This window comes from Xyrauchen texanus, chromosome 43 (assembly GCF_025860055.1).
Source record: "Xyrauchen texanus isolate HMW12.3.18 chromosome 43, RBS_HiC_50CHRs, whole genome shotgun sequence".
Lineage (NCBI taxonomy): Eukaryota > Metazoa > Chordata > Actinopteri > Cypriniformes > Catostomidae > Xyrauchen > Xyrauchen texanus.
The window spans coordinates 27,205,583-27,326,563 of record NC_068318.1 but is presented as its reverse complement, the minus strand read 5'-3'; the positions used below and the strand labels follow the sequence as shown (position 1 = coordinate 27,326,563).

The 120,981-nt window shown below is 39.4% G+C and overlaps 6 protein-coding genes across 9 annotated transcripts in view; 3 read left to right on the top strand and 3 right to left on the bottom strand.

Moving 5' to 3' along the window:
• Positions 1 to 3,572: 3,572 nt before the first annotated feature.
• Positions 3,573 to 31,266, bottom strand: LOC127635817 (anthrax toxin receptor 1-like). Of its 2 annotated transcripts, none has more exons than XM_052116050.1 (18): positions 30,684 to 31,266; positions 25,912 to 25,983; positions 25,464 to 25,535; positions 24,749 to 24,830; positions 23,961 to 23,994; positions 23,653 to 23,732; positions 21,756 to 21,824; positions 21,546 to 21,626; positions 21,307 to 21,367; positions 20,406 to 20,504; positions 17,985 to 18,054; positions 16,865 to 17,078; positions 16,147 to 16,242; positions 15,682 to 15,723; positions 13,888 to 13,983; positions 13,626 to 13,793; positions 11,504 to 11,584; positions 3,573 to 5,911 (listed from the first exon to the last, which is right to left on the bottom strand). In XM_052116050.1, the coding sequence occupies exons 1-18, from the start codon at positions 30,836 to 30,838 to the stop codon at positions 5,471 to 5,473; spliced, it is 2,013 nt and encodes a 670-aa protein (XP_051972010.1). In that variant the 5' UTR covers positions 30,839 to 31,266; the 3' UTR covers positions 3,573 to 5,470. The 2 variants fall into 2 exon arrangements, with proteins under 2 accessions (XP_051972010.1, XP_051972011.1); XM_052116051.1 differs by having other exon boundaries at positions 3,574 to 5,911; positions 17,000 to 17,078.
• Positions 31,267 to 31,662: 396 nt separating this feature from the next.
• Positions 31,663 to 51,746, top strand: LOC127635657 (neuropeptide FF receptor 1-like). The gene is made up of 4 exons (XM_052115842.1): positions 31,663 to 31,859; positions 44,038 to 44,330; positions 44,762 to 44,861; positions 48,833 to 51,746. The coding sequence occupies exons 2-4, from the start codon at positions 44,045 to 44,047 to the stop codon at positions 49,635 to 49,637; spliced, it is 1,191 nt and encodes a 396-aa protein (XP_051971802.1). The 5' UTR covers positions 31,663 to 31,859; positions 44,038 to 44,044; the 3' UTR covers positions 49,638 to 51,746.
• Positions 51,747 to 54,626: 2,880 nt separating this feature from the next.
• On the top strand, positions 54,627 to 90,980 carry bmp1b (bone morphogenetic protein 1b). 2 transcript variants are annotated; one of them, XM_052115831.1, is made up of 20 exons: positions 54,627 to 54,812; positions 62,953 to 63,063; positions 63,280 to 63,429; positions 66,755 to 66,872; positions 70,741 to 70,919; positions 71,201 to 71,306; positions 75,478 to 75,602; positions 76,023 to 76,138; positions 77,280 to 77,382; positions 77,645 to 77,761; positions 78,271 to 78,416; positions 80,893 to 81,088; positions 81,741 to 81,866; positions 85,658 to 85,818; positions 86,343 to 86,523; positions 87,308 to 87,433; positions 88,546 to 88,673; positions 89,015 to 89,228; positions 89,326 to 89,576; positions 89,786 to 90,980. In XM_052115831.1, exons 1-20 carry the CDS (start codon positions 54,680 to 54,682, stop codon positions 89,918 to 89,920), a joined length of 2,922 nt encoding a protein of 973 aa, XP_051971791.1. In that variant the 5' UTR covers positions 54,627 to 54,679; the 3' UTR covers positions 89,921 to 90,980. The 2 variants fall into 2 exon arrangements, with proteins under 2 accessions (XP_051971791.1, XP_051971790.1); XM_052115830.1 differs by having other exon boundaries at positions 85,655 to 85,818.
• A 7,971-nt stretch (positions 90,981 to 98,951) lies between these two features.
• Positions 98,952 to 109,095, bottom strand: LOC127635653 (zinc-binding protein A33-like). Of its 2 annotated transcripts, none has more exons than XM_052115838.1 (6): positions 108,405 to 109,095; positions 108,161 to 108,256; positions 100,814 to 101,047; positions 100,189 to 100,211; positions 99,979 to 100,094; positions 98,952 to 99,683 (listed from the first exon to the last, which is right to left on the bottom strand). In XM_052115838.1, exons 1-6 carry the CDS (start codon positions 108,930 to 108,932, stop codon positions 99,139 to 99,141), a joined length of 1,542 nt encoding a protein of 513 aa, XP_051971798.1. In that variant the 5' UTR covers positions 108,933 to 109,095; the 3' UTR covers positions 98,952 to 99,138. The 2 variants fall into 2 exon arrangements, with proteins under 2 accessions (XP_051971798.1, XP_051971799.1); XM_052115839.1 differs by having other exon boundaries at positions 98,952 to 99,650.
• Positions 109,096 to 113,955: 4,860 nt separating this feature from the next.
• On the top strand, positions 113,956 to 116,499 carry LOC127635670 (proliferating cell nuclear antigen-like). Its single transcript, XM_052115858.1, has 6 exons — positions 113,956 to 114,420; positions 114,999 to 115,096; positions 115,315 to 115,382; positions 115,477 to 115,671; positions 115,779 to 115,902; positions 116,003 to 116,499. The coding sequence occupies exons 1-6, from the start codon at positions 114,200 to 114,202 to the stop codon at positions 116,077 to 116,079; spliced, it is 783 nt and encodes a 260-aa protein (XP_051971818.1). The 5' UTR covers positions 113,956 to 114,199; the 3' UTR covers positions 116,080 to 116,499.
• A 4,100-nt stretch (positions 116,500 to 120,599) lies between these two features.
• The window catches only part of LOC127635654 (GTPase IMAP family member 8-like), a 4,253-nt gene continuing 3,871 nt past the window's right edge, over positions 120,600 to 120,981 (bottom strand). The window contains exon 5 of the mRNA XM_052115840.1: positions 120,600 to 120,981. This exon is cut by the window's right edge and continues 527 nt beyond it. Coding sequence (XP_051971800.1) covers positions 120,859 to 120,981 — 123 coding nt within the window. The 3' untranslated portion in view covers positions 120,600 to 120,858.

The following is a 120,981-nucleotide window of genomic DNA, read 5'->3' as shown; positions in this document are numbered from 1 at the left end:
GTTAATGTTTTGCACATTTGGAGAAAAATTTTGCATCCTGCATCTGAATTTCAAGATATATTTTAGGTTCAATGTGAGTTAAGCTCAGTCGACAGCATTTTGGGCCACGTTTATTTTCAAGCCGTCCCTCCTTTTCTTTAAAAAGAGCAAAAATAGAGATTACAGTGAGGCACTTACAATTGAAGTGAATGGAGCCCTTTTTTGGAGGGTTTAAAGGCAGAAATGTGAATCTTAATCTTTATTTTCCCTCTCCCCTTTTCTCCCCAATTTGGAATGCCCAATTCCCAATCCGCTCCAAGTCCTTGTGGTGGCGTAGTGATTTGCCTCAATCAGGGTGGTGGAGGACAAACCTCAGTTGCCTCTTCATCTTATCCCGTTGCTTGTTGAGCGCTTTACCGTGGAGACCTAGCGCGTGTGGAGGCTCACGCTGTTCTCCGTGGCATCCATGCTCAACTCTTCACGTGCCCCACTGAGAGCGAGAACCACATTATAGCTACCATGAGGAGGTTAACCCAACGTGACTCTACCCACCCAATCATTCGGGCCAATTGGTTGCTTAGGAAGCCTGACTGGAGTCACTCAGCACCCCCTGGATTCAAAATTGCTACTCCAGGTGTGGTAGTCAGTGTCTTTACTTACTGAGCTTAACTTCTATTGAACCTGGAATATTCCTTTAAGTTTCAGCTTCTAGTAGCTCTATTTGTCAATATCTAAAAACAAAATGAAAGAGGTCAAAGAAATTCATTATAGCAATGTATATACAAGATGCAATAATAATACCACCATTAATTCCATCATGAACCTAACTACTTTTTTTCGTAAAGAAAATATGTGGCCCATTGCCATAGTTTAATCCTTAGATGTTTGTTTAAAATAAAAAATAACAGTGGTTCTTGCCTTAGCATGAGAGTCTGCCAATGCTGAGTGCTACCAAGAATTACAAAAGGATCAAGCCTTCAACCGTAAAGTCATTTTGACAGGTCAGTCTGCTACACTTCAGTCCAGGATTTATTTTATTTCCAGTCCTTGGCTCCTGAGATCATGTATAACTGATGACATTAGCCAAAAGACTGTGGGTCTTGCCTGCCTCTGAAAGTATCATTTCATTTTCATTTCATAACAAACACAAGGCCACAAAGCCTTTTTGACTGTGATAAAAGGTATTCATAGAGACAAATTCTACTGCCACGTTGTATGAATTGTTTTCATCAAAGTATTTATCTTATGAGTAAGAGTGTACGTTTACAGCATATGTAAATTGACTAAGACAGGCCTTTTAAATATAGTAAGGTGCTTGTCGATGCTGATGCATGCCAGTGTAAGTCTCCAGTTTTAACACAATTCTCTAATGAATGCTGGGAGAACTAGCCTCTTTATTTCCAAATCAACATGACACAACATTTGCAACCCATTTTTCTTCCATCATGTGACTTGGAATGTTGTTCCAAATATTGTTATTAAAAGTTCAGAGCACATGAATGACCAAGCAAAGTCTAGATGAGATCCGGGTAGCCGAATTGTAATTTTGGTAGGGGCATGTTGACATTTAAAGATAATGGAATGCAATGATTATGTAGGGGGATCTCCGCCCATCCGAGTAGAGGTGGCGTAGTGGGCTAAAGCACATAACTATTGATCAGAAGGTCGCTGGTTCGATCCCCACAGCCACCACCATTGTGTCTCCAAGTTGCTCCGGGGAGATTGTCCCTGTAATTAAGGCTCTGTAAGTCGCTTTGGATAAAAGCGTCTACCAAATGCATAAATGTAAATGTAAATCTATCCTAAAGTATCGATACTTCCAATACTGATGTTGTATAAAAAAATACCGATCCACACACACAAATATAGTTTCTAACATTTTTTTAAACTAGGGATATTATTAGTTGGCTACTATGAACAAGAACAATAATCATAAGCTTCAAAGTGAAATTTAAAGGATTAGGCTATGTTAGCAAATTGTGCAGGATGGGAACTATTTCTTCTTCTACTTATCTTAACATGCATGCTGAAAGACACAAGCGCTTGTGCCATCACAAGGCTCCTTCAGAGGGATCAGTGCCTTGTAGACACTGACGTGCACAGAGCGGGGACTACAGGGGCGCGAAACCCTGCCCTTTCGTTCACAAATGTAAAGGGGTCATGGTTTTTCTACAATAATATTGTAGTAACCATGGTTGTGGTAACTATGGTTTAACTAAATCCCATGGTTAAACTATAGTTACTGCAGTGAAACCATGGTTCATTTTTGTAAGGGTAAACAAAACAGAAGTCTAATCATTTTCTGTTTAGGCTCACAGATGTAAAACAAATTAATAAAATAATGACTTGAATTATGACTGAAAATAATATTATTAATTACCCATTTTATCCCAAGAAATCGTAAAAAAATCGATTTTAATAGAAGTATCGTTATTGGTATTCGTATCGGTATCGACGAAATTGGACTTGAAAATATTGGTATTGGATCGAAAAGAAAATAAGTGGTATCGGCCATCCCTATGATTTAGCTGTGAAGTCCGTTTGTTGGCAAACCCAAAAGGCTAATTCGCCATGGGATCAGTTGGGAATTCTGAGTAAGATCTGTTGTGAAAGTTACTCGGAGACATTCACGTTTTGTTCTAAAATGTAAATTACACACAGTCATACCTCAGTCGTGGATAGGTAAAGCACGTAGCTCCCATGCTTATGGTAGTTGTAGTCCTTAATTAGCATTATAATAGGAATATGTGTATTTAAAAATAATTTCAAGAGCATGAAAATGAACGTTTGAGGTATGACTGTGTGTAATGTATGTTCTAGAACAAAACAGGAAAGTATCTTCAAGTAATTTTAACCACACAGGCCTTATATTACGTCTATCTAAAACTGCTATTAAAAAACCTATAGGAAATTCCTGAGGGAACCCATGGCTGGAAAATGCTAATAGTCTTTTAGGTTTTTGACTGCAACCTGAACAGCTTTACTTCAATATTAATTTGTTAAATATGACCGATCATAGTTATTTAATTGAAAACGAATGACCTATGTGGTTTGTTTTATGCAAATTACTCCGCAAATAGGTTTTAGTTACTTAACAGCAAGAACCTACTTGATACATTTTCTGATTGGACCAATATCTGTATATGTAGTGTGAGATGAGTCATCAATATTTTTCATCTATTTTCCTTGAAGAGAAGGAAGGGTAAATTCTAAATGCATATATCTGCTAATAGTGAATTTTGACAACATTTAGAAGTATATTAGCAATACGGATGGCTTCAAAGCTAACAGGCATGGACAAAAGCAACAAAACTCTAGTGGATAGTCCCAGAGGAGACGCTTTAAAAGAAAAGACTCATTGACGTCCGTTTCATTCAAATGCAAATGAGTAATATACAAATGTTCTGCTAATCACTTCACCAGATGAGTTAGTCATCTCACCATTGTTCATAAGGAGGTTTGGCACCAGATCTCTGAATTAGATTTAATTTGCAAATGAAAGGCATGTGACTCAAGGTTCATGTTGATTTACTTTCACTATCAAAGGTAATGTAAGGTTTTTCCACTCTGCCTGAGTCATATGTGTTATACTCATATAAAAATGCTGGCCTACTGAAACACTTGCTCATATTTTGATGATCGAAAAATCTGTTCATGATTAGCTTATATAAATTGTGCTGACGTACATGACCAAATGTATGACACAGAAATAAAAAATCCAACATTTAATTGAAGCGTGTAAAAACATGCTCTTCGTTAAAAGAATAGCCAGACACACATTGAACATCTGTAACTAGTGAAATTGTTGATGCTCAAGCACAAAAACACAAAATTTCAAAAAGTTAATAGGAAACTTAAAATGGCCAAAATCATAGCACTGCCATATCCTTAAACACACTGCTGAGACAAGTTAAATTAAAAATGATACATTTATGAATTTTTACTCCGTTATTATTAATCTGTTACTATACAGTACTGTTAACTCAGCTGTTTTAGGAAGCATCCATATATACAAAAAAAAGGTCTTCTTCTTTCTGAAACTTTCAACTGTATTTTAATAAAAACGTGAGTCCAGGCAGGACCGTAGCAAGGAATTCTGGGCCCCTTGACTGTATAATGGTCTGGGTCCTTTTCATATTAAAAAATAGTTTAAAATGTGTTGTGGGCCCCCTGCTGAACCTGTGGGCCCCTAGAATCCGTACCAGCTTTCACCCTATTAGCTACGGCCCTGCTCCAGGTGTGAAATATGTTACATTCCAAGTCCGTGTGAGCTGCCTACCTAGACAGCATTTTAAGGCAGCAAAGCAAAGTTACGCTGCCTTCCAAGATACTTTGTTTGTGCAAAACATTTAAGGCATCATTGCATTTATCCTTTGTAAAGTAGATGATGCCAGAATGCATCACGACAAGCTCAGTGAAAGTGCTCAGTGAGGAGCACTTTGAAGGCAACCACTTATGTAGGCACTAAGGGTGCCTACAGAGTTTTGGAAGGTACAGTTTCCTTTTGCAATTGTATCAGTTTTGTGAATGTTACCTTATACTGAATGATACATTCTGGAAGACAATTGATTGTTTTATCACTCAGATGTTATTTAGTATAATTGCTTAAAAGCGTGCCTTAAAAACTGACCCTGATTTCTCATATAAAACATGATCTGTATACTACTGCTTCTCTTTAGGCAGCTTCAAATGTATCTGCAAAGCTATTAAAGATGCATTTTATTCAGATACAATCTTGGTTATTTATAGAATCATTCTTTACTAACAAGATGCCAATTGGCATACGCATATGGCACATTTTAATGCATGATAATGTACCACACTGCCATCTGTTAATGTTGTTGTTAGTAATATTTAAAAGGCTGCTTCTTTCTGATGGCTGGAAATGCATAGCTAGCGTGGTATCAGTGACACAGAACTTGATTTGTTTAAACCTTTTGTAGACGTTATTCACAGGAGTGTAAGAACAAAAAGTGGTGGGACACAATTCAAAACCAATGAGATTTGCTTATGAATATTAATTACATGACGTAATGTTTGCCTAGTTGGTCAATAATAGGATTACCGCTTACCACTAAACTCTTGTGCTCTTTAAACATTGCTTCTTCGAGTATCCTGACAAGCCAGATGCAACAACTTGGCCTAAGATTGGCGCCAAACAATGAAAAACCAGAGTGTTTGGGAAACCTGTTTAGAAACAGACATTATGTTCACTAGTGGCACAATTCATCTTTAAAATATAATAATTATCTCCCAAAAAGTGGGGTATAATGCTTGCTACATCCCTGGTTACACACGTTGGCATAGGTACTTTAAATTAGAGAAATTTCGGAACTTGCCAAATGACTAAATCAATATGAAAGAATTTTTATTTCTGCACCAGCATAACAGTTTTTAGGCTAATTTTGTTCTTCAAATCAGGTCTTGAACTTTCTTGCTGCAGAGAAGTTTATATCTTCTCATTCCACGGTGGAATGACTGCAGTTCTTCTTTAGACAACGTCTGGAACTTCAAGACCTGGGCGTGGCGGTGGACGAGAAGGGGGTGGGGCTCGTCCGGGTGGAGCAGCATGAGGAGATGGTGGCAAGGTGCTGGATGATGATGATGATGATGGTGATGATGATGGTGGCGATGTGGCCGGTAAAGAAGGTAGAGTCACACTGATGCTCAGACAGGTTGGAGGCAGAGCCCTGGTTGGAGGCGGGGTGTAAGAGGAAGGGGTAATGGAGTCTGGAGGTGGGGTTGAAGGCAAAGGAGGCAGGGTGGTGGTTGGAGTGTGGGCGGAGCAGCGCGGGGTGGGTGGCAAAGTGCCCTGAGGTACAGGGGGGCATCTGCTATGGGGGAGGCTGTAGATGTGACTCGAAGGGCTGTTGAAGAGTGGGTATTGAGGGGGTGGGCATGATTTCACACGGGTAAATTTCATACATCGTCCCTAAAGAACAAAAAAAATATATAAACGTCCATCTGTAAAATACATTTTAGGGTAACATTTTGTAAAGCAGAATATAAAAGTTAATTATTATAGGGGTCATATCATTGGTTAACTACATTAGATATCATGAATTAATAATGATTAGTCCTTTTACAGGACTTATTCATCTTGGTTATACCACTGTCTTCTGTTGATCGAACAAACAGATAGTCCCACCCCCAACTCACACCAATGGTTGAGACAATGTTGTTGTGTCGGGCTGGATGGGCCACTCAAACTAAACATGGGAATTTTAATAATGCCACAGAAACAGTGTTTACAGTATTCAGAATGATTAACATATCAATGGCTTAAATGTAGTTGTCTCTGCATATTAAGTTGGGATAGGATAAAGCATTTGAGTACAGAAAAAGCTGAAGTGTGCAACTTCTTCACTGTGAAAATACTTTCTCCTATACCAGATTAATATATGTAGGTTGATTTCATCAACTGTAAACACTGATTATGGGACAGTAAAGTGTCCAGTCGATACACACTTAAGTAGGTCATCTAGGTATTTCACGCTTGCTCTTGCTATTCTCATGTATACCAAGAATTCGGACATACTACTCCATTGGAATAATGTTTTTGGCATGTATAGTAGGGAAATATGCATATTCTGACAAAGCTTCTGTCTCTTTGAGGCTATAATAATTCCTTAGTTTGTTTTGAGTGACCCGTCAAATCGATTAGTGGCTTGAGTCTGAGGCGGGACTATACGCTTGTTGGATAAATGGTACATGGGGGAAGTGTTCAAAAAAGCAGTTTGGAAACAATGCTTATTTTTGCAGTTCTGTTTGGTGATGACGTGGTGCAGAAATTACACACTTTGGCTTTAATTTCAACATATACTGATACATTTTTAAAATTATAAGTTGTATTATGAATGAACATGAGCTAACCATGATCAACTGAATATTCATAAATTCATAATAAAGGAATTTTCCACCCATAAATGAAAATGATCTCATTATTCACTTACCCTGATGCCATCCCAGATGTGTATGACTGTCTTTCTTTAGCAGAACATAAATTAAGACTTTTTTAATATGTTAAGCTCTGTAGGTCCTTACTGTATAATGCAAGTAAACGGGTGCCATCAGGCTGCTGGCTGTTTGACGGTCCAAAGGTCACATTTAGGTGGCATAAAAGTAATCCACACAACTCCTGTCGATCAATTAATGACTTCTGATGCAATTTGATAGGTAGAAAGAATTGATAGAAGAAACAAATCGAAAATTCAAACGTCATTAACTTTAAAAAATCGCTTCCTGCCAGCAGTTGACGCATCAGATCTTGCGAGAAACTTTGAGAAGCACGCGCTTTGTGTACAACAGAGGAACGGATGTCACGTCATCTTAATTTGTGTTCTGCTGAAAAAAGACAGTCATACACATCTGGAATGGCTTCAGTGTAAGCGATTAATGAGAGAATGTTCTTATTTGGGTGAACTATTCCTTTAACCAAGCTTAATAAATGCAGTAAAAATATTGTCCATTGTTAGTTCTTGATACCTAATGCATTTACTAAAGTGTTGCCATTTTACTCATGATCATTTTCCAACCTCTTTCTAACCCTTAATCCTTGTCTCTCTCTCCACTGGCTACCGGTTGATGCACGTATCAAATTCAAGGCTCTGATGCTGAAATACCGAACAGTAACTGGGTCTGCTCCAGCATACCTATAATCATTTCTGCAGAGCTATGTTCCCATCAGAAGCCTGCGGTCAGCTAAAAGAACGGCGCCTTGTTGAAACAACACAAAGAGGCACCAAAACACTTTCATGGACTTTCGGGTTTCATCATACCACATTGGTGGGATGACCTTTCCAACTCCATCCGTGAAGCTGACTCACTTTCTGTCTTCAAAAAACTGCTAAAAATAGATATTTTCCATGAGCACTTAACCAGTCACTAAATAAAAAAATAATAATTATTGTTGCACTTTAATCTGTCTTGATTACTACTATTCTAATGCTAGTGAAACTTTGTAATGCAGCACTTTATGTACCATTAACTAGGTTTCCATCCAAGGATGTTTTGTGCATCATAACAAAGCTGATGGAAACGCACATTATCGCTAAATGTCGCTACATGAAATGTCACTGAAAAATGGGTTGGAAACACTTTTTGACGATAAAATTGGCATTAACGCAAAATTTTGTGTCACATGAGTGGAACATGAGTTTGTCCCAATCGTTAGCCTGTGTTATCATGACGACAGTATTGAAAGCCAATTTATTGTACATGATTATGGATTGATCTTTACCGCATATAGAGCCGATCTGCAAACGGGAAACTTCCAAGAGTGCCAACACAAATATCTTGTGCACGTTGCTCAAATGAATGGCCACTGTTTGTGATTCATTTAATCGCAGTAGCCATATGTTTATTTATTAAAGTTACTTTTCCACACCATTAATAATAATAGACGGCAGTCACGGAATTAGCCCACAGTATAAAAAACATATAATTTCTGTTCACAAAGATGTTTTAAATTAAAAATAAATACACATTATTAGGTGAAAAGCATGTGATTTTTTTTTTCCTCTCTTTTGTTTTGGAACACTTACAGCCCAATTCTATAAAATTATTGTTTAGTTTTACTTTTGAAAAAATGCCAGCAAAATTCTCTGTATTAAATAAAATAAATTACCAAACAAAAAAGCATTAAAATAAAAAAAAATTATAATACATTACCAAACGAAAAAAGCATTAAATTAAAAAACATTAATTAGCAAACGTAAAAAGCATCAAATAAAAAAAAAAATTATAATACATTACCAAACGAAAAAAGCATTAAATTAAAAAAAAAATTACGAAATGAAAAATATATATATATATTTTAGACCTTTATATTCCTTTTCTCTACACAAACTTAAATGACCTTTACCCTGTTTTGTAGATGAATAAAGTCGGCTGAATGACATTCTCAGAATGTTCTAGAGTCTAGTCTTTTTTCAAAACTATAAACTATCAGAACTATTTGTCCAATGCTGAGTTCACGTTCAGAAAACAAGCTTTAAATACTTTAAATCTAACCATCTTTACCTTCTTCAGGAAATGTAAATTTGCATTATGAAGTTAAAATAAATTTGAGGTGATTATCAAGTTCAGTTGCTGGAGAAATATGCGGGACATAATGCAGTTGTGATGGCGATGCTTTTGATTAGATGATTGTTCCAAATATTGAATATAGGAATGTATCATATGTAAATCCTGATATAACACTGCATCATTTCTTTTTCTTTAATAGCTGTGCACACCGCATATACACATCGATTGATGGTCCTTATACTGAGACAGATCATTTCCCCCACTACTTTTGCCGGCAGGTTGCCAGCTTGAACAGGGCCATGACGATCCGCTTTCACTTTGCGATATGCGCAACATCAGGACCAATATTACAGTCCTATCAGAAGGGCAACTGCTCCCTTTTCATTGCAATTCCTCATCTTCTGATTGCTTTTATTTGTTAATTAAAATGACAGTAAAATGACTAATTTCAATGGATTGTCTCAATAATCTCCCCATTTTACCCAAACTTCAGAGGAAACAATTAGGCACATCTGGGAGGTGAATTAGCGATAAACTCACATTTCTGAATGGAAAAGGCTTAGGGCAGATTTTGCACTAAACCAAAACCTATGCGACAGTGTTTTTTTTAGGCATGACGTCATCACGCACACCATTTCAGCGATAAAAGGCCATTTGAATGGAAACGGGCAGAAGGCGGCAAATGTTGCAAAAAAAAAAAAGTGGATGGAAACTAGGCTACTGTCTCCATAAGATGATTTGTTTACAGTGTATTCCTCTTTTGTAAGTCTGCCAAATGAATAAATGTAAATGTAAAGGTTTAGTCTTTTTTGGACTGGGGAGGAGGTTTTGAGTTCTGAAATGAACAGCATTCATAAACAGTTCATCAAACTTGTTTGTTTCAAAAGATCAATGAAAATAAGCATTCTCATCATATGACCGCTTGAAGAGTCTCTGCTTGTTTAAAATCAGTTTTTTTTTCCCATAAGATTTTTTTCCCTGAAAGCTGTGAATTATAATGATCCCATTCGTGAGACGATGGGTTCAGATGGGTTCAACTCACTGCTTTGTGTTAAATATTCCACGAAAGCCTTTGTGATGGGTTTAATGCAGTTAAATATTGCTTTATATAGTCCACAGAAGCTTTTGTTTGCCTGTGAAGATCCAAACCAGTCCCATAGCTTTTGTTTTAAAAGGCCTTCAGAAATCTGTCCAACCTTCTTTTTTTATTTACCACAGCAGATCAGACACCCAAAAACTCCCCTCTTTGCATTCTGTGGGAAAGAGGAGGGTAGTTATCGTCTGTGCTTAATGCTTTCAGCAGACTATGGAGCATTCCTTTAGGTAGGAGCAATATTAGCAAACGAGTCCCATTGGTCTGAATGAGAGCCAGGGTCTCGAGTACCTTCTCCTCTGTCTCTGTCTCTGTTTCTGACTGGCCTTATTGCTAACAGCTGTTCTGCTTTCATCCTCAGTCTACCTCAAAGTTTTCTTCATGTGTTCCTCCCAATCTGCCTACAACATTTATAATGAGAACAGTTTCGGAAAGAAACCATGCACACTTTATATGCATTATTTTACTCTATGTGGAAATGGAAACGGACATATTCAATCCTCTTTAATGTAGTGGTTTTCTAAGCTAAAAAAAAACTAGTAGTGCTGTCGATTTAATGCATTAATTCAGTGCGATTAATTATAGAAAAAAATAACACGTTAAAACCATTAACACACTTAATCATGTCGCCGGACCATAATGAGGAGCATTCCTACTATAGGAGCATTTCAAGCTTCTACTACCACCTGCAGGTAAGTGAAACTCTAGCTGTAAATACAGCAGGACAGCAGAACAAAGACTTGCTTGTTGACATTAGCGAGTAGTGATCAACAGCACAAGATGAGACGTGTTCATGTGTTCAAACACAGCTGGAAGGAGCACGATTTCAAATGCAGGGATCTCCAGATGTGTTTTTCAAGTTTTAAACTACATTTAACTTGACACAGTGACTTTCAAACTCTGTTTATGACGTTACGCAACCAAAGTGAGGTCTATAAAAGCATCCTGAAGCCTGCTGCATCTTTAGAAAAGCCCTTCTAAAATCTATCTCGGACAGATTGATGAAATCAATTGCAAATGCAAAATGGATCGCTATAGACTGTAGACCAGTGATAGGCTTATGTCCAGTAATATGGATATTGCCTTCTAAATTCACTTATTGTCTGTTCAATGCATTCCTGTCTGCCACAATAATGTAATGCATTTTTATGATTTGACTTATAATATATAGTTTTATTATTTAAATCTAATTATTTTAGGGCCTTTATTTATTTCAGAAAAAAATTATTTCTGTTATTAATTCGATTAATTATTTGGCAGACCATATATTTTATTCGATTAAATGTTGAAATCGATTGACAGCCCTAAAAATAAGATTGTACAATTTTTATATAATGATTAAGTTCAGGCATGAAACAGCCGATAGGGTCATTGAGTTTTTGTGTGACATTAAATATTCCTCACCTTTTCTCCAGGATGAGGCCTCATCACAGATACACGGTCATATCCTCTCCTAAGCCACACCCACAGGGCGTCCAATTTACCCTGAAAGATCCAAATACACAAGGGCTAGTAAAGACCAAAAAAATAAATAAATACTGTAAACATTATTTCTGTTTTCAAACACAACCCCATCTACCATTGATCAATTGACTTTTTGAACAAGTGCCCCCTAAAGAATATATCTTTTTTGCCCCCTAGGAAACAATTATTAGCAAACGTTTGCTACACATTGGTCTGGCTGAGCTCATGCTTAAAGTGCACCCAAAAATGAAAATTCTCACATTATTCACTTACCCTGTATTTTGGCAGAGCACAAATGAAGATTTTTAGAAGACAACAGACTCTGTCATGTCCTTATAATGCATGTACATGGGTGCCAGCACATTGACGGTCCAAAATTCATATTTAGGCAGCATAAAAGTAATACATAGTCAATCAATAAATCGATATATTTGTGTAAAAAATTAATCGATCATTAAAAAGTTTAAACTTTTAAAAAACGCTTCCTTCCAGCAGTTGAGGCATCACGTAGCTGTCACGTGACGTAAGTGCATCAGTGGGTTCACGCGAGAATACGGAAGCGGCATTTATTTACAACAGAAGAATGAACGTCATGCGAGAGTTTGGTCATTTCAAACAGCATCACAGCCCTGGATGGAAGAGCTGATTTAAAGTTAAAAATGTTTTAATTATCAACTTTCTATACATAAACGTATCTATTCACTTAAGAAAACATTCACTGATCGACTGGAGTCATGTGGATTACTTTTATGCTGCCTAAATATGACTTTTGGACGGTTAAAGTGCCGGCACCCGTTTACTTGCATTATAAGGATCTGACAGAGCTCCATCTTCTGCTAATGAAAAACAGCCATACACATCTGGGATAGCATCAGGGTAAGTGAATAATAAGACAATTAAAATTTTGGGGTGAACAATTCCTTTAATTTCTTGAAAGGTTATTTGGCTTGAATTCAGACCTAATAGATTAAAAAAAAAAAATGTTATCCCCTTTTCTCTCAATTGGGAATGCCCAATTCTCTATACTTAGTAGGTCCTCGTGGCGGCGTGGTTACCTCAATCCGGGTGGCAGAGGACAAGTCTCAGTTGCCTCCACTTCTGAGACCGTCAATCCGCACATCACGTGGCTCGCTGTGCATGACACCGCAGAGACTAACAGCACGTGGAGGCTCATGCTACTCTCCGCGATTCACGCACAACTTACCACATGCCCCAATGAGAGCGAAAACCCCTAATTGCGACCCCAAGGAGGTTACCCCATGTGACTCTACCCTCCCTATCAACCAGGTCAATATGGTTGCTTAGGAGACCTGGCTGGAGTCAGGGGTGGTAGCCAGCGGACCTAATAGATTTCTTGAAGAATCTGGAATAATCAAATTATACACAGAAGCTTCATCTAAATTGTCGCCTCTTCTTATCTGGCAGTCTATATAACTGCCTGTTTTTTTTCTGCCTCTCAATGAGGACGATCACCCGAAATACTCCCAAGAAAAGAAGGTGGAGGAGAAGGAGGAAAAGAGTATGTTTTGTTGGGAAAGGGACCAGCAAGGCAAAGCTCATCTCCCTTGGGTCAGCTCAGTTCAATGTCTGGTTTAAATTAACCCTCCACTTGCAGCTTACAGGCACATTATGAAACAATGCATGAGCCTTTTCCAGGACCGGCCCGAGGCCACCACAATAGCACCACTTCTTCTGTTATTGGAGGATTGAGAAAGTTCTTCCATACTCAGACCACGTCACTGTGGACATTGTCCACCAAATGACAAAACGGTAAGCAAGTATTGAGCCAACCATATCTGTTATGTAATATGTTTTGAGGAAACTGGGATATGGAAGGTAAAGAAAGTTTCTGGGTTTATTTTTGTTAATTCAGTACGTTTTATAATGCCTTCCCTGGCCAGCTTAGACCTGCATGAATTTCCATTCTGGTCCAGATGGGTTCATGTTGTTTGGTGCTGGTATAGTTAGTCAAACAGCCTTGCAATGCAGTTCAGCAGCAAAACCTATCTGGTTGGCCAAGGAATTTGTGCTGGTTAAGCTAGTTAAGAAGCCTGAGATCTACCTTGATTGGTGAGTACCACTTCTGAGGCAAGATGGGCTTCCTCATGCCGTTGTTTAGGGTCGTTGTGGACAGAAACTCGAACTCTTGCTCTGGCATCTTCACCCGAGCATTCTTTGCTTTTTCTAGTTTGGCTCCTTCCTCAGTGGACCCCTTATCTCCCCAGCGCACCTGGAGTTGTGGCACACACACACACACACACACGATTGCTGTAGACCGGAGCAAATGGAAGCTATTCTTCTGGTTCCAAATCCTCTTTACTTACTTCCATCCTTTTAATGCCACCAACTCCTCTCCCACCGTAATATGAAGCATCCACTGTCGGCCACAACTTCTTTGGGTAACCGTCTTCCTCTTCATCCTATAGACAGAGTCTTATTAAAGTCAACATGCATGGGTGTTTTCCATCTATTTTACTTCCATAAAATGATGCATTTCTGAGTGAAACTGTTTATTCACAAGAAAAAAGTACCTTGAAAAATTAAATAAAACATCTTGCGGTTCAGTAAGTTTTTCATTTATTAAAAAGAACCGGCTGATAAAAGTAATTTCTTCAGAAAATAGCGTTGTGCCTGTATGTTTTGGGGTGTAGATTAAAAAGAACCGGCTCATAAGAGTCATTAAATTGGGAATGGGACTACACCGATCACAATCTAATGATGTTCCTTTCTTGCACAGGCAGGAAATGACTAAATCTAAAACCTTCCAGTCATGGATTACATAGTTCTGGATTATATAGCTCACAAGAAATCAGTTTTACAATGGGTTTCCATATGTTCCCCAGTATGACTGCAACATTTGAGATCAGAGGCTAAAAGGAACCCAGAGACACTGATTGTTTTGTGTGCATTACACCAAATGACCTTCTGCAGAAACAGATACACTTGGCAATATGATTATAATCAAATAATTATCCTTGCATGTACGACACAATTTTTCCTTCAAAAAATAAGGGTTGGTTTGTGTCAGTTTTGAAAGTCTCAGCAAGACTGCCATACTTTGATCGTATGTGCTCAACATTTGTTAATTGAGAACAGACCAATCCTGAGATAAAAGTTTATATAAATATTGGAATGATGAGTCCCGAGGCCAAGAATCAGGGTTCAGTTTGCATTTCCTCTGCTGACTGTTACCTCAGACCCTGCAAGACCTGCCTGAAGCTTCTGGAATTTCCTGTTTTGAAGGGTCAGGCAATCAGATACTTGAACAGATGAAGAGCTAAAACGTGTCCAGGTTGAAATGTAATCTGGACAATAAAATTGTTAATAAAATTTGATGAGAAAGCACAACTATTCCTTGACAGTGGATCTGTTTTTTATTTAATTTTTTAAATTTATTTTTTTATGTGTTGTCTCTAGATGTTTATATTTTTCGTAGTCAAAAAAGGAGAAAATAATTCTAATTTGTTAACATTACTGGGAGGATTTTCAGATAAAATTCACAACCTTAAACCACAGAATCGCATCTGTCTTTTGTCATTATCAGTTTGGCATCAGTGGTCACATCTGTGAAAACTTTGAAGAGCAAATGTCTGGAACAAATCTCAGTAGTCGAATCATGAGCAAAAGCCTCTTGTTTGAGGGAAAACATTTCAAGAACAAATGCACACTGTGGATCCTACTGAGAAACTGAGGCATAGCACTGAATGTCATTATTCTCTAGACACCACATTTGGATGCCATTTTAACAGCCCCAGTTACTATCCACTTTGATTCTTAAAAAAAAGATCAGCCTAGACATTTTGTTAGATGACTCCGTTCCACAGTAGAAAGAAAATCAAATGGATTTGGAATGACATTAGGGTGAGAAAATTATTAAATTATTGTAATTTTGGATTAACTTTTATTTTAATGTTACTAGATAGACTAACAATATGTAATTCAAGCCTTAATGTACTTTTAAACCATGTGATTTAGGTCTATGAGGGGATCAACGAACAACATGGTCTTCCATTTCGGGTTTTAAGACTGGACTCCAAGTTCTGACAACGCTATACGATCTTGGCATGGTTCAGGACTCGGGAAGCATGGAAGAAAGACTAAACAAAAGCAATTCTCACCGAACTGTATTCCATCATGGGTGGCGGCGGCTCATGGACGATCTGTTGTGATGAGAGTGAGAAGAAATTGTTTTTACAGTCCTTTATGTGGTAGGTATCATCGTTGAAAGAATGGAAATTGGTTATATAAAAGTGGCATTTTATAAATTCTACCCTTTTTCCCATGGCTCAGTATATCAAGCTGCAATTTGCATTTCAGAAAAGATATTACTGAAATCCACTTATCTGCTGACAACCCCCCCAAAAACAGCTTAAACCAGCCACAGTTGGTTGACCAAGCTTGGTCTACTTGACCAGCTGACCCAACTGCCTTATGCCCAAAACACCTCTAAATCCATCAAAACAGACCAGCTAACCACCTTAGGCTGCTTTAAGCTGTTATTTAAGCCAGGTTTTCATTGGTCACTGGTTGGGGTAATATTTGAAAGGAAAAGGACATGGGAAGAGCTGCAGTTCAAGACTTACTATAGTGCAACAGAGGGGCCAAAACCACCAGAGAATCGCCATTGTGATCAGAAACAGCAGTATCAGCAGAGCTATGGCCAAGAACGTTCCATCAGTCTGAAGGACAGATCAGAGACACGGGGGAGTTTTATGCTCCAAAGTAAATACAGTAAACACTGTATAATTATCCTGATGCCACACTCGAACCCTTCTGGATGGGATTCCACTGAAGCATTTGCGGTGTCATGTGGTTTAGCGAAATAATCTGGCAAAGATTGGCTCCAGCAATGAAGTTTTAATCACCATCTTAAGACTGATTATAAATGACTTCTATGCCAGGAACTCTTTCAAAAAAGATTCTTGGTTTTAGTGTATCTTTTTAAACTTATGAACGTCCAGGACACATTTCACCCCAAAATCAAAAGAACAAAATAAGAATGTATCTTTCTACGCAAGATATAATTTCTTATTTTGTTGTTTTGATATTGGGGTGAAATGTGAACTTGCATGTTTTTGTAAGATTCACCCATATGGGAATAACAACACTTATCTCGTTCACAAATTATCTGCTGCTCTCACATCTCAACAACCATCTTCAATCAATTAGTATGCTTTTGGTATCTGTAATGGGCTGCCTCACAGCAAAAACAGCTGCAATCTACCAGTTTGCTCTAGGAATGGCAACCCACCAGAGGAAAGTTAATTTTTAGAGATGGCAAGTAGGACAGAATATACTGACTGTGTTCAGAGGGCAGACTGAAGATGGTGCTGAACTAGAGGTACTGCACAGTGTTGTGGTACTGGGAGTGGCTCTGCCCAGTGTAACAGTGGTACTGGGCTTGACACTGCTGCCCTGCAGGGTTACTGTACTCACACAGCTGACTGTCGAGATGGTCACAGAACTGGAGATAAAACTCAGGCCGTTGTTCATACTGACATGGAGAGAGGCAGATCTATGGGTGAGAGAAAGACAACATTGGCTGACTCATTTTTGTTTCAAATAGTCAAATTCTCAAAAAAGACTAACCCAAAGATAGACGAACACTTTCATTAAAGGGATAATTTACCCCAAAATTAAATTACTTACTCTCATGTCCCTCCAAACCTGGATGACTTTGTTTCTTCCACGTTGAATAATGTACTGGCCACACATTTTTAGATACTAACAGTAAATGGGCCTATTGAGGTCCAAAATGTCGAAAAAGCACCATGAAAGTAGTCCATAGTACTTCAGTCTGCTGAAGCCAGATGATAGCTTTATGTGAAAAACAGAACAAAATTTTATTCTTAATTTACTGAAAATCTTCCCCTCCGCTGAAGCTTTAAAACTGTCTACAAAAAGTCAAATGGACTACAAAAATTGCACTTTTTTTTTTTTCGACATTATCGTGAATGGCAGTTGATATTATATATGAGAGATATGGCAGAGGAAAAGATTTTCAGTGAATAATTACTTAATTTTGGTCTTTTCGTCACACAAAGCTAATAGCGTATAGCTTCAGAAGACTTGGAACGTAGAGCATGATTCATTTAGAACTTTTTTGTCATTTGTTTAATTAAAAAAAAGGAGCTAGTGTGTTCTTAAAAATTTATTTTGTGTTCCACAGAAAAAAGTAAATCAAATAGGTTTGGAGTGACAAAGGGTGTGTAAATAATGAAAGATAATGTATTTTTGGTGAACTATTCATTTGAAGGTGCCATAGTTCCAGGAATAAAAGGTATAACTATATGAAGTATGACTGTGAGCAGCAGATGGGCATATTTCTGCCCTGTATTTTAATTTGGTTCTTGGCTTGTGTGCGTTCTCTTTCCATTCAGGATTTATTTACTTCTGTTGGAGACAAAGTTTCCACACTTACGTTCCCTCCTCCTGCAGTACAGGCGCTGGGCAGAGCAGGTAGGTGTCCTCGACGACAAGCGGCCTTTTCACTAACAATGACAAAACAGGAAAATAAGAATATTTTGATGATGTGGATACTTCATTTAGAATTGATAACAATCTGAAACAAAGCCTTGTCTTAAACTTTAGAATAGTTTTAAAATTTTAAAGTTTGATGATTATACAGACATTAAAGTAAGCTTTGTAGTAAGCAAGCTTTGTGTGGGTTTGTTTACATTTGAATTTTTTGACAGTTGGAGATTGAATAGCGTTGGCCCATTTGAACTTTCCATCAATGCAAGTCTAAGGGTTTTTTCAGAATTTTGATTGTCCGCTGTGTTTAAAAACTGTAATTTCAATCAGTTGGAAAACTCACGAGGTGTGTCCTAAACTGCACACTTCTGCACTATTCCATGTCATTTTGTAGTGGAAGTAGTGAGTAGTATGTTAATACTGAAAACAGAGCAAAAAGAAGTGTACTTTAAGTACCCGAATGATGCACTTTTTCAACCGTCAAAACATAGTGTGGAATGTTGGACACTTCATGCACTCAGCGCTCGCGGCTTGCTGTACATAGCAGAAGGGGCGGAGTTACCTGGCTGCGCTGCTGGTCTGAAAAAACTGTTGTAAATACTGAAGAATGTAGCAGCTAGCAAAACTTCAGTGGATCCATCACTTTACAAATGTGAGTTGAATGCTTTACCATTACCCTAAGCTGTGTGAATAAGTACGTTGTTTAAGATACAAGTGCTGAACTGAGGTTGGCTAAAGCGCTAAAGCTAGCGGCAACACATCATGTGCGCTTGAAACGTCACATCCACTGATAAAAGGAGAATGCTTCCATGTAGCAAAAAAAGAATGATTTGGGATGATACGTCTCTTTGAAAATTCAAACACTACATGGCTGATTGCAGTTTATTATATAAGTGCATAGTGAATAGTGTGTCATTTGGGACACAGCTATAGCAAGTTAGTCAGAAAAATCTGAAGGTCTGTGCCAAGTTTGTTGGATGTTGTTTGAAAGCTCTAGGAGGAGTAACAGTTGATCACTTTTGTCTAGATTTAGTGATTTAAAAAAAACAAAGCCTTTAAAATAACAGAATGTTGGTATATTATTATGGTAGTACGTTATTAGTAATAATCAATTTTTGCATCTTTCACCAAATCCATATTAATTTACCAAGACTAAAGATGAGATGAAAGACAGTTGTTCCATAATTATTATATTCAGATTAAAAAAGTAGCAGCAGTTAGCACATTTCAGTCATATGATAGCATGCACAGAAACTTGGAAATGCCACACAAGTTTCCATTTAACCAAAACTTTATTGCATATCCTTGACATTCAGCTTTAGACTGAAACTGAAGAGCAAGATTTTTCATTTATCATGTCATTTTTCCAAATGAAAAAGATTAAAGTGGAAAATGTTTGACTCCAACGCCTATTTACTCTGGCTTTGATACACACATACTCACACACACATTGGTGAGAAGGGCCCTTACTTATTCTCTAAGTAAAATGGCAGCTGAAAGCGAAGGAAAGATGCAAGCTCAGAAATCATCAGGACGTGTATGAACACCACAGAAGACCATTTTCTCCCCAATCACTCCCAAGATAAATCCAGCTTTTCAGCTCTGTGCGTCAAACCAATTCATTATTTACCCATTCTAATAGTTATTCTGGTATCATATGATGGGGAGTATAATTTAGTGCTATAACCTAACATTATTGAAGATGTTCACCCATATGTGAAAAAGGGGGCTGTAGCTACAAATAAAAACCTTTGAATAGTTGCATGACATTATAGTTTAACCATGTTAAAAATCAAACATAGTCATATAAATTATAAACAAATTCAAATCAATAACATCTATTATTTCTTAGAATTTCTCCATGGTGTGTTCACTGCTCGTTTATGGAGAGTGAATGTGTGTTTGTGCACATGTGGTTAGCGTTGAAGTCAAGTCTTGTGATTTACAAGTGCTGCGGCCAACCTTTCTCAAGCGCCATGCAAGCTCACGTCCAATTCGAAATAACATAACAGCCATACTGACATTTTAATTCAATTGGCTTCTTCAGTGTTACAAAAAACAATAGTCACATGTTTAGAGACAACTCTGAGGTATCTTTAATATACATACAATTTCAAATTTAGCGAAGGAATCTGGTGTTTGTCCAGTAATAATGGGCCTGAAATAGATAGGCCTATCAATTTCCACTACACTCAACCTAATGATGTTTGCAATAATAAAAATTTCAACAATCTAACAATTTTGTTGCTTAATGAATGTAGCGGCTGTCATTGTTAGCATCTTGTTCTAAGATAGTTTTGACCATTAATCAGTGGCTCACAGCTGGTGATGAAAGGAATAGGAATCTGTCTCTGCTGTTTTAACTTACTGACAGTGAGGGTGTTATTGATGCGGAAGCTGCAGAGGATTCTGTTCACATCACGAGCATGAAGAAATCCATTCCCTCTAACCACCACCTCAAAGGATTCTAAGACAGAGAGAGACAGAGATTGTGGAGAGTTATTACTGAAGTAATAATGGTCTGACTTCCAACGAAATAACTCTTTCTGCTTAAATATAAAGGATTGAGTTTTGTGCACTGATGTATGTTACGGTTGCCAAATGACAACCATGTATTTTGGTTGAAATGAAGACGACCTGCTTTGCACAAAGTGAGCAGCTTTTTAATGCCAGTATGGGGTACTGGTCTGGCGAAACGCTCAGGGGGTCCCAGACATCCCCAACCAATCAGATGGCGAAATACTTAGGAGGGACCCCATGATGGAGAGTACCAGCAATGATTTCTTCCCACTGCCTTTACAGGACATCAATTGTACCGCATTTAGGTGGCGATACGCTCAAAGAAGGGATCACTCCCCATGGTCTGACAGCAAAACGTGGCAAAGTGCTACAAATGATCAAACTTGCCTGCCGAAAACTCTTTATGTAAGATTTTGTTCAGCAGTTGGTTGCCATTTTGCAGTTTTTTCCCAAAGGGAACAGAAAATGTATAATAATAATAAAAGGTAAATAAAACAGCTTAAAACTGGTTTGCTTGTTTAAGTTGGTCTAGCTGGTCTCCCAGCCAACCTTGATTTCAAGTGCCCGAAAACCGTCTAAAACCAGCAAACCAAACCAAACCAGACCAGACAAGACAAGCAAACTAGTTTGGTGAAAAAACGAATCATGGTAACCTGGTTACCCATTCATTTCTAAAGTGAAAATTAAGAGTAATATCCATGACGAAACAGGAAAATTGCATTTTAGCTTCTTAGCTAATGATAGTTTACCTCCTGCACAAATACTTGAGGGTTCCACCTCAAGGATCTCTATACAGGATCTCTTCAGAATCTGTAGCAAGAAAAGACATGCTTATATTTGATAGATGACTTCATCTATATTCATTATTGGTACAAACAACCAGAAGTGTCTGTAAATTTAGTTTCCATAATATATCACAATAGCCCATCATCAATATATTGGTTGAAGAGCGACTGTCACCAGTTCCAATTCTGTTCCATCCACTCACCGAATCAATGACTCCTTGTAGTGCTTCAAAACCATCATTCACCGGAAAGACGTGGTCTTTACTGTCGGCTATTGTCGCCAACTGTGGAAGAATGAGAAATTTTGATTACTGAAAGATAAAGATTTTGTTTTCCCACAAACAGCTGATTGTGGTGGCATACTCATAATGAGAGGACGAATCATTTTGACCCTTGGTCAGGTGTCACCTCACCTGGGTTTCATTGAAGTCCTTTACTCCAACACAGTAGACTGAAGCTCCCAGCTGACGCGAGCGGTCGGCCTGCCATTTGAACACACATCAAAGAGGTTCAAAACTGTACATATACTATCCTGTTAGGTTAAATACAGAGGTGGACAGTAATGAAATACATTTACTTGAGTACTGTACTTAAGTACACTTTTTGAGTGTCTGTACCTTACTTGATTATTATTTATAATTTCACTACATTTGAAAGACAAATATCGTACTTTTCACTCCACTACATTTCTATTAAGGTCCTCGAGTAGAAAGTCGTTACTATGTAGCAGCTTTGAAAATCAGTGGATGATTTTTTTTTTTTCTTCTTAAAAATGTGATGTGAAAAATGTGTACCCAGGTGACAGACAGCCTATCAATAATCACTCTTGTAGGGTCACGTTTTGTGAAGTTCAATGATTTCCCAGCATTTTTTGAACACTGATGGAGTTGGAAAAATGGAAGACGGTGGTTCCTCGGCTCAGTGCACGCACCCATGGCCATACTTGGAAAATATGTTCCAGTTTTCTGAAAATGTTAAAGATTCGTTTAGTTTGAAATGTTTGCTTTGTTTGCCTAAAACGTACCATATCACAGCCTTCAAAAACTCGCCTTCCAACTTGCGAAAGCATATTGAGGTATGTAAACTTTACATTTCTTGTGAAAGCTTGAAACTACCTGTGCTTAAGAGCTAAAGTTTCAGTATGAAGTATGGTCGGTCAAATAATATTTTATGGATTTGCCCAACAAGTTGCCATCGCCCTGTGGATACACCGCTAACGCATAGATAAGGTTTGACAAATGACATTAGTTAGCATGCAAAAGCGTGAATTCAAATGTAAATGAGCTTAAGAGTTAAATAAGTTAATATCTTGTAACTTTTTTAGTTAATTTTTTTGTTATTGTTACCTTGCATAATTAATATGTGTAGAGCTGCACGATTAAATCATAAAAAGATTGCAATCTCGATTCAAACACCCACACGATCTCTTTTCTAAATGATAACGATTCGCCTATCTATTAAACCGTTGACAAAAATCATACTGGAACATTCAAATCTCCGTTGGTGCTGCCGCTGAGCCAGAGAGAGAGCAGTTATAATGAATAGGTATGAAACGGCTTCAGTCTTTTCTAGTCCTGGACATCCAGCCAATATGCGTGGTCATGTCTGTATTTACATTCAAATGTGGATGAATGTATACACATAGATGTGTGCACACGGCCAGAGCTGTGTGAGAACACTACCATGCTGCTTTTGTGGGGGTGGGTAGGAGTGATAAATAAAAAAATGAAGATAATTATATCTTTTTTGTCAATTCAGTTGTTTCATTTCTATAGGTTTTGTAACATTCTAAATGCTCTTTATTCCACAAGCTAGTCAGTGTACTCGGTAGGTTGCTTTAGAGGTATAAGGTATTGTAAGTATTACATACAACAATAATTAAACAATGCATTGACATAAAAAAGGAAATGTACTTTTGATACTTCTGTACTTTTACTTAAGTAAAAATCTGTATTTACAACTTCCACTTGTAATGGAGTATTATTTGACCAGTTGTATCTGTACTTTCACTCAAGTAATGGAGTTGTGAACTTTGTCCACCTCTGGTTAAATATCAGATTATGCAAATAGATATCTAGATAGTAAGAGAGACAGACAAAAACAAAGACGGTTAAGAGTGCCAACTCACTACAGGACAGCTTGTATGATTTCTGTTTTAAAAGGTTACAAGAAATTAGGGAGAGAAAACAAAAATTCCTTTTAGGATCAATTTCATCATATGTGCTAAATATATATATTTTTTCCACCAACAGGGGAAAAAGAACTGGAAAATTATAGTTCAATCACAAGATCTAAGGTACAAGATCTCACCTCTCTGGCTGCCAAGTCAAATTCATTCTCACGCAGTTCTCCATCTGTCAAAGCGATGATAACACTCGCTGTGCGGTATCCTAACAGAGACAGAGAGAAAGTATGCAAATCAGAAGTCCACAGAGTCTAATACTGTCAAGAATCATCTCAATGAAAAAAATGTAAAATAAAAATCTAAGAATAAACGGGATCTTCCTTGTGGCCAAAAGGTCTTACAATCAGTCTGGTAAAGTTCTGAATTTTGTTTTCTCAATATCAACTCAATATCACCAGACACATTTGATTCACGTGAATTCTCACCCACATACCATCTCCTGTTCCATAGTAGATCTGCTCGCTTGCCTAGAAAACCACATAAATATTAGTTACAATGAACAGTGCATTTGTATTGCATTCCTGTGGACCACCTGGTCTCACAGAATCATATGGCTCATTGTATAAATCGTGGCAGTTTCCTGGTTTCCAATTTTATCAACTTCAACTTTCAACTTTATTGTCCCCAGTGGGCAATTCACTGTAGCATAATGAATTGCCCTCTGGGGCATTAAAGTTGAAAGTATTAGTTGTTGAAATAAATAATTGAGATGCTAAAACAACAATGACTCTTATTCCCTTTCACACAAATCACCAGTAAAGCAGTAGATCTGTTCATAAACACTTACTTTTCACCAACTTCCTTACACAATGCTATCTTATGACATCTAAACACTTTTGCATTAAATAATCAACTACAAGCTTGTTCAAGTACTATTAACATTAGCGGTAACTCAACTGTTGCAAAGGACCAGGAATGAGTCCCGAAGAGTACACGAATCGACACGTGATCCGAAGGTGTCATAGAATTTGGAGTAACTCCGCCCTCTTTTGGAGATTCCACCCCATTTGAAGGTCTCCGGCCTGCAGCTACACCTATTTGCGGAGATCTCCTAATGGTAGCTGAATCTCCAAAAGAAGGTGGGGTCACTTCAGAGGGGGGCGGGGTTACTCCAGCTTGGCTTGGCATGCAGATATATTCTTCTCAAATGTGCAAGTATCCACGTAATATCATTTTGCATAAATGTCGCCAAAGTCACACTGAAAGCAAAATACTTCTTACCCTCTGAAAACCTTTGTGCATGAAGGTATCTCCCCCTGGTTGCACTCGCTGAAGTTCTTCCAGCCCATCACGGATATGGTCCCTGATCACACACATTAAAGACCATAGAACAGACCAATGAACACCAGTTGCCCATATTTAAGTGTGGTATACAGTAAACTTGTGCAGAGGTTAAAGATATTCTGGATACTTTACACATTATATATGTACCTTTCAACGTACCTTGTGGAAATATTGATAATGCTGATTAATAACTTAACCAGCAACATCAGAATATGAGTATTTTTCATACCCAGATGCCCCACTGAAAATACCAGCTGCCCATAGGGAAGAAAAATCACAGAAGAGATTGTTTCTCCAAGACACCAAAAGACCCCATTAATCTAGGGTTTCGGATGTCTCAAATTGTGCTCAGATTAGGCAAGATGTCAAAGCCTACAATCAAAAGTAAGAGATTTCCCAAAGCCAAATTATCAAACCTATTCACACTTATTTTGTGGCTAAGCATGGATCGGTTTGGAAATTACTTGGCCTACTGATTTTAGCTGGTATTTTCAGTAGAGTCAAGACAGCTTTTCTTGATTTGATTGACCAACATAAGATTCAACTGAAGCTCACCGACTGAGAGCAGGTAGAAAGAAATCAAAGTAATTGAAAGCTTTTCAGCAAGAGATGTTGGGTGTATTAAATCACAGCATGTGCTAATAAATCTTGCCTGTCTTCCGTCAGTTTCATTAGGATCCTCCCCTCCGTTGAGAACACTATGAAGGACATGCGGAGCTGGGGGCTGAGAGAGAGTAATATGTAAGATGTCTTGTTTTTTTCATTTGCTCCAACTGGATGACATTAATAGGGTCGACTAGGATTTGCATTTTTAGCCTACTATTCCTGTGCATAAAATCTGTCATGATTCTTTACCTTTAAACTGGCTGTTCAGCCCTTTTAATTGTACCTTTTGGATCTTTTTGACAGTCTAAGGCAAAAATCTCTTAAAACTAGAGGTGGTACAGTCCATGAAAGGTTAACTTCTTGGCTCACGTAATACAGATCTATTTCCTCAAACTGTGGGTTGCATAGCTGCATCTTTCTGTATCTCATATGATGACAATGTTCTATACTAGTGATAATATCTACACCAGGATCTGAGTTTCTGAAATAATTACCTGATGAACTTGTGGGCCAGGTGATCAACAAAGTAGTAGATCTCATTCCAGTGGTGCTGTACACTTCCAGACCTGAGGATGAAGAGAGGTTATGAAGTCAATCAAAAACCATATAGATTGGACTCAGCCAAGCAATCAGTATTAGGACTGCACAAAACGATAAATACAACATCTACATTTGTTTTCTTTGAGCTTTAGTGCCCGTTTTTTTATCTTAATTTTGAACAATGCTTCTGATTTTATATAATTTGAAATCTTACAAACTTCTTGGAATATCTTTCTTTAAAGTAAATGACACTTGGCTTAAAATTCATACATTTGTAAGTGTGGCTACAGTATACAAATACTTAGGACTGTAATACAAAAATCAACAACTGGAAAGAATATATTAAACTTCAACAAGGATTTAAGAAGTTTATTGATTCAAAATAATATTTTGGATGGATTTAGTTTTCAGGCAGTGCAACGGTTCATTTCAATGAATGCAGTCTTCAATTTTCTTGTTAAAAACATCTTGCACCATACAGTCACTGAAATAGAGGGCATTGATTTGAAACACCTTGAGGTTCTACATGACCTCTCAGAGAAAAAAAAGATCTGCATCAATGCTCTAATGGCCAAAGGTGAGACTTTTATGATTGTTGTCATAGTAACATACAGACTCTATTTGGAAAGAAACTCGAATCTCTTTTGCAAAAAGAAAAATGTTAACATGATGACTTGAATACACAGAGACTTAGGCTGCTCAAGAGTTGTGACGGGTTTTCACTGCAAAATTAAACACCATTGACAATCTAGTTACGGATTATCTCAAGAGTTAGTAGAAATTTGTCTGGGTTTTGAGGCATGGCAACATTTCACTGTCCACAGCAGTCTTAAAAAGATAATGATATTAAAGCAGCTAGTCGTTGACTCTTTGTTTAGTGGTCTTCTTTAATGGCTGAGCTTGTGTAATAGCTCATCTGGCCAGGCCATTGCGGTGAAGACAAATCCAAAAAGAATGTTAGGCTTACGTAAGAGACGTTGCACCCGTCCAAAGCCAGTGTAAACTTTCCTCTGTGCATATCCACCCACCAACACCCGTGCTGCTAATTCGGTCTTGATAAATTCAACAGATGTTGATACACATTTTGTTTTCAGAATGTAGACTTAGACAATAGATGGGTTTCAAATGTAGAAGACATTCTATTTTAAATCTAATTTATTTGAACTTTCTTGACTGTACATAAATACTGGATGCAGACAATGTTCCAAGTGATCCAGCAACAAAGTCTCATGAAAATTCATAATAAATCGTACGAGGTGGCAAAATCATTAAATAACGTACGACTTGGCTCGTAAAAAGACTTTAAGCCTTTAATTATCTTAGAGACCAAATAATCAACAAACAGCATTTCAAATATATACAATACAATCCAAGAATGACATTATAGCTTGCCTCCTATCCAAAACTTAATGTCAGGAATTGTATGTTAAAAAATGTGGTTTCCCATTCCACATTTATTTATGCAATACTAATGACTGATGCATGTCAATAACCTGTAATACGCTTGGCTTGTTTCGTTCCGAACCCTGATGTTTTCTTTCTTATGTGGTACATAAAAGTTATTTTGACCATTAAAATCATGGTTCGATTTAGGTTAAGGATTAAACTTTCTCTTTCTTCTGTGGTACAAAATAGTGATTTTCCTATTAAAATCATGGTTAGGTTCAGGTGAGGGTTTAGACATTATGGTCAGGTTTAGGTTTGGGTTAGGAGTCAAACATAGGAAAACTCTTAATAATCATTTGTTGGTTCATTTATTTTTCTCTATGGGAGTAAAAGTCAAATGTTTTTGTAAAAGCCAACTCCATTTTGATTTCTTTCGATTTTGCCATTTATTATTATTATTACGACTTGTCAAAAGACCAGGTTGGATAGATGAATGAGGTAAACCAGGGTTGGAGTTAAGATCAAGACCTAGACCAATACCAGACCCCCTAAGAGCTAGACCCAGACCAAGACTAGACTCCTTGAGTCCTAGAACCAGTCCAAGGCTAGACACCTCGAAGCCCAGATCCGGAACCAGACCAATACCTAAGACCTGAACCCACATCAAGACTAATCCTCTCAAGGCCCAGATCCAGGCCAAAATCTAACTTAACACCAAACAAATTGCTGAATTACTTTGCAGTGGTTTAGTATTCAGATTTACATTATATATTTCTTGCAAATTCTTTGTAATATTAAAGATGCCTGGTCACCTTGTGGATGAGGAAATGATCACCTTTAATTAGATGGAAATAGACTGTGGTCTTGTCTGACACCATAAGTTGTGACTAAGGACATGTTTATATGACCTCAAGATATCTCAAGACCAAGACCACAAGATCAAGACTCCAACTCTGCTGTGAACAGAATGGACTGGAGAGCTTTGATTTGCGGCCATTTTTGCAAGTTTGCGAGCAAAAAGAAACCTGAAGAGTTGTGCAGAAAATAAGGGTAAAACAATCAATAAAGTTACAGTATGCATTAGGTGCACAGTATGTGCAGTGCGTCCAGTAGTAATATTAGCCACAGTTTTTTGTTTCTTGATTCGTTTTTTGCTTTGATAGACAAAATATTTTATTTCTATACGATATTAGATTAAAAATGCAAAATATCCCTTTTGATTTGCAAGATGCAAACTGAACACCGCTTACTGAATTTAACATGCAGTGTGAAGATGAGGTCAAATATGCAGCATGATACAGTTTGAAATGGTAATCATTGCATATTAAATACACCAAACATTAAAACCACATGCCTAATATTATGTAGGTCCCCTTCCTGCTGCCAAAACAGTGCCAACCCACATCTCAAAATAGCATTCTGAGATTATATTCTTCTCACTTCAATTGAAAAGAGTAGTTATCTGAGTTACTGTAGGCTTTTTCAGTTATTACCATTCTGGCCATTCTCTGTTGATCTCTCTCATCAACAAGGCATTTCCATCCACAAAACTGCCCCTCGCTGGATGGGTTTTGTTTTTGGTACCAATGCTATTCTGAGATGCGGGTTGGCACAGTTTTGGCGACAAGAGGGGGACCTACACAATATTAGGCAGGTGGTTTTAATGTTGTGGCTGATCGGTGTATGTGTATAAAGATTATTAGAAGAAAATAAAATCCTTCTGGGACACTGTCCATTAGCTGAGTAATTTTTCAAGTATTACAGTTGAAAAGGGCAGATATCTGATAGCACAGAGACCTCACAGCTTCATATCAGAAAAGTGCCTGCACACTGCAGCGTAATGCTTTCTGCAGGAAAAAGAAACTTGCATTGTGAGCCAAGTCTTTTCTATGATAAGAACTTATTACCATCATTCAAAACACTTTTCAAAAATCCAGGCAGCTGTCCTGCACAATGAAGACATTGTTTTATTTCACTGCCAAAAATCATATCCAAAGAGTTGCATGCATATTAAATTCAGCCAATGCAATTCATGACACATTGCATTGTTTTCCCCCAAGTGTATCTTTGCTTTTAAATGCAAATCACATGAAGAATAGAATTGGCAGGACCAAACAATTGCATTCTCTTTCTCTTCCTCCCCCTGTTTCTTTCTCTTCCACATATCATTTGTGTTCAAATATGAGCCTCTTGTGCCAATAGAGCTTTTAGGTTTTGGAATATCTGGCCCTGCTGGTGAAAAGGTTCAGAACATGTGGAGACCAAAACACTCCTGAACATTTCATTCTGTTACCCTCACCTTGCCCTTATGACAGACACATAAAATCTCCTGGGGTTTCTTTTGAAGTAAGGGCCGTAAAATGAACTCATACTGCAGAATTTGTTCTACAACTAAATATATTAAATAATAAGTATGCAAACACATTCAATATAAAGCAAACCATTTTAAAGCAAGACAAAGGAAAAGGAAAAGCAGAATTATCATTTTACACCCAAACCGTCTTATCAAACATATTATCTGTATCAAAGACTTTCTAAGACCATTAGAAGACCTTTTAAATAACATTTCACATCATGCGCAAGTGCAGGTAGAGATTCTAGCTCCTTGATTTCTTTTGTCTCTTGCCAAGCTATTTATGGAAGTGGGTTGTTGTCTTCGTAGTAACAATTTTTATGGTAAATGCTTACATATGCATAAACATAGCTTATGAAAGATGCAATACAAGACTGTTTATGCAGTGCAGTTCTGTTTAAGAATTTTGTCAGTATATGAAGCAGATTATACAGACTAACATATATGTACAGTACTGCAAAAGTGGCAGATGCAATAATGACATTGACCTTGTCTTTATGTGCTCATGCTTTCCTTTATATTGCTGTGATAATGTAAGAGCAGATGCAAAGCCAAAGGCACCGAGTTGAAATTCATTCTGTGGGATTTTGGAGAGTGGCTCTTTAACCATTGCCATGTAGCATGCACATAAATATAAATTATAAACTTTTAAAGATCTTCAGATTACTGATAGACCTGTCAGTAAATATATAACACTAGGTGTGCAGGTACATTCAAAACCTCATATTTTGTGCATGATTTGCAACAACAAGAGCATGGGGGTTTGTTATGATGCTCTTATAAAGCTTTGATCACTGGCAGATGAGTCTCTTTGGAGACTCAATAAAAATTGATGCCCTGACCTTTGGTCCTCTAACTGTAAACTCAAATGACACAGCTGAGCCTTCAAGTCTTAAAGCTGCCTCTTCTTCAAGCTACCATCATTCTCATGTGCCATCATAATGCCTAAAGACACTCGCAATGCTCATTGAAATGAGACCAACTCACTTGTCCAGCACAAAGTATAGGTCAAACCCTCCATAGCACGAAGAACCAGCTTCCCAGCGTTCATAGCTCTGTCCAGCACAGCTGACGACCCTCAGGAAAAGCACCACACACAACCCTGTTAGTAGCTTGGCAATCCCACGCCAGCCGATGGACATTATTCCAGTTTTGTAGATGCAGTTGCAACCTTATGCAATTCAGTGGAACTTCTGAACCAAGTCTTAAAGCAAGACATCCAACTTTGGTGGAGATGATTTCTTCAACAGCCTCTTCTCGCTCAAATCCATCTAGGTTTGAGCAGGTCTGGGCTCAGAGAATGGGAAGGCATGTCTGTGGCAGAATTCAAGAGCTACAGTCAGATCCCATATCCTGAGAAGCTTCAGTTAGACCAGTCTGAACCAGGAGGAGTCCAAGCTCTCCCTTTCAAAAGACTCACGCTCAAATAACACTAATAAAGCCACATATGCATGCCAGGCTTCTACTGTAGATGTGCTGGCCCCAAAGATGTGTTGACAGTCACTTGGGTTATTTTGAAAACTTTGGAAGATCTTTTTATTTGGGCCGCTGTTGTCTGGCTCTGTGTGCAAATGATTGCTTATCTTGAATAGGAAGGGGGAGTGACGTGTAGTGTTTGGAAAAACGCTCAACATTTTAACACTCACTCTTCTCTGCCCCTTAGTCTCTCGCCCACTCTTTCCCCCTTTTTCTGCGCCAGTGTGCGTGTGTGTGTTTCACTCTGGGTATTTTCCTCCTCTACTGCCACAGTGTGGTAAAATTAGGCTACTGATTGCAATTTCAAAAACTGAAGCAGTTTATTTGCTTGAAGTAAACAGATTTATGACAGACACACAGACATACAGGTCACGTTATTGCAAACTTGGAGACGGTGACGTCGGTCACGCTCCAAAGACCATATTTTACAACACGCGCACAGCACTAGTGGACTCTACTCTCGGGTTAATTTACTAATTTAATATTGCAATTAATTGACTGTGTTACGCTTTGTGAAGTGGCTATGAGATATAGGCTACATACACTTATAAATAGCCTACACTTATTTACAATAAGTGACAGTTGCGCACTGCTCTTGGCGGAGCGCAACCGGAGATCTACAACACAGACTGCGTGCATCAGAAGAGTTGGTTAAAACACATGTATTTCATGTCTCCGCAGCAACAGGTGAGCATTCTCTTTCTAAATTATTTAGTGTTGTCATGTAGTTGACATGTCTAATTGTGGTATAAATAAAAATCTTTTATTTTAATAAAGATCTTGTTCCTAAACACGCGGAGCTTTTAAAGCAGCAATAATTCGTATTTAGTGTCTTTGTTTAATTCTCAACACAGATGCTTATGCACTTACATTTCGATGTATTTATTATACTTGATTTACAAGTATGGTGATCAGACCCGTATGCATCGACGTATTAATTGCAAGCTCCATAGCACTGAATAAATCAAATAGCCTAGCCTGTTTGAATTGACATCTATCATTCAACCTTCAGTCAAACTTTGCTTAATTAATATAACATAATTACTGTCGGACTGAACAATAAGGTATTTTTCCGGAGAAGTACAATCAGATTTAAAACAGTCAAATCAACACTGGGGGAAAAAAGAAGAAGAAGAAAAAAAGAAAAGATTTGTTGGCTCAACAACAACAATAACAGCGTATTAAAATAATTAGCATTTTCTCCATATTTCTGACATTTTTAGTTTTACTTAAAATGCATTAACGTGTGCACCACAAAAACTGAAATAGCAGGATGAAACAAAGTAATGCAAACAATGAACAAATAATTATGAGCGGTGTCAACTGTCAGTTAAAATAAAGCAAACTTACATTGTAACGCATTTTACTACAAACCACGTGATACGCATCAACGATCAAGAACGCCATTTTGAGAAGCTCTGTGACGACGGCGGAATCTTTTTCAGGTAAGCTGTCTAATTAAATTATGGAATATTGGAATTTGTCTTTTGAACAAGAGTGTTTCATAAGCGTGAATATCGAGTTTGAATGTAAAATTCATGTTGCCTATACATCCATCAACTCTGCATGCAAGTAAGTTTGAGTTTTTCTTAAGTGTTGGCTGTATGCATGCACCGTGTTAACACATAAGCCTTTAACCAGTAGCATTTGTGCATCTTTCGAGTTGCGTTTGAATGGGAATTTTCAAATTTTAAGGATAAGTGCGTTTTAGTATATCCGCGAGAGGGAGTGGCTGGTCGCTTTTTTTTTTTTACCTGCACAGACTATGTAAGCAAGTTTTTCTTAAAGGTGCAGTATGTAAGATTCAGAATCCCTTGTTATTAATGACACCTGTGGCCGTTAAGTGAACTACAGCCAGCTAGCTGTTGCTTGTGCTCGCGCTGGTGTACACACTCCATAGCAAGCGAACAACAGCCAAAACAATGACGTAACATAAAAAGAGACTGAAAGTGATTCACTGGCATCATGCTGACAGATGAGGTAGCATAATTAAAATCACACAGTTATGATTGTTTTACTACAAACATTGAGAATAATCTAAAACTACTTATCAGCTAATATAGCATACTGATACCCACATACAGCAACTATACTAGACAATTTACTTTTGCAATGAACTGTTATGTTGCACTATTGTATGTTTTGTATGTCATATGTTTTAATACGATTAAGAAACCAGCTTATTTGCTTAAATTGATCCTGTATACCTGACTTTTAGTATAAAGGGAGATCGTTGAAATTATTTGAAAGTTACAAAGCAAGGTAGCTTGGAATCTGTCAGCATCATGTTAGCTAAAATTACACAGATCAATCCTTATGGCACTATATTTCACATGCTTTGCAGTTATGTAAGCTTACCTGTCCAATAAGAAGAATGGCAATTCAGGGTCGGTTTTGATCCCCAAAACCGAACAAAGGTTCCTCCAGGAATCAAATGCCCTGCCAATGTTCACTCTAGTTTTCGCTTGACCACGATCACGTTCCCGCTTAGCCAAATGGGATTCGGTAGATACATAATTATTTTTTTTGGCTTACTCAGAGTTTGTGTAGGAGTCGGTGTCTCTAAAATAATGTTACCTAGTGTTGCAGTTTGTTGTCGCTGTTGAATAGCTTAAGAGAAGCTATTATTGAGGCAAGGCCCTCGGGAGCGCGCATAAACGTTGCATCCTTTGGAATTTCCTGACAAAAACGACCCGCTCCCTTCGCATGAAAATCGGTCTACAGGCTTTAATAGGCAACCTAGGTAGTCCGGGAAGGACACATTTTTTTAAGTTGTGTTACAAGCCGTTCACACATTGGCAAAAAAAAGGTGAATATTACATGAAAATTGTTACAAACTGCACCTGGGGATGTATGGGCTATGTGCATGCTCTGTGTTTCCCTTATGATTCAGTACATTTGACATTGCATTTGGTAAGGCATATGGGGAGTGTCCTTCCACACAACCTAGTTGAAACCTCTCTACAATAATGCCAATATTTTAATATTGGCTATGGTGTTTAAGCCCCACCCTTTTAGGCGCAAACATTTTCTGCTATAAAAGCAGGCAGTGCAAACGCCATTCCTCAGAATTTACTTTTTTCACATCAGCGAGTCATCTCTTGTCTAGAAGTCCTCTACTACTTCGCCGCCAACATACACGAGTCGGCGAACGGGATCTTCAAGACTCTCAGCTCCCCTGCAATGTTCAGGCGAACATTTACTCCACCTTGATGCTTTGCTGGGGAACGGGATGCTTCAGCTTCCTGATTCCGCGATTTTGCTCTTATGGAATGAAATTGGTACTTTTATTCACCAAAGTGGCTTTCAACTGATCACAATGTATAGTCAGGACATTAATAACGTGAAAAATTACTATTACATTTGCATTTCTTTTAAACTACTTGATCTACTAAATCTTCCACGTGCAGCAATGACAGCTTTGCAGATCTTTGGGATTCTAGCTGTCAGTTTGTCCAGATAATCAGCTGAGATGAAGGGAAACTAGACATTGCGAATGCTGGCTGCACTAGGACTCAGAGTTCTTCTGAAGTGCGAGCGATGCCTTCCTTGTCCCTCAGTCTGAAAATTCTGAGGAATGGTGTTTGCACGCCTGCTTTTATAGCGGACAGCTTTGCACCTAAAATGGTGGGGCTCAAACACCGTAGACATTATTAGAATATTGGTGTTATTGTAGAGAGGTTTCAACTAGGTTGTGTGGAAGGACACTCGCCGTATGCATTAGCAAACGCAACGTGTCATACTCTTCATCTCAGGGAACCGAGGTTACGTATGTAACCGAGACAATTTCACATGTACATGATCATCCATCGAGTGACATTAATGCGTAAGTATTTTGTAAGTATATGTGCATCTATGTGTTTGCTCGCATGTGTGTGTGAAACTGTGCATTGAGTTTCATGTGAGTAGGCAAAACAGTTAGTTGTCACTTTTTACTTAAGATAATATGTTTTGGGGTAATTTTTTTAATTAAATCAGCTCCTGCATAGGCACCATTAAATATTGGTTACCAAAACTCTAGAACATTTCAACCATTATTACAAAGAAAAAAGGTACACGTGTGTGTACCTTTTACTCCACCTTAATTGCTGAGATATACAGTGCATCTGGAAAGTATTCACAGCGCTTCACTTTTCCACATTTTGTTATGTTACAGCCTTATTCCAAAATGTATTAAATTCATTATTTTCCTCAAAGTTCAACAAACGATACCCCATAATGACAACGTGAAAGTAGTTCGTTTGAAATGTTTGTAAATGTATTTAAATAATTTTTAAAATAAAAAAACAAATTTCACGTGTACATAAGAATTTAGATCCTTTGCTCAATACTTTGTTGAAGCACCTTTGGCACCAATTACAGCCTCAAGTCTTTTTGAGTATGATGCTAAAAGCTTGGCACACCTATTTTTGGCCAGTTTCTTCCATTCGTTTTTGCAGGACCTCTCAAGCTCCATCAGGTTGGATGGGGAGCGTCGGTGCACAGCCATTTTCAGATCTCTCCAGAGATGTTCAATCGGGTTCAAGTCTGGGCTCTGGCTGGTCCACTCAAGGACATATACAAAGTTGTCCCGTAGCCACTCCTTTGTTATCTTGGCTGTGTTCTTAGGGTCGTTGTCCTGTTGGAATATGAACCTTCGCCCCAGTCTTAGGTCTAGAGCGCTCTGGAGCAGGTTTTCATCAAGGATGTCTCTGTACATTCCTGCATTCATTTTTCTCAATCCTGACTAGTCCCTCAGTTCCTGTCACTGAAAAACATCCCCACAGCATGATGCTGCCACCACCATGCTTCACTGTAGGGATGGTATTGGCCAGGTGATGAGCGGTGCCTGGTTTCCTCCAGACATGACGCTTGCCATTCAGGCCAAAGCGTTCAATCTTGGTTTCATCAGACCAGAGAATTTAGTTTCTCATGGTCTGAGAGTCCTTCAGGTGCCTTTTGGCAAACTCCAGGCGGGCTGTCATGTGCCTTTTACTGAGGAGCGGCTTCAGCCTGGCCACTCTACCATACAGGCCTGATTGGTGGAGTGCTGCAGAGATGATTGTTCTTCTGGAAGGTTCTCCTCTCTCCACAGAGAAATGCTGGAGCTCTGTCAGAGTGACCATTGGGTACTTGGTCACCTCCCTGACTAAGGCCCTTCTCCCCCGATTGCTCAGTTTGGCCGGGCGGCCAGCACTTGGAAGAGTGCTGGTTGTTCCAAACTTCCATTTATGGATGATGGAGGCCACTGTGCTCATTGGGACCTTCAATGCTGCAGAAATGTTTCTGTACCTTCCCCAGATCTGTGCCTCGATACAATCCTGTCTCGGAGGTCTACAAACAATTCCTTGGACTTCATGGCTAGGTTTGTGCACTGTTAACTGTGGGACCTTATATAGACAGATGTGTGCCTTTCCAAATCCTGTCCAATCAACTGGATTTACCACAGGTGGACTCCAATCAAGTTGTAGAAACACCTCAAAGATGATCAGTGGAAACAGGATGCACCTGAGCTCAATTTTGAGTGTCATGGCAAAGGCTGTGTATACTTGTGTACATGTGATTTTTAGGAAAATAATGAATTTAATCAATTTTGGAAAGGCTGTAACATAAGTAAATGAGGAAAAAGTGAAGCGCTGTGAATACTTTCCGGATGCACTATACTGTAGCCCCTGTGACAACTTCCTTGTGTGACGCGTCCGCTCCTGGTCTCCTCCATTTAATTATGTGTGTGTGTGTGTGTGCAGGGAGTGCAGTTTGATTTAAACCCTTTATGGGTTTTTCTCATTTTTTCTCTTTAACAACATGTGAATATCCATCTTTCCATACAGCCTCAAGACAAGTTTTGCAGCAACTTTTGTAATCCTGTGGGGAAAAAAGCATTCAGAGGTAACAATATATGGGATGCACCGATCATGAGTTTTATGGCCGATACCGATTGCTGATTTTTTTTTTTCTTTATGCAAAAGACAAGATGAAAGCTATGTGAAAAATATCTGTAGCTATGTGAAATTAGAGATAACAAATGCATATTAAGCACTAGTGGTGCACTGATCAGGAAATTTGAGGCCGATAAGATCTCAGATTTGTTTTTTTAACACCAAGATCGGCCGTTACCAATTTTTATTTTTTACATCATGTATCATGCATTTACATTTTTATTTGTAGTTTAATATGTTTTTATACCCGTTAGCAGCCTCTTTATCCTTTTCCTGCTCACTGTGCAGCGAGTCAGAATTACTACCGTAATGACTCTAGAAAATGGGCTGCTTAATATTCATACACGTGTAATTCTTACAAAAAATTGTTTAAAAAAAACTGCCATATTCATCTAAATTGCAGCATGTCTGAAAGTTTAAATTTGTGAATGCTTAGAATTGCCAACAACTCACCCTCCAAAGGCCACTCTGTCATGCATCAGGGGCTGAGCAAGCACTCATTCATTAGATGAGCAGTGTGTGATTCCCTGTGTGCTGCAAAAAAGATCGGCCTTAAATCTAGGCACGATCAGCCGATCACAGATTTAAGATGAATATCGGCTGATTTCGATCGGTGCACCCCCTTAGTTTATGTATTTTTATACAGTTGCCTGTTATTGTGTTCAGACATTGTCAGCTAATTGGGCAGTTTGTCTGCTCTGAGCATGACTTTTCTGATTCTGTTTCCACCTCCACTGAAAAGTTCTGCACTATGAAGCTTTTAATAAGACTTGTAATTTCTCTTTGTTTTTCATTCTGCTTTTAGTGTCCGATGATTTGGATGGACATTGGTTGCACACTGTTTGGATGTTCTCAACTGTGCCATATTAAAAGGAATGTGTTAAATAGTTAGGCTCGATTGACAGCATTTTTAGCATAATGTTGATTAACACAAAAATCCCTTACAATGAAAGTAAATGGGGCCAATCCAAAAACTTTCAAATACTCACTGTTTAAGTATAGCCAAAAGATACAAACAAAATGCACGCTAACATAATACTAGTGTAATAAATTGCTTTCTAACCTTTTTTGGTTGTAGCTTTATATAATATTACAACTTGATTGTCATGATGCTATAATGGTAATCCCAGTTAGTGATAATAACATGTTATTCAGTGAGGGAAGAAAGTATTTGATCCCCTGCTGATATTGTACGTTTGCCCACTGACAAACAAATGATCGGTCTATAATTTTAATGGTAGGTTAATTTGAACAGTGAGAGACAGAATAACAACAACAAAAATCCAGAAAAATGCTTGTCAAAAATGTTATAAATTGAAATGCATTTTAATGAGGGAAATAAGTATTCGACCCCTCTGCAAAACATGACTTAGTACTTGGTGGCAAAACCCTTGTTGGCAATCACAGAGGTCAGACGTTTCTGGTAGTTGGCCACCAGGTTTGCACACATCTCAGGAGGGATTTTGTCCCACTCCTCTTTGCAGATCTTCTCCAAGTCATTAAGGTTTCGAGGCTGACGTTTGGCAACTCAAACCTTTCAGCTCCCTGCACAGATTTTCTATGGGATTAAGGTCTGGAGACTGGCTAGGCCACTCCAGGACCTTAATGTGCTGCTTCTTGAGCCACTCCTTTGTTTCCTTGGCCGTGTGTTTTGGGTCATTGACATGCTGGAATACCCATCCACGACCCATTTTCAATGCCCTTGCTGAGGGAAGAAGGTTCTCACCCAAGATTTGATGGTACATGGCCCCGTCCATCGTCCCTTTGATGCGGTGAAGTTGTCCTGTCCCCTTAGCAGAAAAACACCCCCAAAGCATAATGTTTCCACCTCCATGTTTGACAGTGGGGATGGTGTTCATGGGGTCATAGGCAGCATTCCTCCTCCTCCAAATACGTTGAGTTGATGCCAAAGAGCTCTATTTTGGTCTCATCTGACCACAACACTTTCACCCAGTTCTCCTCTGAATCATTCAGATGTTCATTGGCAAACTTCAGATGGGCCTGTACATGTGCTTTCTTGAGAAGGGGGACCTTGCGGGCACTGCAGGATTTCAGTCCTTCACGGCGTAGTGTGTTACCAATTGTTTTCTTGGTGACTATGGTCCCAGCTGCCATTGACAAGATCCTCCCGTATAGTTCTGGGCTGATTCCTCACCATTCTCATGATCATTGCAGCTCCACGTGGTGAGATCTTGCATGGAGCCGCAGACCGAGGGATTGACAGTTATTTTGTGTTTCTTCCATTTGCGAATATTCGCAAAAACTGTTATCACCTTCTCACCAAGCTGCTTGGCGATGGTCTTGTAGCCCATTCCAGCCTTGTGTAGATCTACAATCTTGTCCCTGACATCCTTGGACCGCTCTTTGCTCTTGGCCATGGTGGAGAGTTTGGAATCTGATTGATTGATTGCTTCTGTGAACAGGTGTCTTTTATACAGGTAACAAGCTGAGATTAGGAGCACTCCCTTTAAGAGGGTGCTCCTAATCTCAGCTCGTTACCTGTATAAAAGACACCTGGGAGCCAGAAGTCTCTGATTGGGAGGGGGTTGAATACTTATTTCCCTCATTAAAATGCAATTCAATTTATAACATTTTTGACTTTGTTGTTGTTCTGTCTCTCAATGTTCAAATTAACCTACAATTAAAATTATAGACTGATCATTTGTTTGTCAGTGGGCAAACGTACAAAATCCTTTAGTGTATATACTTTTGAAACATTATATGTTTTAATGTTTATTGACAGGCACCATTCACTTCCATTGTGTGTGCCTAACTGTAACCATGATTTAAATAAGGAACGTCAATTGTTTTCTGTTGTAATCAACAATGTCACAAATGCTGTCAACTGGGCCTAACGTGTACTGAATCAAACATTCAAAGGATGTTCATGAGAAAATGCTTTGTGTTCTTAATGTTGGAGATACATTATTTAGGAGGGTGGCAGTGGAATAAAACAAATACATTTTTGTGAAATGTACTTTTTTATTTTTTTATAATAATTTACTCTGTTGTCATTTATCTTTGAGACATTTCCCATACTGCTTATGCTGCACATTGATATACTTTTAAAAATAAAGAACACTTTAAAGTTGTAATTGTCTTTGTGGTGTTTATTTCAGTACTTTGATCTGGATGATTGCAAGGAGAAGACCAGTATATTTGTAGGTTTTAAAAAAAAAATCAATCTAATTTTATGTTGGTTCAACATGATGTCTTAACCGTGGTAATGTAAATGAGCTGTATTTAAAAATCTTAAAAATTACTTGCCAAAATTTGTTTAATTATTTTGGCGTGACATCTTTAAGTAAATGAAGTTGAATGAACACAGATATATACACCGATCAGCCACAAAATTAAAACCACCTGCCTAATATTGTGTAGGTACTCCTCGTTCTGCCAAAACAGTGCCAACATGCATCAGAATATCATCATGCTGTTCTACTCACCAAAGTTGTAGAGAACGGTTATCTGAGTTACCGTACACTTCGTCAGTTCAAACCAGTCTGGCCATTCTCTGTTGACCTCTTTCATCAACAAGACATTTCAGTCCACAGAACTGCCACTCTTTGGATGTTTTTGGCACAATTCTGAGTAAATTCGAGAGACTGTTGTGTGTGAAAATCCAGTAGATCAGCAGTTACAGAAATACTCAAACCAGCCTGTCTGGCACCAACAATTATCCATGTGATTATCTAATTAGCCAATTGTTTGGCTGCAGTGCATACAAATTTGCAGATACAGGTCAGGAGCTTCAGTTGATGTTCACATCAACCATCAGAATGGGGAAAATAATTATCTCAGTGATTTGGAACATGGCATGATTGTTTGTGCCAGTCAGGCTGGTTTGAGTATTTCTGTAACCGCTGGTCTCCTGGGATTTTCACACACAAAAGTCTCTATTAAAAGAATTTACTCATAATGGTGCCAAAAACAAAACACATCCAGTGAGCGGTAGTTCTGTGGACAGAAACGCCTTGTTGATGAGAGAGGTCAACCGAGAATGGCCAGACTGGTTCGAACTGACTAAATGTACGGTAACTCAGATAACCACTCTGTACAATTGCGGAAAAAAGAATAGCATCTCAAAATGCTATAGTGAGATTCAGGTTGGCGCTGTTTTGGCGGTACGAGGGGGACCTACACAATATTAGGCAGGTGGTTTTAATGGTGTGGCTGGTGGTATGTACAGCTCTGGAAACGAGATCACTGCAAAATCAGTTTCTCTGGATTTACTATTTATAAGTATGTGTTTGAGTAAAATTATTTTTTTGTTTGTTTTATTCTATAAAGTACTGACAACAATTGTCCCAAATTCCAAATAAAAATATTGTCATTAAGGGCATTTTTTGGAGAAAATAACCAAAATAAATGTTTGGACAACTGGTCAAAATAACAAAAAATATGCAGTGTTCTCAGACCTCAAATAATGTAAAGAAAACAAGTTTATATTTATATTTTTTAAAAAATACAATACTAATATTTTAAGTTCAGAAATCAATATTTGGTGGAATAACCCTGATTTTCAATCAAAGCTTTCATGCGTCTTGGCATGCTCTCTACCAGACTTTCACATTGCTGTTGGTTGACTTTATGCCACTCCTGGTGCAAAGATTCAAGCAGCTCAGCTTTGTATGATGGCTTGTGGCCGTCCAACTTCCTCTTGATCACATTCCAGAGGTTTTCAATGAGGTTCAGGTCTGGAGATTGGGATGGCCATGACAGGGTCTTGATCCGGTGGTCCTACATCCAGACCTTGATTGGCCTGTCTGTGTGGCATGGAGCCTGCTGGAAAAAACAATCCTCAGAGTTGGGGGACATTGTTAGTGCAGAAGGAAGCAAGTTTTCTTCCAGGATAACCTTGTACATGGCTTGATTCATGCGTCCTTCACAGAGACGAATCTCCTCTATTATAGCCTTGCTGAAGCATTCCCAGATCATCACCGATCCTCCACCTAGTCGTCTAATGGTTAGTCGGAGGCCATCAAGCCACATTGTCTCGCACCCACTTTAAAATATTTGTTGGAGGATCAGTAATGATCTGGGGGTGCTATTGTGGTGAGAAGAATGGCATCTCCGAATGCTATTCCGAGATGCAAGTTGGCGCTGTTTTGGCGGCATGTGGGGGACCTACACAATATTAGGCAAGTGGTTTTAATGTTGTGGCTGATCGGTGTATAGGCTTAGCCTACAATACTGTATATATACAGGTCCTTCTCAAAAAATTAGCATATTGTGATAAAGTTCATTATTTTCCATAATGTAATGACAAAAATTAAACTTTCATATATTTTAGATTCATTGCACACCAACTGAAATATTTCAGGTCTTTTATTGTTTTAATACTGATGATTTTGGCATACAGCTCATGAAAACCCAAAATTCCTATCTCAAAAAATTAGCATATTTCATCCGACCAATAAAAGAAGTGTTTTTAATACAAAAAAGTCAACCTTCAAATAATTATGTTCAGTTATGCACTCAATACTTGGTCGGGAATCCTTTTGCAGAAATGACTGCTTCAATGCGGCGTGGCATGGAGGCAATCAGCCTGTGGCACTGCTGAGGTGTTATGGAGGCCCAGGATGCTTCGATAGCGGCCTTAAGCTCATCCAGAGTGTTGGGTCTTACGTCTCTCAACTTTCTCTTCACAATATCCCACAGATTCTCTATGGGGTTCAGGTCAGGAGAGTTGGCAGGCCAATTGAGCACAGTAATACCATGGTCAGTAAACCATTTACCAGTGGTTTTGGCACTGTGAGCAGGTGCCAGGCCGTGCTGAAAAATGAAATCTTCATCTCCATAAAGCTTTTCAGCAGATGGAAGCATGAAGTGCTCCAAAATCTCCTGATAGCTAGCTGCATTGACCCTGCCCTTGATAAAACACAGTGGACCAACACCAGCAGCTGACATGGCACCCCAGACCATCACTGACTGTGGGTACTTGACACTGGACTTCAGGCATTTTGGCATTTCCTTCTCCCCAGTCTTCCTCCAGACTCTGGCACCTTGATTTCCGAATGACATGCAAAATTTGCTTTCATCCGAAAAAGTACTTTGGACCACTGAGCAACAGTCCAGTGCTGCTTCTCTGTAGCCCAGGTCAGGCGCTTCTGCCGCGGTTTCTGGTTCAAAAGTGGCTTGACCTGGGGAATGCGGCACCAGTAGCCCATTTCCTGGACACGCCTGTGCACGGTGGCTCTGGATGTTTCTACTCCAGACTCAGTCCACTGCTTCCGCAGGTCCCCCAAGGTCTGGAATCGGTCCTTCGCCACAATCTTCCTCAGGGTCCGGTCACCTCTTCTCGTTGTGCAGCGTTTTTTGCCACACTTTTTCCTTCCCACAGACTTCCCACTGAGGTGCCTTGATACAGCACTCTGGGAACAGCCTATTTGTTCAGAAATTTCTTTCTGTGTCTTACCCTCTTGCTTGAGGGTGTCAATGATGGCCTTCTGGACAGCAGTCAGGTCGGCAGTCTTACCCATGATTGCGGTTTTGAGTAATGAAACAGGCTGGGAGTTTTTAAAAGCCTCAGGAATCTTTTGCAGGTGTTTAGAGTTAATTAGTTGATTCAGATGATTAGGTTAATAGCTCGTTTAGAGACTCTTTTCATGATATGCTAATTTTTTGAGATAGGAATTTTGGGTTTTCATGAGCTGTATGCCAAAATCATCAGTATTAAAACAATAAAAGACCTGAAATATTTCAGTTGGTGTGCAATGAATCTAAAATATATGAAAGTTAAATTTTTATCATTACATTATGGAAAATAATGAACTTTATCACAATATGCTAATTTTTTGAGAAGGACCTGTATTTAGCATTCTAGTTTTAATATTTATGTGACCAGTGGAAAGGAGATACTTCCATTTCTTTCCCCTTTTTGGAGTTTCATTTGAAGATTCAAAATGAATATTTGCCCAGGATTCATAGTCTTCTCTTTTTTCAAGTTCTGAAATGGACAAAATGACTCTGAACTACTCTGCTGTAAATCTCACTCTGGACAACTGCACGTTCTTGCCATATTACATCCACTCGACAGGGATGGCAGTCAGCTACATTCTGTCTTACCTGCTGGTGCTGCTGCTGTGTGTCGTGGGCAATGGACTCGTCTGCTTAGTGGTCATCAGGAACCGCAACATGCGTTCAGTCACTAACCTCTTCATACTCAACCTGGCCATCAGTGACCTGTTGGTGGGCGTGTTCTGTGTGCCCACAACACTGATTGACAGCCTCATCTCAGGTCAGTGTGTCATCATCATTATTTTCATAATCCTCAATATCATCTTTATAATTTTCAATATCATGATAAACATATTCATTAGATTAATTAATATCACCATTATCATCTTAGTCATCATCACAGTCATGTTCATAAATATCAGTATCATCTTTGTCATCGTTGTCATCATATTCATCGTTATCTACATAATCATCTATATCATAATTTTTATAATCTTTATATTCACCATCTTTGGAGAATTTAATTGTGATATGTGGGTCATTATTTTAATTGGTTCTATTTGGCACTCAAATCTGATCTCTGTTCTCACCTTCATGAAATGTAAAGCATGTTGAAAAGTTGTTTTGTGCTTATAGCATTTATTTATTTATTATTATTTTTTAATTGAGCTTTCTGCATCATATAAGCCCCTTTTCTTGAATTTACCACAGGTTGGCCCTTTAGCCAGATCACGTGCACGATGAGTAACCTGGTCCAGGGCATGTCAGTGTCTGCTTCTGTCTTCACGCTGGTTGCCATAGCAGTAGACAGGTAATGACCAGTCATTAAACATTTCCATAAAGACAAGGCATGATTTTTTTGTATTTCACAGCAGTGCGGTGAAATAGAAAAGCTGTAAGCTACAAATCATGCTGAACACAGCAACCCAAGATGCATATTTGCATCATGAGATTGGCTAGAGTCATTTTAGGGTTAAAAAACATATTCAAAATGGGGAATCATATCATTAGCATATCATTTATTAAAATGAGTTCTTTCATGGAATGCAAAAAGATGCTGGTGCTGATATTCATAAAATTATTGTAACAGCCAACTTCAAAGAGCATTCCATGATCATTTAGATACTATTGAACACTCATTTAACGGAATGGGAGTGGTGGTGGCGTAGTGGGCTAAAGCACTTAACTGGAAAGCAGATGGTTGTAGGTTCAAGCCCCACAGCCACCACCATTGTATCCTTGAGCAAGGCACTTAACTCCAGGTTGCTCCGGGGGGATTGTCCCTGTAAGAAGGGCACTGTAAGTCGCTTTGGATTAAAGCGTTTGGCAAATGCATAAAAATTTAAAATGTAACGTTGATGACTACAAAAATTTATTTTGAATTTCAAAAAAGCACAGGGATTTAAGTTAAAGTCTAAATATTTTTTTATGGTAATCAAAAATATGCCACAAATGCTGTTGATTAAGCTTAAATGTTTTTGTACGGTGTCAACAACTGTACTGTATCTGTTTGCTGTTTTTGCTATATACATGAAGTATAATTATATATATATATATATATATATATATATATATATATATATATATATATATATATATATATATATATATGCAATATTACAGAAGATCTAGAGTGCGATATGGCCCTACATCAGTACTGCTGTGATTCGGCACCAGGTAATCACAGCAGTACTGATTTAGGGCCATATAGCATGATTGCAAGTGTGATATTACTTATATACAACAGTTCAATTAAGAAGTCAATAAAATTTTTTTTAGAAAAACTAAGTACGGTCATAAAAAGAGCATTTGTACATGGAACTACTTTCTTATGCGACAGATCAGAATCTGCCGTTGCTGGTTCAAAACAAATGATGCGTCCAAAACTTCGTTAGTAATTAAAAAATGTCACTTCAGAAAGAGTATCATTGCTTGTGCTGTTTCTAACAAGTTATTGGATAAACAAGGATGGATGGATGGATGTGTGTGTTAGAGAGAGAGAGAGAGAGAGAGAGAGAGAGAGAGCACTGTTCTATGTAAACAATGACTAACAGATTCACTTCATGTTACACACAGAACTGCCGCTCACTCGATGTTCAAACCAGTCTGGCCATTCTCTGTTGACCTCTCATCAACAAGGCATTTCCGTTCACAGAACTGCCGCTCACTGGATGTTTTTTGTTTTTGGCACCATTCTGAGTAAATTCGAGAGACTGTTGAGTGTGAAAATCCCAGGAGATCAACAGATACAGAAATACTCAAACCAGCCCATCTGGCTCCAACAATCATGCCATGGTCGAAATCACAGATAAAAAATCCCCACCCCCCCCCACCAATTTTGATGGTTGATGTGAACATTAACTGAAGCTCCTGACCCGTATCTGCATGATTTTGTGCACCGCACAACTGCCACATAATTGGCTGATTAGATAATTGTATGGATGATTGTTGGTGCCAGACGATCTGGATTGAGTATTTCTGTAACTGCTGATCTACTGTGATTTTCACATAAAACAGTCTCTAGAATTTAGTCAGAATGGTGCCAAAAACAAAAATCATCCAGTGAACAGCACCCCACCCCCCTCCCTATAGGGGGCCTATTAGGCAAAATTGTTCAGGGGCCCAGTTGGTAGATTGGGCAGGCCAGACTGTGACGCCTCCTTTGATGCAATCAGAGTCTTTGTTAGGTGGAATTTTTGCCTCAGTCACCATTCAGTTTCATTGTATGGAAAAAAATTTGAGTAAATGCCAACTGAGGCAAACATTCTGCATATGCATTTTGTGTTCTATGGAGTAAAGAAAGCCATACGGATTTGGAAGAGCATGAGAGTGAGTAAATGATAACAGAATTATCATTTTATGGGTGAATTATAACTTTAACATACACACTTATTTTGTTCTTTATGAATTCCTGTTCATTTAATTTAATAGCCTGTTTGTATGTGAACTGGATTTCTTTTTATAATTCAGGCTCAAATCAGCAGCAACGTCAAGTGTAAGGTTCAAATCAGCTCCACAGCTCCAGTGGACTCAAACAAGTCTTAAAATAATATAAATAAAGTTGACTTATATGGCTATTATTTATTTTTTTGACATCGACTCAAGATGAAAAGAAATCCATGCTAATGCTTTGAAGATGCTGATGGTGAAGAGATATTATGTGGAATGGAGATATTTAAAAAAAAATGTGATTGCATCAAAGGAGTCACCACTAAATGCATGTTTCCGAGAATCAGGTCTTAGAAGCAAAGGTTAAAGACACCATGTTCTATCACTTATTTTTGACATTTACCATTTTAAATGTCAAGTCGCAAATCTTTATCCTTCACGAAAATACCGGAAATGTTTTCATATAACCAACAGACAAGATAAGAGTTTGCTTTGATTTTGAATAGATGCACAAAATGAAATACATAATCAAACTCAATAGAAACTAAGGGAAATTAAGTAACTTTAAAACCCTTTAACCAAGGCAAAAATAAATAGTTTGATATTCATTTAGATCAGAAACAAGGCCAGAAACACCAGCAAAATAGAAGCAATGGGAAAATGACGGTGCAGATCATATCATTATTACCATCACATATATATTTAAAGGTGAAGTGTGCAATTTAATTCATGTCAAAATACTTTCTCCTATATTACTTTCATATGAAAGTGTAAAAATATAGCATTTTCAAAACATCGAACAGCTCAACACAGCAACATAGGCTCAACCAATGGTGTGAGTTTGGGGCGGGGCCATCTTTTTGTAAAATCTGAAATGCCAGCAATTTAGGAGGGAGTTAGTGCTCAGGAAACCTGTTTAAAAATAATAATTTTAGTAATTACATTTGTTGACACTAGTGGCTCGGAAATTCAACCCAGTCTCATATAATAAATGTTACTGTAACAAAATTTTTGCAAACTGAGTTTTACGTTCCACATTCTACATTTTGCTGCATTTTCCTGGTGAATTAAACACTAGAGGCACTACAACAACTGAGCGTTTTATTCAGAAATTACACAGAAATCACAACTACAGTGGCTGATTATTACTTTATAAAAACATATTTTTCACACTTTTACTCACACACTGCTACATTATCATATCGAAACACTTTCACTCTAACACGTATTTGCAAAATTATACATTTTAACACTTGTATTAGAGATCCACATACATTTACACACTTATTCCAACCTGATTAGTTTCCCCGGAAACTCACCTGATAGAGTGTTGGAATTCGGACTGGGAGACCAAGGCTCAAGTCTTGCCAAGGAATCTCGAAACTAAAGTGAAAGTGAAAAGAAAGTGTCATAGAAGCAACACAAAATGTGCTTTTCGTGTTGCATTTGCATTTTAAAATACTATCAGTAAGGTAAAGGTGGAGGTTAAGGGTAAGGATGTTCACCTTTCTTGATGCGGAAGGCGTCTGCAAAAATCACCTAGGTGGCGCTGCGGAGCATCCAGAAACCGTGTACCACGGAGCCATAAGGTAGATTGCCCATTACATCTGGGTCTTACACACTTCCCTAAGGCAGGTTAGGTTTATGTTAAATATTAATGAAGCATGTAATTGTGGATTGTTTGAAAATGTTTCCGTAGTCAGGCTGCAGAAATTACACACTTTACCTTTAAATAATTTTCAAAAGTATTTCCATAATAGCTCTGTTGCAAAGCTAATTCTTTAATCAAAGTTGTGTAAAATTATTATCAGTGTTAATTATATCAATATCTGAATATTTCTAGGACTTGTATTTTGAACAGATTTTCATAACTAAACTTGTCTCTTGACACAGGTTTACTGGCATTGTTTACCCATTCCGTCATCGTCTTAGGCCTGTCACTGCGCTCTTTGCCATCGTCTTCATTTGGCTGTTCGCATTTGCGATCATCTTCCCTTCAGCTGCAACACTGACTGTCACACACCTGGAGGACATCTACATGGTCCAGGATAACCAGCTCTATCCACTTTTCGTGTGTTTCGAGGACTGGCCCAAAGCAGACATGCGGCGAGTCTACACCACCATCATCTTCGTCCATGTGTACCTGGCCCCGTTGGGTCTCATAAGCATCATGTATGGGTGCATTGCCTCTAAACTCTCCAACAACCTACGTGAGAACCGGGTTCATTCCAGAAGAAAGGTGAAGGTCATCAAGATGCTCATTATGGTCGCCACTCTCTTCATGATATCTTGGCTCCCACTCTGGACGTTGATGCTTCTTACTGACTATCAGGATCTGGACAGGCAACAGATTGACTTCTTGAGCAGCTATCTTTTCCCTGTCGCTCACTGGCTGGCTTTTTTCAACAGTGGCGTCAATCCAATCATCTACGGCTTCTTTAACGAGAACTTCCGCAGGGGCTTCCAGGCAGCTATGGCCTGCAGTTCGTGCAACAGAGTCGTGTCAGAGATGCGTCACACGCATTTTGTACTTCCGCCATCTAACAAAGTATCCGATGAGAACAGAGGTGTGACCAGCGGGCGGAAAGAGCGCTGTATTTCTGTAATGCCCCGAGCTCATGGTACTCAAGGAATTCTGCTTAAGGATGTGAATGGAATTGCAGACTCCCATAGAGTGCTTGGAGCCTGGATGGAGTGAATGAGTTCTAATATCCCTGGAAAGATCTATCCGCTAGCATTCCCATTCATCTCAATGGCAGTTGCTTGGCTGGCCCATGTAGCATTGGAAATAGGAGATCTGGATGCTGTCATCTTTGCATCATGGGCACTCAGTTTTGAAATCAAAGTTATGGAAAGCTGGAATGTTATATGTTATTGATCATTCTATGTTAGAACTCAATTTCATGCCATTCAGAGCACTCAAAAGTGGGTCACTATTTGTCAGAATACACTGTTTTGGCACTCATAATGATGTAGTTATTCCATCTACCAACAGGGTCTAACAGCTAAAGCTAACCAGCCAAATCTTTACCCCTTGGTTAAAATAACACAAGAACATCTGCGGGCTTGGACAGCATGAAGGCTACAACCTTAATGTTTGGAATGTTGTTGAAGTGGGGATCAAAACAACAGCTGTGATTCCTACTTTGGTTTCTCTCTTAATAAAATTGTGTTTCTCCCAATTTGAATGGTCTCATTTGGAGGATTTGCCACTGGGCACAGGTTTTTCTTATTTATGTACACTTTGGGACATTGCAGCCATGGAGGATTATGTAAAATCCACACAGCCTAAAACTGTTCATGCAAATAAACCCCAGTGGTGTGCTGAGTGACATTTCAAGAGGTGTTTCTCTGTACCAGCCTGAAGGGTCCATCTGAAGTGTCACTCAAAGACCCCAATGACAGATACACAGAACAAAATATACTACACATGTTTGGGAAGGTATTTGTCCAATCATGATTTAGGCTGATGACGGCATTTGAATGAATCCAAAGAATTTGAACCAAAATATGGTCGATTTTGTGTGGATGCACAGACTTTGACGTCAATGACAAAAAACAGTATATATGGCCCGATGCAATTTATTATTTGCGTTTAGTATTGTTTTTCCCTACTGTATGGAGAACCACTGATGTAGAAAATTCCCAATGTTTGTGTGTTGTAAATATAATACTCTCAGGTTCATCAGAATTTGAGTGCCTTGAAGTACAGTATGTAGTGATTGTATATTTGTAACAAACATGTATTTAGGAAACCTTTTCCTTAGTTTTACCTTTTACTGTAATTTTATGACTTTATTTTACTACTGTTAGAATATTGAGACTACTCAGTGGATTTTAAAAGCTTTTTGGCTTTCTTAAGCAGGACTGCTGAGGAATTCAACCCAGTTTTCATTTAAATGTTCAATTGTTTCTTTCTATTTTGTCAGTAATTATCTCTATACATTATATACATTTTAGAATGATTTTTTTTTAATCTGTTTTTATTTTTTATTTTATGTGTTTCAGAATTACTTTGTGCTTTTCCATCTTGTAAATGTGTAAATTGTTAAGAAGCCAAAGGAAACCGAAGAACAGCAAACCTGCACATCTATGTATATGTGTGGATTTGTGGCAGGTATTTTGTGCCCATTCCTCTAAATGTCATACTGAAAGTAGAGGCACAGATAAAAACAACTAAAGGCTACATAAAATATTTTTAAGGTTGTTATTTCATGCATGGTAAGACCAAGCTGTTGATGTAATATGAATTATAATCCGTGTTAATCCAGCCTTGCTGACCTTTTTATGCTTTACTTCAAAAAGTGTTAATTCCTTGGAAATTGTCAAATGTTGTGTTTTTGGTGTTATGTTTACGTTATGTTAAGTAATACGTGTTCATGGAATCATAACTCAGGAGTAACATAACCTGACAGTAATTGAATGTTTGAAACATGTTATGGATGTTTACATGTTTAACATACCCAATATGTGTTTAGATAAAAAAGCAACATTTTTAAAACAGTAAATGTAAAAATTATGTTTTTGTTTTGTCAAAAAAAAGCATGACTATATATATGTCCGTCCGTCCGTCCCATCTATAATTTTTTTTTTGTCTTACACATTTTAATGGGATGGTACTGCCTAATGGTTCAGATATTGGGCTACTAATACTCAGGTTTTGTGTTCAGTCTCGGGTGAGGTGTTCAAAGAATAGGAGGAACCCTTAGCCTGTTCTAAAACTAACCATTGTTCTGCTATCCACCCAGACTGCTTTATGGGGATACTGTCATATGTGTAGTGGACATGTTGTCTTTAATAAAAAGCTATCTGCTAAATGGCAACAAACTAGTCACGGTAATTTGTCTTTCACACCACAGACTCAGAGATCAATATATAAGTTTTTTTTTTTTACGAATTGTAATGAATTATTAAACAGTAGGATGTTTTTTAGTAGGATATTACAAAATAGATATATAGTGTTGCTCTACATTGATTTTTAAGGTCATGACTTTAAAAACTCGGAACTGGTCTCAAAAAAGCATTTACTGTATGATCGTTCACTCTAAAATGAATCTTCATACTCTCCCATCACTGTTCCAGTTAGGAAACCAATATCTTATGACGTTTCACATCAATGACGTACCTTGTCATGCTCAATTGAAATATGTGCAATGGTGAATGAGGCAATGTAATTATCGTTAACTAAAACAAAAACTACATGAAAACATTTTACATCACCATTGGGTGAACATGGGCAAAGTGGAACACTTTTGGAAATGTTACTTTTCACTTTTAATCATGATCCAAATGCCACATAACTTGACATTGTACCTTTAAAAAAATCTTAGGATGTCTCCTACCTTAGTAAAAAGCAAATATTTAGAAATACTTAATACTGGGAAGATCAGAAGAACCTCTTTTGACCAAATCCTAGATTGATTTTTTCAGGCAGTGGTAAAGTGGGACAGAGGAAAAATTATTCAATAGAAAATTTCTACAAATTAATTGCAGTTTTTACACACTTTTACGCCTCAATTTATCAATAACATTTATAAACATTAAGTAAACTTTTACTTTTTTATCACCTTAAAAATATTTGCCTCCTTCATTTTCTTTACAATTGCTTTTCCCCACCGGTGGTCATGAAATAAAGCTTTGCCACATATTCTGATGTAAATTCATCTATTTAAAGTTAATTGATTACTTCTAGATTAGTTTAGTAAGGATTTTTAACTATTCAGGGAATAATATGGTTAAAATAGGAGTCAAGCTTAACCGTCCCACTTTACCCATCTTCATACTATATTATAAAAACATTGCCATAAGAACATGCCACTAGATAGAGGTAACACAAGACTGCCCTTAGAAATCGAATGACGTTAGGCATTTTAAATGATACCAGAATATGCTTCAGCTTTGGCAGCAATAAAATACTAAAACTAATAAAAACTATACTCAAACTAAAAAACACAGACAATAATAACTAAACTAAAACTAACAGACATAGTGTGATGAAAACTAAACTAAATTTAAATGGCTAATTGAATATAAAGTATAATTAAAAGCTAAATCAAAAATCCCAAACTATAATAAGGGTTATTAAGGTATGAGGTTTGAAAGCTACAGCAGAGGGGAAGATTTTCAGAAAAGCAACATTGCAGTCTGCTTTTCGTATGGCTTACAGAACAAGTATTAAAATAACTAATAGAAATTAGACTGCATAGATCTCAACTTTAAAAGAAAATTGCTACATATTTTTGTTAGTTATCACAGAGACTGGTGCGATATCTCAGGACACTTATTTCATTAATATCTTTAAGGGAGTAGGAACATGCTTTTTCATGAAAAAAAAAATAGTTTACAGCACTTTTAACGTTCTTTTTAACTACACTGCATCTAAAACACAGGGAGCTAAAAAAAAAAAAACACAATAAAAGTGAGATGCGACACAACGGTAAAAGATGTCCGTCTAGTCTAGCACATTTTTACATTGGAACATAATTGAAAAACCAGTGTGGACAGATGCTAAAACACATTCGGTGTGAATGGCCCTAAATGAGGACCTTTAAAAGTATAATTACCCTTGGCTTTGAAGTACAAAAATAAATAAATAAATACTGTACATATAAATAGAGAGAGAGAGGGAATTATAGAGACTGTTGTGGGTGAAAATCCCAGGAGATCAGCAGTTACAGAAATACTCAAACCAGCCCATCTGGCACCAACAAACATGCCATGGTCCAAATCAATGAGATACATTTTTCCCCATTCTGATGGTTGATGTGAACATTAACTGAAGCTCCTGAACATATCTGCATGATTTTATACACTGCACTGCCACGGCTGGATTGGTAATCTGAGATACCTGGAAATTTCCCCGGTGGCCCGATGCAATTTAGGGATGATCAGGGGTGGCCTGTTCATCGGGAGAACCAGGCTGTCTGTGAAATGCGCCGAATGGGCCACGATAAGCTGAAATGAGCTGCCTCATTATGCAGAACGGGCCACAAAATGACTCCACGATATGCCGAAGGGAACGCGATATGCAGAAAAGGACAGCGATTCCTGCGGACAGAAACGTATTGCTGATGAGAGAGGTCAACAGAGAATGGCCAGACTGTTTCGAACAGACAAAGTCTACGGAAACACAGAAAACCACTCTTTACAATCGTGGTGAGAAGGGTTGGCGCTGTTTTGGCGGCACAAGGGGGACCTACACAATATTAGGCAGGTGATTTGAATGTGGTGGCTAATCTTGATAGATAGATAGATAGATAGATAGATAGATGAGAGAGAGAGAGAGAGAGAGAGAGAGAGAGAGAGAGAGAGAGAGAGAGAGAGATAGACAGACAGACTATTTTGCTGCCTATTTTCGCACATCACAACGATTCTTTTGCTCCTCTGAATGACACTGACACACACACACACACACACACACACACACACACACACACACACACACACACACACACACACACACACACACACACACACACACACACACACACCGGGGGTTCAGAGCGCTTTGAGCGCACTGACCTCCGATCTGTAATGTTTGCAAGCTTTATGCTGGAACGGGGCCCGGGTCTGTTAGCGAATCACTGGACTACAATAAAGACATTGAAGAGAGCAAAGCCTCCCTTCTCTAAACCCGCCTTCCCGGGAGCTCCCATTTTCCCCAATTCCTTCCAAAATCCCACCGCAGCTCGCAGCTCTACCTCCGCCGGTCCCAACTCCACATCCGCACTCATTCCCGTCATGAATCCCCTGAGGACATGTTCGTTTGTGATCAGTCTTCGAATTTTAATAGCGATCGAACTGCAAGTGGATACAAAATATTACACAGGTTCAGCAGAGGTTGTAGTCGACTACATGGACCCATGCAAAGCTGGTAATAATAATAATTATAATTATATATATATATATATATATATATATATATATATATATATATATATATATATATATATATATATATATATATATAAATGTTGTATTGATTTGTTTAAATGTTTAGTTTTTTTGTTAAAGTTGCTTGTGTTATGTTTGCTTTTATTTTTTGTTAATAACTGTCTGGTGTTTTGGATAACATCATGTTGTTTTGTTTACGTTTTGTATTTGGTTATGTCTTTAGTTTTTGTTTTCTTGTGTTTTTTTTTTGTGATTAAATTTTTTTTGTGCTGTTTTATGTGTTGTGTTGTTTTGTTTTGTTTTGTTTATGCTGTGTAACAAATGACAGAATGAATTCTGGGACAAGTGAATCCTGGTGATCTCTCTCTTTTCCAACTCTCCAGAAAACAGCATCCTTTAGGCACAGAATGTAAAACTAACATGTTGCCTAATCCACAGCCTGAAATGCCCTTTACAAATACTTTTTAATTATTTAAATTTTGATGGCCTGTAAAATTAAACTAACATCCATCATACACAAAGCTCCGATTTAGTGTGGGCAAATCTTTATACAGACAGCTGGCAACTGAATAGACAGTCAATTAATTTTTGGCTGGATCTTATAATTGAATTTACATAAACACTATTTTCATTATTGCTTGAGTGGAATTTGGAAATGTAGAATTATTTTGCAAATTCATTCAGAACGTTATCCACTTGCTTAAAGTGATGTATGACGTTCCTTCTTTCTATCATAAAACACTAAAAAGAGAAAGTTAGCAGAATCTCCAAGCTGCTTTACCATGCAATAAATGTGAATGGGGACCAGGGGCTGTCTAGCTCCAGAAAGCACACAAAATCATCATAAAAGTGTAGTCCATATGGCATATGCACTATTTGTCAGGTTTTCTGCAGCCATACTTGCAGCCAAATCTGACTTGACAGCTGAGATCGGCATTCATCTTGATTGTGTGAATAAGAGCAAATTGAACATTCTACTCTAAATAATAATTGTACTAAATGTAAGAAAAGGTGTCAAAAGGTCTGTAAAGGTTTCAAAAGTCTTGGTGTAACGCGCAATAGCGAGAACAAACAGACACAAGAGCAGAGGAAATGTTCAGGATTTATTAGCAACATATATGAGCAGTCTCTTGCCTGTGGAATGTTGAAGATCCCGGCACCGGCTGCACCAACGGGAAGCGATCTCAGATAGCGTGCGTGCCGTGGCCAAACAAGGGGCAATCCGTGAAGAGTGTGTTTGTAGAATAAGTGTGTGCATTGTGGAAGTCAGGCACAGATTCATAGAATCCTCCGTTGAAGCTTAGTGAGGTGCAGAACAACGGCCAGCTGAGATGGGACACGCAGGCAGAGACGAGGTATCCTCCGTGGAAGACCATCTGACACGCAGAAAAACTGGAAGGCAACCACACACCCGACATGCGGGCAACCAACAGCTACTCGAGACAGGACCAACTAGACAGACAGAGTCAGTTTAGTACACAACATCAAACAACAATCTAGCAAAGATACTGAGAACATGACGGGCTAAAGAAGGGAGTGAATTAGGGAACAACAGGTGTTGCTCGGCACACTAATCAGTGGCATGATCAGCATTCCCCCGGGAACAATCAGTGTTCCCATGGAAATGCCGATCATACATGACGGCCATGCCTGTGAGACATGAGGAAGAGAAAATGACAAAACAAACTCACAAGAGCCATGATAGTACACCGGACGCCTCCAGGCATCCCCGGCAGAAATACCTTGCTGGAGATTAAACTGATCTATGGGGGCATGGTCCAGGATGTCCCGAGCCAGGACCCAACATCTCTCCTCAGGTCCATAACCCTCCCAGTCAACCAGGTATTGGAATCCTCTGCCCTCCGCCAGATGTCGATCAGTCTTCTGACCTTGTAGGCCTGAGAGCCATCAACAAGACTCAGAGGAGGTGGGATGGGAAATGGCCCGATAAACTTGGGACCCAGCTTACGTGAGGGGAGTTGGAGCAGGATGTCTTTAGAGGACAGCCAATCTTTCTGCCCGCACATGTTAACTGAGGTCTTAGCCCGGTGGCAGTCGGCTGACCTCTTAACGTGAGCACCAGTCTATATGAGAGCTTCTCTGGCTGCTTTCCAGGTGTGTCGGCACCTCTGCATAAAGGCGTGGGTGGACGGACTTGTATGTCGAGTTCTTGTCCGGGAAACAGAGGGGGCTGATATCCGAGGCTGCACTGGAAGTTTGATAACCTTGTAGACTACGACAGCAAGGAGTTGTGGGCGTACTCAACCGAGACTAAATGATCACTTCAAGAAGACGGATTATGGGAGGCCACACAGCATAGGGCCTTTTTCAGCTCTTGATTCGTCCGCTCAGCTTGTCCATTTGTCTGTGGATGAAACCCAGAGGACAAACTCACAGTAGCCCCCAGCTGTCGACAGAATACTGTCCAAAAACGTGACACAAATTGGGCCTCTGTCAGAAACGACATCGACCGGGAGGCCATGGATGCGGAAGACGTGGTTAATGACTGCTACCGCTGTCTCCCTCGCTGAAGGTGATTTGGGGAGGGGAATAAAATGATCCACCTTCGAGAACCAGTCCACTACAGTCAAAACGACTGTGTTGCCATGGGAGGGGGGAGACCAGTTAGAAATCCATGGCTATGTGTGATCAGGGTCCCGAAGGGACAGGCAGTGGTTGGAGGTTTACAGTACATATTATTAGTCGCACAAATGGGGTAAGCGGCTACAAATTGTTGTAAGTCCTGCGCTAATGATGGCCACCAGAATCTAATAATCTGAGTGTCTGAGTGCGAGTCGCCCCTGGATGACAAGCGACATTGGATGAGTGACCCCATTGTAGAACGTGCGTCCGGGTTGATCGCGGAACAAATAACTGTCCCACTGGGCATGTTGCTGGGGGCGTGGTGTTTCTTAGCGCCACACAGACTTTAGCCTCCACCTCCCAGGATACCATGCCCACCACGTAAGTGCCGGGTAGAATGGTATCGGTTGGGGCGGTGGAGGTATCGACCTCAAAACATTGAAATAGGGAGTCGGGCTTGACATTTTTAGAGCCCCTGCAATAAGACAGCATGAAGTTGAAATGCGTGAAAAATAGTTCCCAGCGAGCCTGTCTAGAGTTGAGGTGTTTGGCACTACGAATATACTCTAGGTTCTAATGATCTGTCCAGACCATGAAAGGTACCCCCGAACCCTCTAACCAATGATGCTACTCACCCAAGGCCAAGCAGACAGCCAATAATTCTCAGTTGCTAACGTCGTAATTACATTCAGCTTGTGTTTTAGCGGTGCGAAAAAAAGCACATGTATGCATCTTTCTGTCCGAGGGGGAGCGCTGTGACAAGACTGTTTTGACACCAACCTCAGATGCATCCAACTCCAACATGAACCGACTGTGCATGAAAAACGAACTTCTCCGGCTAGACAAACAGCCGACCCTCTAACAGTCGATGAAGCACCTGCCTAACGTACTGCACATGCACTTGCATATTCTGGGAGAAGATCAGAATATCATCAAGATATCAAGATCGTTTTGTGTGACAAACACAAAACGATCGACCGTGTCTCTAAGCACGACATTCACGAGCCTCAGGAAGACAGCGGGGGCTTTGACCAATACGAAAGGCATAACCAAATATTCAAAGTGCCCGCTACGGGTGTTAAAGTCTGTCTTCCAATCAGGGCTGGACTGGTAATCTGGCATACTGGGTATTTTTCAGGTGGGCCGAAGCACTTTGGGGTCGATCAGGGGCGGACTGGCCATCGGGTGAACCGAGCGGGCTGGTTGGTCGGCAACGATAAGCTAAAATGATCCGTTATGCAAAACGGAATATAAAACAGTGCCACGATATGCAGAAAAGGACAACGAGCACCCCCTCCCTTAACTATTGGGTCAGTTGCTATGTAAAATCCCGAGCCGATTTCTCTTCCCAGTCCAGCCCTGCTTCCACTCATCCCCCTTCCTAATCCAAACAAGATGATAAGCGTTGCATAAATTCAACTTCGTAAAGATGGATGCCTCAGCAAGCAGTATTTGACAGGTTGAGGACATCAATGGCAAAGGATTGCAATTCTTCACCGGGATGGTTAATAATCCAATAATCTATACAGGGTCTAAGCGAGTCATCCTTCTTCTCCATGAAGAAGAACCACGCCCCTGCCTGCGAAGAGGAAGGGTGAATGAGACCGGCTGCCAGAGAAAAATTTATATAGCTGTTCATGGCTTCCCTCTCGGGAGCCGAGAGCAAATACAGCCTGCAACCAACAGATACATGAGACTGGACCAACTAGACAGAGAGAGTGAGGTTAGTAATCAACATCAAACAACAATCTATCAAAGATACTGAGAACACAACAGGCTAAAGAAGGGAGTGAATTAGGGGAGAACAGATGTTGCTCGGCACGCTAATCAGTGGCATGATCAGCATTCCCCCGGGAACAATCAGTGTTCCTATGGAAACTCTGATCATGCATGCCCACCGTGCCTGCGAGACATGAGGAATAGAAAATTATAAAACAGTGCTGAGTGACTCCAACCAAATTGGCCCGGTTTCTAGGGAGGGTAGAGTCATACGGGGTAACCTCCTAGTGATCGCTATAATGTGGTTTGCTCTCGGTGGGGCACGTGGTGAGTTGTGCATGGATGCTGCGGTGGATATCCACATGTGCTATATTAACGCACTCAACAAGCCATGTGATAAGATGCATGGGTTGACGGTCTCAGACGTGGAGGCAGGGACAGCCCACTTCCATGGTGAATTGTAAATGATGCAATTGAGTCGGTCTCCCTACACTCTTAAACTAATTTTAAATTAGCAAATAAGTAAAAAAGCTGTAAAATTAAAATATATTGTTTAGAAACTTATAATGAACAACTTAAAATCAATAGTTTTATATTTTCCAACTTGCTTCACAGGAATGACGTTAGTGACAGAAGGCGAAAATGGTGGAAAACTACAAAACTTCAGCTTTATCTTTAAAAAGTCTTTAAAGTTTTTAAGTTTTCATGCATTAGACATTTTTTAAAACCCACTTTTCTGTCAGTGTATTTACAGTGTATGATCATCTCGACCAGACTCAAGATTTGATGCCTTTTTTTGCTGTTTTTCTTTTCACAATGGGCTTGAGCAAAACAACTGGGAAGATGCTAATGGAGACACATGGTCATTTGTCTGTCAAAAAGGCTAGACCTCAAATTTATATTTAACATTTAATGGGGAATGGCTTCACCTGAAAAGTTGGTTTGCTGTAATTTGCTTCTTTCTTCTTTTGACATTTAGAGAACAGCCTGACAGGAGGGTGTGAACATTATGTCTTTATGTGCATGTTTATTTGACAGCTTTGGGTAAGAAACAAGAAAGGCTGAAGCATGCTCATACAAGCATGGATTTGTTTTTAGATTGTGTAGGCAATGTTTCAGGCATAATAAGGTCACCTGGCGTGCTGTGAACAAAGGTAAAATAAAAAATGTCACTAAAACAAAGAATTCTGCCAGTAGGTCATACATTCTTGACCTGATAAATTAACTCAAGTACAGTTAACATTTCTTTTACAGAATATAAAGGATGAAAATAATCTCTAAGAAATTAAATACTGCCCTATTGTTTACAGTAGGTGCCCAAAATGAGCAGCGCAAATATTCAAATTTCTACAAATGACTCTAATCAATCAGTTCTTTAGAATCAACACCGCAAAACATACAGAACTACCTTGAATAACTCATATCAGTCAATTCATATTAATGTACACCTCGATATATATACAGCTTCTGAACCAATGACTCTTATATGTTGGTTATTTTGAATCTATGCCGCTAAACATAAAGCGCAACCTCTTGAATGAATGACTCTTACAAGTCTGTTAAATCTACATTGAAAAACACACATTGCTACCCCCTTGAACTAATGATTATTTTGAGTCGGTTCTTTTTAATCAACACCACAATACATACAATAAAGCACTACCTGCCGAACAAATTACTCTTACCAGTTGGCTCTTTTGAATTTACACCGCAAAAGGCTGCCTCCTGAACTAATAACGCTTACAAACCGGTTCATTTAAATATCTGCCGTAAAACACACAGGGCCATCTCCTGAATTAATGACTCTAACGAGTCGGTTCTTTCAAAAGTACTTATTACTGTTTTATGGCTTTTAGTCTGTGTGTCCTAAAAGTTAACTCAATTAACCTAGCAGGTACAGTATACACAAAAGTTACAAAACTTCTCTTCCAGGAAAATTAACCAAAAATACTGAGCTCATATTCCTACCAACATACTGTTTCAATAGCAGATACAAGAAAGGACAAGAAAATTGCACTTTGACCTTTTCATGGGGTCTTAAATTGAACATACATTTAGCAAGAAATATGGATCATTAAATTGATTGGACAATAGGCTTTTATTCACAAGGTAACACGAGTTGTCCTTTAAAATATGCAACTTTTAGATAAAAAGTGTATGAGAAAGTTCTAAGATTAAGTTTTTGCTGACAGACGACTCATTGATCATTGCATGTTTTGTGTTTCGCCCATCTTTAAAGTCAGCACTTTTTTACACTTCTTCAAAGACTTTGAAGTTTACGGCAAGGGTTTGTGTGCCTAATTAACAATTATGGAACGTTTCTTGTTGTAAAAAACACTCCTTCTCACTTATAGATAACTTTCATTAATAAAAATGCAAATAAATTGTTTTGAGGGGGTGGAAGCTTTAAGATCTAACGATATTTACAACAATGAAAGAAGCTACAGAGGTTATTTAATCCCAAACAGACACCAAAAAGTTTTAAAAATCACAAACTTGTTCTATTACCTCATTTACCCCTGACAAAAAAAATACTAACAACTTAACTTTGGTTCAAAAGGACCATCCATGCAATTAGTGAGCTGTAAATCCATTTAAATGAAAAGCATCTGTTTAAAGCCAGCTAACAAATTCTTAGAATAGGCTGCACATTAAATAATCCTTCATTTAAATCCCTCCTTTTTAAATCCACAACACCTGTGCTTTATAACTATGGCTTCTGTACTGCTAATGAGTCAAGCCTTCAGGCAAAGTCTCAGGAGTCTTTATCGGGTTGTTGGTGCTGCTGTCCATAGTGGCTGTGACGAGAAACGGAAGGCAGCTGCCTTGCTGCCCAGTTTCTCGATTTAACAGGTAACATTTTTATATGAAGGTGCATCCTAAGAAAACTTGTTTTAGACTGGTTACCAAAGCATTATAAGCTGCTTCTTTTCTACTGTCTTTCTTTTTCCTTCTCTATGTGTAGTTTATACAGTATGTGTGTGCAGTGTCTGCAGTGTACAGACTTGTATATGCAAAAATAAATAAATAAAACCAATTTACCCAAAATATATATATATATATTTTTTTTACTAGTGAATTAGACCTCAAGATTGTTTCGATTTAAAACTGACCTTTGTAAGGTGTGAATGTTTTTGATGGTACTGTTAAATCTTAAAGGTATAGTTCATCCAAAAATGAAATTCTCTCATTTACTCACCCTCATGCCATCCCAGATGTGTTTAACTTTATGTCTTCAGTAGAACTCAAACGAAGATTATCCTAAGAATATCTCAGCTCTGTTGGTCCTCACAATGCAAGTGAATGGTGACCAGAACTCAGAAGGTCCAAAAATGACATAAAGGTGGCATAAAAGTCACCCATATTACTCCAGTTGTTAAATCCATATTTTCTGAAGTGATATGATTGGTGTTGGTGATAAACAGATACATTTTTAAGTCCTTTTTTTTTACTATCAGTCTCCACCTTTGACCCCCACCCAGTAGGTGACTGAATGTGAAATTATAGATTTACAGTATAAAAGGACTTAAATATTGATCAGTTTATCACTCACATCTATCAAATCATTTCCGAAGATATGGATGTAACTACTGGAGTCTTATGGATTACTTTTATACTGCCTTTTGGGCCTTCAAAGTTCTGGTCACCATTCACTTGTATTGTGGGGACCAACATAGCTGAAATATTATTTAAAAAATCTTTGTCTGTGTTCTGCAAAAGAAAGAAGGCCATAAACATCTGGGATGGCATGAGGGTGAGTAAATGATGAGAGAATTGTCATTTTTGGGTGAACATTTCCTTTAATATCTTTGTTGCAGCTGCTTTTCTGGGGGACATAGCTTTAGACAAGGAGGACTTGCGTTTGCTAAAGGTGAAATATATGGTTGCTGCACTGAACACCTCTTCTAACTTTTCTTTACCTGAATCAGGTGAGTATGGTTTTAAAGCACAGGCTTCTACCATGCAGAAATATCTAATGTATAATCAGTAATCATAAATTATTCTGTGCAGTTGGGCACTTAGCCAAGTTTAATTTGCAATTCATCATTTTGCCAAGTTTAAATAGCCAAATTAAGTTTGTTTTGGTTGTAAACTTTTGCAAAAGTGGGTAAATAAATGTGTCTAAAGCATTGTCTTTGTCCTAGAAAACAGATCCTCAGCCAATAGCAATACAGAGGGTGACCCAGTTTTGGCCAGTCGAAGCTTCCTACGCAGACGCAGAGCCGCGACAGCCAGGCCTGAGAGAGTTTGGCCAGATGGCATAATCCCCTATATTATTAGTGGCAACTTTAGCGGTAAATTCCTACAGTATTTTTATTGAACTACATTTGATATAATTTAATTAAATAAATTGTATTTTATTTGTTTTATACATATATATATGAATGGTGTTAAGTTATTTTCCATCTTAGTCTTAAGGCTAGGGTATAATTTGTTTTTCCGTTTGCTGTTATGCCTCGTGCAAGGTTGAGATAATCTTGATCACGAGCATGCACGGACATGTCTGTCGCATTTGCACAAGGAATGCTTTGCGATACTCTTATAGGACCGTCACCATCAGTTGCATTTACATATGATGCAAACAGACACAAACTGTCTGCGTGTTAAAAAAAAACTGGGCTGAATGGGAAGAGTACGCCCATACTGTGCTAATGATGACATTTCATGCGAGACATAGCGGCAAATGAAAAACCGAAGTATACTTTGGTCCTCAAAGGCTTTAGTTTTAAACTTTTAGTTTGTCCATACATGTACATACTGTATAATAAATATACTGTATATATATATATGTAAAAAAGGGGTAAAACCAAACTATTGGTCCGATGTTTGATTCCAATAGAATGGCCCCTGAAGGTTTCTGCATTGTTCTGTCTTTACTGAGTGCTAAACCAAAAACATTATTAATTTGTACTTTATCAGTTGAATCCTTTATTAATTTTATCTGACTCCAATTTAATATTAATCTGAACCTCTAATTTCGATTTAAGCTCTAATTGAGTTCTGATCATTCCCTTTAGTGTAATCTTTTTAAGTTATTGATTACTATGAATCATCCTAACTTTCAATATTTACATTTACATTTATGCATTTGGCAGATGCTTTTATCCAAAGCGACTTACAGTGCACTTCTTACAGGGACAATCCCCCCAGAGCAACCTGGAGTTAAGTGCCTTGCTCAAGGACACAATGGTGGTGGCTGTGGGGATCAAACCTACAACCATCTGCTTACCAGTTCAGTGCTCTAGCCCACTACGCCACCACCACTCCTTATCCTCCATTATCCTTTCATTCGGGTCCCGATTGTCGCTCAGAGTCATATGCCGGCTGATTAATTGCATAGGTCTCACAGACAAAAAATTGCCAGTCCCGTTCATAGTCAGCGGTTGCTGGGTTTACTAATATCATCTGGTTTGGCCGCCTACTGCTTGCTCTTAACCAGATGAGAGTTTTATTAGTCACGTTTCATACAACTTGCAAAGACAGTGATAAGCAGTGACTGGTGGTCTTACGTGGTTTTCTCCTGTTCATTAGCTCCAGTAATGTCATTATCCTGGACATACATTTGCGGTAACAAAAGGCGTCCTTCGAATTTACCGGTGATAAATGATTTCGGAGGAATACAGAATAAATCATAAAGTAACAATATATTTCCCAGGTAGGATTTAAAATGTAAGTTACAAAATCAATCAAATCCAGTTTCACACATTATCAAAATGAACGAACATTCCTAAAAATAAAAGACAAGTCAAAGAAACATACCTGGCAATGGAAAACTACACAGAGCAATTGTATGGGATATCTGACTAGAGACTCCCCGAGCTCTTTGCCAACCTTCTTTAAATACCAAACGATTCTATTGTTATTTCAGATGTGTTTGTTTGATGTTATTCAGGATTTGGTTTACAATTTAGGGGGTTTGTAAGTAGACCTTTGAAACTTGTGATTGAATAGGTTGTTTGATGTCTTACAAAGAATGCACCAAATCTGATGGTTCCTGTGAGAGACCTAGGAGGGACATGCCCCTGATAGAATACAGTATTTGACTAAGTTCTTAAATCTTACTTGTGATTTGTGTTTGCTGAAAGGGAATGAGACCGTTTTACCACTGGCACTGAGACCTCTTGAATGATACCAAACATGTATGATCAGAAAACCTTTTACATTACAGAACAGGATAAGTCATAACCTAAAGGGACCTGAGGTAAGAGAGGGGGCAGATGTGAGTGAGATTTGTGTTTTATGGTCTTTAATCAGTAGGGTGTGTTGTCTCTGGTGGAGATGCTCTTCAATCGGGAAGACACGCAGGCTTGAGTGAAGTTTAAGATGCCATTTATTTGATAAATGTAAAACAGAAAGTAATGTCTCTCTCTTTGGCGTAGGCCCCATCTGGCGGTCCGAGGGAGTTGTACCCGGAACCGTCATGTCCTGCCGGAGATAGGAGGCAGGGACGAGGAGCCTACCCCCGTGCGGGACAGGGCTCAACTGGTGGTGGTGGGGTGGTTGAGGTTGCTGTGATAGCACACTGAAACAGCAATGTGATAGATTGTGAGCAATGGCTTATAAAGCAATCACTTACATGCGATTGGCTAGGAATTACCCAGCTAATGGTGTGATGATGAACAGCTGCTAGTCTTCCCGCTAGAACTGCACTGCGCTTACATTTCTGTGTGAGAGCTTTATGACGTTGGCTCTCACAAAGCCTTTTGGGTGTAGATATCCTGGTGCCAGCCTTACAATATATACTGTATATATACTTTTTTATCCTTGTTCTTTTAGAACATTCAATATAAAAAACCCTTGTTTCATCAACAGAACACAAATAAAGATTTTTAGAAGATGACAGAGCTCTGTCAGGTCCTTATAATGCAAGTACATGGGTTTGATGGTCCAAAGTCACATTTAGGTAGCTTAAAAGTAATCCATGTGACTCCAGTCGATCAATGAATGTCTTCTGAACAAATCGATACGTTTGTGTAAAAATGAAATACATTTAAAAAGCAATTCCTGCCAGCAGTTCGATTACATCATGTGACATAAGTGCATCGGATAGTTCACTTGAGAATTCGGAAGCGCGCTTATTTACAACAGAAGAACGAACGTCATGCGAGAGTTTGGCCATTTCAAACAGCATCAGATCCCTGATGGAAGTGGCGGTTTAAATGTAAAAATATTTAAATTATCGACTTGTTTCTTACATAAACCTGTCGATTACCATTAATTGACTTGAGTCATGTGGATTACTTTTATGCTGCCTAGTTGTTAATTTTTGGACTGTCAAAGTACCGGCACCCATTTACTTGCATTATAAGGATCTGACAGAGCTCCATCTTCTTCTAAAAATCTTATTTGTGTTCTGCTGAAGAGAGACAATCAAACACTTCTAGGATGGCATCAGGGTAAGTAAATAATGCGAGAATTTTCATTTTTGGATGGACTATTCTTTTAATACTAATCCTAAATTGTTTCTTTCTTTTTTTCTGCTGAGTAGTAAAAAAGAAAGTAAGTAGTAGTAAGTCTCCAGATCCTCTTCAATTCTGGATTAGTGAGCTGATGCTCTCTAACTCAATGTTTTACCTTGAAAACCCCAGATGCTTAATGAGTTCATTTAAACCCCTGTAGGCAGCCAGCGAGCCATTTTCAAGCAAGCCATGCGACACTGGGAGAAGTACACCTGCGTGACCTTCATGGAAAGAACCACAGAGGAAAGCTACATCGTCTTTACCATCCGGCCATGTGGGTATGTCCATGTGCGGTCCCTATAGAAAGATAAATGTTGTGCACAATTGAAATACTTTACAGATATTAATTATTCCAATTTCCTACTCAGTCTCATAAAGCACACAAATCGCAGCTCCCTGCTAGCATTCAAAAGTGTCATTTTAACACGATTTTCTTTATTTGGCTTTCTATGCACACTAACTGCTAGTTTTGTTTTAAAGTTAAGTTGGCTCAAGGTTGCTGTCACAGTGTGGTGGAAGATGCTCCTCTTTTTCAGCATTCAATGTCTACATTCAGATCAAAATATGTAATTGTGCATAGGTCATGTCTCAGGGTCTTTCAAAAAATATTTATTTTACACAGTACATTTTTATTTTATAAGTGCAGTTTGCTTAGGCAAGCTATTTACCATACTTCAGGGTTAGGGATTTAAACAAAACCTGAAGCCTAAATATTCATTTTTGCACCGTTTGTGGTAAAGATGAAAATGATACATCAAATCTTGTGGCATGTTAAAAAGAGTTATGTTATTGCTTTTTTAAGAGATAATTCTTGTATACTTTTATATATAACTGACAAGCGTTAGTGATCAGAGTTATGATTTTCACTTGCTGTATGATAAATAAAGTGAACAAATCCTATAGACATGCAAGAGAGACCCAAACATGTAGGGACTAGAATTTCAGAGACTTGGGGGTGGGCACTTTGACTTGAGCCTGTAAGACCCCACCTAGCAACCACCCAGAACACTATAGCAACCACATAGCAATACTCTAACAACCACTCAGAACACCTTAGTTACCAAATAGCAATGGCCTGGCAACCACTATAGTATCATGTTCTACAGAAAATGTATACTGGTAATTATATACAGTGTCCAGTGCATATACTGGATAATAACAGTGTGTGTATATATATATATATATATATATATTACAACCGCCATTTCCTGAAAAGTTGGTACATTGTGTAAAATGCAATAAAAAGAAGAATCTGTGATTTTGTTGATTCTCTTGAACCTTTATTTAACTGACAAATGTACAAAGAATATATTTCCAATGTTTTCACTGACCAATTTAATTATATTTTGTAAATATAAACAAATGTAGAATTTGATGCCTACAACACACTGTAAAAAAACATCTTCTTTTCTTTTAATTACACTTTTTAATCATTTAGGAACTGAAGATACTTATTGTTGCAGTTTTACAAGTGGAATATTTGCCCATTCTTGCTTGATACAAGACTTCAGCTGCTCAACAGTCCATGGTCGTCATTGTCTGATTCTCCTCTTTATGATGCACCATACATTTTCAATAGGAGACAGATCTGGACTGCAGGCAGGAAAGTCAAGCACAGGCACTCTGTGTCTACAAAGCCATGCTGTTGTAGCATGGGCAGAATGAGGCCTGGCATTGTCTTGCTGACTTTCCAGGACAAGACGTCATCTTGATGGCAGCATATGTCTCTCTAAAATCGTAATATACTCCTCCGTGTCTATGGTACCTTCCCACATATGCAAGTCACCCATGCCTTGGGCACTGATGCTCCCCCATAAAATGAAAAATGTTTGCATTTGCACCTTTCGCTGATAAAAGTCTGGATGGTCCCTTTCGTGTTTGGCACAGAGATCTCGACATCCGTTTTTCCCCAAACAAGCTGAAACTTGGACTCATCTGACCACAGCACACATTTTCACTGTCTTTTGGACCATGTGAGATGAGCTCGGGCCCAGAGAACTCTGCTGCGTTTCTGCGTTTAATTGATGTATGGCTTTCTCCTTGCATAACAGAGTTTCGAGTTGCATTTCTTGATGCAGCGGTGGACTGTGTTAAGGTGTGACAACGGTTTTCCAAAGTACTCCCGAGCCCATGCGGCTATATATAGAGCACAGTAGCATGACGGTTTCTCATGCAATGCCATCTTGAGGGCTCAAAGATCACGCACATTCAACAGTGGTTTCCGGCCTTTCTGGACTGAGATTCCTCTGGATTCCCTAAATCTTTTCACAATAATATGTATGGTAGATAGTGAAACACCTAAATTCTTTGCAATCTTGCATTGAGAAATGTTATTTTTGAACTGATTGACAATACTTTCATGAAGCTTGGCACAAAGTGGTGAACCAAGACCAATCTTTGTTTGCAAAGACTGAGCCTTTGGTGGATGCTCCTTTTATAACCAGTCATGATACCTTCACCTGTTACCAATTCAATTCTTTTTTTATGTCTGTTTATATTTGGTCAGTGAAAACATTGGAAATCTTTTCTTTGTACTTTTGTCAGTTAAATAAATGTTCAAGAGAATTAACAATTCACAGATTCTTGTTTATATTGCATTTTACAAAATGTCCCAACTTTTCTGGAGATGGAGTTTCTATGCATATATATATATTTGTATGTATATATATATATATATATATATATAATTTTCTAATTAAAAAGAGGCTTTTTCTTTGCAATTTTTCCCATAAAGCCCCACCCTTGAGTCTTCTCTTTACTGTTGTACATGAAACTGGTGTTGAGCGGGTAGAATTCAATGAAGCTGTCAGCTGAGGACACGTGAGGCGTCTATTTCTCAAACTGGAGTCTCTGATGTACTTATCCTCTTGTTTAGTTGTACATCTGGCCTGTGCTTGTTAGAGCCAGTTGTCCTTTATCTTTTACTGTAGTGTACACCTTTGGATGAAATCTGCAGCATTTTTTTGGCAATTTCAAGCTTTGTATAGCCTTCATTCTTTCTATATTTTCTAGAGAAAGCTGTTTCTTTTTTTTGTTGCCATTTTTTTTTAACCTAATATTGAGGTTAAGACATGCCAGTATATTGCATAATGTGGCAACTCAAAAACAAACACAAAGACGATGTTAAGCTTCGTTTAATAAACCAAGATTTTATCAAAATCTAGATCTAGATTTAAATCTAAAAAATATTTTTTTTCAAATAGTGATGGTGCTGTTTTTTACAACAGTAGTGCCCTGACTATACTTTGTGATCAGTTGAATGCCACTTGGTAAATTAAAGTACCAGTTTCCTTCAGAAACAGTGTGTGTGTGTATATATATATATACTCACAATACTGATATATACACATGATCTAATCAGTCAATCATGTGAAATCATGAACCATAAGGCGGATAGAAGTCCATGTCTGGTTCCACTTCTATCAGCCAGGAACAGAAAGTGCTGAGTTGCAGGTTCTTGCCTTTTTCTGACACTGCTGTCTTGCAATCTTCTAATAAGAACTATGAACAATATCTTGTGAATTATTACATTGGAATATCATGATGAAACGCATGTAAATGCAATGTGTAAATGGGGCCTGTGTTTACTATAATGAAAATAACTGATTTCTGTAAACAGGTTGTCTTGCATTTTTATAACATTTGAATCATGTTGGAGTATTCGATTTTTCGATTTTCAACACATTTAAAAGTTGAAAAATCTAGATTTAATTTCTTTTCCATATTGCCCAGCCCTAGTTTGACATATTATGCATTCTAGATGCTATTCTGCTTACTAAACTTGTATTACAGTTGTAGAGAGGGGTGATCTGAGTTACCATAGCCATTCTCTCTGCTTTTAAACACTCTCCAACACATAGTCCAGCCCCAACCTCGTGCAATTGGTTAAGCAAGAAATTGACACGTTGGACCACTCAGTCAGCTTAGTCAGTGTAAAATTAGGCCACTCAGATTATGTTATGGTGAAATGTTTTAAATAAAACTAGTCAATTTGCTTTTGACTGAAATTCTATCAGACATAACATAGTTTGATGTTGTTTGTCTAAACAGAGAAAAATGCAAATCCAGTTCAAGCATCAATTTCACACTTATGTCTACCAAAGAGGTCTAAAAGTGTTTTATCACACTTTATTTGTTCCTTTGAAGGTGCTGCTCTTTTGTCGGAAGGAGGGGTGGAGGTCCCCAGGCTATCTCCATTGGCAAAAACTGTGACAAGTTTGGCATCGTGGTGCATGAACTAGGACATGTCATTGGCTTCTGGCATGAGCACACGCGACCGGACCGGGATGAGCATGTGGATATATTTAGAGAAAACATCCAGCCTGGTACAGTACTTCACTGAGTTGAATATTCACCTGAGCCTCTGATTAACAACAGAATAACTTCCTGTAAAGTGCACTTCCTGTATGTGTGTTTATAGTTAATATTTACTGGTATTTTAACTTTCACACTCTAAATATCCTGCTGAAAAAAAAAACTTAAACCAGTCTAAGCTGGTTTTTGCTGTTTTAAGATGGACTTCCTGTCTGGCCGAGCAGGTGCTTAGGTGGTTTAACTGGGTAGACAATGTGGTTGGGCTTATTAGTTTGTCTGTTGCATTTTGCAGGTCAGGAGTACAATTTTGTTAAAATGGAGCCAGATGATGTGGATTCCCTTGGCGAGGTTTATGACTTTGACAGCATCATGCATTACGCCAGAAACACATTTTCCAGGTTTGGACATATACATATATAATGTGATTGCTACATGATTAGAGAGTAATTGTATACCATGTAACATGTGGAACAAACTGGATACAATTTCTGGTTAATCTTATTATACAGCCACCTATTGACACTTTTGTCAATTTCCCTTTAATTATACTGAGTACATATTGACTGCAACAGATCATCAATCATTATTCACCCTGCAGCAAAATATAAGCAAAAATCCCAAAATGGAGCACTCCAATTCATTTCTGCACATTTATTATTATTTTATCAATTATACATGACATGAAAGTCATTGCATGTGTTAGTCCTTTAGTTTTAAGGCAAGTGTTGAGCTGATAGGGCAGAGAAGGACTTGAGTAGTGTTAGTGGATTGAAGATGGAGATCCAGCCAGCTACTTTGAAGAGGTTTGTTGTTCAGTCGCAAGGACAAGCAGGAAGGAATCCAGACAGGGAGCCAATGTACAAGTGCAGAAGTCTTGTGTAGGTAGAGTGCCCTTTGGTCAGTCCCACTGGGGTTCTCAAAGGCAAAGCTCTCTTGAGTTGACTATTTTGGAAACTTTCAAACCATCTGGAATCCTTTAAGAAGTAATTAGGTATACTCTTAACAATGCAGTGTTCATTTTCAAGATTAATGTGGCCAATTACAGCTTCTTTAAGTTGATGCTATTGCCAGAGTATATTTATGTTATAAAATACAAACAATGCAGAAATTCATTTATTGCCGACTGACTGTGAATTTGGCAAAAGAGGGTCAAAGTTCTACAGCTGAAATGTTTCTGTGCTTGCTGCAATTTGAACCACTGCCCCTAGTGGCCGAAGCTGGAAGTAGTGTTGAGCTGAAACGTCCACAGGGTGGAGCCAAAAGCGAGTTTTAGTTGTAAATGATGTAATCCAGTCAACAGGAATCCATATTTTATGAACTACTCCCTGACCCAAAATCTAAATTAGATTGCTAATTTAACATTTATATAAGTTGCAAAATGTGTCTATGGTGGGTAAAGGACCATCCGAAAAGTCCACAAATTGTGCTAAAACTAGATCAAACAATGTATGAATACAATCACTGAGTCATGAAGACAAGTACAGGTGAAGGAAGAAAAAAATACGTATAAACCAACCAAAAAGTATACATAAATAAGTTAAAGGAGATAAAAATCGAAAAGATAAAAAATATAAATATATAAAATATGTTTTTTTTCTATAAGTCAGGGGTCAGGAAAGTTCTAATTTCAGCATATAAGAAATGATATATACGTTTTATTAATATCGCATATTAACTCTTAATGCATCTATTGCAAAAACTGGAGGATGTGGTTAGGGGCCACGACACTTTAATTGACACTTTAATGGTGCTTTTTTGGCATTATTAGAGCTTGACAGCCCCTCTGCCTATTCAATTTTCTTGTAAATACAATACATTTGTTGAAAAGAGCAGCGTAACCATTTTGAAGAGCATCATATTTGGCACATGAGGGTGAGTAAATGATGACAGAATTGTCATTTTTGGGTGAATTATCCCTTTAAAGCCCAGGTTGTTTTAAAAGGACTGTCAGTGCTTATAGAGTAAGTTACATTGGAGGAACAGGGTCAAGAAGAAACAAACAAAGATATCCCCCTAACAGCCCAAGAGACTGTACTGTACATGTGGTCTTCTCTGACCGCTGATAGAATCAGGTTTGGTTAGAGTTTGATCATATGTTACTGGAGCAATTTGTATCACAATGGACTGTGGGAAGCTGGCGGAATTTCAGTATAGTTGTTATTTTAAGTGTTTTGCACTGTGGCTCCTCTCCTATTGGCTTGCCATATTCAGCAATATTCACATTGTGTGGTTTTACTTCCAACACTTTGCAGTCAGGGGATCCTGGAATTGGGCCAAAACAAATAAAGCCCTTGCAGGCTTTTTGTCCAGGACAATTGCAGGGCTGGAGTGGCGTTGTTCACTGGCATGCAGGGGTGGGCTCCAGCGAGTCTGTGGGCAATACTTTAAACTCCGCTCTGACCTCTTTACTTGCACATGCTGGCCATTCAGGGTGCTGTCGTCATGGGAATTGTATGAGAGCGAGGCCTAATCGTGCTGCTTTTCGAAAGAGAGACTCGGAGACAAAGAGACACGTCAATTAAACAGCAAATATTTAAAAATATTTTCATTGATTGGAATGTAAACAGGATCTTTTATGTGTTTCAGTCTCAAGCAAAAACAGTGGTTCAAAAAAGTATTTGGAAACTTAAATGTGCACACAGTAACTTCTTCCCCATTAAAAAAGTTGTAATCTTAAATAAATAAGATAGCTGAATACTATTCGCTTAATCTCAGTAACTGTTTTGTTTTTGTTAACTTTCATACTTGGATGAAATTAATCATGGCTGATTGTGAATTTCTACAATGGCATCTGTAACTGAAAATTATTTTTAATGATGCTGCATCCACACCACTAGGTGTCACTGTAAGTCCAAGATGACATGAGCAAAAAATTGCTGAGTGCACCTTTAAGTAATTTAAAAATGTATGAATGTCTTGAATGAGATAACAAAATATCAAACCAAGTGGCATTATTTTAAAGAAAGATAGCACAAGTACTAAGCATATTTTCTGCCAATTATTTTTAAGGAGTTTGATAGATATTCAAATCAGGGCTGTCGATTTAACGTGTTAATTCAGCGCGATTCATTTTACAAAAAATAACGCGTTAAGAAAATGTACATTTATGCGTTTTGGCATTCAGAAACTTAACACAATTAATCGCATCACCACGGACCATAATAAGGAAGATTCCTGAGAAATGCAAGCTTGTAGTACAACCTGTTTACTCCAGAGGGCAGTAAGTGAAATTTCAGCTGTATGAGCAACGCGCAGTTTATACTTCAGTAGGCAGAACAACACAAACATGCGTTACGTTCTTGCGTTCAAAACACTCGAAGGAGCGCAAATGCGATCTAAGGGATCTCAAGATGTGTTTAAAGATTGAGTATTAAACTATATTTAACTTGACACAGTGACCTAAACATTTTATGTTTATGACGCAACACACCCGAGACGTCTAATGTCTCTCTCTCTTCAAATAAATGTTTTTTTTTTTTTTATATATATATTTTTTTTCTCTCTTCAAAAATGAATTTATAAAAAATCAAAATACCGTTGACAGTTACGCCGATGTAAAAAGCTCATCCAAAACAAATTGGTGAGGGGTGAGGAATCACCTATAGTATCGCTCCCCGGGTTCCGCCGGGGGGAAGATTTTTATCAAAATATATATATTTTATAAAATTATCGTCTAATTTTACATTTACATGAGACACGTTTTTTTATTCACCTTGTGGTTCAGGGCTTCCATAATCTATATTTCACATATATTTTAAAATATATATTTTATAAAATGATCGTCTAATTTTACATATAAATTGATTTATTCTCTGGTGTTAGGGGTTCATGGTAATGTTAATGCATGAGTCTGTAAACTAAACGCACTTTCAACTGACAATTTATGAAGAGAAAAAAAAAATCTTTGAAGAGAGGAAAAAAAACATTTTAAGAGAGAAAAAACATTTTTTGAACAGAGAAAAAAAATGTAAGACTTAGGCTCAGGAGGGAATTGAGACACAAGTTCAGGGCTTCCATAATCTATATTTGACATTTTCTGTAATACATTTAGATTTTTGATTTCATCATTTGACCATATCTTGTAATTGACTTTATCTCATAATTATGATTTTTTTATATGATAAATATAATGTACAGTAGTATCTCATAATTGTGACTTACCAAGTACTTTTTTCATACCCTGGGCCCGGCTGGTTAAAATATTTATTTTCTTTTCATTTTGAAAAGTATACCTGTTTCCATTTTCTTTTATCATATTAAAATAATAATAATATTAAATGTTTTTCCCTTTAAAATTAATCCCACTTGGTTTGATGTTTTATCTAATGTAATAAAACACATTCACTTTTAATTGAATTGTATGTGTCCAAATACATTTTGGAGCCACTGGATGTGGTCTTATTAGGAATAAACAACATTGTCAATTTAAAATATGCTGCTGACTGTTACTCTCTGTACTCTAGTGCAAATTCAGTTGCATTCACCTTACTGCTGCATCTTAGAACATCTAAAAGGCTTCTAAGAATTCACTCAAGGTTCATTTTGGGGGCTTTTGTGTCTACAAAATAGGGGCATCTATCTTGATACCATGCTGCCAAAATATGATGTTGATGGAGTCCGACCTCCTATCGGACAGCGAACAAAACTGAGCAAAGGGGACATCGCTCAAGCAAGAAAATTATACAAGTGTCCAAGTAAGTGGCCCACTTTATGTCCATGGCATGTCTGTACCATAGTGGATTGTTCCGACATGGCACAACCATTAATTTGAAGATGCACCCAGCTTTTTAAGGTTTCCTATTTTGCTCTTCCTTTCCAAAGCAATTTTGAAGTTTCAAGTGTTCTGGACAGATACATTTATGACTAAGCCAGCAGATCTATTTTCCATGTATAGTGGAGCAATAAAATGGCATACCGTATAAGTCCTGCAAAACTGAACTATTGTTTTTGCAGTCATCTCCTTTAATCCCTTTAATAGCTGAAATGATACACATGGTCATTTCTCACAAAAAATCTGACCTTGCCATCTGTAAAACTGCTACTGTTTTCCATTAAGTAGACTGGGTTTCCAGGTCAAGCATCTGTGAGTTTCTTGATGTGGTTTCGGTGTACAGGATGTGGTGAGAGCCTCCAGGACAGCACTGGAAACTTTTCTTCCCCTGGGTTCCCGAATGGATATGCTGCATATCTTCACTGTATATGGAGGATATCGGTCACGCCTGGGGAGAAGGTAGAAGCTGTGCAAGCTGCATGATGGACGTTTCATTGTACCTGTTGCAGTAACGATGATGTTGTGTTGTTAGACGGAGCAGTTAGAGTATAGTTTACCATGGCAGAATAAGTCTATTGTCATTTATGGTCAATTCTTGAGGTCATTTTCAAGAAATGTTGCAATATCTATTTGATTTTGGGGTTGCACTTTACAATAAGGTTCTATTTGTTAACATTAGTTAACAACATTAGTTAAAATGAACTAACAATGGGCAATAATTATTAAGCATTTATTATTATAAGTTAATGTTAATTTCAACATATACTAATACATTCTCAAATTAGTCTATGCGCTATGAACTAACAATGAACAATTGTATTTTTTTAACTAATATGAACAAAGAATAATAAATGCTCTAAAACAGATATTGCATTTTCTAATGTCAACTAATGGAACATTATTGTAAAGGTTTACCTGATTTTGTCCCATAACAGAATTTAATAACTGAGCTTGAGTCACTACCTTATATATGATGTCAGAAAAATCAAACCATTGTTATTTAAAGGGGGGAATAGAATAGAACACACACAGTTTTTTTGTATATATATACACACAGTGAAATGTATTAGTTTTTACATATCCCAGCTAAGCTGGGGTCAGAGTGCAGGGTCAGCCATGATATGGTGCCCCTGTATCAGATAGGGTTAAGGGCCTTGCTCAAGGGCCCAACAGTGGCATTTTGGTGGTGCTGGGGCTTGAACCCCCGACCTTCTGGTCAGTAAGCCTGAGCCTCAACCACTGAGCCACCACTGTCCCCCTTTCAAATTAAAATTCTCAATTTTTCAGAAAATGCACAAAGCATTTAAAATATATTTATATATGTGTTAATTTAGAATTTATTTTGCATTACACACACACAGAGTCAAATCAAGCTAATAATGTGACTGACTTTAGTATCCTGTTAATTATATCGGTAGTAAGTCATGAGGACACTAATGGCACCTTTTCTGAGAATAGCTTTCCTATAGTTAGAGTGATATATTTCTTGCTGCCTGCAGAAGGAAATTGTACTTACATTCATATTCATACTGCCAAATGTCTTTTTGAGACTGTCTTTTTCTTTATTGAAATATTGTCTGTGTTTCTCTTTCTCTGTTAGATCATTCTGAATTTTACCTCAATGGATTTGTACAGAAGTCACTTGTGCTGGTACGACCATTTGGAGATCCGTGATGGATACTGGAGAAATGCACCACTGAAAGGTTCTATCTAGCTCTTGATCAGTAGAATTTCAGATATTACCACTAGCTTTTTTGTCTTGAAATGATTTTTATTCTTTTTTACTTTGCCGTTTTGTTTTATAAGTAATAACCTCTCTTGGCATTACAATTACTGGGAGGAAGGAAATGCAAGCCATGTGTAATAATAAACGATTGAATATCCCTACAACCCTGTCTAATGTATTCTTTAGGAATTTTTATCATATCCTGCTTTGATATATTTAGTAGCATATGTTTGCTTTAGGCCGTTTTTGTGGTGACCAGATTCCCGAGGCCATCGTGTCTACTGACAGTCGACTGTGGATTGAATTCCGCAGCAGCAGTAATTGGGTGGGAAAGGGCTTTTCTGCAATCTATGAAGGTACAGATCCACCAGTTGTGATTATGTAATGCAAAATATATATTCTTTCTTTTACTCAGTAATTTTGTCTTATTTTATGGTAAAACATATTTAAATATCCTTAAAACTACATACATTTACTAAAGAAGCAAAATGACATACAATATTTGCTAATTTGAAAATATTCAGATTATATATCCCATTTTTTTAAAGCATAAACCTCATAACATTTTGTTAGATTTCTCTGTAGGAAAAACAGGAAAAAAAAGATTTTTTGATGTTGCACTGCAAAAACAATGTTTTAAGTGAGCTTCTCTCGTCACCTAATTTTTATTGCAAGTGCATTTACTCATGTTTTTCATATCTGCTTTGGATTGTACTCACCAGTCTATTTACAAGCTCCAAAATGACATGAACTCTGAATAAAACCATCTCGCTCTATATGAATTTGTTTCAGTTTAGCTGAGAGGCTGTGATTATTGGAGCAGTACTGTTAACGTGTTGTGATAATGTTCTGTTGATGATTTCAGCTATTTGCGGAGGTGAAATGAGAAGAGACAGTGGCCAGATTGAGTCACCTAATTACCCTGACGACTATCGGCCCAATAAACTGTGCATATGGAAGATTATAGTGCCACAGGGGTTCCATGTGGGCCTCAGCTTCCAGTCCTTTGAGGTGATTGTAAATGAAACCTAGTTTTCTAATCTGTTAGACTAGTTATCCTATATCTAACCTCAGCCTCAGACAGCACATCCACAGATCGCCCACAGACCGTCTGATGAATATTGCACTAAAAAATGGAAAGAATGTGCCATAATCGCAAGCTCAAATGTAACTGGCCGGTTTAATTTCCAGAAATGTGGTGCGCAGGTTTTCATCAGTCTGCCTGGAAAATAAAGGTGCAGTCACACTATACTTCATGCTTCATTCACTCACATTCAAACACATCCAAATGCAGGAGACCGGAAACAAAGCAAATTTCGAATCCCGCTGTGTACAAAGGTTTGGTGAACTCTGACCCGCAAATCTTGATGACGAGAAGAAATGTGATCAATTGAAAATCGAAACGTCATACACTGACATCTTGGCTCAATTAAAAGAATACATATTTCAAAGTTGCATGTTCTTATCAGAAAAGTAAGCCCCCTTAAAGGGATAGTTCACTTAAAAACAAAAATCATTTACCTACCCTCATGCCATCCCAGATATTTATGACTTTCTTTTATTGAAGACAAACAATGATTTTTAGAAGAATATCTCAGCTCTTTAGTTCCTCACAATGCAAGTGAATGGGTACTAAAATTTGGAAGCTCAAAAAAGCACGTAAAGGCAGCATAAAAGTAATCCATATGAATCCAGTGATTAAATCCATGTATTCTGAAGCGATGATAGGTGTGGGTGAGAAACCGATCAATATTTAAGTACTTTTTTAATAAAATTCTCCTTCCTGCCTAGTAGAAAGTGAAAGTGGAGATTGATAGAAATAAAGAAGTTAAATATCGATCTGTTTCTCAACCACGCTTATCATTCTGAAGATATGGATTTAACCACTGGAGTTGTATTGATTACTTTGATTATAGCGGCAGGGAATGGCCAAAGAAGCTGGCAGCGGCAGAGGAATGACCTCTGTGGCCGGAAGCGCTGGCAGCGAGCCCTTCAGGGGCTCATCCAGTCTGGACAGCAACAAATAGATCAGTGTGGCCTCACCTTAACCCAAGCCCTGAGCTGCATCGAGGTCCACCTCAGTATAAATTGCAGTCTAAGGCCGAGTCATGGGAGGACTGTTCCTGCCCAACTGAAGCGAGAGTTAAGAAATTGCCCATTACGCATCTGCTGGGTTCAGAACTGGCGAATTAGTTCTGTCAGGAAAAGCTAACAAGCATGAAGAGGAGAGGACCCAAACGCAAGAGGACAAAATGGGCTTATATAAAAAATAACACAAAACAAAACCACGCACTCACACAAATGACAAACACAAACAATAGACACGAGTGCATGCCTGCTGCCAGGATGACGTAAGGGCAACATGCACTCATGCTAACACTCACACAAATGACAGACACAAACAATAGACACGAGTGCATGCATGCTGCCAGGATGACGTAAGAGCAACATGCACTCATGCTAAAAAAACAACAACAAAAGAGAACACATGACAAGACAAAAAAGCCATGTATTCTCACACAAGACTGACCAGACATGAGTGCACACCACAAGACAAAACACAAGTGCCTGGACTCAGCCACTTTGTAAATAAAACCAAACGAACCGAAGTAACTGAATCTAGAAACAAACACATAAGTGTCAGGGCTCTGCCACAAAATTCAAGAAAACAAAACTAGGGACAGAACCCTGACAGGAGAGAGGGTGATTAAATGATGAGAGAATTTGCATTTGGGTGAACTATCCCTTTAAGTTGCAATTCAAAGGTTGCGAGTCACATTTAGATTTGGGATTTTTGGAGTCTTTGAGAGATTTTCCAAAGTTTTATTTGACATTTATGCTGTGCAGTAAATGTTTCATTGTTATTTTTTGTGAAATAACCAGAACTTATTACTTTTGTATGAAAAAAAAATTCAGACCTCAAAGCCAGTGTGCATTTTCCACAACTTTGTGTTTTTTAATATAATAATAATGGGATCTATTTGATTTCAGATTGGCCTGCCCTAAAATAAATAAATAAAAAAAAAAAACAGAAAATAGCAAAATGTGTTATTTTACATGATTATTATTATTATTTATGCTTTTACATATTGGTCAGATGGCCTCTTCATTTCTAATTGCCTGATTTGTGACACTAATGTGTAATATGAGAGATAGCATCGCTAAGTAGAAAATGGGTTGCCTGACAAAGCGGTCAAATATAGCTTTTAGCAGTTATTGAACAAAAATATTTGACCACAGAATTTGCTGACTGACCAATCACAATCAAGTATTCTAGAGAGCTGTATAATGATGTTTTTTGGTTACATATTTTAATGTGATTTACTCTGACTTGTCATGGCATCACAATTCTTGGAAGGTGCTTATTAACAAAAATGAGCACTGACAGTTTAAAATATTCTTGAGTTGACTGTGCTGACATAAGAGAATACTTCAGTAATGTTTTACTGCATGTTTGTATTGCGATCTCACTTGCTTTCACACTCAGATTGAGAAACATGACAGCTGTAGTTATGACTACCTGGAAGTGCGAGACGGCGATTCCGAAAGCAGTCCTCTTCTTGGCCGCTTCTGCGGCTACGAAAAGCCAGATGATGTCAAGAGCAGCTCTAACCAGCTGTGGATGAAGTTTGTATCTGATGGCTCTGTGAACAAAGCTGGATTTTCAGCCAATTTCTTTAAAGGTGACACTCGTCATTAACAATCAAACAACATTTACATTTTATTAATCAGTATTTTTGTCTTGTTTTCCATTAAATAAAAATAAATAAAAAAATAAATAATAATTTAATCTTTACTTTTAATAATTAATAATTTAATCTTTTTAATTTGATCCTTAAAAATATGTCCTTAAATAAGAATTCATTTACTTGAAAAGCGAAATTACATATGATTTTTTTTTATAGAACATATTGAATTACATTTATTTATTTATTTTTAAGCACAAATCTAACAAAATATAGTAAAGTTTATGCTTAAACAGATTGCCGATGGGTTAAGAAAACTAAACTAAATATATATTCTCTGTAAACAAATCTTAATATTTTAGGCAATTTTTTTTATTCATTTTTTAATTCAGGATAGATTCTTCGAAAACAAGTATTTTTATCACAAGTTTGCTTCATTTATTTTGCGTTGATTTACCTTTTTTAATTATGTTTAGATTTTTATTTAGAAAACAAGACAAAAATACTTGGAATACAGGAATTTACCAATTACTTTGTAGCACTTGACAGTTTGTGATATTTTCTCATTTGTTTGCCATCCTTCCCATGTTCATTGCTCCATAGAGAGATTATGTTTTTAAACTTTTATATCCTTTCTAATTCTCACCAGAGATCGATGAATGCTCCAGGCCTGATGAAGGTCACTGTGAGCAACGTTGTGTCAACACTCTGGGCAGCTACCACTGTGCCTGTGACCCGGGTTTTGAGCTCGCCCCTGACCGCCGCAGCTGTGCAGGTGAAACGAATACCTATTCACGCTAATACAATTTCTGCCTTAGGGATGATAAACCTGGTTAAAAAATCTCACAGACTTGCATTGAAGGAGGAACATGAGCTATTTCTAGTGACCAGAAAGAATATCATAGAGACTTCAGGGTGGGCTCTTTTATCATGGGCTTGTAAGCAACCACTTATAGCAACCAACCAGTAAAGCCTAGGAGCCACATAGCAAGACACTAATTCTGCGTTCACGTCATGTCAGAATTATTGTAATTATGAGATGGCAACTTGGAGACTCTATTCTGAGCAGTTCACCTTCTCAGACCTAGGACGTTTTATTGCAACACTCATAATGCCAAAAAGTCTGTGTTACTAAATATTTATCACTACATTAATTCATTAATTAACCTCTATATGTTCTTGCAAAATGTTTAAGAGCAAAGAAAGGCTCCAGGTTACAATGGCATAATAAATTGACAAATCAAACAGAAATATACGATAATTACTTTTAACTGGTGAGGCCACTGCCATATTGGTCCTTTTTACATGATGTCATGACTGTCAAGCAGGAGCGTTCATTGAATTCCAAGTTTACAGTTTTACGAAGACATGAATGCTTTTTTCAAGTCAGAATCTCGTAATTACAGTCATTCTGGCATGACATGAATGCACCATTAATACCTCTCAGAACAGCAAAACAATCACATAGCAATGCATGGCACCAACTTACAACACCCTGGCATTGTAGTGGCAAGTTATGCATGGGAAAGCACTGCTCACTTTCTATTCAGAAAATGTATATTTATTATCCTCAAATTTAAGTAGACATCTAAAGCTATTAATCAGTGGCGCCATGCGAGGGCTGGACGTGTGAATGACGAGCTCTGTGCACTTTGCTAATTTTGTATTCAACTTTTTTGTTATAAACCAGTGAGATTCGATACACCCTGCTACATAACTGTTCTAAGAAGTCAACATGTCAAAGAAGTCAAAATCCTCTGGCTCTAGAGATATTAAAAGACACTTACGTGCTCAAGCTGATATGACAGACAGGGCCGCAGACCAGGGAATCAGTTTGGATGTTGCAGCGGGAGAAATCCAACAGCAACAGTCCATTATGTCTGTAATGCTGGCGAAGGTTGTAGCAGACCTGGAGGATCTTGCTGTAATATGTCAATCGATTACGGCAATGGAGGCAAAATTCTCTGAATTGGTTACAAGAATCAGGGTGTCGAGAACAGAATGATTATCTGGAGTCATCAGAGAGGGAATTAGCTGCTAATCCACTAGCAACCAAAGTAGATTTGCAGTGCATTTGGGTAAGACCTTGAGTATTGTATTCGGCAAACAATGTCCGAATTGTTGGAATTCCTGGGCATGAAGAAGGTCGAGATATGATGAAATTCCTAGACGCGCTCTTCCTGAGTCTGCTCGACATAACAGGCCATAAGACATAACTATATATGACTTTACATGTCAGACATGTGTAAAAACAGACGTGCAGATGTGAATTTTCTGTTTACATGTAACACATGCTACAAAAATGAATTTACAGTATACATACAAATGTGCATATCCTTTTTCTGTGTACTACTGTATTGTACCTTATTGACTTTTCCAAGTAAACTTTTCCCTACTGTTGTAATCGGTATCTAAAAAGCTCAGTACCATTCATCTAGACAAAACTGACTGCTTAATGTACTATACAAGAATGTCTGTGTCAACAAAAATATAGAATAAAAATGAAACTTGTATATAACAAACATTTCCAGGGTAAACTGCCATGGTGAAAAAACATCTAAACATTTTGATCAGCACGATGACAAAAAAACTTTTCATTTTGGTGGCATTGGACAATTTACTGAGACAATAACTAGGTTTTGAAGCATGAATTCAATGTTTTGGGTGAGTTTCCACATTTTGCAGACATGCAATAGAGTCGTCTTGAGTTGTCTAGAGATGTTCCATAAAACAGTTTAGAAAATGTTAAGACGGTTTCAAAATTTTTGCCAAAGTGATTGAGAAAAACTAATATAATTGTTCTAGCAAATTAGAATATGTCTGGCTAAAGTGATGTGACCACACTTTCTCTCAGAGGACTCAAAAAAATCAATCAGTAATCATAGACATGTAATACATTATAGGAGGAATTCAATGTGCCCTGTCTATGGAACAGAATATCATAGAGACAGAAAAGAAAAAGTGCAGCAATCAATTTCAGGCAATGTGCTTCATTAAAATAATTATTTCAGATATAAGATGGTTGCTGTACCGGTGTACATACTATAATCATAGGAGAACTAATGATCATGTTAACAATGATTAACTCTCTTGCGTGAAAAACAGGAAATACACACAGGAAACAGAAAAGATGATATTTCCCCCCTCTATTACAAGCACTGTAATTATTCATACATTACAAAGATAAAGAAAAAAACTTTCTGGTCCTTGGAAAATGGAGTGATAAAAAGCTTATTTTATGCTTTACATTCATTAAACCATGCCAACTTACAGCTCTTTTCTTGTGTTTAATATGAGGCACCATTCTCTGATTGCTTCTTCCATCATAAAGGCCTTAAACTAATTCATTGATTAATAAGTGACATGCATCAAAGTATGTACATAACACACTTGGTTTGATTCCCTCTAGATCTGAGAGCAGCTTTGATGTTTCTGGCTATGGTAAACATAAAAAATTGAACTGCAGAAATCAGGATAACAGGAAAACATACACTTAAAGCAGAGCTGGCAGTCTATAATAACCTTTCCTTGATGTACATTCTGTGGCTGTAAAGCTTTCAAGTGGTTGCTTGTTTGGCTATTTGTTTTTGTGAGAAAGCATCTACAAAGGACATGAATGTAGGCTAGGAAAGGAAAGCTCATCAAGACAATCTGTTTGGTTGATAAAGTCTTTGATATGCTGTGTTTCGGGAAAGGAGGATGCGGGAACCGCATCAACATTCAACAAGACTTTAATTATAACTTAACATCAAATTTAACTTGAACATAATTAAAACTTTGATGACACACACATACAGCTCTCTGTCTCTCTTTCTCTCTCTGTCTCTCTCTCTCTCTCTCTCTCTCTCTCTCTCTCTGTCTCTGGCATCCCCAACTTAACTCTTATTTCTCTCCTGCTGACTGAGCCTTCAAAAAGCTTTTAATTTTGAACAGTACATTACTGCAGTATTGATATACTGTACATTAGGAGCTATAGTATAGAACAGGAAAGACATAGTACACCCCAAACAAAAACAAATCATCACCCTCTTGTTTTTCCAAACCTGTGTAACTTAATTTATTTTGTGTAACACAAAAGGAGACGTTAGAGAGTAGTATAACTCTCAGTCACCATTTGATTTCTTTGTATAATTTTTTCCCCATACAATGAAAGTGAAATGGTAAATGAGTCTGTTATTCTGCCTAATAAAGAAAGTCATTGGGTTTTGCTAAGTGGTTGCTTAAATTTTAAGAGTTGTTGCTAGGTGGTTAGTAAGGTATTCTTGGTGGTTGATGGATGGTCGGATCGATGGACTGATAGATGGATGAATGAATCAATTGATGGACAGAAAGACAGAAGGATTGATGGATGGTTGGACAGATATATAGATGGACAGATAGATGGATGGTTAGATGGATGGATGGATAGATGGATGGAGCTTAAAGCTCTAGGAGAAAATGCTGATCTCAAATTTTTTTTATGAAAACAAAATAAGGTTAAGGAATTTAACCCTAAACTAATTGTGCATAACAACAACATTTAGGTTTTGTCATCGTAATAATGGCTCTTCTATCTGACCCCAGCAGCTGCCTGTGGTGGATTCATCAGCAAACTCAATGGCTCCTTTACAAGTCCAGGATGGCCGCAGGAATACCCCCCCAACAAGAACTGCTTGTGGCAGCTCATAGCCCCCACACAGTACCGCATCACACTGCTGTTCGACACCTTTGAGACTGAGGGAAACGATGTGAGTTGGCTATGTTGGAGATATAGATTGCAAAACATTTTCTATTGTTCTGTTGGAACCAATTTACCGTTTTCATATGCTGTTAGAGGACATGGTTTAATAAATGTCAAAGTTTTTCTATAAGACAGACCTTATAACAGCTCCAAGATAATCATGACTTAATAGTGTCACAGTTCAGCTGGAATTACATGGCATTTGTATTATAATCAAGGATAATAATTTTCTAATGTGTTCTACCCAATGAGTTATGGTCTGTTCTTCAAAGAGTCTGGAGCCTTTTAAGCAAATTGCAAAAACGTTAAACATGCTTACTGATTACATGTTACATTACATTTCATTTACCATCACATGTCCTTTGGAAAGAAAGCGGCTGAGCTTAAAAAAGGATAGTGAATTAGAAAATGGACAATGGCCCTATTATCATGAGAATATAATTTCTCTCTCTCTCAACAGCAATGCTTTGAGCAGTACAATAATGAGAAATCTATTTTACACTATTCATTCACTGTTTCCCCTGTTCTTAGGTTTGTAAATATGATTATGTTGAGGTGCGTAGTGGTCTGTCCGCTGACTCAAAGCTTCACGGGAAGTTCTGTGGTACAGAGAAACCAGAGGCAATCACCTCACAACAGAACAGCATGCGTGTTGAGTTCAAATCAGACAACACTGTGTCCAAGAGAGGCTTCAAAGCTCAGTTCTTTTCTGGTGAGAATTTCAATGACCTGTGGTTAACTTCTATAACTTTGCCAAAATCCCTAAACAAATTCTTCTTCTTCCGCCACCTCTGAATGAGTTGTCAAATCAACTGGCTTAACGAGGAAAGGTGTGCTATGCTTTTATAAGCAATAGGGCATAAAATGTTTGCCCGAAAATAGCCCATAGACTTAACATTGAAACAGGGGTGGCCTATTTTCACTTGGGACATTAAGGCATCTTTAAGTACACAGTAGAAGCCGCATAGCAACACCCTAGCAACCACCCAGAAAACCTTATCTCAGAACCAGAATATCATGTAGGCCACAGGGTTCAAACTCAGTTCCTGGAGGGCCACAGTCCAGCAGAGTTTAGCTCTAACCCTAATTAAACACACCTGAAGCAGCTAATTAAGGTCTTCAGGAGTGCTTAAAGATTACAAGGAGACATGTTAGTACAAGGCTGGAGCTAAACTCTGCAGGGCTATGGAGTTTGACACCCCTGCTGTAGGTTGTCTCTGGGAATATCGTAGAGACATAGGGGTTGGCCAAATCATGGGCCATATCTGAGTACCAGAAAATCATAGAGACATTGGTGTGGGCTCTTTTGACTTGGTGTATTGGATTGAGGCCCTTGGTGGGATATTGAGGTGCCAATTTTTGTTACGACAAGCACCACTCACATTTTCTTCAGAAAAGGTACAGTACATTATCTAGTTCAATCTTCTATTGCAATGTGGCTTACTGTGTGAATTAAAAGAGTACATATTACTGAAATTCCTCTTTTTCTCTGGCAGACATGGATGAGTGTTCGAGGGAGAATGGAGGCTGCCAGCATGAGTGTGTTAACACGTTTGGAAGCTACAGCTGTCAGTGTCGCAGTGGCTTTGTGTTGCACAGCAATAAACATGACTGCAAAGAAGGTTCGGCATTTTACTGCACTACCTGTTGTTCTCTTAAGAGAATGTTGTTACTTCAAGACCTCAAGACAAAATCAACACTAGTGGTGAATGAAATAATCTGATTAAAGATGGGGAAAACAGTAATTTGTTAAATCTGAATCATAAATATTATAATTTTTTTTTAGGTTATAATGGTGTTCATCTGTATTGCTTCTCATATTGAAGTATTTACCTAGAAATGAAGGAGAAATTTCTTGTGTCTTGACAAAATACGATTCAAGAGGCGGTAAAACTACACTTTGTGCTCTATTCACTCCCGTTCAAACGCATCCGAATGTGAGAGAATGGAAGCGCAAGCTCATGTGAAGAAATTTTGTACTACGCTACATATTGAAAATTTACATTTGGTGAACTCTGAGCCGTGAATCTGTATTAGGAGGACTCTTAAAATTTAAATGTCACATGCTGAACACTTGGCTAAATACAAAGAATACATATTTTAAAGCTGCGTGTTTTATTGTTCTAGGAAAGTGAGTTGACAATATATCTTAGCATTGTTAAAATAATATTATTTGTTATTTGTGATCTATTTTACACCAGAATCTTTCCTGTGTGACATCATATCCTGGTCCGCTGCGTTGTCCGAAAAACAATTGTGTGCTCAAAGCCTAGTGTGACCACACTTTAAACTATTACTTAGACTTATTTAGACTACCCTGACCACAAACAAAGCACTTGATTAGTTTTTATACTTTAAAATGTCATCACCTCTTAAGAATTTAAATTTTTTTTATAGAAAAACTGGAAGTGGCCAGTATAATAAAACGGGCTATTCAGTGGTGTTGTTTTTGTAAATAAAATATATTCAGCATTATGTAAATAATAAACAAAATAAGGAAGCCTCTATTTTATTTAATAAAACTTAAAACACAATTTTTGAGGCATGTCTCTTTGTTAAGACAATCCTATGCAACAGTTCATCAGATCTGGATTCAGTGCTCAAAAATATCTTTTGCCTATTTTTAAGATTTACTCATATCAATTTCATAACAAAATGTAATCAAATTTATTTGTCATTTTTAACAAAGTTTTGCAACGAAATTGAAATGCTTGGACTGGTTTTGTGTTTTCAGTGGGTTGTGACCAGGTCATTACTCGTGTCTCTGGTACTATCACAAGTCCAAACTGGCCTGATAAATACCCCAGCAAGAAGACATGCACCTGGACTCTATCCACCACCCCAGGCCACCACATTAAACTGGTAATTATGTCATTCACCCCCCCAAAAACTTTTCTGAAATGTAGAGAAAGCCTATTGTTATCTATAAACCTGATATAGGCTGGTAACCAAAAGGTTGTTGGTAATCCTTGAAATATTCCTGTTATGCCTAACTTTTTCATTTTGTGTTCCATGGAAGAAAGAAAGAAAGTCATTCATGTTTTGAGCAACATGAGGGGGAATAAATTATAACAGAATTTTAATTTGGGGTAATTTATCTCTATAACTACAGGTTGTTTTAGGGGGGAACTGTTTCTGTAACTTAACATGATGCCATTTTATGGCAATGGAGCAGTAAATATTCATTTTATTTTCTTCCATAGGCTTTTGACGAAATTGACATGGAGGCCCATCAGGAGTGCACCTATGACCACTTGGAGATATATGACGGTACAAACGGCAGAGCGCCCAGTTTTGGTCGCTTTTGTGGAGGCAAGAAGCCATCCCCAGTTATTTCCAGCAGCAATAGTATGTTTCTGCTATTCTTTTCGGATAACTCGGTACAGAAGAGGGGTTTTAAGGCCACTCATTCAGCAGGTACTTTATGCACTATAATGTCTGAATGGATCAGAGATTCTTTGTAAATTATATTTAAGTTGATCCCAACTTTTGGCTTGCATGTATGTGTTCTTAGAATGTGGTGGAAGTCTGAAGGCAGAGATAAAAACCAAGGATCTCTATTCCCACGCTCAGTTTGGTGACAACAACTATCCCGGAGCGTCAGACTGCCAATGGGTGATCTCAGCGGAAAAGGGCTATGGGGTGGAGCTCATCTTTCACACCTTTGACATTGAAGAGGAAGCTGACTGTGGATATGATTATGTGGAGCTGTTTGATGGGGCTGATGTCAAAGCGCCCAGGCTGGGCCGCTACTGTGGGTCTGGGGTAAAGTCAGAATTTAAGATTTGTGCAAAACCAACATACACATTTGCAGTCATTATATGTAGAAATTTTTCAATGCAATCAATATATGTAGGAATGTGTAGGATTTACAAACAAAGTTTTGGTTCTTACCATCAAGTTTTAAGGATAGCTAATATACTTAGAAGTAATTCATACATATTAATACTTTGGTTCTTACATATACTTCATAGCCACCAGAGGAGATCTACTCAGCTGGAGATGCCATTGTCATCAAATTTCACTCAGACGAAACCATCAACAAGAAAGGTTTTCATGTTCGGTACACAAGCACTAAGTTCCAGGACACCCTACACACTAGTAAGTGAGTTATTTATGGCAGAAGATCTCAGAAGAACACAACTATGGGGCTTCAATTCTTCTCATGCACCTGTGTTAGTGATGCCACCTCGTGGAAATTTTAGCGGTGTCAAAACCTTACTCCATATCCTTTCAGCTAAAAGCTTGGAGGACAACACTGATGCTGGGAAATGACAATACATTGCCCATTATTCTTCAAATGATCCATTGCAAACTCTAAAACTATTGGAAAAGGAGCATCAGACTGCCAGATATTCTCATTATGGTGACCCTTGTTGAATGCAAGTAAAGAAGGATGTACGATTTTGAAAAAATTGAAAAACAAGGAAAATTCTCTGATTTGTGCTTTCTTTCCAGACAAATTTCCCATTCCACCAAGGCCAGTATCTAAAAGTCTATTTTATAAAAAAAATGTATAAAAAAAGAAAAAAAAAAGAAGCAGCCCTTCATAATGGAATGCTTAAATCACAATTCACACATGTCCAGAATATCATTCAATGATAATGTCAATGATCATCTTTTGTAAAAAACAATTCTAGCACTGTTCCTTACACAAACGTTGTACATGATTATTCAGACTGCTAGACTTGTTTTCATTTTACATGAATGTTCATTTAAATTATATGACATGAAATTGTCCTCCTTAAAGGTGCACTCACTCAATTGTTGTTTGTCATCTTGGACTTACAGTGATCCATAGTGTAGTGGATGCAGCATCATTACAGATGCCATTGTAGAAATTCAGTATTCACAGTTGGCCATGACTGATTTAATTCAAGAGTGAAAGTGTCCACTAACAGGGCGGTTACTGAGATTAAGCCAGTATTATTCAACTGTCCATGTGATGCTAGCGTGGCAGCCCCCATGAGGGGACCCTCTCTATGTAGATTAAACAGCTTTTTTTAAAGGTTATACTGACTGGAATCTTCATCTAATGTGAATGGTCATAATATTATACATGCCTCAAAATTACAATTAATTTCTTTAGGAGTAGAACGTTTTAATGAGGAGTGTACCTTTAAGTGTTGATTTGGAAGACAATAAATGTTAATTAACTAATAAAAATGATCTGAGGTGGATCTAATTTCTCTTTTGACATGGTCTATGAAATTATCCAATTATCCAAGAAGATTTATCAGTAATCATCACTGAATTCAAATCATCTGCTGAACCCCACCAACCCGCCATACCAGACCAGACAACAAGTTTAGGCTGGTTTTAGCTGTGCTATAGCAGGGATTTACGTTCTGATGTTAGCCAAAGGAAATTTCATGAAGAGAAAATGTTAAGTTGAACTTTGTTATAGCACATTGTGACCATATTGATAACAGTTTATTGTTTACCCAAGATTTTAGGTTCTCTTACGAGAGGTTCTCTCGTATTGCGTAAGCTAGCTTACGCTACGGGAAAGATTCATCTTTTCTGAGATATTGAAGCCAAAAAATTATCCTTAATTTTTGTATCCATTGTCAACGCAGTGCGGCAGCTGTGACCGAGAGACACTTGTTGCTAACACTAGCCGACATGGGAGAAGCAGAGCACTCCACGTTCCTCAACGCACCGCTCCCTCCGACCGGTCTCTTCGGCTCCGCGGTGAGTGGCATTGTTGACTGCTTCTCAGAAGTCCAGAAAGCCACCCAAGCCATGAACCTCTTTCTGCCGCGTCGCGCTAGGTCCTCTGCAGGACGCTCACGTGATCTGCCTCCTGCACGAGCCTCTTCACAGCGCCCAGTTCAACAAACTCAGACTTCTCAGCGTCGACAGGGCGGCCGCCCTCGATCGCGCTCAGACAGCCGCCGCAGACCGCCACCCCCCCGCGGGCCTCGATCTAAGGTAACGCTGAAACCCGACAGCCGAAGTCTTCCTAACTGTATTGAACAAACGACGGCTCAGTCCCGCCACGGCCGGACCACCGTCAAAGCTTCGCCCCCTGTCAGTCCCCTTCTCTCAGGCTACTGCAGTGGTGAATTTAGCAGCCAACAAGCCGGTGTCACTGCCCGCTTGCCTGCACTCAAACGCCGTTTTCACGGCGACCCAAATAAATCTTGTAAAGAGCAAACATGTCTTATGTGTAGAAAATGTGCCCACAACCCAGTGTTCACCCCTACACACAAGCATAACACATCCCGTGCCCCTATCAGAGCACGCTCTCATAAAGCGGTTACGAACCGCTCGAGCGTCAGAGTCAATGAAGGCGCCCACAAATGATTGCGCGCGCCCATTCTCTGGCCGCTCTGTCACACGACCAGCCCTATGTGTAGTAAATGTGCCCACAATCCAGTGTTCACCTCTACACACAAGCACTGCATGTCTTGTGTCCCCACCAGAGCACGCTCACATAAAGCGGTTACGAACCGCTCGAGCGCTAGAGTCAATAAATGCGCCCACGAATACGTACGCACGCCCATTCTCTGCCCGCTCTGTTACACGGCCAGCAAACATTCCTCTGTGTGTAAGTCCCGTGCCCATGACTATGCTTGCGCATCACGTAACAGATGTGACTCTTTCCCCATTCATTCCAATCGGGAAGTCACTCACAAAACAGCCTGTTCATGCTGTCTGCGAGCAATCACGCATAAACACACTAAACGCGCTCACACATTTTGTTCAGCGCTCTGTGTGCGGCAATCAGAGCGAATTGGCCATTTACCCTCTAGCGTTACGCTTCAAAGCGTGGGAAGCTATTCCAGGGATATCCAAGTGGGTGTTAAGCACAATACAACAGGGCTATTTGCTACAGTTCGATCGCCGCCCTCCTCGCTTCAGAGCTGGCTCGAAACCACTGTGAACACGGAAGCAGCGTGCATGCTTCGTTCAGAAATAGCAAGCCTTCTGTGCAAAAGGGCCATAGAGAAAGTGCCACCCTCTCTGAGCGAGTCGGGGCTTTACAGCCGTTATTTTCTTGTTCCCAAGAAAGACGGCGGCCTCAGACCCATATTAGATCTCAGGGTTTTGAACAAGGTGCTTGCAAAAGACCGTTCAAAATGCTTACAATCAGGAAACTCCTCGCGCATGTGCGCCAGGGGACTGGTTTATTTCTCTCGATCTGAAAGATGCATACTTTCAGATTCAGATAAATCCCGTCACAGGCCATTCTTGAGATTCAGCCGACGGCCAGGTTTATCAATACACCGTCCTTCCGTTCGGCCTGTCCTTAGCACCCGTACTTTCATGAAGTGCGTGGATGCGGCGCTCGCACCCTCGCGGAGTCAGGGTTTGCGAATTTTGAACTATTTGGACGACTGGCTGATTATGGCACAGTCACATATGGAGCTTCTGTCTCACAGAGCAGTTCTCCTCAGCCATCTGAACAGTTTGGGTCTTGCAGTCAATTGGACCAAGAGCTCACTACAGCCCAGTCAGACAATTTCCTTCCTTGGAATAGAACTAGACTCCGTGGCAATGACGGCTCGCTTATCTACACAGCGCCGTGTTCAGCGACTAGCCGCATCTTTTCAGATGAACAGCCTCACGCCTCTGAAGAAATTCCAGAGAGTGCTAGGTTACATGGCCTCAGCCGCAGCAGTACTTCAGCTGGGTTTACTGCACATCGCCCGCTTCAGCATTGGCTAAACACCCAGCGTCTCGCCGGGCTTGGGCCACAGGCCGCCAGCCCATCAAGGTGACTCAGACCTGTATTTCAGCTCTGCAGCCCTGGACAGTGGCCGAATGGTATCAGTGGGGAGTGACAATGGGAGCTGTATCTCGCCGAAAAGTCATCTCGACACACGCGTCCAACACGGGTTGGGGCGCGGTCTGCGAGGGCTCTCCAGTTTTCGGCCTATGGTCAGTTCAGGAAAAGCTCCTTCACATAAATTGTCTGGAAATGATAGTGGTCGAGTACGCACTCGTGCGCTTTCTCCCGGTCATTCAGGGTCACCACGTCCTGGTCCGTTCGGACAACAGATCTGTGTTATCCTACCTAAACCGTCAGGGCGGTGTCAGATCCAGGAACCTATTCCATCTGACGAAACGCATACTGAGTTGGTCCCAGTGCCACCTGCGCTCGCTGAGGGCGACGCACGTGCCAGGCCACCTGAACGACGGCCCGGACAGACTGTCCAGAGACAATATTCCCCCAGGGGAATGGTCCATGCACGCTCAAACAGTCCAGACGTTATGGCACCTATTCGGCAGAGCAGAGATAGACCTCTTTGCGTCCAAAGAGAACTCTCACTGCCCAATATTTTTCTCGAGCGAGGACGCGCTGGCCCAGGACTGGCCCAGGCGCCCGCTTTACGCCTTCCCTCCCGTCTCGCTATTGCCACAGGTAATGCAGAGGATCAGGAAGCAGCGTCACTCGGTGCTCCTCATAGCCCGCGTTCGGAGAATCAGACATGGTTCCCGGAGCTTACGCAGCTGTCACTGACAGCGCCGTGGCCCATCCCAGTGAGAGCAGATCTCCTCTCTCAAGCTCGCGGCACAATCTGGCATCCCCACCCAGAGCTGGGCTGCATGCGTGGGTGATCAACGACTACCCGTCGCTCTGCCAGAAGGAGTAATAAACACCATCATACACGCTAGAGCCCCTTTCACGAGAAGACTCTATGCGTCAAAATGGTCTGTGTTCTCAAAATGGTGCACCGACAGAGACCTGGACCCGCGGACATGTGGGGTGTCGTCGCTGCTTGTATTTCTACAAGAGCTGCTGGATAAGGGCAGATCCCCATCCACGCTCAAAGTGTATGTGGCGGCTGTTGCGGCGTTCGCTGAACCCCTTCACGGCCAGTCATGGGGTAAAAACGAGCTGGTCATCCGCTTCCTCAGGGGAGCTAGAAGGATGAACCCCCCGCGCCCCCCATCGGTTCCTATCTGGGATCTTTCTATAGTTCTCGAAACTATGAAAGCCCCCCCTTTCGAACCACTTCAATCCGTGGATTTGAAATACCTTTCACTCAAAACCGTTTTTATGACTGCCGTGTCATCAGTCAAACGTGTGGGAGACCTTCACGCGCTGTCTGTCAGCGCTGCGTGTCTTGAGTTTGGACCAAGTGACTCCAAGGTCATTTTAAAGCCTAGACACGGCTATGATCCCAAGGTGATCGGTACTCCTTTCAGAGCACAGGTCATTTCCCTATCGGTGCTGCCAGCACCTGATAGCGAACGCGACGCCAATCTCCTTTGCCCGGTCAGAGCACTGAGATTGTATACTGCGCGCTCCACCGCTTTCAGACGCTCTGAGCAGCTTTTCGTTTCGTTCGGAGGGCGCAGCAAAGGTCTCGCCGCCTCGAAACAGACACTATCTAGATGGATAGTGGACGCTATTGCTGCTGCATATGCGTCAAAAGACCTGCCATGCCCGTTGGGCATTAGGGCTCACTCCACTAGAGGCATGGCATCCTCGTGGGCATGGTCCAGCGAGATTTCCATTCACGACATATGTGTGGCAGCGGGATGGACTTCCCCCTCCACCTTTGTCAGATTTTACAATATGGAAGTGCCTGCTCTGCAGGCAAAACTACTAGCGGTTTAATATGCTACAGCTCCCCTGGTGAGCTGCACTGATGGGACACATTCCACACAGACCGGCACCGCCGCTCTGTCGTTCCCTTCCCACTATGTGCTTATGTATTACACAATCAATGACCCGCATTCTTGCCGGCCAAATATTATTTCCCCACTCATAAGGGCTCCCCGGGTCCCCCTTAATTCCCTGGGGCTCATACAGTGGATGCTTGAGCGCACGGCATTGACAATGGGTTCCCGTAGCGTAAGCTAGCTTACGCATATCTGAGAGAACCTCTCGTAAGAGAACGTATCGGTTACCTAACGTAACCTCGGTTCTCTCTAGATGAGGGAGCAGTATTGCGTAGCCGGCCGTGCTTCAGCGCCCACGGCGACTTTTACGCTTCAGTCAATGAAAACCAGGGTTCCAGCCTACGAACTACGCTTATATGCACTCAAGTCACGCCCATTTTGGCGGGCTTTGATGCAGTGTGCGCGCGGATGCCTCTCATTGGATGTGAGTTCGCCCAAGCTCGTCTATAGGCTGCAGCAGTTGCCGCAGAGCAACCTATGAGCTCGCTAGCTAGCCCGCTCAAGGTCTGCAGCTGCCGCACTGCGTTGACAATGGATACAAAAATTAAGGATAATTTTTTGGCTTCAATATCTCAGAAAAGATTAATCTTTCATGTAGCGTAAGCTAGCTTATGCAATACTCGTTCCCTCATCTAGACAGAACCGAGGTTACGTTAGGTAACAGATACGTTTTATTTGTAGTGTGTCTTGTGCAGTGAATGTACAATTGTCATAGCTAAATTAGCAAAACAAACAGAGCCTTCTTTAGCAATTACTACATTCACAATATAGCACAGCATGTCCTCCAATAACTTTGTATAAAACATAATTAACAATAAAAATATCAAGGAAATTTGTTTTCATTAAAACATTATTTTATTAAGCAAACTCATTAAGTGACATCCTTCTGCTAGATATAGTCCCTAGCATGCGAACTGTAACGACGTCATCTAGGCGCAGTGATAGGCCTACTAACAGATGAACACAACAGGTTGTTTTGCAGGACTGGAATGCTGCGGCAAGCAACAATTTATTTTTATTTTTATAAGTATCAGTAAAAAGGATGGTTGTGCGTCCGCTGAGAGGATTTCTGTTTTCACTCACTGTAAATTGACATATATATGCTTTATATTAATATGTAGTTCTCACTCCAGTAATTCACCCCGTAATTAGTCTGTAATGCGAGAGTTATAACCTGCAATATCTCATGACTTCAGTTGTCTGAGCAGGTTCACACAGGGCAAAATAGAGTGCTTTATTGTGCAATTTCCTACGTGCTATGATTCATCCATTTGATCGTAGAGGTTTAAGTCACTGTGTCACAGCCTCATTTGAATTATTAACTTGATTGGTAGGCAAACAAGATATTAAATGTCTTCGTAAACACCCCATTATTTGTTCCCACGGTTATGCATTCTGAGCGGACAATACTCCATAATCCTGTGTGTGGCTCTAAAGAACTCATTAAGAGTTCACTTGCGCATTCCTGTGGGCAATGCCGGTAACTGCATTTATCTTATGAAGTTCATGAGACCGAAAATATTTGGATAAATCTTTAAAGGGAAAATTTTTTGATGGTCGTTTATATTAATTTCATTTGGAAATTGTGTGTGTGTGTGTGTGTGTGTGTGTGTGTGTGTGTGTGTGTGTGTGTGTGTGTGTGTGTGTGTGTGTGTGTGTGTGTGTGTGTGTATACAGGGTTGGGAGGGTTACTTTTTAAATGTATTCCACTACGGATTGCAGAACACATGCTGTAAAATGTCATTTGTAATGTATTTCGTTAGATTACTCAAGGTCAGTAACGTATTCTAAATACTTTGGATTACTTCTTAAGCACTGGTAGATTTTTTCACTTGTTTTGACCATTAAAACTCTGCCAGTACAGCAAGACAAAATACACATGTTAAAAATACATTCTCTGAAAAAACAAAATATCTTATGCAGTGTTGTTCCTAAAACAAGATATATCAAATTGATCTTGTTTTAAAGATTTTTAGATATTTATACAGGAAAACAATACAAAATTGTTGCCCTAATATCAAAGGTCTTTTCTAACGTGAACTTTCTTGCTAAAAAAATATGATCGTGCCTGTTAACATGTGCATTTAAAATGGCTAGAAATAGATTATAGTTTATCGTAAAGCTGAAAATTTACACAAGATTTATTTACATTTCTTATGCTCCAAACTAACTTCAAACTTACCTCTCTGTCTGCTCGTATGAATGTAACACATCATAAGAAAGTGTTTCACCGCTGTTTAAATACAGTTTGGATCGCATAATTTATATGTATAAATGTTTTCCATTTGAAAGGACTAAATATTAAATGAATCAAATGACAATAAAAGGCAAAGTAATCTCTTCAGTAATCAAAATACTTTTTGAAAGTAACTTTATTCTAAATACCAATGATTTAAATTGTAACTATAGGGGAATACAGTTACTTATATTTTGTATTTTATATACGTAATCCCATTACATATATTCCGTTACTCCCCAACCATATATATATACATACATATACACACACCGAACAGCCACAACATTAAAACCACCTGCCTAATATTTTGTAGGTCCCCCTCGTGCTGTCAAAACAGCGCCAACCTGCATGCCAGAATAGCATTCTGAGATTATATACTTCTCACTACAACTGTACAAAGCGGTTATCTGAGTTACTGTAGATTTTTTCAGTTCAAAACATTCTTGGCCATTCTCCCTTGATCTCTCTCATCAACAAGGCATTTCCATCTACAGAACTGCTGCTCACTGGATGTGTTTTGTTTTTGGCACCATTCTGAGTAAATTCTAGTGACTGTTGTTTGTAAAAATCCCAGGAGATCAGCAGTTACAGAAATACTCAAACCAGTCCGTCTGGCACCAACAATCATGCATGGTTGATGTGAACATTAACCAAAGCTCCTGACCTGTATCTGCATGATTTTATGTGCTGCACTGCTGCCACACGATTGACTGATTATATAATCGTATGGAGGATTGTTGGTGCCAGACGGGCTGGTTTGAGTGACTGTCAAGTGTCCTCTACTGTTTTGTTTACGTCTGTGTAATATATTTTCAAAGACACTTTGAAAATGTTCTTAGATCTTTGTTTTCTGATTGGCTGAAAACTATGGGTCATGATCAGATTCTTTTTTCTTATTGGCTATAAAAGTGTAGGTCATTCGTTCCCACAAATAGAGCGGAGCCTACGTTATGGTTGTCACAGAGTTAGAAACAAGTAATTTCTCAGGAATATCTGTTTCAGTCATTTTATGTGTGATAGTAAAAAATAGCTTACAGTTGATTTTAGTGGGAAAGAGTCATTAGCCATAGTTTCCAAACATTTTTTTTTTATTTTTGGTTTAATTTTCCATGTGCCTTCACTTACCCACTGTAATATTAAGATGGTATAGCATATATGATTTTGCACTGTTATACGTAATTAAATATGTTGTCCAGGTCCAGCCTAGTGTACAATTACTACAAAATTATTATAAAAAAATTTAAGAATTAAATTGCATATAATTTTGTCCAAATTACTTTTAATTTACTCATCCTTATGCGCTTCCATACTCGTAACCATTTACTTTTATTTTTATTTTATCTTTATTGCAAGAAAGTGAATGGTGACTGAGGCTTACAGGGTTTGGAACAACATAGGGATGAGTAAATAATGACAGTATTTTATTTATTTATTTTTTTGTGGGTGAAATCAGATTTTAGGTAGAAAGACTTTAAGAGGCTCATTTTCATGCACTTTGTCCAGGAAGCCCAGGTTGAAATAAGGGTAGAGGGTCTCAGTGAAGGTTTCCTTAAAGGTATATAGGTGTGTCATGCTTCCAGCATTGTAGAATGACACCAGACCCCTTTTGCAGTCTAGATACACGCCAATCCTTGCCAGTGGCTCTTCCAAAGACAGTAATGTGGGAGGAGAGGTCCCTGCCATGTACTGAACTCCATACGACAGTGAGAGCGTCCAGAAGCCATTGACCGGCATGGTATTGATGACACCTTTCCTCGTGACCGATTCACGGGCGACTCCCACCGTCCAAACGGTGCTGCTGTACACCTCCACCTCCCAGTAATGGCGGCCTTTAGTGAAGCCCTGACTGCCCAGCAGAGACAAGGCAGCATTGAAGCGCTCTGGGTTGTCCTGCATTGTGCTGTTGAAGGTCTGGTAGCGCACACAGGTGAGTGAGGATGTAAGACTCAACCAGGGGTTGGCTGTATTGGAGTTAAATGTTATGGCTGAGGGAACTGGAGAGCAAACAGTTTACAATTTAGTAGCATTTAAGATGTTATAACGTTTGAGATAATCATTAATAATCCAGTAAAACAGCTGGTAATGGGCTTGTTCTTGAATAGAACAAGATTCGATAAACTGGTATATGTTAATAATAAAGAACATGACTCAGATATACATAAGATATAGTATCTTGTACACTTGTTTTTATTTTTGTAGTTTTTTTAATTTATTGGTGCTGTGTTTCGTCTTTTATTTAGAACGACAATTAGGCTATATGTTGTGCTCTGAAGGAAAACATTCTCAAACCTGGATAAATGCTTCCTTTTAGTGACTTCCACACTCTATACTGTAGGGGCCCAGCAAATCGGCCCTCACACAGGCTGGGTGGCACCAGTGCAGGCTTCTCGAACTTTGGTGGCTGCCTGTTTGAAACAACAATAGCCCAGACAAAAACATTCAAGCACTTCCTTGTGAAGGAAAAATAATAAATGTAACAGATCTATAGAGTTCTCTCACCTTTGCAGCAGGCCCATTATGCTCTGTAAAAAGACAGGAAAAAGGAGATTAATGAATTTGGCACAGTTTGAGAGGCAGGGGGAGACGTTTTCTGCATGAGATCAGTGTTTGAAACTGGGCTACACCTCTCTTTGGAAAATCCCCTTGTGCTGCACTGATGAGATTATCTTCATATCACAACAGTGAGATCATTATATAACATCATGTATTGAGCTTCTGTTGCCAGTTAGCTCCACATTGATAGGATTAAGATCAGTGAAAATATCTAATATGCTATAAGGCAAAGTTCACCTAATGCTTCTGAATAATTGTAGAAATCCAAGAGAAGGATTTGAGTCTCAACAATCCCATATTTTTACACCATACTGCCAACATCCATGGACAGATGTAAAATCACACAAATTAATTGTCAACACTCCCATTGGTAGCATTAGCCCTGAGCATTTGCATGAAGTTGAACTCTGCTAAACTTGTATTGTCAACAGCCTCTTATTGTATATCGCCAACTCCCATTGAAAATCAATCACTACTGGATGCTGTATGGCTGCAAATCACTGTCAGTGTGAATGCATATTAAAATCAGAACTGTCATATCCCTGCTAGTATGTGTGTACTGTATATTCACCCTGAGCAGTGTGTATGGGTCCTGTTCGCTGAGTTTGTCCTTAATGTCATTCATAGCTCTGCGCAGGCGGGAGATCTCCACACTGAGCAAGGCCTTGTGCTCATCAAGTCTTATAAGCTCACGTCGTTCCTCTGTCTTCAGCTTGACCTGAATAAGTTTCTCCTCCTGGTACAGAAACTGATGGAGCTCGCTGAACTGAGCCTCAATTCTCTGTTTCAGGTCTGCCGTGTGGTCCTGGGTTTGGAATTATTTAAATAGAAAGAGGTGGTGTGACTTAGAGGTTAAAGTCAACATGAAATGCCATCCTCAACCCATTTTACTTCCTGAATGAAACACATTTCAGAGCAAAACATGACATTCAAAGAAGCCAAGGCAAGTTTCCTAAAACAATGCCTGAGTAGCTACTGGGTTGATTTGAGCAACATAGTCTCGTGCCAACTCGTAATAATTAATATGAGATGCCGAATATGCAATTTATCGTATGCCTTGACTCATATGAAAAGGTTCCCATACCAGCCAATAAACAAACAGTATTTCAAATTTATACAAAACAGGCATCAAATTTCAGCTAATTTAGCAAATTTTTACCAAAACTTAATTTTATGCAATCTAAATAACTGATTTATTTAAATAACCTGAAATATGCTTACCTCTTGCATTCAAAACCATTTTTCTGTGGTATACAAAAGTTATTTTCCTATTAAAATCATGGTTAGATTTAGGTTTTGGGGTTAAACTTAGGAAACATTTTAATAATGTTGTTTATTGGTTTGTTTATTTTTCTCTATTAGAATACAATCTGTCATTATTGTACGAACTGACTTTCTTACTATTAATATGACTTCATAAGAATGGGTTTGTTTTGAAAGAGTGGTCTATAAGTAAAAAAATAATGTCGTTTTAGAGGCGGAACAAGTCACATTTAACATTTTGAAGAAAATATACAAAAACCTTTTTTAACGATTACAATTACATATTTTGCAGCAATATATCTTTAGAGTAATGGTGAATCTGCTGAATCATGCACAATGAGGCCAGAAACATAAACGTAATGTAAATGAATCAATTTTGATTTCATGTTGACTGATCTGGGCTGATAAACCAAAAGGTTTTACGTTCTGAACCTTACAAAACGACTCGGTTACTAACGTAACCTCAGTTCCCTGAGAGGAGGGAACGACTATTGCGTAAGTAGCTTACGCTATGGGAAAACTCAGTTTCTCGAGAAATATTGAAGTCTTTATGTAAAACGCATTGCAGCTGCACAGCAGACAGTGATGAGCGAGGCAGCTCGGTCATTGGCTGTGCTGCGGCAACTGCTCGAACCAGTGACGGGGCGACTTAGAACGCGCGACCAATGGGGGCGGCGTCCGCATTCGTGCGCTCAGAGCCTGCTGAAATTAGCATATGAGGGCTATATAATGAGCGTCCCGTCATGCCAGTTCTTTTAGGTTCAATCGACTGAAGCGAACTGACCAAGCACAGACACGGAAGCTTACGCAATAGTCGTTCCCTCCTCTCAGGGAACCGAGGTTACGTTAGTAACCGAGTCGTTCCCTATCGAGAGGTCTCTCCTATTAGCGTAAGTAGCTTACGCTATGGGAACACCATGTAAAGCGCTAGTGCGTGCTGACTTCAGCTCTATAAAGCCAGAGGCAGGTGCCTGAGCCTTAAAGCAAAGTGATATTCCACGAGCCGCCAGCGGTGAGCTATATAGTGGGGTATGACAGGACGCCCTTGCCTTCAAGGTGGGGCTCCTTGTACAAACACAAGCACATATCTCATGTACTGAGCTTTTGTGTTCTGGTACGCATAATAAACCCTCTAAGTCGGTCAGAGACGGACCTTATAAGGGAGGAGATGATGCCCAGCATATACATACTCCAGTTCATTCCACAGTCAGACTGATAGAATGTTGGAATGCAGTGAGGGACCTGTAGGTTATAAAACCTGATAAATGTCGAGCGAGGCCCAGCCTGCTGCCGCTGCAAATATCTTCAATGGGTATCCCACTCGACCATGCCCACGAGGAGGCCATGCTCCTCGTAGAGTGAGCTCTGACGCCTAAGGGGCATTGAAGGCCCTTGGCTCCATAAGCTAGCGCTATAGCATCCACTATCCAGCGCGATATTCGTTGCTTTGAGACAGCGAGACCCTTAGTTCGGCTGCCAAAGCATACGAATAATTGTTCCGTCTGTCTGAACAGGGCAGAGCGTTCCAAATATACTCTTAGTGCCCTGACCGGGCAGAGTAAATTTGCATCACCTTCGATCTGCTGAGGGCGATAAGCTGCCAGAGATATCACCTGTGCTCTGAAGGGTGTAGAGAGCACCTTAGGAATATACCCGTGCTTTGGCCTAAGGACAACTCTGCAGTCGTTAGGTCCAAATTCCAGGCAAGCAGCTTGATGACAGCGTGCAGGTCAGCCCACTCTTTTAACTGAAGCGAGTGCCAGCAAGAGCGTGGTTTTGGCGAGAGCTGCTTGAGGTGCACGGTTCGGAGAGGTTCGAGCGGGGCACCTTTGAGTGCGTCCAGGACCGTGGCCAGGTCCCAGATCGGCACCGAAGGTGGGCGAGGAGGGTTCATCCTCCTAAGCCTCTTAGGAAGCGAGCGATCAGATCGTTTTTCCTAATGAATGTCCTTTATCAGGATTGTGTGACGCCGCTATGGCAGCCACATAGACTTTGAGCGTGGAGGGTGTGCGGCCCGCCTCCAGCAGCTCCTGCAAAAAGGCGAGTACACTTGGTATCTCGCACGTTTTGGGGTTCAAGCTCTTGGTATCACACCAGTCACTGAACACTTTCCGCTTTTGGGCATACAAGCGCCTCGTAGAGGGGGCTCGTGCCTCAGTAATGGTTTTCAGAACTCCACTGGGGAGGTTCTCGGGAACCCGTTGAGAGGCCATGCATGGAGGGCCCACAGATCAGGGCGGGGATGAAGAATCATCCCGCTGGCCTGTCCGAGGAGGTCTTGCCTCAGCGGAATCGGCCATGGGGCAGATTGCATCATCTGTACCAGCTCTGGAAACCACGTCTGGTTTTTCCAGAGTGGGGCTACCAGGAGCACTGCACATTTCACCTCCCTGATCCGACTGATGACCTGAGGCAGCATCGCGATCGGGGAAAAGCATACAAGGGCGGCTCGGCCAAACTTGGGCGAGCGGCGTCCGTGCTTTGAGAAGAAGAGAGGGCAGTCTGGCGTTTTCCTTGGAGGCAAAGAGGTCGACCTCTGCCTCGCCAAAGGTTCGCCATAACCACTGAACCGTCAGAGGGTGGAGAGACCATTCTCCTGGGAGAACTTTGTCTCTGGATAGCATGTCCGCTCCTTGGTTCAGGGCGCCTGGCACGTCGCGCTGCCCTTAGCGAGCGCAGGTGGTGTTGTGACCATAGGATGAGCTCCTGGCCATAGAGTGCAGGGAGCTCGACCTGAGTCCACCTTGGCGATTTATATACTGAAACTACCGTCATGTTGTCCGTTCGGACCAGGGCGTGTTACGTTTTGCAGGTACGGAAGCAGGGCTCTGAGAGCCAAGGCAACCGCTTTCATTTCCAGACAGTTTATGTGTAGGCACTTTTCGGGTTTGACCAAAAGCCGGAAACAGGCCTGCCCTCAGTAAAGGGCCCCCATCCTATTTTGGAGGCATCTGTCGTGATCATTTTTCTCTGCGTATTCACGCCCAGACTCACGCCGGTTTGATACCAGTTTATGGCTTTCCAGGGCGTCAGGGCTTTTATACAGCCGTGATTCGCTCTGATCAAAAAGTGGCCCGGCGCCACGCGTGAGTGGGGACACGGCTCTTGAGCCAGCTGGAGAGGGCGCATGTGCAACAATCCTAGCTGGAGTACAGCTGATGCCGAGGCCATGAGACCGAGCATTCTCTGAAATCATTTGGCGGGCGTGCGCTGCCGTTCTGAACGATGTTGCAAGGCGTCGAATAGAGAGCGCACGCTCTGATGAGAGGCGCTGTCATCTGCACTGAGTCTAGCACTATTCCCAGAAAAGAAATATTCTGGCTGGGGATAGCACGCTCTTTGCAAAATTTATTCTCAGACCCAGGCATTGTAAATGGCTGATAGTCCAAGATCTGTGTGTCATTAACTGAACCTCTGATTGTGCTATGATTAGCCAATTGTCGAGGTAATTCAGTATCCGCACTCCCGCTGTCTCAGGGGAAAGTGTCGCGATCCATACATTTCAGTGAATGAACGGGGGCCAATGATAGGCGAATGGTAGTACTGTGTACTGGTATGACTGTCCCTCAGGCGAATCTCAGAAAGGGCCTGTGGTGAGCGCTATCGGGATGTGAAAGTAAGCGTCTTTCAAATCCACTGATAGAAACCAATCCCGGGCGAACTTGCGCGAGGATATGTTTGGTTGTTAACATTCTGAATGAGCGAATCATTAGCGCTTTGTTCAGATGTCTGAGATCCAGGATGGGGCGAAGGCCACCGTCCTTTTCGGACGAGAAAATAGCGGCTGTAAAACCCGCCTCGCTCAAAGAGGGAGGAACAGTTTCTATAGCGCCTTCTCTATCAGTTTGAGCACCTCGGTGCGTAGAACATGTGACACATCTTTCCTCACTTTCGTCTCGACCACCGCTGAAAAGCGGGGTGGTCTGCGAGTGAATTGAAGTGAGTATCCGTGTTTTATTATGTTCAAAACCCATTTCGGCATGTCGGGGATTTTTTCCCAGGCTTCTGCTCGCACAGATATGGGCTGAATGCCGGCTGGGGGCGTGTCGCAGTGACGTGCAATACGGCAGGCACACGCGCTACACTTATAGCACTTCCCGTTTTTACTGGGGAAGTGTTTATAACTGTGGAAACAGTGCTTGTGTGTAGTGGTGCATACATGACAATAGGCACACGATCTACATTTTTGAGACATCCAGCCTGAGCTGGGGAGGTGTTTGGCACTGTTTGGACAGTATTGATATGTGGGAATGCGCACTTTAGTGTGGACATGTGAACCCTTAGTGACACAGGCAGAAAATGACTCTTTTGGTGATTTCTGTGTGTCGCCGTGAAAACGGCGTTTGATTGCAGGTGAGCGAGTTTTATGACTGGCCCATTGACTGCTGTATAGACATTTCCAGCCGCCTGTAAGGGGACTGGGTAATGTTTTAAATGTTTCTGAGGAGCGGTCCGGCATTTGCGAGACGCGTACTCCTCTCTTTCTTCCTGCTGCTAGGAAGACTTACGAGGCTCTGTGTTCAGGGTGATTCTGGGTCGAGGGCCTCGTTGCTCCTGTGGCTTTCTTCGGCCAGCGGACGCGAGCGGCGTCGAGCGTCCTTTTCAGGTCTGCTCTTCGGCTGGGAGGCGGGCGGCTCTGCCCTGGCTCGCTGCTGCTGCTGGGGCGGTTTTGAGATGAGCTGGAGCTTAGGCAGGAAGTGATGCATAGCTTGCGAATCCTTCCGTGCCTCAGTGAAGCGCTCCGTGAAATCTCTCACCGTAGGGTCCGAACAGGCCGCTCGGGTGACAGGTGCGTCAAGGAAGGGTGCCTTATCCGCGTCCTTCATCTCCATTAGCGTTAGCCACAGATGGCGCTCAAGGGCGATCAAATTAGCCATGGCCCGGCCAATGGATTGGGCGGTGGCCTTTGTGGCTCACAGAGCTACGTCCGTAGCACTGCGCAGGTCCTTAAAAGCGTCGGGTTCAGGTCCAGACTCGTCCATAGAGCGGAGAAGTTTGGCCTGAAACACTTGTAGAACCGCCATCGAATGCAGCGCTGACGCAGCTTGACCGGCGGCGGCGTACGCGCGACCGGTGAGATCTGATGTGGTTCTGCACGGCTTCGATGGGTGAGAAGCTCTGGCCTTCCATCCAGCGGTGGAGGGTGGGCATAGATGGTTGGCCACAGTCTCCTCTAGGGGCGGAGTTGCCTCGTAGCCTCTTTCTCTCGCGCCGTCCACTGAGGAGAGCGAAGAAGAGAAAGAAGGCTTTAGGCGAGCTGAGTGCGGGGCTTTCCACGACTTTGTGAGCTCGTCGTGCACCTCAGGGAAGAAAGGAGAGGGTCTCTGTCGGGGCCTGCCGGCGCCCTGCAGGAACCACTCATCCAGCCGGCTGCGGGCGGGTTCTTCCGGAGAAGACCAGTCGAGCCCGAGGTCTTCCACGGCCTTAGACAGGATCACGGATGATCTCCGAGTCCATGCTGGTGCCCGCTCGTGTCCGCTGATGCCGATGGCGCGGGGTCGAACGAGCCCGGCCAGTCGTCGGATGCAGCGTCAAGAGAGAGGCTGTCATCCTTTCCGTCGTCGTCCCTGATGTGCCGAATGAGGCGAGACCCACCGCTTTGTTGGAGGGTGCAGGTCCGCTCGCGAAATGGACCGGCGGCGGGAGACATCTGGTATCGGTGATGCCCGTGGGGACTGAGCGGCGTGACATCACCGAGTCGGGTGCTCTGGCAGCCTCTGTGAGCGGCGCTTTTCTTGCGCGGCTCGAACAGAGGTGGCAGCACGGGGCAGCCGGCTCGCTGCGGTGAAAGCGGCAAAGCGAGTCGCGCCTCGGCGAGGCCCAAGGAGTCGCATTCAGGGCATCCGCCCTGATTGAGTGCAGCTTCTGCGTGGTCCAGACCCAGGCAGCGAGTGCAGATGATGTGCCGATCTCCGTCGGAAAGAGGGCCTCTGAAGGCATTTGAAACAACGCCTGGAAAATAACTCTTTTACTCTTAAAAAGCGTCGCGGGGGCGAACACTTGTTCAGTAAAGGATATGCGATGCACGCTGGATGGCGTAGCAGAAGGCTTCGAAGGCGGCTGAAGATGCCGGCGTCCTCTCAGCAGTCCCGCTGTAAGCTTGTCCACGGCGCAAAGACTCCAAAAATCCGGAGGATCCAGCGAGAGAAGGTCTTCGCTGAAGGAGATTAAATCTAAAAGAACTGGCATGACGGGACGTTCATTATATAGCCCTCATATGCTAATTTCAGCAGGCTCTGAGCCGCTGAATCGCGGGACGCGCCCCATTGGTCGCAGCGTTCTAAGTCGCCCGTCACTGGTTCGAGCAGTTGCCGCAGCACAGCCAATGACCGAGCTGCCTCGCTCATCACTGTCTGCTGTGCAGCTGCAATGCGTTTTACATAAAGACTTCAATATTTCTCGAGAAACGGGGTTTTCCCATAGCGTAAGCTACTTACGCAATAGGAGAGACCTCTCGATAGGGAACCTTGAATTCTGACTGGAAACTGTAAAGATTTGAGATGATTGGGAACTAAAACTGCATTATAGAGTGTAATATTTACAGTGCTTTTCTACTGAGTTGGAAAGTATTAGAGAGTGCTTCAACAGTGGAATGTCAAGGTAGGAATTACAGTCCTATATTAGATTTCATAATAGCAACACATTTTTTTCTTACCTTCAGCTTTTTCACCTCTTTTTCAGTCTCTCTTTCACATTCCAAAGCAGTGTTGAGTTCTAATTGAAGGGCACTTGCAGACATGCTAAGAGAAGCCTGTTAAACACAAAAACGGTGACCTTTCTTCTCATATAGATAACAGTTACTGCCAAGCTGGGAAAAGTGTAGTTAAAAAGTACCTCTCTCGCTCTCACACACACACTCTATCTCACTCACTCACTCATTCAAAGAGTTTGATTCTCACCCGATATCTCTGTTGTGCATCTTGCACGCACACCAGTGTGTGAGCCCTGTGGTCCTGAGAAATCCCACACACTAGACACACCAGTTCCTGGTCTTCTTCACAATACAGCTTCAACTCTTCTCTGTGACGGGTGCACAACGGTGTAGAAGGCACTTTGTCAGCTGACAATCCTCCACCGGCCAACCGACCCTCACTTTCCTCTATACCTTGGCAGTAGCTCTCCACTATGTTTGCCACAATGCGGTTGGGTCGGTAGCTCTGGCCAGTAAACACTTTGCGGCACTGAGGACACGAACTAGACCCACCTTGCCCTTTGCCGCGAGGGCCGGTCCAGTAACTCGTAATGCAAGCCTCGCAGTAAGTGTGATCACAGGGCAAGGAAACCGGGCACTTGAATAGGTCTAGGCAGATGGAGCAGGTGAGGTCCCTACTAAGACGCTGTGTGGAGCTCTTGGACACCCGAGGACTGATTTTAGCACTTAGTTTTTGCTTTTCCATTTTGTCCTGTGTGGGAATATTGTTGGACATCTAGTCTATTTTGTGCAGTGCTCGTCTGGCACAGTTCGAGATGCAATTCCCTTCTCTTTGATCTCCTTTTCCTGGTCCTCTTTCCTTTGATCTTCTTTGCTGTACTTCTCTTGGTCTCTTCCCTCCTTGTTCTCTCCGAGCTCTGGCCCTGTCTTTCCTGTTGACTGTGAGAAAGGATAAGGGGAACTGAGGGGGCGGCTCTTGTCTCTGGTTTGATCGTGCAGAAAATTGGCTGGAGTTGCACGGCCCCCTGCTCTCCCTCAACTTGACGTCAGACCTACAGTCAGGAAACCAAGAACCTAGACATGGATTGTTTATTTTTAGAGAAAGCCTGTTCTTCATGCATTGGTCCCCATAACTTGTAGAAAATTTATTGCACACATACAGTAAACTGGTATTTTTCCAAAACCCTTAATCCCCTCCACGTGACTGTGCTTATGTCAGCGCAAAAAAACAGATGTGCCCTACTTTTTCATTCTTTTGTTTCAAACAACCATTGAATATCATTGTATACGTTGCAAGCATCATATTTACCAAAGTTTGGTGAAGAATACAAAGGACATGTTTATTAGTGTATAACAACTTCCACCCTTAATACTGTATTGTTTTACTGTATCCATCCATCTGTCCATCCATCCATCCATTCATTTTGTTTTCTCTTGTACAGCTTAATGTCTTTAAAGTGAACCTTGATGCTTGAGTTTTATGGGCACATGAAACAATAACCAAATCCTTGTTTAGTCTAGTTCCAATGTAAAAAAGTTCATATTTTTAAATTAATGTCAAGGACCACTGCTGAGCAAGTTGTTTAAAAGTCGTCATCGGAATTGCACATGCCTGCAGCAACAGTTATTGGTTATGGTTTCCACATTTCTGCACAGAGAGTTTGGCCAGTGTTATCTCAAGGGATTGCAAGAAGAAAAGAACTCCGTTTGAACCTCCCATTTAACTCCCTCCCACCTTCTTCAGGACAACTCGGCCTGCTTCCTTCCTTCCGATAAGTATTGTTAAAGTTCAATTTAATATATCCTGCACCTCTTCCAAGTTCCCAGAAACAAAAACAGAGCATGTCTATAATCTAATACAGAAAAGAATAGGCTGAGCGCATGTTTCAATAAACATAGATAGTTGTGGAGCAAATCTTTGGAAACACAAAAGTAAAGACGTGCGTGTTCAGAGTGAGTTCAGAAATTGGTTTCATGGTAAGTCTGTTGTGGTGGTATCTAAATCTTCACAGGAAACTTGGCAGTCACGATAGGGGCTTTTAAGTCAGAGACTCGATTACAGTTGTTTACTAGCATTGGGAAATTCCACCCACTCCGAATGGGTGGGACAGAATGGAAGTTTTGGGGCCAAAGTGGGATTGGGTGCCATATAGTGAGCCATGTGGTTGAGGATTCCGCCTTCAAAACCACGGTTTGAGTGAACCACACTGCTAATTCAAAGATGGAACTCTGAATGGTCCACATGGTGTCAGTCAACAGCATAAGGCATTGTGCAACACCATGTAAGTCTTAGTTCAAAGTCAGCGTTTAAGTCCATTCCATAGATTTTGGTACTTCATGCCCTGCTCTGTATCTGTCGGAACATGCCACGAAAGAATGCAAATACTGTATAAACACAGTTTGAGATCATGCTGTGTGCTGTGCTTCCAGTTAAATGTAGAAAACTGCAAAAAGGTTGTAGACAACCTGACATAACAAACATTGTTCTTCAGTAATATGCTTTACTCCATCTAAAAGTGTTTTAAAAATATATATATATAATTCTTGTATAATTATTAAACATGCAGTTTTTATGACCTCTTATTAAGAAGAAATGGTGATCATCTCAGAACATCAAACACCCTGAACTTCTACAATATACTCTTTCCCCCTTGTATATTTATTACACAACACTTGGAATACTTGTTAGAAAAACGAATATGTGTCAACTTCCCCAAAACAGCCTGAAATGCTTCAATTAGGCACTCTGGTCATAATGTATATAGGCTTCTTGTGTTAATTTTTTATTTGATGGATAGCATAACATTTTATATTTCTATTCATAAATCTATTTATAATTGATTTGTTCAACGGTGATTAATAATAGTGAAAACTTGAATAAATGACCAGATACAGCACCTAAAATAAATTTTTCTATTTTCATATACATAATTTTGGGGAAAAGATTTTTCTTAGTTTTTTCTGTTTTACATTATACCCAAAAACTCCCTGAAATGCTTGAAAATTAGGCATTGATATATATAGCATAAATTTCATTTCAGTCTTTATTTGTTCCTTCTCATACCATTTATTTCCCACCTCAATTTCAAGCACCTTTTCAGTTTAAATGTGTGCGTTGCAAGGAACTCTAGGTAAACTGTAGGAAATGGCGCCCTCTTGTGGCCAATGGCGGCAGCTCACGGATCAATGGAATATTCGGGATCAAAACCAATTAAACTCAATCGACAAGATATGTGGCATAATCTGGGTTACAGTGGGGCACTTATAATGGAACTGAATGTGGCCAAATTTTGGAGCGTCAAAGGCAAATATGTTAAGCTTATAATTTGATAAAAGCACTTGCATTAATTAGTCTGTTTTCTACGTGTATATTATTTGAGATCTAAAGTTGTTTAAATCATTAATTTTTACAGTTATGTTTGCTGACATTACATGGCAACAAAATTGTAAAATTGGCTATAACTTAGTTAACAGAAAAGTTAAACGATTTTAGCACACTAAAATCTTATTAACATACATAAAACAGAGTTTTGAAACAGTGAGTATTTTAAAGTTTACGGAATGGCCCATTTCTCTTCCATTGTAAGTGCTTCACTGTCACCTCTATTTTTGTCACAAATGCTGATCTTATCTTGTATTAAACATGGATATTTTAAGGATGTACTTTAAGCATTATGGAGCAGAACTACTTAAAGGTGCAGTATATAAGATTCAGAATCCCTTGTTATTAATGACACCTGTGGCCGTTAAGTGAACTACAGCCAGCTACCTGTTGTTTGTGCTCGCGCTCGTGCGCACACTCCATAGCAAGCGATCATCGGCCAAAACAATGACATAACATACAAAGAGACAACATGTGTGCTTCTAAATCATTTGCACCTTTATTAGCAACTGACACATAACCACCTTTACATGTCATACATTCTGCTTCCCACTGATCTCGACCTGGACGAAAGCATGGGACTTTTTTGTGCAAATCTTCTGTAAATTTGCACTTTCATTTGGGCATTGTTTCCACTCAGCTGTCATTTGCTGCTACTCTCAAGCAACTGTTTGATGCCGAACACAACAGCGCTTCATGCTAGTTAGCTAAAATTACACAGATCAATCCTTATTGCACTATATTTCACTTGATTTGCAGTTATGTAAGCTTACCTGTCCAATAAGAAGAATGCCAATTCAGGGTCGGTTTTTATCCCCAAAACCGAACAAAGGTCCCTCCAGGAATCAAATGCCATTGATAACAAACTACATTTCACAGACCACATCTCAAAGACCGCAAGATCATGTAGATTTACACTATAGAACATCAGGAAGATAAGACCCTTCCTATCTGAACATGCCACACAACTACTTGTTCAGTCACTTGTCATAACTAGACTGGACTACTCTCATTGCTGGCCTCCCTGCATGTGCAATTAGACCTCTGCAAATGATCCAGAATGCAGCAGAACGTTTGGTCTTTAATGAACCATAGAGAGCAGGCTACACCACTCCTTGTCTCTCTCCACTGGCTACCGGTTGATGCACGTATCAAATTCAAGGCTCTGATCCTGGCATACTGAACAGTCACTGGGTCTGCTCCAGCATACATTATTACTGCAGAGCTACACGCCCACTAGAAGCCTGCAGTCGGCTAAGGAGCGTCGCCTTGTTGTACCAACACAAAGAGGCACCAAAACACTTTCTCTGACTTTCAGCTTCATCATACCACGTTGGTGGAATGACCTTCCCAACTCCATCCGTGAAGCAGACTCACTCTCTGTCTTCAAAAAACGACTTAAAACACATATTTTCCAAGAGCACTTAACTAGTCAATGAAACAATAAAATAAAATAAAAATGATTGCACTTGTATATGTTTTGAATACTATTCTGATGCTAGTGAAACTTACACTATCCCCTTAAGATTATTCACTTATGTTTTTGTATTGTATTGATTCAATCTAGTTTTCGCTCGACCATGATCACGTTCCCGTTTAGCCAGACGGGATTCAGTTAGAATTTTTTTATTTTGGGCTTACGAGTTTGTGTAGGAGTCAGTGTTGTGCTGGGAGCTGGACGTTTGCTGGATTCCATCTCTAAGATAACATTACCTAGTATTGCAATTTGTTGTCGCTGTTGAATAGCGGAAGAGAAGCACTGTGGCAAGGCTCTCGGAAGCACGCATAAACATCACATCCTTTAGATTTTCCCTGCAAAAGCGACCCGCTCCCTTCTAATGAAACTCAGTCTACAGGCTTTAATAGGCAACCTAGGAAATATGAGAAGGGCTCTTTTTTTAAGTTGCGGGTTACAAGCCGTTCACACATTGGCAAAAAAAAAAACATTAATAAAGGCAAATATTACATGAAAATTGTTACATATCGCACCTTTAAGTGAATTGCAATTTTTTTTAAATGTGATTTAAAATGGCAAAAACCTGATCAGGAACGTTATGGTGATAGAGCACCAGATACAGCACCTAAAATACTCTTTTCCATATACATATAGATTTAAACCTAAAATCTTAATGTTGGGGGGAAGGTTTCTGTAGTTTTATTTTAGTCCATATTTTACGTGAAAAAGTCCTAGAATGCACACTTTTCATAACTTTATATGCTTTTTGATTTTACTATATTTGTATCGACCTCTTATGCCATTTCATTTTCAATCACGTTTGAGAAGTCAAGCTAATGCAAGTAAACGCAAAGCTCAACTAAAAGCATAGTAAATGGCGATAACTTGTGGTCAATGGCTACAATGCAGTGTTTAACGTAACAGGAGGAGTCAAGTATGACAGGAAGTGACGTATGCAAGAGTTGGTTGAAGTCAGTTCCTCAAAGTCCCAGCGAAAGCGCGCGAAGTGACATTCAGATTCAGAGCCCCTCAAGCCGGTGGAGCAGACGTGCCTGTGCTGCTTTTAGAATTCATAGCACGCTATCCTTTCTAACAATACAACTTTTTTTTAAGTCTGACTGCATCCTTGCAGGCGAAGAAAAGCAGAAAACCAGGCCGCACTTTTTTCGTCACAGGAATTCGATAAACTACTATTTGAAGCACCATGTTTGAGGCACGTCTCGTTCAAGGCTCAATCCTTAAGAAAGTTCTGGAGGCTCTGAAAGACCTCATCACCGAAGCCTGCTGGGATGTCAGCTCATCGGGCATCTCTCTGCAGAGCATGGACTCATCTCATGTGTCGCTGGTGCAGCTAACACTCCGGAGCGATGGCTTCGACTCTTACCGCTGCGACAGAAACCTCGCCATGGGCGTCAATTTGAGCAGGTACTGTTGTAAACGATGTTAGGTTATTTATTCTTTGCTATTATTCTTGTAGTAAGTGTAAGTATTCACTTAGTAAGTGAAAGTTGGGCATGTCTGGGCATGCCCGCCAACTGCACTAGCAAACTGGAGCGCGCAATTTGTACGATTTTGATTAATAAAACAAATGTTTCGTAATTTCGTTGAAACATATAGCTTTAATATATCCCAAATAGTTGCATTTCAGATTTGCTTTAGGTGTTATTTGGCGCGCAGAACGCTTCCTCGATTGTGACGTCATTTACGCGCGTTGAATGTGGTTGGCGGGAAAGAAAGCCGGGTTGTGAATGACAATTAGACAAAGAAACACTCGGTCTACATGCATACACCATACGTTTAAAGTTTTATGATAAAACATCTAGCTGTTAAGTAACACATGGGGTCAATTCATCTATAGAGCGTATCTAAAGTGCAAATTGTGATTATTGTTTTTGTGTGTATACAAGTCTGTTGTTTTTCATGCTTGTTTCAATAAAAAAAGCACCTGATTTCTGAATATAAGGCTTGGTTTCCATGCTAACTAAGTTATTCTTGTTTTCTAGCATGTCAAAGATTCTGAAGTGTGCTGGTAATGAAGATATCATCACACTCAGAGCAGAAGACAATGCAGATTCGCTTGCCCTTGTCTTCGAAACACTCAGTGAGTTTAATGCTTATCTATTTTATGAGGCTTTATTCGTTTCATGAAACCGTTAATAATCACTACATTGCACACATTTTCATTTAACCTGAACAGTTTAATTGGAAAATAATGCATTGAGTACTGGAGCCAACTACTTTTTGTACAGATAAACCTATACAAATATTCCTGTGGCAATTGTTTGTCTGGATTTTACACATGTATTCTATTCTTTTCAGATCAAGAGAAAGTTTCAGACTATGAGATGAAGCTGATGGACCTGGATGTGGAGCAGCTTGGAATTCCAGTAAGAATCTCACATTGTATGCACTTATAATTCTGATGAGAGATTTTTCATTTGTTTAATTAAATTGATAACAATTTTCTCCTTCCATCCTCAGGAGCAGGAATACAGTTGTGTGGTGAAAATGCCTTCTGGAGAATTTGCCAGAATCTGCAGAGACCTGTCACAGATCGGCGACGCTGTAATGATCTCCTGCGCCAAGGATGGAGTGAAGTTCTCGGCCAATGGAGAGCTGGGCACAGGCAACATTAAGCTCTCACAGACCAGCAATGTTGACAAAGAGGATGAAGCGGTAACATTCATTCTTTGGGTTACATATGATAGAAACAAGTCTGACTTTTGTTCATTTTAAGTTGGTTTACTTGCAAGTTTGAAATGTAATTGCTCTGTTTTCCTCAGGTGACAATTGAGATGAATGAGCCAGTGCAGCTCATTTTTGCATTGAACTACCTGAACTTCTTTACCAAGGCCACTCCCCTGTCCAAAACCGTCACACTTAGCATGTCTGCAGATATTCCACTTGGTATGAACTTTTAACACTCTTGCGTTCTATTAAAGATTAATGTGTGAAGATTCTTCTATTTGACTTGAAAGATAATCTTTTTCTTTTATTATTCCAACAGTGGTTGAGTACAAGATTGCAGACATGGGACATGTTAAGTACTACCTGGCACCCAAGATTGATGAAGAGTCATCTTAATTGCAAGCAGAGGCCTTAAATCTGCATGTTAGAAATTGGATTGATGTTTTGGGAAAATGCCTTTTCCGTGTCTGCTATGGTTGCCACTTCAATGGATTCACATTTCTATTACCATCTAAGCCATAAGGTTGGAAGATATATGGGTGCACTTAAATTATGGTATCTTGGTTCTTAGCTTTACCAGGCACTGTGGGGTTATTCTATAGTGCTTACCACAGCATGCAAAACTTAACTTTTGGTTAAGTCTAATTTTCTCCATCTTTGTGCTCCTGCTCTTCTGTTGACTCTATTATTATTTTTTTCTTGTCCAGCTGCTCATTCAAATGTGTAGATAATTTTCTGTAAATATGCAAATTGGACATTGTTCATCCAGTCAACCATTAAAAAAAAAACAACTTTTTTTGTAATGATGTGCTGTGTCTTTCTCAGATTGCAATGCATTTAATGATTGTTATGTCAAGATGTAGTTTTTTTCCTTGTAACATTTTAAAGATGAATTGTCAACTTTTCATCAAAGGAGGATGGAGAAAAGAGACTTTGGTGGTTTGTCAGATTTGTGAAAGTTTAAAGGTGCATTAAGTTTTTGCTATTTAAAATTGTTTTACATTAAATACATTAAGAACTCTGTAAAAAGGTCCAAGTATAGAAGAAACTATTTTAGGTTAGTGATATGACGGGAGCCTTCCACTTGTGCAATTTTGACAGTGTTAAAGGAAGTTTTAAATGTCTAGGTGTAAAACTTTAAGGTGAAAGATTAGCCTAGTTTGTGCTGCTTTAGGCCAGGATGAGTATGTTTCTTTCAAGAAGGTAGCTTCAATGCTGGTCTAACTGTTAACATTAATGTTCTATGAAAAAATGCTGGTGTTTCCTGAAAGTTCAGCTGCTGTGCTCTATTTTAAATGTCACATTCTTAAAAACAGATGCAAAGTGGTCTGAAATTGCTGACTCCAGCTGAGCTGAGGACCCAAAGCGGTTAGATTATGTCTGGGACATGGCTCAGGTATTAAACACGCCTACGTGTGATTCGCACAGTAACTGCGCTGCACTTCTAGATTAAAAAAAGGAGGATTTTGGTAACAGCAAAACCACAACACACATGTAGTGAAAAATATATAACTTATATTCAACGTTTCCTCTGAAATAGACAATCAAATTATACAATCGGGCCTCTAATCGAAAAAATTCAATAACATTCCCAACATACTTAGGAAATATTTCAATCGGATCCGAAGAGACGTGCGGTGATGACTGAATCAGCTGGTTCGCCTTTAATCATCCATGCAGGTCAACATCAGTCCAACGGAAAGAGTTTCACTCACTCAAAAAAAAAAAAATCTGTTTGGGGTCCCAGAAACAAACTCTTTAAATAATGATTCATCCCACGAACACTAATGAACAAATAAGTGACTATTTTTTTCTGTTTAACCTTCACTCAAATAATGCTCTAACTCAACAGGTTCTACATCTGTCCTTTTCACAAGATGGCCACGAACTGACTGGAAACCCATTACACTCTACGTGCTTAACGCCCTCTAGGGGAGATTAACAGTTACTGCATTTTTCCAGTTCCGTGCATTTAGAATCCCTGTTAAATTTACAGAGGTTACATATTAGCGCGTAAGTTTGCATCCCTATTTTGTCTCATGCATTTTCATACCCCTTTCAGAATTTACACAAATATAAGAGATAAAATATCCTTTTTTTTATTTAGAATAATAGCCCTTCAGAATCTACATAATAGATATTTACATAAAGTATAGTATGGTAGTTTGTTGCCTTCTTGAGCATCCCATAGCGTCAGCTTGTCCTTTCAGGGAACCAGGTTTACCACGTTTTTGGTTTTCAGTTAGTATAGTGTTTAGTTGGAGCACTTGCAGCAATTGGTCTAAATATACACAACACTTTTGAAGTTATATGATACATCTACAAACATCATCTGTATGTAGAGAGTTAAACTAGGGCTTATTTTTTTTTAAAGTGTATTCAAAAATGAAAGTATATTAAATCACAAATGGTGAATTTTTGTATTACCATAAAATCTCCGTGTCTGCATGCTTTAATGAAAAACACATGACCTCTGAATGGAAGACTGTTTCCAATCTAATGAAGTTATTCTTGTTTTCTAGCCTGTAAAAGATTTTGAAGTGTGCTAGAAATGAAGACATCATCACACTCTCGCATTTGTTTTCTATATTTTACATGAAACTATGAATAATCACGGCATTGCACAAATTGATTTAGCATAAGTATGTTTAACACACATATTCACTAAAATAACTTTAATTTAGGATAAAATAAATGAATTAGGTCCTGGAGCCATCAGTTTGTGTAAAAACTATATAGATATTCCTGTGGTAGTCATCTGTGTGAGGATTATACAGTGTTTTATTGTGTTTTGAGATGAGGAGAAATTGTCATACTACAAGATAAAACTGACAGACCTGGATATGGCATCTTGGAATTCCAGTAAGACATTTACAGTAAGAACACATCATTCTGATAATTTTGTTCTTTTGTTTTATTCTATTGATCATGTTCTATTCTCTCCCTCCCTCTCCCTCCCTCCTCAGGAGCATTCTGAAGAATTGGAGAATTGGAGAATTTTCCAATTGACTGCTGAGACCTTTAACAGATTGCCAATGCTGTCATGATCTCCTGCACCAAGAATGAAGTGAAGTTCTCTGGCAGCAGATAGCTGGGCACAGGTAAAATTAAGCTCTCACAGACCAGCAATGTCTACAAGAAGGATGAAGCAGTAACATGACAGATTCAAATCTGACTTTTCTGAATGAGCCATTTCAGGTCATTTTTGCATTTAACTACCAGAACTTCACCAAGGCCACTCCCCTGTCCAAAACTGTTATGCTCAATATGCCTGCTGATATTCAACTTGGTATGAGAGAGAGTCTCTCTTGTGTCCTTATAAGGGTTACTTTGCTAAGATTATTGCCTTTGACTTTAAAAAATAGATATATGGGTGCAGTGGTGGCTCAGTGTTACTGACCAGAAGGTCAGGGGTTCAAGCCCCAGCACCACCAAGATGCCACTGTTGTGTCCTTGGGCAAGGCACTTAACTCCAGGTTGTTCCTGTAATAAGTGCACTGTAAGTCGCTTTGGATAAAAGCGTCTGCCAAATGTGTAAATGGGTGCACTTAAACGGTGGTGGTTTGGTCCTTTTGCTTTACCATGCACTGTGGGGTGAATTTAAGGTGGTCATGTCAGCATGTACGCTCTTCTAAACCCATATCTTTCTTACATGGAACACATGAGATGTTAGACAGAATGATAGTCTGAGTCAACATTTACCATGGACGAAAGATGCAATGGAAGTGAAGTGAGGTAAAAACATATTTTGGGTACTAAGAGAGAAAGTCATATGGCTTTGTCTTGAGTAAAATGTAGGTGACTGAAGAAGTTTAATTTTGAGGTGAACTATCCCTTTAAGTTAATTTATTTGTTTTTTTCTTGTTTTAAGTTACAGTATGGAATGTAATATTGTAATATTCTCAAGTCATTCCTTGTTTTGCCACTAGAAAGTGCAGTAAAGCTTAAGAGTGCTTCAGTTGTAACTTAGTTTTTTACCCCTGATTTGCAAGTTTAACAAAAAGACCTTAGATAATACAAATATATATTGTTAAATTCATTATGATAGCTGGCAAAGAAAAAAAAAAAAATTAAGAAATAAAGAAAAAATTGTTTATTTCATTTACACTGTTAAACATTCTAGATTAATCACCATTAGACCTTACAATTTATCTGAAATAATTTTACAAACTTGAGCTTTACATGTAGGGTACAATGGGGAAAAATTCTCGTGAAAAAAATACATTTGACATTTAAAAAAAATATTACAAATAAATAAATTAATCAAAATCCAATTTACACCTGATTTTCACCATACACTGCAAAATATTACTGATCCATGTGATAACTTCATGTAATATCTAAAGTTTGTTTTTGAGGTAATTTGATCTAACTGTTAATCAAATATTTTACAGACTTTTATTTTTAATTATGCAAATCGATGTAGCTATGAGAGTTATCACATTTAATATGCAAACAAATTTTTACCCCAAATGTGGAGGTCTTATACCCAAAGTGTGGATGCCTTTTACCCCAAATGTGGAGGCCATTTAACCCAGAGTGTGGAGGCCTTTTACCCCAAATGTGGAGGCCATTTAACCCAGAGTGTGGAGGCCTTTTACCCCAATTGCAGAGGCCTTTTACCCCAAGTGTGGTGGCCTTTTACCCTAAGTGTGGATGCCTTTTACCCCAAATGTGGATGATTTTTACCCCAAATGTGGAGGTCTTATACCCAGTATGTGGATGCCTTTTACCCCAAATGTGAAGGCCTTTTACCCCAAATGTGGATGCTTTTTACCCCAAATGTGGAGGTCTTATACCATAAGTGTGGAGGCCTTTTACCCCAAATGTGAGGACTTTTACCCTAAGTGTGGATGCCTTTTACCCCAAATGTGTAGGTCTTATACCCTAAGTGTGGATGCCTTTTACCCCAAATGTGGATCCTTTTACCCCCAAATTCTTTTTAAGAATTAATTTGAATCATAACAACCTTTCATTATTTAGTTTTCTAAACTATTTATGTTGCTCCATCACTATTCAATACAAATATATTTTATTTTTCAATCTTGATACGATTTTGTGACCAGAAAAAAATTTTTTTTCCTTAAGGTGTGCCTTTAGCCCCATTGTAGCCTATCTGGAACAATTACATTTTATAATTAAAATAGATTTTTTTCTAACATACTTTGTCATGGTCTACAAGATTTTGCAGTTTTTTCTGTTGTTTATCTTGTTATGATGGAAAGCTTTTGTTATAGAAATGTCCTTCTGCATGTCCAAAATTAGGGACATAAGTTTTTTCACCTGATGATGGCTTTT

Excerpts from the sequence above, each read along its gene's own strand:
- LOC127635657 (XM_052115842.1), top strand. The coding sequence starts at position 44,045 with ATGGACAAAATGACTCTGAACTACTCTGCTGTAAATCTCACTCTGGAC. Across the intron at positions 44,331-44,761 it reads GATTGACAGCCTCATCTCAG|GTTGGCCCTTTAGCCAGATC; the intron begins GTCAGTGTGTCA and ends AATTTACCACAG. Across the intron at positions 44,862-48,832 it reads GTTGCCATAGCAGTAGACAG|GTTTACTGGCATTGTTTACC; the intron begins GTAATGACCAGT and ends CTCTTGACACAG.
- bmp1b (XM_052115830.1), top strand. The coding sequence starts at position 54,680 with ATGAATCCCCTGAGGACATGTTCGTTTGTGATCAGTCTTCGAATTTTA. Across the intron at positions 66,873-70,740 it reads TTTACCATCCGGCCATGTGG|GTGCTGCTCTTTTGTCGGAA; the intron begins GTATGTCCATGT and ends GTTCCTTTGAAG. Across the intron at positions 81,089-81,740 it reads TTCAGCCAATTTCTTTAAAG|AGATCGATGAATGCTCCAGG; the intron begins GTGACACTCGTC and ends AATTCTCACCAG.
- LOC127635653 (XM_052115838.1), bottom strand. The coding sequence starts at position 108,932 with ATGTCCAACAATATTCCCACACAGGACAAAATGGAAAAGCAAAAACTA. Across the intron at positions 108,257-108,404 it reads ATGCACAACAGAGATATCGG|GCTTCTCTTAGCATGTCTGC; the intron begins GTGAGAATCAAA and ends TGTGTTTAACAG. Across the intron at positions 99,684-99,978 it reads AAAAGGAAGCATTTATCCAG|TTCCCTCAGCCATAACATTT; the intron begins GTTTGAGAATGT and ends TTTGCTCTCCAG.
- LOC127635670 (XM_052115858.1), top strand. The coding sequence starts at position 114,200 with ATGTTTGAGGCACGTCTCGTTCAAGGCTCAATCCTTAAGAAAGTTCTG. Across the intron at positions 114,421-114,998 it reads ATGGGCGTCAATTTGAGCAG|CATGTCAAAGATTCTGAAGT; the intron begins GTACTGTTGTAA and ends CTTGTTTTCTAG. Across the intron at positions 115,672-115,778 it reads TTGACAAAGAGGATGAAGCG|GTGACAATTGAGATGAATGA; the intron begins GTAACATTCATT and ends TGTTTTCCTCAG.
- LOC127635817 (XM_052116050.1), bottom strand. The coding sequence starts at position 30,838 with ATGTCCATCGGCTGGCGTGGGATTGCCAAGCTACTAACAGGGTTGTGT. Across the intron at positions 25,984-30,683 it reads CTATACTTTGTGCTGGACAA|GTCTGGAAGTGTACAGCACC; the intron begins GTGAGTTGGTCT and ends CTTCATCCTCAG. Across the intron at positions 11,585-13,625 it reads AGTGGTACTCACCAATCAAG|GGTAAATTGGACGCCCTGTG; the intron begins GTAGATCTCAGG and ends TGGATCTTTCAG.